General features: G+C 38.2%; 7 protein-coding genes and 4 non-coding genes across 12 annotated transcripts; 4 read left to right on the forward strand and 7 right to left on the reverse strand.

Annotated features, from left to right (window-relative positions):
* Positions 1-7,925: 7,925 nt before the first annotated feature.
* Positions 7,926-7,997, forward strand: trnaa-cgc (transfer RNA alanine (anticodon CGC)). Its single transcript has one exon. It is a non-coding gene; the product is annotated as a tRNA-Ala (tRNA).
* A 421-nt stretch (positions 7,998-8,418) lies between these two features.
* trnav-uac (transfer RNA valine (anticodon UAC)) lies at positions 8,419-8,491 on the reverse strand. The gene has a single exon. It is a non-coding gene; the product is annotated as a tRNA-Val (tRNA).
* A 92-nt stretch (positions 8,492-8,583) lies between these two features.
* Positions 8,584-23,729, forward strand: LOC127941647 (beta-galactoside alpha-2,6-sialyltransferase 1-like). The gene is made up of 8 exons (XM_052536954.1): positions 8,584-9,235; positions 12,294-12,500; positions 18,806-19,177; positions 19,478-19,742; positions 21,498-21,595; positions 21,691-21,792; positions 22,323-22,497; positions 22,572-23,729. Exons 1-8 carry the CDS (start codon positions 9,224-9,226, stop codon positions 22,850-22,852), a joined length of 1,512 nt encoding a protein of 503 aa, XP_052392914.1. The 5' UTR covers positions 8,584-9,223; the 3' UTR covers positions 22,853-23,729.
* A 6,410-nt stretch (positions 23,730-30,139) lies between these two features.
* Positions 30,140-30,211, reverse strand: trnad-guc (transfer RNA aspartic acid (anticodon GUC)). The gene has a single exon. It is a non-coding gene; the product is annotated as a tRNA-Asp (tRNA).
* A 4,530-nt stretch (positions 30,212-34,741) lies between these two features.
* LOC127941644 (hydroperoxide isomerase ALOXE3-like) lies at positions 34,742-43,225 on the reverse strand. The gene is made up of 14 exons (XM_052536949.1): positions 43,068-43,225; positions 41,450-41,663; positions 41,259-41,340; positions 41,076-41,165; positions 40,849-40,961; positions 40,518-40,690; positions 40,277-40,420; positions 39,961-40,164; positions 38,882-38,968; positions 38,594-38,763; positions 38,391-38,512; positions 36,986-37,086; positions 36,691-36,861; positions 34,742-36,584 (listed from the first exon to the last, which is right to left on the reverse strand). The coding sequence occupies exons 1-14, from the start codon at positions 43,203-43,205 to the stop codon at positions 36,405-36,407; spliced, it is 1,989 nt and encodes a 662-aa protein (XP_052392909.1). The 5' UTR covers positions 43,206-43,225; the 3' UTR covers positions 34,742-36,404.
* A 4,336-nt stretch (positions 43,226-47,561) lies between these two features.
* On the forward strand, positions 47,562-47,633 carry trnaw-cca (transfer RNA tryptophan (anticodon CCA)). The gene has a single exon. It is a non-coding gene; the product is annotated as a tRNA-Trp (tRNA).
* A 64-nt stretch (positions 47,634-47,697) lies between these two features.
* On the reverse strand, positions 47,698-53,161 carry LOC127941652 (protein-tyrosine sulfotransferase 1). Its single transcript, XM_052536962.1, has 3 exons — positions 52,879-53,161; positions 50,049-51,196; positions 47,698-48,724 (listed from the first exon to the last, which is right to left on the reverse strand). Exons 2-3 carry the CDS (start codon positions 50,882-50,884, stop codon positions 48,505-48,507), a joined length of 1,056 nt encoding a protein of 351 aa, XP_052392922.1. The 5' UTR covers positions 50,885-51,196; positions 52,879-53,161; the 3' UTR covers positions 47,698-48,504.
* A 597-nt stretch (positions 53,162-53,758) lies between these two features.
* On the reverse strand, positions 53,759-58,484 carry LOC127941657 (DNA-directed RNA polymerase III subunit RPC9-like). The gene is made up of 6 exons (XM_052536973.1): positions 58,380-58,484; positions 55,530-55,566; positions 55,243-55,341; positions 55,012-55,106; positions 54,621-54,678; positions 53,759-54,148 (listed from the first exon to the last, which is right to left on the reverse strand). The coding sequence occupies exons 1-6, from the start codon at positions 58,385-58,387 to the stop codon at positions 54,011-54,013; spliced, it is 435 nt and encodes a 144-aa protein (XP_052392933.1). The 5' UTR covers positions 58,388-58,484; the 3' UTR covers positions 53,759-54,010.
* A 729-nt stretch (positions 58,485-59,213) lies between these two features.
* Positions 59,214-67,471, forward strand: LOC127941649 (argininosuccinate lyase-like). The gene is made up of 16 exons (XM_052536957.1): positions 59,214-59,431; positions 59,572-59,766; positions 62,443-62,526; positions 62,664-62,720; positions 62,806-62,903; positions 62,992-63,069; positions 63,227-63,304; positions 63,840-63,892; positions 64,036-64,098; positions 64,411-64,525; positions 65,421-65,505; positions 66,390-66,449; positions 66,537-66,620; positions 66,852-66,932; positions 67,026-67,132; positions 67,233-67,471. Exons 1-16 carry the CDS (start codon positions 59,417-59,419, stop codon positions 67,381-67,383), a joined length of 1,404 nt encoding a protein of 467 aa, XP_052392917.1. The 5' UTR covers positions 59,214-59,416; the 3' UTR covers positions 67,384-67,471.
* A 1,897-nt stretch (positions 67,472-69,368) lies between these two features.
* Positions 69,369-75,636, reverse strand: LOC127941656 (carbonic anhydrase 4-like). 2 transcript variants are annotated; one of them, XM_052536971.1, is made up of 8 exons: positions 75,561-75,636; positions 72,861-72,908; positions 72,558-72,722; positions 72,005-72,150; positions 71,801-71,893; positions 71,041-71,107; positions 70,756-70,916; positions 69,369-70,008 (listed from the first exon to the last, which is right to left on the reverse strand). In XM_052536971.1, the coding sequence occupies exons 1-8, from the start codon at positions 75,613-75,615 to the stop codon at positions 69,814-69,816; spliced, it is 930 nt and encodes a 309-aa protein (XP_052392931.1). In that variant the 5' UTR covers positions 75,616-75,636; the 3' UTR covers positions 69,369-69,813. The 2 variants fall into 2 exon arrangements, with proteins under 2 accessions (XP_052392931.1, XP_052392932.1); XM_052536972.1 differs by lacking the exon at positions 75,561-75,636 and adding an exon at positions 73,263-73,347.
* A 62,207-nt stretch (positions 75,637-137,843) lies between these two features.
* On the reverse strand, positions 137,844-139,755 carry LOC127941651 (uncharacterized; the record flags this gene model as incomplete). Its single annotated transcript, XM_052536961.1, has 1 exon — positions 137,844-139,755. A coding segment is annotated over one exon (1,665 nt), but the record flags the coding sequence as incomplete, so codon positions are not given.
* Positions 139,756-144,179: the final 4,424 nt, after the last annotated feature.

Here is a 144,179-nt window from a genome sequence, read left to right on the forward strand (position 1 = left end):
TTTTTGTTTTGGTGAATTACAATATATATATAACACAAATTCACACTTTTTCATCATTATGATGAAATTATATCTATTCCAATTACTCACCATGGATTTCTAAAAAAAACCTCATGCTCAAACCTTTATATATTGTACCCTTCGTGTTTTGTATGTAATCACCCCCTTCATCTCGTCCAGAAGGATGAGGATGTCGTTGGATTGGACAGTCTCAAACCACTGGGCAAGTGGAAGTGGCTTGAAGGGTGCAGGTGCGGAAAAGGCAGGTGTCGTTGCAGATTGGACTAGGGCAACTTTTCTCAAATGATGCACACAGTCAGAGAGGTACTGGATGGCCCATCGTGCCCACTCCTAACTGAGAACTTGTTCTACTGCTGACTGGAGGTAGGAGGAACTGTTACAGCTGTTCCTTGGCCTGAGGAAGGTCACATATTCCTGTCCAGGGCTAGCTGAGTGGTCAGCACCTCTGGAAACAGGGTCCTGTGTGCCACATCCAGTTGTGAAAGGATAAATGCCTCCATGGGCATTCTGGCAACTTGTCTAAACTGCAGCGTCGATAGTCCCCACCCACCAGGTAGTAGCAGCTATCCATGTCGATCAACTCCCTGACCTTCGGTTAGTTCCCTGAATGCTGCATCTCCCGGCCACAATGGGGGCATTTAAGAGGAATGCCCCACATCCTCATTGGTGCCCACAAGAACATCCTTTGTTGGAAGTACCTTGGGCTGCATCGGTGGATAAAACCAATTTGCCTGGAACTTCTGCCTCAGTTGACCCGTGGGCTCATAGAGGCACTTGGCAATCCAATCTGGTGTCTGGATGACTCTCTTGAACTGACTGGGAAGAAAGCTCTCCCAATCAGTAATAGCCTGAGGCAGAGATGATGATGGCTGCAGTGTGGGTGCTGGATATGAGGATTGAGTGGGCTGTAGAGATGGAGAGTGGTGTGTATGTATGTCATTGATTAAGTTGCATGAGTGCCCACTTCTGGCAGAACTCTTGCAATGGGGACGAACTGGAATGTCCTAAGCCCTAGACCACTTAGTATCACCTATTAAGTTGGGTTATTTTTGTACATTTTTACCCTTACAATTTTTTTGGTGCCGCATTCTATATGTATATAGGTATGCTTTGGCTGTTATAAAAGTAAAAAATAAAATGTATATACTATAGATTTGTCTGGGGAGGGGAAAAATGAAATGTGATCTACGATGACATCATAATCGTGTTGCATTGGGGTATATGGAGTGGCCTGAAGTGTGCATATGATACATATGGTGCATAAATCTAGGGGTTGAGGGTCTGTCTGTTTTGAGGTGGTGTCTCAAGGTCTGTAATTCATGACTGTAATTCATGGCAGCTTTCATTGGCCAAGGCCCGACCATGAGGCCATTTAACCGACATGTCAAAGAACCAATCCCAGTTTGTTTCATTCATCATCACGTTTCGCGTGTGTATATGAAGAATCTGTTTCTGTTGCTCATGAAAACGTTTCTAAAACGTCTGTGTATTTGACAGATATTTTATTTAATTCACTTCATCTGTGACAAAGTATTTAAACACTTTGTGAGTGTCACACATGGAAGCAAAAGTATCCGGCTTGATATGTCTGTTATCAACTCTGCCCCAGACTGCAAGCGGCTGCTCTCATTGACTACTGTCTGTAGCCGTGCTTCAAGTCGAACACACCTTTTGTTTCCAGACAGAACATTAAAGAACATCTCTCTCCCGATGTCTCTCTCTCACTGTTTAGACATGTTTTGGACCATTGATCATCATCTTCATCCTTAATAAATAAAACTTTTTTTTATGCTTGGGTGTCTGTAAATTTAGTCGAGAGAAAACCCCCACAACTAACTGCAAACTGGCATTCATACCTGTCTCCATTTTGTTTGCAATGCCTCAGCTTCCAACGATCCAAGTCCTGCCCTCTCATTTCAGATGCCGTTCCACTTGGATATCATCACAGCAGAGCAGAAAAGATAATTACAACTTCCATTTTATGGTGACTTTAAGCCTGCGGACCTGTTGCTATGACAGCAACTCCGGGATGAACTTCGAAGCACCAAACAAACCCAGATCATGCCAGATCATCAACAATCAAATCCAGCTAACTGAGTTATCAAAGAATGGGCCCCCTGTTTTGGTGGGGAAATCCTGTGAGCGGACTTCCTGTTAGTGGACAGTGGCATAAAGAAGTGGCTCTGGGAGCTCCTGCATAAACTTTTTATAAAGACTATTAGGGTGTTTTCTACCGACGTGGTGTGTACGGATTTTGATATCAGAGAGCTTCTTCTGATTGTATTAGGTGCCGTTATGCCTCCAAAACCCAGACATAAGGACAACCGGACCACATCGAGAGTGCGGCCTAATGCAGGGGGGCTACATCCCCGGCCCAGCGTGATTTTGTCGGACCACCGCCACATGACAGAGATGGTGTTGACACTGTTAGCACTGTCACAGCATCGAGTATGGCTTCCTCCGCTCTGCTTAAGGAGGCGCTTAACTTGGATAAAGGACCTCTTATTGATCATGCTCATCGATCCTTAAACCCCACGCCCAGACCCGGAGAGCGGCCACGTCCCATAATAGCATGTTTACATTATTAAGCAGATTGTGTCGACATCCTTCAGTGTGCCAGTGGTCATTTCGACATTAAAGACATGGTTTCAATTTAGGAAGCATTTTGCATTTCTTACTCCCACCATATCAAGTCCACTGTTCAAGAATTGTGCATTCAAACCTGCATTTCCTGATTCTATTTTCACTTTATGGCATGATAAGGCTCTGAAATATTTTAAAGATTTTTATAAAGACAGGGTTTTTTGTTCTTTCACAGATCTAACTAGCGAGTTCGGCCTCCCACCTTCACATCTTTTTAGGTATTTTCAAATCAGGAACTATGTAAAATTTTAATTTCCTAATTTTCCACAAATTCCTCCTGAGCAGACATGGGACAGTCTTTTACGATTGAATTTTTCGCAAAGATCTTTAATCTCAGAAAATCTCAGAATAGTTACACTATTCAGTCCTATGATGACCATTTAAACACTAGGACGAAGGAGACATGGGAGAAAGAGTTAGGTCTAGCCTTTGATGTTGACTGGTGGGACTCTGTTTTAAACGGTATTCACAAAACCATTTAAAAACTTTAAACTGTATATTTAATTTTGAACTCAATTCTAGTTCAGCGGTATCTTTAGCCTCTCCTCCTGTTTGCTTTGGTGTGGCATGATGGTCCGTGATAGACAGATTGTTAACAGCTGGTCTATGTGGTAATACTGTGCATCAACCTCAAACATAGCTTTTCATCTGAAAGATGTATGTAGTAAAAACTTTACCTGGCAGTCCAATCTAAAGTTACCCTAGAGAAATGTCGCTTTTCACCAAAGATCCTCAACAACTTCTAAAGCTGTGTAGTTGAGAGTGTCTTGACCAGCTGCATCGCTACGTAGTATGGCTGCACTACTGTAAGGGACTGCAAACGTCTGCAGAGAGTTGTGAAGACTGCTGAGAAGATCATCAGGACTCTACTGCCCTTGTTGCAGGTCACCAGTCCACAGAAGAGACACATCAATCATTAAAGAACCCACCCACCCCCAACACAGACTGTTCCCTCAGGACGGAGGTATAGGGGTGTAAATTGCAGGATTTCTTGATTTAGGAACTCCTTCCTCTTAACTATTAGACTCTTAAACAGGTAGCCAGCTAGTGGACTTATCTATCTCAGAGAACAATCACTTCAAATTGTTTCATCTCATTGAACATTAAAAGAACCCACCCACCCCCAAAACAGACTGTTCACACTACTACCCTCAGAACGGAGATATAGGAGTGTAAATTGCAGGATTTCTTGATTTAGAAAACTCCTTCCTCTTAACTATTAGATTCTTAAACAGGTAGCTAGCTAGTGGACTTATCTATCTCAGAGAACAATCACTTCAAATTGTTTCATCTCATTGAACATTTGTAATGTTATTGCTGCTATTACTACCATTGTATATTTGTCAATATTACCAAAGTCCTTTAAGGCAAGTCGTGCACCATCTTGCCTCCGGGCAGCTATTTCGGTCTAACAAGACCAGGCTCCTATCTAAACCCCCATTCTCATCCCACTCAACCACCATCACAGTGAAGAAATTACACCGATGGATGCATCGTCACCACTCATACCTCAGGTCTTAAAAAATGCGTTTGCTTCACCTAGTCCTAAAACATAACTGATCATCTGGATCCACCCAGTGACTGCTGTGAAGAGAGCAGCTGGCAACTAGGGAAAGACCTAGCGACAGCCTGGAAAGACTGCTGACAGGCGGGAAAGACCCCACCGGGCCTGCCCCAGGTTAGCTCCCTGTGGTAGGAGGGACTTGGCACTATTAGTGTACAGGTCCCACCCATCTCTGGCTACAAAAAGTTCAATGAAGAAAACACCCCCAGAGTCAGCGAGAGCTGGGGAGGATAATGACTCACTGACAGATTACATGGTTATTGACCCAGGAACGAAACAGACAACGAGAATGATGATCATTAAGACACCTGAGATGACAACACCTATACCTAAAAAGTGCTTGCTCTCAGAGCAACAGGGAACTAGCATTGACCGGTACTTCTTACGGAGCAGGTCGAATAAGTCAAGTGAAAGAGTGGGAGACGATTGACACAGACATCAGTAATCTCCTGGGACAATTGAGGGGAACTGCAGTCCGGAAGTTGGAGCGTATGGGAGACCTGATTTACAACTATGGTGCAGAACGCTTTGGGATGGTAGAAAAGAGAAAGAAAACATCACCCACCCAAACAAAGTCCAGGAGACAGCAGGAGATAGAACGGTTAGTCAAGGAGAGAAGGCAGCTGAAAAAACAATGGAGAAAAGCTCCCGAAGAGGAGAAGGAAGGAATCAACCTGCTACAGGCAGAAATTAAGAACCGACTGGCAACCTTGAGGAGAGCTGAGAATCTGAGGAGGCGTAAAAAGAAGGAGCAAGAAAGGTCAAACTTCTTTAAAGATCCCTATAAGTTTGCAAAAAATCTATTCACAAAGGAAAAAAATGGCAAACTCAAAACATCAAAGAAAGATCTGGAAACTTACCTCAAGCAGAGTCTCACTGAAAGCCAGCGTTACGGAAAGACAACTCTTCCACCCGAAATGCCACCGATACATTCCCCAGAACATCAGATGGACATCAGCCCTCCCAGGTTGAGCGAAGTGAAGAGAATTGTACAGCGGGCTAGGGCTGCATCCTCCCCTGGGCCCAATGGAGTCCCATACCGAGTTTATAAGAACCAGATGTATTACGCTTTCTATGGAGGCTGATGAAAGTAGTGTGGAAGAAACAAGCAATTCCAACTGCATGGAGGAATCAGCCTCCTGAACGTCGAAGGCAAAATCTTCTTCAGTGTAGTGGCTCGCAGGCTGACAGCATACCTGGAAAAGAACCACTTCATTGATACTATGGTGCAGAAAGCAGGGATTCCAGGCTTCTCTGGATGCTTAGAGCATTTAAACATGATATGGAATCAAATCCAAACTGCCAAAAATGATGGAAGAGATCTTCATGTTGTGTTCTTGGACCTTGCAAACGCCTTCGGATCAGTTCCTCATAATCTCCTGTGGACTGCATTACACTATTTCAGCGTCCCGGAAGTAATCACCCGCCTTGTTAAATCTTATTTTCAAGACCTACAACTATGCCTGACAACTGATGAGTGTACCACAGCATGGCAACGAGTGGAAATAGGAATAATGGCGGGATGCACCATCTCACCTCTAGCATTCACGATGGCTATGGAGGTCATCATCCGCGCATCTCGGTGGGTAGGAGGAGGTCAGAAGCTCAAATCTGGTCTTCGTCTCCCTCCCATCAGAGCTTACATGGACGATATGACCATCCTCACCACAACCAAGGCTTACAATAGAGCTTACCGTTCCCTGGGAGGCTGCTGTGGAGGAGGCATTTGAGCGCAAGAGCCTTAAGTACACAGAGTTGGCAGCTGATGCTGAGCAACGCGGATGGAAATCCAAGGTCTGCCCAGTGGAAGTCGGGTGCAGAGGCTTCGTGGGCAAGTCAACTATCAAGCTGCTTAAGGAATTGGGAGTGCAAGGTCAAACCCTACGCCGAACCATCAAAGCCCTCTCAGGTGCAGCAGAAGAAGCAAGTCGATGGCTTTGGGTAAAAAGGGGAGACTCCAACTGGGCCCCTAATATTACCTGAGGCATTGAGGGGTTGAAAGCAGAGGGGGGCACACCTGGGACGCCAGGTGCTGCTGATGAGCCCTCTGGAGGTGTCGTGGGCCTATCATTGAAACACCAGAGAAGGAGGGTGCCCACCTGATGACCCCGATGAAGCTAAAACCCCCATTCTCATCCCACTCAACCACCATCACAGTGAAGAAATTACACCGATGGATGCATCATCACCACTCATACCTCAGGTCTTAAAAAATGGGATTGCTTCACCTAGTCCTAAAACATAACTAAATGAATTGGACATAAAAACTGCATATATAGAAACAGCAGTAAAATATGATAAAAATCGCAGAAAAAGTTTTATGACTTTGCTCAGTGGAACCAGACGATAGGCTTAAATGTTTCCTGGCTTGACTGTTAAAAGAAGATGATTGGCTTTCCAGCGGGAGGAGCGGGACATGTGCATACAACCACCATCTTTGCCGTTACGGGTTTTCCTTATAGCTGTATTGAGGATTGAGGAAGTGGCATGTCTCTTATAAATTGTCTCTGGTATTACTCATGTAGCCTCATCTCAATTTGCACATCTGTAACTGTTACTGCTGCTATTGTTATAATGTAATTGGACTCTGTTTGCACATTACTGCACTATTGTTTTTATGCACATACATTTTCACATTCTATATTCCTACTCTATCCTGGCATACATAGTCTATACTACTACTGCAGCATAGATTTTATTATTATGTTTTTTTACATTGTATGTATGTATGTGTGTGTTTAGTTTGTATAGTGTATAGTTTGTGTGTCTGTGAGTAGTTTTACACTGTCTAGGCATTCATTGTGAAATGGAAAGTAAGGCTTTCATTGCTCAGGGAAACTTGTTTTCCTCACTGGCTATATGACAATAAACGCTTTGAATCCTTTGAATCCCTACTTTGCATTCAGTGCATGCTTTTTATCAGTTCATGCATTCTCTTGACATGGATATGGCATTGCATGCATGATCTACTGTTTAACTGTTTAACCTCCTTGCATTTTACTTTTTTGAGTCTATAGATGTTTATAGTTTATATGGGAATGGTAAAGAGATATGAGCGTCAGATCAGGAGACTCTTTCTGGGTTTACACCGGACTGTAATGTGTATTTGAGGATTTACTCACGTTTCACCCTCTAGTTTGCGGCTCAAAGTAGGCCTATAATACATCGTGTGTACACTCACTAAACAAAGAGTGGCAGCTTTTTAGTGGATATGAGCTCTTTGCAAGCGTTCTAGTCTATAATCCATTTAAAAAATTTAACGCCTCTGGAGCAACTAGGGGTTAAGTGTCTTGCTCAGGGACACATTGGTGTCTCACAGTGGATTCGACCCCTGGTCTCCCACCAAAGGCATGTGTCGTAATCACTGCAACAACATGTTACAATGTAAGCACTTAACTAAAATAAGTAACGTTAGGCTATTAATAAAAAATAAAAAAATTACTTGAGAAGGCAGCTTTGTTCCATTTAGTGAGATAATACTAACAGTTAACGTACTCCTCACCTGAAAAAAAAAGCTCTTTGGTAAGTCATCTAACGGTAAAAGGTTTTTATGTAACGGTTTTCCCGGTGAAATGTTCTTTATGTTGCTCTCTGTAAGTGCTACAAACTTGCAGGTAAAGCTAAAAGAAGACACCATGAACAATGTAGCTGTGTTCTCATATTTTTAGGATAAAGATTACATTACTTTGGGTCACGTGGGGATGTAGCTCAGTGGTAGAGCGCATGCTTCGCATGTATGAGGTCCCGGGTTCAACCCCCGGCATCTCCACTTTTTCGGTTATGTATTTTTTTTCTGCTGGTGACTACAATAAAATAATAAACTTTAATATGTAATAACTTAATTTATGAATAATATATGCCGATCATAAGTCAAAATGGTTATTAGATATTGTGTATGTTTCATTTCTTCAAAGCCCATATGGAATAACTTTAGGGCCCCCACAGACCCCTGGTAGAAACCTTATTTTTATGTACGGAAATAAGCTATTTACAGTTAATGGACTGTTCGTACAGTTGAAAAAACTGGAATAAAGTGAGTAAAAACCCACGAATGGCCCTAACACTATCACTTAATGCAGGATACACAAAAAAATTACGATAAACGATTAAAGGAAATAAAATCGTCTGCCAACGGACTAAATGTAAGTAAAACTATTATGCGTTCTAAAATATCATCCTGTTAAAAAGCGTGATTCCACTGGGGCTCGAACCCAGGACCTTCTGCGTGTAAAGCAGACGTGATAACCGCTACACTATGGAACCCACACATAACGTTAAGAACAACGTCACAAATTTAACAATAAGTCGTTCAACTGAATGTAAGACTACATTGAGTGCATGCAGCTGAATGAACGTACGCAAATCACGATTTAACACGGACAACATGTAGGCTGGTATGGAGTCTAATATTTTAACAAAACAATTAATTATGCTGTATTGTGCATGAACGCACGGAATGAAGACGGAGAAAGGGTAACGTTAATTTAATGTTAAAGGCACTAAGAGCGTTACTTTTTTTCTGCATTTAACGGATTCATTTAACCACACAGAGCGGTATGCACTTGTGCCCGTTTGATGTCAGAATCTCAGACATTATCGGCGAAAGTGGCAAAGACTGAGCTGCAGAATCCGCTGCACACACATCTGATGTCGCATGCGATGAAAACGCACAGACAGCCTTCTGCTCGAGACATTCGATTGAGCAATCAACGTAGCAGCTATTTTGCAGTATATAAACATGGCGGTTTACCAACATGCATCAGCGCGTAATGATCATCTATATATAGATGTCAAGTCGTAGAGCATCTCTTCGGAAGGTAAACTGGAAAAAGCCTCATTTGCGATTTAGGTTATTATACTAAATGATTATAGTAAATAGCTTTTTAGTATACAATATAGCTTATCTGCAGGTCTATGCATTAAATATCTAAACTGCCAAGACCGGGAACTGGAGGGAACTGATTGAACTAACCAAGAATAAAGCATCAGAAAAATATGAGATACAAGGTAGGCATGAATTTTATATTTGTCTCATCCACGCAGCATCATTTCTCAATGCATTAATGAAAATGCATTTTTTTTTTAAAAAAAAACACCGAGATAACCTGCACACACATGGCTCACTTTATATATTTATCCTGTTTTTTTTTTTTTTTTACCCCTCTGCGTGTTATGTAAAACAGAATGCGGTTGGATTAATCAGGCTTGTGCATAGTTATTATTATTTTATTTTATATGAGCATTCTTATGTTGCAACCAAACTAATAAAAGCCACATAGTCTGATAGCCTTATTTATGTATTATTTGTAGACTGTTTGTTTGTAGCCATTGCTCTGCCTGTATGTTTAATACGTTGCCCAATTTGTATTTATTTATACTATCAAGGACACAATGGCTTACATAAAGCTTAGGTCATTTCTTGAATAAAAAAGGTAAGATATAATATTTATATATTCAGCTTAATACTTGAACTTAATTAATAATAATAATAATGCAATTACATTTCTTACAGTTGACTGTTGACAAATAGGATGCAGAACAAAATATCCATAAATGCAGTTATGCCCTAAGATTCAAGATATTGAGGCAAAAATGTCATTTTATGAGTTTGTGTTTCATATTAAATCACATGATACGCGATATCGCAGGAGCAGTGAGAGCAATTTCACACAAGTGCTGTTTCTGTCATGAATAGCAAAAGTTATTTTATACAACAGGTCAGTAAATAAGAAGTTAATATTGTGTTATATTTTAAAAACAATGTTGTGTTTTTTTCCCCCCTCAATTCTGCCAACGAAAATGTCACCTATGAAGCCACCGCAGAACTGTGCGTCTTTGAGCAATAGCGGTGTTTAGTTTCTGAATGAATCCTCTTTTTGAACAAATCATGTGAACCAATGATTTTTAGGCCCATTCATAGAGACAGCTGTTGGACCTGTCACAAATGTTTTTCCCACCCTCATGTTGTTTCAAACCTGAATGACTTACTTTCTTTTGCGCACCATAAAATAAGGTATTTTGAAGAATGCTTACAACCAAGCTGTTTTGGTTACCAGTGATTTTTATTGCATGAACAAAAAATACAGAGAAATTAGCCTAAACGTTTGTGTAATAAATTTTATGTTGAGTCATATAAAATATTTATTTCTAAATTTGGAACGTCTATTTATACACTGTAAAACCGAACAGTGAAATTAATTAAATGAATTTAGTTAATTTCACTCAAATAATAATGAAAGTTCATTGGACTTATTTGAAATAAGTTCTATAAACTCAAAATGTTTTTGTAGTACGGTGAACTTAAAATGATTGTGATTGATCCCCATTGTCTCAGACAGGAAATGCTTTACAATAAACTTCCTTTAGCTAACATTACCCAACTGGATTTTCATAATACTACGACATTTGAGTTTATGATTATGAAGGGTGGTTTAAAACGTCCCCTCATAGTTATACTGATTTACAGACCACCCAAGCAGCAAACTGAATTCTTCTCAGAACTCAGTCAATTACTAACATTAACCTGTGCGGTGACGTACCAGGTTATCCTACTTGGTGATTTTAACATCCATGTTGACACTGGCTGCTCTAATCCTGCTGAGTTATTGACTGAGTTTGAAAACCACCGGCGACATCAGCAACCAACGACGACCTGATCAGCTGAGAAAAACAACAGTAGTTGATGACAGACAGATCATAAAAGCTGTAAAAATGAACAACTGTATAACTAAAATACATGTCGGTAAATCACCAACAACCTCCAGAAAGCTGGGTTGATGCTTAGTCAATCTACAGTCCACAGAAGAATTTGACACAGAATTACAGAAGCTACACAGCAAGATGCAAACCTCTGATCAGCACCAAAAATAGAAAGGCAAGATTCTTAACAAATGTGAGCCAGTAGAGTTCTGGAATTGAGTTGATGGACCGATGAGACACAGATTAACCTTTATCTAAGAGATTGGAAAGCAAAAGTGTGGAGAGAACTGCAAATGATCATAAGCATTCAACACAAATACAAATTGCAAACCTGTTCTACATAATGTCTATCTATACTTATTTAATGTACCCAACAATTCATTGCTTGACCATTAAGATCAACTGGATTAAAGGACAGACAACTGTATTAAAACCTAACAGATTTCATTATATATTTAACCTTTCCTTGATTTTGTATCTGGTGTTTTTGTCACGTGACGTTATTGTTATGTCTTGTGATACTGTAACATGATATTAATTAGCTACATATTATAAAACTCTCAGTGATGCTCTTTTATATCCTGATGAAAACTGCTTAGATGTTATGTAGTGGTTTTCTTTTTGTAAGGTTAAAAGCCATGATTTCATAGACTTTTTATACAGTATATTATATCCTACTTTGAATGCCATGGACTACCATTTTTGCATTGAGCTGACTATCCCTTAAAGAGCACCAGTTGGTATTTACTGTTAAGGTTTCCTCACACATCTTGTTTGTATATTAGGTTTTGATTACTGCTGTAAAATAATGTTCTGTGTAACTACTTTTTTAACATCCCCTTTAACCAGGGAATAATTATTCAAATTATATTATATTTTTTGTAAAAGTACTTTACTTTAAATTGTCTTTTTTAGGCCAACCCCAATGGAACTACCTCAATTTATTAAACTAATTTGTCCGTTCCCTTTAAGTCCTTGGCTGCAAGAGAATCTAGAGATTACAAACATACTCCAGACAGCTGAACTACATTACTGAACTCTGCTAGCTTAAATGTAGGGCAATTGAAGGCACTTATTACAGCATTTTACATATTTAACACAAAAGTTTAACATATCAAAATAACATCAAAAGCATCCTACAATATAATTCAGAAATTCTCTAGTGTATTAAACATCTTTCCTTAACATTAATTTAATTTCTAACCTGACCTTAACAGGACTTGAAAGTAAATATTTGACCATTTCAAACTATTTTCTACTGTCTTCAATTCAACTTAATCCATACATATGCTTCTATGTATCCACAAACTCCTTTCGCAGAGGGAATCCTTTAATTTGCTAATATTGTCTGTGTTTCATTATCCAGATCCCAGGGGCTGCCATGGATCGTGTTAGCCTACTTTGGCGGTTGAGACGTCGGGCCCGTCGAGGGGCCCTGTGCATGGCACTGTTCTGTATGACTATGGCTCTCCTGTACACTTTTTGCGCTGAAAACAGCATACCTGTCACAGATGCTATTTTTGGGGTTAAGGCGAGAACTCGAGCTCAGCCAAGAACGCACACAATTGTTAAGGTATGTCGAGATTCCTTTCCTCACATGGCCTTCTGCTCCATTGAATCTGATCATTAGAGTGCTGTAGGAATGAGTCCTAAAGCCCGAAAATAAGGTTCCCTATCGAATAGTCTCCCATTGCATTAAAAGGCTATGGGGAAACACCAGTTTACACTGTTACTAAAGCCTGATTTGTTTACGCTTGTGTAGCTGCACAATCCAATAGCGCTCTAGCCTGCCAGAAGGGGAGGAGCCGACTGCTAAATAAGTTGGCTCAGAGGATGCTGAAAAGTGGCCATGTTCCAGTAAAAAGCCAGAATCCCCACTTCTGAAGCAAACAACATGATCAAGTGTGGACAGCAAGATGACCTGCATTCTAAGGCTATGGAGGATCTCGACCTGGCTTGGTCGGCTTTGGAAGAGCCTGCCCATGGCCTTCTAAACAAGTGGAACATGAAGGGGCACCATCAGCGATGCTCCCACTATTGGTCTGCTCCGTTGCTGCCAGCAGTTCATGAAAACCTCATTAGGACATGGAGCGTTAATACTCGGCCCGTTAATCCCTCTGCTTCCACCGCTCTCACCATTGTTGACGGTCCTGAAGTAAAAGGCTATAGCAAGCTCCCCCTTCTGAAAGAGGCAGTCGCTGTTCATTGGTCACCTCCATCAGCCCTGGGGATGAAAGTCCATGCAGCGCATCCATCCAAGCCCTGTAGGACTACATCAGCCTTGGCAAGAAGGGCTTATTTAGCGGCTGGCCAGGCTGGCTCAGCTTTGCATACCATGGTGGCACTCCAGGTGTTTCAGGACAAACGTCTCTGCTCCATGGATAAGTCTGGCCAAGATTCTGATGCCCAATCCGACCAGCAGCCTGCAAACCTAAACATCTCGCCTGATTGAATGGGACTGACCCAATGGGACTGACCAACGGAAGGAATGTGGTCACAAGAGACGCCTCCAACTTGTATTGGGGAGCTTTGTACAAGGGCAGACCATCATTAATAGTAATAGTGTAGTGTGGCACCGATACAGGATGGCTGCCTCCGTGACGTGCTCCGCATATGTTTTTGTTAGTTTGTCCTGTCTTTAGTTATATTCCTGCCATCAGTTTCACCAGGGATGAACTGCTGAACATTCGGCAGAACACACCACAAGATTTTTTACCGGATTTAAATTATTCAGACGTTTTACTGAACGTTGTTATCGGAGGAGCGGCGGCGCTGATCAAGCGCTTCAGGACGCGCAGACGGGGGAAGCAAGCGGGAGCGCTCGTCAGACTCAGGAAGCGCGGATTTCGAACGCCGTTGCCTCGCATCCATCTGGCAAATCTCCGCTCTCTACCCAACAAAACGGACGAACTCCTCCTGCTTTCTCGGACAAATAAGGATTTCACACACTCTGCTGCTCTGTGTTTCACGGAAACCTGGCTGAATGACACCATACCGGACAGCGCACTCCATCTGCCGGACTTTCAGCTGTTTAGAGCGGATTGCGACGCAGAATCAACGGGGAAATCGCGTGGCGGCGGGACATGCTTTTACATCAATGAACGGTGGTGTACAGATGTAACTGTGTTAAAGAAGACGTGCTGCTCAAACCTTGAAACACTCTTCATTAACTGCAAGCCATTCTATTCGCTGCGGGAGTTTCACTCGTTCATCCTGGTCAGTGTTTACATTCCTCCGCAAGCGCATGTGAGCTCAGCTTTACAGAAACTCGCTGATCAGATCACAGAGACAGAACAACAACACCCGGACTCTGTTTTAATAATTCTCGGGGACTTTAATAAAGCCAATCTCTCCCGTGAACTGCCAAAATACAGACAGCATGTTACATGTCCCACAAGAGACAGTAATATATTGGATCACTGTTACACCACAATAAAGGATGCATTTCACTCTGTTCCACGAGCAGCTTTGGGACGTTCTGATCACCTTCTGGTTCATCTTATACAGTCCTACAGGCAGAAGCTAAAATCAGCTAAACCTGTATCAAGGACTGTAAAAAGATGGTCTAATGAAGCAGAGCAGGATTTACAATCTTGTTTTTAACATCACTGATTGGAGTGTTTTTGAAGCTGCTGCCACCAATCTGGATGAACTCACAGAGACCGTAACATCATATATCAGTTTCTGTGAGGATATGTGTATTCCTACAAAGACTCAACTAATTTACAATAATGACAAACCGTGGTTCACTGCAAAACTCAGACAGCTCCGTCAGGCCAAAGAAGATCCTTACGTGAAGGGGGACAATGTCTTGTATAAACAGGCTAAATACACACTGGAAAAAGAGATCAAAGTGGCAAAGAGGAACTATTCTGAAAAAATAAGGACTCAATTCACTTCCAACGACTCAGCATCAGTGTGGAAAAGTCTAAAGAAGATCACCAATTACAAGACACCACCCCCCAGCACTGTGGAGAATCAACGACTGGCAGACGATCTGAATGAGTTTTACTGCAGGTTTGAAAGAACACCCATCACCTGCCCTGAACGCCTCCCCACACAACCATTCACACCATTCACAACTCCTGCACCCAGCCCTGAATGCCTCTCCAAACAAACGTTCACACCATCAACAGCTCCTGCAACCCATCCTGAACACCTCTCCAATCAAGCACTCTCACCATTCACACCTCCTGCATCCCCCCTCTCCCCCACACCTGCAATTCAGATCAGCGAGGATGCGGTGCGCCAGGTCTTCTGGAAGCAGAAAAGGAAAAAAGCACCGGGCCCAGATTGTGTTACACCAGCCTGTCTAAAATCCTGTGCTGACCACCTGGCCCCATCTTCACACGGATTTTCAACAGATCGCTGGAGCTGTGCGAAGTCCCTTCATGTTTCAAACGCTCCACCATCATCCCCATCCCTAAGAAAACCAAAATTACAGGACTAAATGACTACAGGCCTGTGGCTCTAACGTCTGTAGTCATGAAGTAATTTGAGAAACTGGTGCTGGCCCACCTGAAGGACATCACTGGGCCCTTACTGGATCCTCTTCAGTTTGCCTACAGAGCAAACAGGTCTGTGGACGATGCAGTAAACATCGGACTGCATTATGTTCTGCAACACCTAGACAGACCGGGGACTTATGTGAGGATCCTGTTTGTGGACTTCAGCTCGGCCTTCAACACGATCATCCCAAACCTCCTCCTGCCCAAACTAAATCAGCTCTCCATGCCCACCTCCATCTGCCAGTGGATCAACAGCTTCCTGACAGACAGGCAGCAGCTAGTGAGGTTGGGAAAATACACATCCAGCACCCGTACAACCAGCACCGGAGCTCCCCAGGGCTGTGTTCTCTCCCCACTGCTCTTCTCCCTGTACACTAATGATTGCACATCTAAGGACCCCTCTGTCAAGCTCCTGAAGTTTGCAGACGACACCACACTCATCGGCCTCATTCAGGACGGTGACGAGTCTGCTTACAGACAGGAGGTAAAAGAGCTGGCTGTCTGGTGCACTCTCAACAACCTGGAGCTTAACACGCTCAAAACAGTGGAGATGATCGTGGACTTCAGGAGAAACCCCCCTGCACTCCCCCCACTCACCATCATGAACAGCACTGTGACTGCAGTGGAGTCATTCAGGTTCCTGGGCACCACTATCTCTCAGGACCTGAAGTGGGACATTCACATTGACTCCATTGTGAAAAAGGCCCAGCAGAGGTTGTACTTCCTTCGCCAGCTGAGAAAGTTTAACCTGCCACAGGAGCTGCTGAAACAGTTCTACTCCACCATCATTGAATCCATCCTCTGCACTTCAGTAACTGTCTGGTTCAGCTCAGCTTCTAAATCTGACCTCAGAAGACTACAGAGGGTAGTCCGAACTGCTGAGCGAATCATCGGTACAACCCTCCCTTCTATTCAAGAACTGTACTTATCCAGAGTGAGAAAAAGGGCTGTTAAAATCACTCTGGACCCCTCACATCCAGCACACTCCCTCTTTGAACTGTTGCCATCTGGTCGACGCTACAGAGGACTGAGCACTAGAACGACCAGACACAGGACCAGTTTCTTCCCCCAGGCAATCCATCTTATGAACAGCTGATAATAACTGCGAACACACTACACTTTATATTTATATACACATACACTTATTTATCTAACACACATACTTAGTATACACTCAAATTTTGTACATAATACACATGTACATACATAACTGCATTTTGTAATATACCTGCCTACAATTGTCAATTTGTATATTGTGATTCACTATCTACTTATTTGTATTTTTTATTCTTTTATTATGTGTTTTATGTTCTGTCGCTGTCATTTTGTTGTACTGTGGAGCTTCTGTCACGAAAACAAATTCCTCGTATGTGTAAACATACCTGGCAATAAAGCTCATTCTCATTCTCTTCCTCATTCTCATTCTCATTCTCATTAAGCTCCTGGTCAAACCTGGAGCAGCGGTTGCACATCAACTGACTTGAAATAATGGCAGTTTTTCTGGCCCTCAAAACTTCCTGGCAGCCTTAAAGGGGCACCACATCTTGACATTAATCAACAAGGCGGTCTCAGATCATGCTTTGTTTACAGGTTGACTTGACGCTTCCTGTTATGGGAACAAGGCAAACTCGTCTCAATAAGAGAGCGCGGGCAGACTGAACCAGGTGGCAAATATGCTGTCCAGAGACAATGCATCTCCAGGAGAATGGAGACTACATCCTCAAATGATTCAAATGATTTGGTCTGTCTTCGGGAGGGCAGAGGTGGACCACTTAACCTCAGAAGACAACTCTCACTGCCCAATTTATTTCTTGAGACAGCAAGACAGCAAGCTATTGGCCAGCACTCGCCAGTGTGGAAAAGGTCAAGTTATGTAGTACTCAGCCTAATGGCTTGGGTCTCATTATGTACTCATGCTTTTACGAGTACTCCGTAAGAGTGCTGCGGGGCTTGGCTTGCAGAGTGGCTGTGTTCTGCATTTGCGTAGCAAGGCGCTATTGGATGCATTCCCCATAGCATGTTAACGCAACAGGAAAGACCGTTTCATAGTGAATGATCTGGTTACTTGCGTAACCTCAACCTTGATTCCCTAAGATAAGACAAGCTTTGGTTAAGACAAGCTCAAATTTTTATGTTTTAATTCTTCAATAAACATCAACAAAACATTTGTTTTGTTTTAAAAACATTATTTGTGATTGATTAAGCTTTAATGTGTATTAAAAAGGCAGATACTAACTAGTGGTCAAACAATATTGTTTTTTTTTTTTGACTGCCGATGCCGCTACTGATATCTTGGAAAGGGGGGGGGGGGTAGCCAATATAAAGCCAGGTTTGTGAAATGTTCATTTGTCATTCAAAGATTTGTTTAAATTATATAAATGCGTATTTGCTCAATGCTAACAACAAACGAGAAAGTATTACAATGTTTGTCTTTCTATTACTAATAATACATAAGCAATCGTTATAAAACTTTCTGTGTATATTAATTTGTTTGTTTAACCATTCTATCGGATTATTAGACAGACTTCTATCCATATTAGGCAGAATTGTTAAATCAATCAATCAATCAATCACCTTTATTTATATAGTGCTTTAAACAAAATACATTGCGCCAAAGCACTGAACAACATTCATTTGGAAAACAGTGTCTCAATAATGCAAAATGATAGTTAAAGGCAGTTCATCATTGAATTCAGTTATGTCATCTCTGTTCAGTTTAAATAGTGTCTGTTTTAATTTGCAATCAAGTCAATGATATCGCTGTAGATGAAGTGACAGGCGCTACCTTTCTCAGTGACTTCAAAATAAAAGTCCTGCCTCAAACACATTGGCCATGCAGAAAAACTTAACGGCCTTGGCATTATATCGGTTGACCACTAATGCTAACAAGTGGCTAAATGGGTTACAGAGGTTTTCGGGGATAATAAATTGAACAGGTAAACTAATTTACTTTTTTGTGCTTTTGTAAAATATTATGAATCAAACTTTCCAAATTGTAGATTTGTAATAAATATTGAAAGAGCTGTCGAAAGCTTAATGTTGGCTGAAGTCATTTGACTGTGGTGTATTTTGTTTATTGCTACTGTTAGGTTATAACTCCTGGATATTGATAAACACTGTTTATTTATGAAGATTATCCAGATGAACAAAATGTGTAAGAATCAAACTTGATGGTTCTTACACATTATGAGAGCTTATTTTCTGCTGTAATCCAAAAGACAGTGGAAAAACACCTATTTGCTTTTTATTGAGGGAACTAGAGTGATGGTAACTTCTGGGTTGGCCTACAAAATTACATCATTCCTGCAACACCCTGTGTAGTCAAAAGTATAAATGCATCCTTACTAAAAGTGACACTGATCTATTGAAGGTATTGCGGGGAACAGGAGGGTCGAAACCCATGTACACTGACCCTCAAAAGCTTCCAGGTATCATTCCTGGAGATCCTCAAAAGCCCATTCCCATCCTGTCATCTTCTAACTACTCGATGGAGAGCAGTACTAAGGACCACAATCTCAGCAGCAAACAAAGAAAACATGGGCTATTTTACTGGCTGCTGGCACAACCACTGAGACGTGCTTTAGAGACTTTTTTTGGAGGCCGACGGAGAGGAGATGTGGGCGCCACAAGTGGGGACGCTGTTGTTTTTGGGCCTAATGGAGCACTGGGAGAGGTCTGGAATGAAGAGATGTCAAGTAGCATGCTGGGAAAAAGGTTGAGGAAGGTGGTACAGAACTATCAGGTGAGGGAAACTCAAAATCATCTAAAAGCCTTAACATGAAAACACAGTAAAAAAAAAACATCAATGATTGCAACTGCTGATTACCAGGGCATGTCAAGTCTCTTCAGTTAGTATTAGGTAGCGTTTTGTATTTTTACACATGCAAGCAAGCTTCATCCTTAGAGGATCATGTAAAATTGTACACAATCCTCTGAGGATGAAGATAAACTACACATGTAAAAAAAACAAGACCATGTATTAATTGCAACAAATGAAATGTTATTATCTATCTATCATAGTCTCTTTTGGTTTTTATTTTAGGCAATGAATAAATATGGCGTTCGCTACCCTGGACCTGAGAGTGCCGCACGTCATTCTAAACTTAGTGGCCCTGAACTTCTTTGTCAAATCAAGGAGATGGTTCAGATTGCAACTTTAACACCAGATATGAAGCCATTTTCTGGGTTGCCCTTGGCCTCCCAGTTACCTCCACGCCAAATAACTGCTGATATTGGCCCATTCAAGACCTGCGCAGTGGTATCGTCTGCAGGTTCTCTCAAAAACTCTGGATTAGGAAAGGAAATAGGTAATAACTAAATTCATAACATAATCTGGACCTATTTCTTTGATCTGAAATGTAATGAGAATATATCTATATAAACATTATATATATATATATAAATATATAACATACACACACACTCACAGTATAAAAGATAAACATAAAATTCAAGAGAAAGATATAAAACCAAAGTATCAAAAGTTGGAAAAAGGATTACCCCCCTCCAAAAAAATTACTTTTAAACTCAGTCAGGTAGCTAATCACCTTCTCAGTGGCACACAAATCCCTTTGACTTTCAACTGTGATCAGTTGTGTTCATTTTGATTAGCCAAGCATGAAAAGAGCTCTCCTTGAACATTTCAGTCCTTTGTAGTTCAACTGAAGCAAACAATCAACTATGGGTGGCAAAGCAGTCAAAATTTCTCTGGGATAAAGTTGTGGACAAGTGACAACAATATCACAAATTCTCCACAAATGTGTCTTTTATGGGAGGGTTGCAAGAAAAAGCGCTCCTCAAGAAAGGCCACAACACCAAATTATATTTCTGGCGGAAAATTTAACCATCCAAATAACACCATTGCTACAGTAAAGCATGGAGGTGGTAATATCCTGTTATGGGTGTGTTTCTCTGCAGCAGAGACTGGAGCACTTGACAGGATATAAGGAAAAATGCATAGGGCAAAATAACATCAAATTCTTGAGGAAAATCTGCTGCCCTCTGCCACACAGCAAAATTGACCACACAGTGGTTGAAGGAAAAAAAGGCGAATATCCTTGCATGGCCTAGTCAGATCCCAGACTTAAACCCCATTGAAAATCTACAGAATGACTTGAGCTCTACAGTCCACAAATGGTCACCATCAAATTTAACTGACCTTGAGCAGTTCTGCAAGTAAGAGTGGGTGAATATTGCATGTCCAAAGTAAGTAGAGACATATCCCAACAGACTAAAGGCTGCAATTAAAGCAAAAGGTGGTTCTACAAAATACTGATGCAAGGGGGTGAACCTTTGTCCAACTCAGTGATTATGTTGGTGATATAATATCTTTCACTTGGATGTTATACGATGCACCAAGTAAATACAGCTGGATAAAACCAAATGTTTCTCTGTATTCATTTCAGGCTGCAAAGCAAAAAAGTGGGTTCTTTTTTTTATACCCACTATATGTTTGTATATATATATATATATATATATATATATATATATAGAATTCAAAACAAAAAAGCCAGCCAGGGGTGTTATGATAATGTATGCTGTGTGAAGGTCTGTCAACTAGGCTTTGATAGATAGTGCTGCCTGACGGTGATATCGTGTTAAGCTGCAAACACCGGTCATGCCACAGTCACGTACTGTATATGCACTGCAGACGGAGTACGTGTGAACTTTCGGCAATAGATATATTTCAACACCTGAGGCACCGCTACAGTGAGATTTATGACCAATGCATGAAAAAATAAAAAAATAAACCCTGGACAAGGGTTTTATTTTATTTATAAATTTTTTCCATATGTCTAGACATTTTGTTTGACATCTTTACTGTGTGATAATTTTAACTTATGTCTGTTCTAAAGACGTTAAAAACTTTTTGATAAAGCTCTCTAAATTGGTTTTCTTTTGGAAATATGTTTCAAATTTATACTTTATGCATTTATGACTGTAAAGCATGTCTGTGTGTGTCAAAATCGTGATTAAAATCGAAATAGCAAAATTGCTCCATTTCGCATAGCCCTACTACCAATAATATCTGATTATTACTAAAAAAAGTTCCTGAATTCCAGATGCACATGATGCAGTGATGCGGTTCAATGCTGCACCAACAACAGGCTTTGAGAAAGATGTGGGCTCTAAAACAACAGTGCGTCTGATCAATTCCCAGGTAGTTTGTTTGAGGCAATAACATAAATTTGTTGAAAAGTTAAAATAACATGACGTAACAAGGTCCTAAAAACATAATGTCTGTTTATTACATAGGTTATGGCATCAGAAGATCACCATTTCCTCTCCAGTTCTTTGTATAGTGCTGGGATTTTAGTGAGCTGGGATCCAGGCCCTTATTCCTCTGATCTACAAGAGGTAAATTTTCCACTTTCTAGCATTTGGCACATTCACAAACATTCTAAATTTCCATCCTTTTTAGCAAGTTTCAACAAAAAAGGCCTAGTCTTAGCTTTAGTAAGGTTCCTGTACTACCAGAACCAAGTTTTAGTTTTAGTTATTTTACACCATCAGGTTAAAATAAATGAAAATTAGAAATGTTGCCTCGTTAAGTAGCTGAAATAAAATACGTTTTTATATTTTATTTTAGTTCAGTTAACATTTACAGTATCTCAAGTAGTGAAAATGTTTTTAGTTTTAGTTAAAGGATAACCCTAATTGTAATATATAATAACTATAACTTAATTTCTTTAACTTTATTAAAAACGGTTTCATGTTGAGTAAAATAAATTTTGTAATTATTTTGAAATGTGAAACTTAAAAAAAAATGCAGTAGTAATAATTCATAGTTATAATATACACAATAACTGGGGTTTTGTAAACATTCCAGATTTCATAAATTCAATTTGATTCCGGTTATGCATTCCTCCTTTTATTTTTCCTTTCAGTGGTTCAACAAGACGGATTACCCTATATTTAAACAGTATCAGCGATATCGGCGCTTACACCCTCAACAGCCATTTTATATTCTGCACCCCCGCATGGAATGGCAGCTGTGGCAGCGAATACAAGACAATATGGTGGAGACCATACAAAAAAACCCACCCTCATCAGGCTTGTTGGGTAAGTTATACTGAGGAAAATCTAACCACAAATGGTAAAAAAAAGAGCTATATTTCATCCTTCTATCTCCACAGGCACAGTTTTAATGATGTCCCTGTGTGAAGTGGTACATGTGTACGAGTTCCTGCCTTCGCGACGGAAAACCGAGCTGTGCCACTACTACCAGCGCTTCAGTGATGCAGCCTGCACCCTAGGTGCCTACCACCCTTTACTTTATGAGAAGAACCTGGTAAAGAGGATGAACAAGGGGTCTAACCGTGACATCTACACACATGGCAGGGTCATGCTCCCTGGGTTCACGACCTTTAACTGCACCAATAGTTCCACATCCAGCACTCTGTCAAAGACAATCTGAAGGTAAACTGATTTTCTTGGTACACTTTCAGAATGTAACAGTAACGCACATGTTTTAGTCTACAACTGTAACAAGTTCAGTCTGGTCTCTGAGTGAGATCAGGATTTGTTTCACTGGTGGAAAACGAAACGAACACCCTAACCACTATCGGTTGCTTACTGAAGGGAATCTAAATTCACATGGACACAAAATATTGTGTACAACTACCTACCATTATTCCTTAACTGATCCCATAGTGGTAAATTCATACTGTTTGCTGTTAACAGAAAAAAGATCTCAATACCACTTATCTGCCTCTCAATCGCAACTGATGCTTCCATAATTGTGCAGGTTTTAAATTTATGCAACGCAATCCTAACACATCATTCATGCAATATTGTTAATGATTTGCCAGCAAACAAATGCCATAAGCAAAATAATGCTTTAAACGTTTGTATTTTATGAAAGCGGTATTTCAACACTTAGAGATCTGTATGCATTAAGTATTTACACTGTGACACCTTTCCTCTCTATAATCAGTTGTAGGGCAGTGGAGAATGTCCTCGCATGCTTTACTGAAATTGCACTGCATCATACCTTTGGTAAACCTGTATTTAGTTGTATTTATAAACTTGGTGAGAAGGTAACACAGAATATGCATGTTTGTCCTGTTTTATAGAAATATGAACTTAATTTAAGCCCTTAAAACATGAAAGCAGATATACTAAGCTTTTTAGGGGTATTATTTCTTCAGTGTATTGATCCAGGATGCATTAATGTATCACATCCATTTTATTTAGTGGAACGCGGGCACAAGGTAACTAGAGCTGTGGCAAAAATCGAATGCGATTTTCATGCACATCTCATCAGTAAAGACGCTCCTGTAATTAGAGGTATTAACTCCAGCACGTGTGTTCAGATCAGGGTTGCCAGGTTTTCACAACAAATCCTGCCCTGTTGCTTCTCAAAACTAGTCCAAAACTAATGGCTATTCCAGGAGGTTCCCAGATTAAAAAAAAATGCTTCCCGTGGTTAAAATATACAGGTTTTTTTTGGCATGGTTTTCTTGTAAAAAAAATAGCATTTTAGGGGTTAAATATCACCTTATTGGTATTGGGGTTGCTTCGAACCGCGGACATGAAAAACTACCGCAGACTTGGCAACACTGGTTCAGGTGGAGTGGCAGTTACTACACAGAGCCGTAGTCTACCGACAACTAACACAAAATCGCTTTCAAAATCGACAAAGAATCGCCACCAATTTTAAAATCAATTTTGTGTAGATCGTCAGTGAATTATGGCTCTGTGTAGTAAATGCCAACCAATGTTGCCAAGTCTGTGGTTGTTTTTCATGTCCGCGGGTCAAAGCGACAATACCAATAACGTGATATTTAGACCATAAAATGCGAATTTTACCAAGGCAACCATGCCATAAAACTTACATTTTAACCCTGGAAAGCAATTTTTTTATCGGGGAACCTCCTGGAAACACGATTTCGGACTTGTTTCGAGAAGCAGCTGGGCAGGATTTGTTGTGAAAACCTGGCAACCCTGATCTGAACACACATGCTGGAGTTAATACTTCTAATTACAGGAGCGTCTTTACTGATGAGATGTGCATGAAAATCACAGCCCTAAAAGTAACGCTGGGTTAGTTGTAATACACTTGGTTTAAATATTTCCACACATGCTAGCATAACAAAATTAACAGTATTTACCAGTTACCATATCAACATCATACAGAGAAAAAAGTGTGCTAACATTCAAAAGACTTTCGAAGATATAACAGCATTTATTTTTAACATATTAAAATTTAATTTCTGGCTTAATTAAATTTTTTTTATCTTAGTTTTTATTATTCATTTAAAATAAGACGACTCCTTTAATTTTAATCTTCAATCTGTTATTTATCAGTTTAGATCTTTTTTAATGCTTCAATAACTAGCAGAAGACAATAACCTGTTTTAAATTCCATTTGTGCAGATGGGGTACTTTGTAATGCTGTGTTCACACCAAACGCGAATAGAGCGTCTGGCGCGAATGATTTCAATGTTAAGTCAATGCAAAGGCCCGTTTACGCGCATCTGGAGGTCTCGCGGCGCAAATGGGGCGTTATGCTGTGTTCACACCAAATGCAAATAGAGCGTCTGGCGCGAATGATTTCAATGTTAAGTCAATGCAAAGGCACGTTTACGCGCGTCTGGAGGTCTCGCGGCGCGAATGAGGCGGTAAGCGCGGCGCGGAAGACGCGAATTCGCCTCATACGCGCGAATGGTGCTTTTCGTGCATTTAGCGTTTGACGCGAATTCGCGTCTGCCGCCCGAGTTGAAAAATTTGAACTTTGGCGTCAATTCGCGCCTGCTAGAAGTCACTCATTCAACAGTATGTTCCTGCAGCCTCGGGTTGTGCAGGAATACCCTTCTCCACTCATTCAACAAGGAGGAACGACTGATGTTTTCAGTGAGCAGTCAACCGGAGCTATATGACAAAAGTTCATATTTCTATAAAGACAGGAATAAAAAGGATCTATATATATAAAAAACATATTAATAGATAAATTGAATAAAGGCCAAAGAAAAGAAACGGTTCATTTTACCCCAAATGAATTATATTTTATTTTGAACCACTAAAGAGACATCAGAGTCAGCGGCAAATGTCAGAAGATCTAGCCGAGGTAAGGCTGCTCTCGGCGGATACATGATGACGGAGCTCCCACTGATCATGTGGAGCTCACGTCTCCGAGATCGGCGAAACACATTTTTTTTCACATTCATTATAAATAAACCGCATATTTGAGTTTAAAACAACTACATTCTCGCCTGAAATACTTTTAAAACTACATTTCATGACCCAATAACAGTAATATTTTGAAAATTATCCGAATAAAAATGGCGGTTGAAAATGCTGCGTGAACTCAGCTGGCAGAAGCCCCCCCATGACGCGAATTCGCGTCTGTTGTGAAGTTAATTTCAAGTTAATTACTCGCGCGAATGAAACGAATGATCTCAAAATGGTCAAGCGGCAAACTAGACGTGGTAGACGCGAATTTGACGATCTATTCGCATTTGGTGTGAACACAGCATAAGACTGCATTACAATGTGCCCCGCCATTATTTAACTATGCTATTCTATGACATTAGTGATGCAATTTACACTATTAACTTTAATGAGAAATGACGAGAAACAGGTGAAACCAGACTGACAGTCGATGTTTACAGAAATTATTATTTCAAGACATGTAAAGCATTTTGGCTTGTTTCTGTTGGCTGTCCCACACCTGGTTGCAATGTGTTCATTGTCAGAAACTACAAAATCTGATTTTTTTCATTCTTAATAAACCCCAAAATTTTATTTGAAAAAAAAAAAAAATAGAACTTTTTTATTTCATTAACAAAGTATTTTTAAATGTAAGGTGCATTTGTTTGGTTCTTTTCTGCATCTCAATCCCTTGTTATTTTTATTAGTAGAGTTAACTGTAAACTGTGCAAACATTACATTTTGCTGAAAATAAATGTCTTGCTTCGCTTTCTTTGGTCTACACTGGAAGTGTTCTGTTAGCTGCTAAACTATACCACATTTTTCGGACTATAAATCGCACCTAAGTATAAGTCGCACCAGTCCAAAAATACGTCATGACGAGGAAACAAACACATATAAGTCACACTGGACTATAAGTCGCATTTATTTATCTACTGCCTACAGCCGCGAGAGGATAATGTTTTCTCTTGGTTAATTTCTCTCGGTCCATGTCAAATTAATTTTGATAAATAAGTCACAGGACCAGCCAAACTATGAAAAAAAGTGTGACTTATAGTCCGGAAAATACGGTAATTACTAAAACTATAACTGAAACTAAATAAAATAAAAACTAAATAGAAATGTGTTTGCAAAATAAAAACTAAACTAAAACTAACAAAAACCATTCATGAAACTAACTAAAACTAAACTTAAATTTAAAGCAAAATTGAAAACGATATTAAAATAAAAACTAATTTAAAAAAGCAAAACTATAATAACCTTGCCTCAGATATATATCGGTGCACCTCTAAAATAAAGGAAAGTGTATACACTGTAATTATGGAACAAGGAGACATATTTGTACCAGACAAGTGTGAAATTACTTTGGACAAAAAATTTAATTCTGAATCTCTTGTGGATTTAAACAAACTGAGAAAGTCAAAGTGTTAATTTGTGCCCACGGTCTCCCATTACTCAAACACACAGGTTACAGTATGTAACATTTGGGCGCAAAATGAAAATGAAAATTAAATTACATAATTTTCACTTGCCATTTCACACACTAGTTTTAATATGTAAAATGAATACTAATTTTAACTCTTTATAAGTTGCAAAATTAAAATGAAAATGTATTACACAAATGATGTAATTTAATTTTCATTTTCCACCATACGTTGCACAAATGTATTTGAAAATGTAAATGTAAATACAGAAATGCATTGCCATTTTACGTATTGCATTGTCATTTTGCATATTGCATTCCAAATTGAATATTGCTACCCATATGCTTCCAATGTAAATACCAAAACACAAACACTAATACAGATTACATCTAGCGATTATGTTCTTACAAATCCTGAATGATTTGGGACAGGGCCTGTATATTCATGTTTTATTAAGTATAAAAGTTAACATGAAATTGAAATTGTTCTTTCAAAATCAAAATGTCATAACTTTGCACACTTCCGAAACAACTTTTCGCTCAATGCAAATGTTTCATGTTGACTTTACAGTAGAATTGTGAAGTTGAAATGTGAATTTAATTGGGGGAAAAGCATGATTTTAAATTTCAAAATTTTAAACCATGTTCTTTTTTATGTAAAGTTATTTTATATGTAATTTGTAGCATACATATTAATAAAATAAATATACTTAAAAATTGAGTTAGCATAGAATGTATTTTTTGCTCATTTATTTGCTTTTGTTTTTGTTCATTTATAAAATTATTGCTGTTGTCTGAAAACTACTTCAAGTACAAATCAGATGTGTTTCCCGTAAATGAACTTTGTCATGTCTTAAATGAGTAAACTAATTCAGATGCATCCAACTAATCTGGTCTATGCACATGTAAACAACTGTCAAATGTATAGATGTTTTATTTGTATCATAAATGTTTCTCCAATGCAATTGCAGTTGCCCCCCCCCCCCCAATAATTGTTCCTTTAAGCAATCTATGAGCATTTTTACTCAGATCAACTGTACTCAGATTTATTGAAATGTAGATAGTTTAAGTTTAAATGACAAAGTTATTGTGTGCAACGACAATTTATTCAAATAAACTGTTGGACTTGATGGACTGATAAGATTGTAAAATGATGCATAACTGAACAGAATCTGCTTTTTGGATAGTATGTTACTTGAAAGACATCTAATGCCCTTCTCTTACAGCAGAATGAGAACAATCACTTCTCTATTATACCTTACTGGAACACATAAAGATTTATCTTAATCCAGCTTAATACATGGTTCACAAGTTTAGGCTATCCCTAGGAAATCAAGTGGGACATTGTGTGCGCTAAAAAGGTGAGAATGAATATGTAGTTCCCTGTTAACTTGCTGGTGAAAACCCTGTAACCTGAGACCTGGGGCCTGTTCTTCGTACGTCGCTTATTACATCCGAGATCAAATGACACATCCAAGATGATTTCATCGTGCTAATCATGATCCGGCTAATTGGGTTCTTCGAACACACCTGTTGTGTATGATTAGTATCGCTGGATTGAGTTATCTGAGATAATTGCGCGTTAATGTGTTGGTTTAAAAGGGGATATGTATCGATACTCGAAACAATGATCAGCAGTGCAGCGATTGGCTGGTGGCAAGACGGCAATGTAATGACGCCATATAATTTAAAATGACACCCGACAAAAAACTTGACAAATTTCTGGACTTTTTTAAGGAAACAGCCAAGCAAACAAAACTACATAAATGTTATAATAGATACATCAAACAGATAATAGATACATGTTTTTATTTTATTATAATTTTTTTAATGATTCCCAATTATTTAGATTCGCAATTTATAATAGTTGTGCAGTCTTTACATTTTTATTTCAATGTAGAAATTATCTATTCATTTCATTTTATATTTGGAGAGATTTGTTACGTGACAGCATTAATGAAAGTTTCTTAAGGGTCAATATCATGTTATCTGCATCTCCTGTGATCCATCAAGCCACTCTTATAATAGCAGTCATCACTCAAAATAATGCACGACTCTATTATCTGTATAGCATGTGTGTAAGACTCTAATACAATTATGAAGTAATAATTTTATGACAAATAAATATTTCAGTGAGTAAAACTGGCTTTTTCTATAGTAAAAATGTACTATAGAAAATAGTTGCTAATGATACTTTAAAGTCTATAAACTAAATCTATAAATCTAGTATAACAGATTGTGTTATGGACTACACAGCATTTTTATATTATTTTTAAATAATTTTTTAATGATTATTATTTTAAATTATTGTCCCTGTATCCTGGATCAGTACGATACTCTTGTAATAAAGTAGCGGTGGTAGCAGACATATTTTGAGTATCAGTTCTGGTTGAAAAGAAGCGATCTAATCCTGTTTACATGAAATAAGCCTGCTCCCGAGCAGGTTTAAGCTTACGGACCTGTTGCTATGACAGCAGCTCCGGGATGAGCTTCGAAGAACCAAATGATCCAAGATCACGCCAGGCCCCTGGCTAACAAATCTCATCAGTGATAAATTTAGAAGCACTGTTACTGAAATGCTCTCAACATGACAAGCTTTCCGTTTGATTGGTTCACAAAAGTGTTTTTCCTGAGTACAAATAACTGTGTGCCGCTGTAACTTTGTCTATGTTATTGTTTCAATTTATATGCTCTATGCAGCACTGTAAAGCAATGTCTTTAAAAGTTTAGAATGTAATGTGATAAATTCTGGGGAAGGCAAACTTGTTTCTCAAAACAAGAAGTAATTTATGAAAAGGGATTGGAATCAAGAACACTCGATGCCATAGTCAATTATTGTACTGCTTTAACCTTTAAATTGCATTAAAATTGGTAAATGACTTTAAAGTATCATTAGGATTCAGCATGTACATATTCTTAAGTAACATTTTATGAAACTTACCATAATAACCCTGCCTGTCATAATAGCTCTTCACTGCACAGCATTGCAACAAACTAATAAAACAGCTACTGCTTACACTGTAATTGTGTCACTTTTTTCCTGGGGTTTCAACATGGTGTAATATGAAAAAAATTAACACGTGCATTCAAAATTGCTGGTTATTTTATAGACAGAAAAAAAAATCTGATCTCCCCGTCGGGGAATTGAACCCCGGTCTCCCGCGTGACAGGCGGGGATACTGACCACTATACTAACGAGGAGCTCCACAATGACTACTAGTAATAACACAGTAATAACATGGTAATAACACAGTACAAACAATAAATATAGATTTATTCTAACTTCTGTCATTTGTTATGGTTTAATATTTATCCAAGCTATCTTATTTAATCTTCCTGACCTAGAACGCCCTTGTTACACCATTGTGACACATATTGTTTTCTAGTGCTTCATAATCACTTTGTTTTGTTCTGAATATGCTTACATATAAAGTTTTTGTGTTGTATGACTTATTAGGCCCAAACCCAATTCTACTCCTTACCCCTTTGTTTTCCGCATTCACGTGAAGGGATAGGGGTGTCTCAATTCTCTTTTGGCTGGAGGGGTAGGGGGAAGGGCCAGATAGCCCTTCAAATGAAAATCTTTCAGGACCTCACGTTAAACAAAGCAGTAAGATAAAGTTCCCTGCATACAGCAATATGGTTGCCCGTGCAAGTAGAGAGATCCATAAATATAAGTATTTTTTGGCATATATATATAATAAAGTATTTTATTAACAAAACATTTTTTGTTTCATGTTGCATTCAATCTTGTGTTCATATGTACGGTTATGTTCTCTGAAAAAAACGTTTGCAAAAAATCACTATGACAAAAGTTTGCTAATGTTATTGACTTGAATAGGTTCCACAACATATTTTACTAATACCCACTGATTTGACATCGTAAATACTAGTCCGGTGGCAGGTAACTTATCTTATGGACATCTGATCAATGCATTGTTTTTACATCCATGAATACGTGGAAGTTTGTGTTAAACATCGGCACATTTTTTTTGAAAAATGAGCTAGTGAATACGTATGATAACCTGTAACAGTGTAGTAGTGGTGTCCTATTTTATAGGGGAATATTTTCAGCCCTACCCTATAACAAGGGGCTAGGGAAGGGGTAGGCGGAGGGGTATAAAACAGAATTGGAATTGGGCCTTAATATTGTATAATGTATACATGTTTACATAGATCTGAGTCAATTTTCTTACGAATGCACATGTATTTGGCCATATTATTATATTTTTTTTTTCTAAAATAAGTGTATTGAAAGCCTATGCTGTAACAATATCATTACTGTATTATTACTAGACATGTGCCAGTATTCGATAATGCCATATATCACGGTAATTAATATGCAATATTGTTATTGTAAGCACTTCTAAATACTGTGAATAATTATTATATTCATCAACATTACAAATTATTCAGAATTTGGGATGCATTTTAAGAATACTATTCCCATCAACTGGTCAAAATGCACAACACAGCTGTATACTGCTAAAAAGACGTGTGCCACTCTAATGTAATCAAGCACATATGAAAAGCACATGGGGGAACACTGTGCTGAATGTAAGCACATTCACCCTCTGAAAGCAGATGGCGCTAAACTGCAGGATAAAGCAGCCTTTACTCTGGAAACCCCATAAATAAAGCAGCTTCAGTACTTTCTAAAATGTATTCAAATCTTTATTATTCAGTCACACTTTACATTAGGGTTTTATTAGTTAACATTAGTTTTTCATTCTTTTGAACAAGTTGCGATTGCTTTTGTACATTCATGCTATTGATTATGCACATTTATCTGTGGTTTCCTACATTATAAGTCGCTAATGTCATGTTGCTAAAAATGTATTATACAGTTTTCTGTGCAATATTCTTACCACTCCAAACATCTAGTCTTTAGTTCATCATATAAGTCATTAAATGCAAAATGGTTAATCTAGTTATCATAAACTGCCAAGCACACTTTATTTTATTTTTTACACATTATTATTTGACTTTTTGTCAATTTGGCATGAATTGTGCAAGTGAATCTTTACTAAATGAAGAGAATGTAGATGATAAATCAATGATAAACCATTTCTCTGAAATAGCTCAAAGGTTAATCTCATGAATCTTCAGTTGGAAAGCTTATACTGTATAGACAGAGGACAACACAAGAGTTACAAATTATTTCTATATCACAATAGCATTGTAAAAGGTTTTATTATAATTTTATTTTTTTTTGGGGTGTGTGGGGGGTGTGGGAGGTCAGACCACTAGTAAATGTGACACTGTGAATTCTATTCAGTCTCTTTCAATCAATATCCCACATACAGTAATGTGTAAATGTGTACTTTTGAAATGGATATATGGCATACATAAGCATATGGCTTACTGTTCAATACAGTAGTTTACATCAGAACATCCCTCCAGAGTACACTGTTATATTGACAACATGACTAAGTGATTTGACTGTCTTAGCCGTAAACTATGACACAAGGACTTGTCATTCTGATGGCACTGACATGTTCATTGTCCCATATATTTATTTTCGAGAGATGAACTAAGGATTTTGAGCAGGAGACTGGCTTTTGCATGTATCCATGGTGTTTTGCTATTTGTACGAGTTGTTTTGAGAAATGCACTTACTGTTTTGCAAATCTCAAGGATGATTCGAGAAATGTACCAAAGCAACAGGAAAAACTGTAACACGTTGTTAAAATAGAAAATTGCAGCTGTGTTATTTAATGAGCTGACATGAACTAAGAGTTGTATTTTTCTTAACAAAGATTAATAACTTCTGTAGCAAATGTAGCTATTGCTCATTGTGAATGTTAATGCATTAACTAAGGTTAACTAATGAGGTCTTATTTAAAGTGATACGGATTGGTCTTTATGGTTCTTTTTCACTTTAATCAGTGTAAAACTTTTAACTTTATATATTTTTTTTCGGTATTGCTTTATTGTATTTAAATGTTGGCCTTCAGTTTTTTTTTTGTTATAAAAAAAGTTATTTAACCTGTAATACTGTATTATGACCATTGTCAATACCGTGATAATACCGTATACCGTGATAAAAGCATGAGCTATTAATCAGCCTGATTAGGGCTGTTGTTTTTCCTTGTTAATGATGACTGCATGGACGGCTCAAAGGAATAAGTGCAGACCTCACTGCTTGAGCACCACCAAGGGAAATAGTCGAGCAGCACACAAGGAAAAACATACAAAATTGTCTTTTAATTAAATTAATAAAAAAAAAAAAAAAAAAAAAAAATATATATATATATATATATATATATATATATATATATATACAGCAAGTTATTTGGCTTAAAAGCAAGAGTGTTTTATACTGGATGCTGAAGGTGTTTTAGTTACGCATTAGTCAGTGGTTTAGTAAATCTGGATCAGTCTGGTCAAGGTAACTCGTTTAGTGGTCTTTTGGTGTCCCCCTGTGTTCCTGTTTGGTATCGCAGATTGACTTGTGCATTTTTTGTGTTATTAAAAGTGCGGTAAACTACTAAATGTAGGAATGTTTTCACATTTTCAGTGAATTTTCTGTAAAGCTGCTTCGCAACTGTGTATCATGAAAAATGCTTTAAAAATAAATGTGAGTTGAATTGCAAACAATTACTAATTAATTTATTGTGGCACTACATAGATTCATTGTGAATTATGACAATTTAAAAAGTATTTTTTAGTACTTTAGCTTGTATTTATTAAGGAGTAGTAACATTTGAACAGTCTTACAGTTACAAGCGTTCCTTTGATGGCAGCCATTCATGTTGAAGTGCCCCTCAGTGAAAACGAGTTTGACACCTAGGATTTTAAAGTAAGGTCTGTTAAGTTAAAAGGATGTAATGCAGACTGTGTAGTATGAAAAGTCAGCAATCACAGAAAGAATACTTTTAAACTCGTCTTGAGAGGAAAAAGGACTACCTTACTTGTAACTCACGAATAACCTGTTCGCCATTTGTCAGAAAATGGCTAAGGTTAACCCTAACGTTAAAAAGACATGAAATATATATATATATGTATATATATATATATATATATATATATATATATATATATATATATATATATATATATATATCGTTGATTCAAACAAGATTATCTCTAAATCTGTCTTTAATACATGTAAAAATATTTTTAAGCGAACTTGCTTGATTGATGAGACCTTTATACAAATATTAATTATTCGTAGTATACATAACACTTCATGACACTTAAGCTAGGTTACATTAAACTATACAATTAAATACGTTTTTACATAAACTGACCTTCAAATGTTTTTAGATGTACGAACAGGTGTCAAAAGGTGGATGACAGTTGGAAATGGAACGCAGGAAAGAAAAGTGCAACACCAAACGGACTTGGACTGAACGTTTCCACACAGGTCTCCCGAACACTACCGCCCCCTGTGCCCTGGAAGACACGGCAACGGGACCTCAAGTACAACTTATTATATTATTATATGAGTGTTTCTTTAATTTATCCAGTTTTATCCATCATTTTTTATCAAAATAAACTGTAAAATAAAACTTCCTTTTTTGTACGGTCTTTAAGAAAATTTAAGAATAACTTCATTAATCTTTTATTTTGTTACTTTTCAAATGCAATTCATGCAAAGATTTTTTTTCTACACTTGTCCCATCCCCAGACCTTCAGTCACAAAAGTATTAAGTTAGTTTCAGTGAAGATCTCGCTTGAAATTACCTATGAAACGTGATGGTTGAAGACAACAAAGAAAAATCAAGGTAAATCGCACTTGTGAACAGACTATTTTTATTGTGCATTATTTCCAATAACATTGTAATTTTGTCAAATCATGGAAAAAAAGGTATTTATATAATATTTATTAATAAACTTTAAATTAGATATTTTTTTTCTAAAACATTTTTTTTAAATCCCTGGGCCCGTATTCATAAAGATTCTAAGAATCCTCTCAGAAAACTCTTAATTTAGCTTAAAAAAATTTACGTAGGAGTCTTAGCTTAAGAGCGAATCGGGACCGATCTGAGAGCAACTCTGAGTAAGGAAAAGACAAAAACTTTCATCTTAGTGAGGAGGCGGGGTTGACCCTGTTGCTATGTATGACACAATCTTTTGAAGACTGTGATTGGTTGGTTTTCCAAGAAGTTAAAAAAAAGAGTGATTTTAAGTATAGTGTGTATTCTAATTCTCACTTTGAATTTACATGTGTAATTTTTCCTATTTGACCGTTCTCTCTCTCTCTCTCTCTCACACACACACACACACACACACACACACACACACACACACACACACACACACAAGCACACATTATATGTGTGTATCTAAATCCTTTTTTTTATTTACCATGCTTTTAATTTCCTATAAGGTATTTGATTGGCTTAGAATGATAAGAATTGTTCCACTCTTTCCAATTACAGTGATTGCTGTTCTATTTAAGTGGTGGTTTGAATGTTGGTTTTAATGTATCAAACATGGAATCAAAACCAAGAAGGGCGAGCAAGCCAAACTGGACAGAGGAACAGTGTTTACTATTAGCCCAGTTAGTGGATGAACACAAGGCCATTCTTAAAGGAAATTTCGGGCCGGGTGTCACAGCAAGGGACAAGAAGCAGACATGGGAGCGTATAGCACAAACTATTAACGGTTCATTCCCCCTTCTTGTGTGCACCTATAAGCCTGCTATATTCATAAATGCAGTTTTTTGAGCCTGCAAGGTGGGAATGTCCAGTGGAAACGAAATGAACTGCGACACAATAAGATGTTCTGAAAGTGCTGTAATTGTTTGTGTGATCACTCTGCTTACAGAAAGTTGTGACAGACCCAAATCATCACTATTGCATTGTTACATTTTCCCAATTGCCAAATATCATAATGTAGGGATTACTTTAATTTCTGGCGCTATGAAATTTCTGCGCTCTGTCGGAGATGTTAGCACGTCTCTAATAAGATCATTCACAAACATGATCCCTGCACGATCTAATCTATAGTGTCTTATTAACTCACAGTCATCCATTGTCTGCAACACATTTCTTCTGCATCTTCGTCTTTCTGCCATTTTCTCCTCTGCTAAAGAAACTCTTAAGCCCCTTAAAAGTCCTCGTCTGTGCTCCTAACAAGTTTGACCTTAAGACCTCTTTTAAGGGTTAAGATGCTTTCTGAATTACTTTTTTCTTTACTAGGATTTTTTCTTTAATTTTAAGAGTAAACGCCCACATTTCTAAGAATTTTCTTAGAATTTTGTCACTAGGAGCTACTTTTTGCATTAAGATTCTTTATGAATATGGGCCCTGGACTTTATGCTATTGTCAGGTTTTTAAGGAGCTCTCTTTTAGGTTAATTAGTGAAAAAAAAAAACGAAATAAAAAACATTTAAAACCTTCTTTTGGCATAAAGTTACAACTCATGATCCAATTTGACAGTGAACTCAAATAGTCACACTATTCTCAATGTGATCTGGAGACAGGTAAGGATAGGGCAACTCCAGCTGGCTGTTCCTGTCTGTGATATCTTTTGCTATCATTTTCAGCTCTCTCTGGACCTCCTCCACAAGCTTGACGGTTGCACCACTGCTGAAGTACCACTCATTATAATGGCACAAGGGCACCTAAAGAGGAAGTAATGGCTAGATGAACATCACGTCTGAATCCTACAGTGAATATTCAGTGTAAATATTCACACAGAAATACCTTAGAAATTGTGTTAACACTCACATAGTCAATGGCAGGCTGTGACAATAGAGACAGGACACTAAGGACGTGGCAAGAGGAGTTCACTTCCGGAAGGAAGGAGAAAATGTCCTCCTCAGACACCGAGCCTTTAGTCTGAGAAGGTGGACGTGACATGGCTGCTGGACTGTTCGGTATCCAAATGTTATAATCCAGCTAAATGTGGAGATTGGTTTAAGAAGGGGTGAGATGAGATGAGTTCAGTGAATTTGAATTAGTTAGGTGGACATAATATGCTGTTCCTAAGCACCTCTGTCAGTTTATTAATAACTGAACATACCTGAGAGAAGTTCACAGCTGCATGAAGTGCTGAGCAGGAAAAGATCACCATGGTAACAAACTTGCACATTTCGGCTGCAGTCTGAAATGACTGTGGAACTCCTGGAGAACATGAAACGAAGGCAAAGCAAAGATCAATTTATGCATTTTACATCTCTGTGAAGAATAAACGAAGTAGATGAGACAGAAATTGTATCGGTCAATGACAGGAAGGTCCCCAGTAATCAGTCTTTGAAAAAGATTCTTAGAAAGCATTATCTTCAAATTCATATGTTCGTTTCACGTGGTTCTGAAATGTACCTTAAATTAAATGTAATGACTCCAAAAAATTTAATGTGGTGTAACCATTAAGTAAAACAAATACATGTGAGTGAAATATTTCCCATACACCTATTATCATTTTTTCTTAAAATATATTTTTAAATGTACATTTTTTTTTTCAAAATGATCAATTCACAAAAAGTATTATGTTTTTGGGTCACACTACCAGATATTGCCATAAAAAGGTTAAATTATCTAACTATTGATTTTTCAGGAATGTTTTCTAAGAAAAACGAAGATTATACCAAACTAATTCTAAACTACATTCATTTTTATGCATCTTTTCTAATATCAGGACAGAATTATGCTCACATTTTTTTTTTCTTTATTCCCTCCAAAAATGATCAATTCATGAAAATCATTATGTTTTTGGGGAAGTCATAACATGTTACAAACTAATCTAACCTTGCCTTTTCTGATATTTTAAAAGACGTTTCCTAAGAAATAATAATAAACGATTATGCCAAATTTCATTATTCCAAAAATGTATTTCTCAAGAATTTAAGTCTTTTAACAATGCCTTTTGTTTTCATTATATCAGGATAGAATCAGCCAAACAATACTGACTTTATGGCCCCCCCCCCATAAACAAAATGGTTACCGTATTTTTCGGACTATAAGTCGCACTTTTTTTCATAGTTTGGCTGGTCCTGCGACTTATAGTCAGGTGAGACTTATCAAAATTAATTTGACATGAACCAATAGAAAACATTACCGTCTCCAGCCGCGAGAGGGCGCTCTATGCTGCTCAGTGCTCCTGTAGTCTACCACTGAAATCATAGAGAGCCCTCTCGCGGCTGTAGACGGTAATGTTTTCTCTTGGTTCTTGGTTCTAAATAAATGCGACTTATAGTCCAGTGCGACTTATATATGTTTTTTTCCTCGTCATGGCGTATTTTTTGGACTGATGCGACTTATACTAAGGTGCGACTTATAGTCCGAAAAATGGTAATTCGAAATTTCATTGTCATTGTAGTGCATTTTTTATGTATTTTTTTTATAAATTAATAAATATGAAAAAATGGGCATTATGTTATTGACCCTTGTGCGTAAGAACAAAATCTGTGACAGTTCTCTTCTTGAACCTATGTGACTGAGGCCGAGGAATCCCTCGGTGAAGATCTCTCTAATCCAGTTTTGTAGTTCACAGTCTTGCTGGACGTCCTTATCGTCAAAGTAATACAAACGAATCCAGCCTGCAACGAACCTGCATGGCAAACGCAAATCATGTGCTTACTTCAATCCTAAAGACTCTGATTCATATAATGCTGAAGGCTGTAGATAGTACCTGTGTAGAGCATCCCAGACCCTCAGTGCGTCTTTTGCATAATAACATATAGGTAGTGCATCCAGTCCACGCACTCTTATGTCATCTGGCACACACATTGAGCTGTAGCGGAGACGTTGCGTTCCTCGAGCAAGCAGCAGTGGTATCGTCTCCAGACCACAGGCTACTGACTACAAAAAAAAAAAAAAAATAGAAAACCATAGTAAATTAAACTAAATCATGAGGAAAAACTAGATTCGCTCTTTCACTTCCACCACAGGGTAAACAGAATATATTAAACACACCAACCTTGTCAAAAACACCTTTTGTGGCCAGAAGAGTGACTCTAGCCTGAATGTTGATCTGAAGAGTGCTCCGGATATGAGGCATCAGGAGCTGAAAAACAATTTAAAGTTTAAGTTAAATAATTCGACCATCCACCCTCATGTCAAACGACTTTAAACCATAAAAATCTATCTATCTATCTATCTATCTATCTATCTATCTATCTATCTATCTATCTATCTATCTATCTATCTATCGACAATGCCTTTTTATCAAAAGTTTTTATGGCTTTCCTAAATAGAGATTCAATACTTTTAAAAGTACTTGTGCTAGTTAATGACCAATTTGTAAAACAATACTCAATATGAACAACTTGGCAGCTTTGGTGTCAAAAAACGGTCTAACTTGTTTAAAGTTGAATTTAACTTTATTTGCCAAACTTTTTTACATGACATTTAAATGTTAAGGAGGAGTCATATGTGACTCTTAGATACTTGAAATCATTAACAATATCAAGCTCCTGTACTATAAGGAACACAGAATGTGACACCTTCATATTTTGTTTGGTAAATTCCATACAGACTGTTTTTTTTTTGTTGTTTTTAGTTTTTTAGGTAAAGGCATGACATACAGAATCATCTGCATACATCTGAACATCAACATTTTTACATGCTTCTGGCAAATCACTTATAATGTAAAAAGGATTGGACCAATTATGGAGCCTTGGGGGACCCCTACTGGACATTCACAGAATGGGGACTTTGAATCATTATTATGAACACATTGGTTTCTAATGGACAGGTATGATTTTATCCAGTTGAGAGCTTGTTCAGAGAAATTGAAATATGTTAATTTAGATAAAAGAACTTTAGGTTCTAGAAAGACAGCACCAACATAAGAACTCTTATCTAGGTAGCCTTTAACCTTTTCCAAAAACAAACAGTTAGCTGTTTCTGTTGAGTGATGGGCCCTGAACCCAAATTGCATAGGGTGAAATAAATTATTGCTTTTACTGAGATGTTGAATCAGTAATTTAGCCACCCATTTTTCAACAATTTTTGAAACAACAGACAAAATACTGATTGGCTAATAATTGTTTCTACCTGGTGAAGAGGATGAATCTCGGGCAGCTGTCTGAGTGTGGCGGTACAGCACACCTCTCCTATAAGATGAGTGCGCAAAAAATGGGAAAGTAGCTGATGGACCTGGAAATCTGAATTACGGACCCACATCTTTGCTAACAACCAATCCGGTGCAGAATCAGAGGGCAAGAAAACAGGATTCTGTGGACCAGGAGCCTGTTGAAGCTGAAATATTATTTTAGCATTCATTTGGTCATTAAAATTAATCCAAAAGATCTTAATACATCTAATCAAAGATTGGTGACTATTACAATAAAAGGCGGTTAAATATTTTTACTTGTATGGCTATGGGCTTTAGTTCTCCTTGTCGGTTGTAATGCAGCAGGCATAAAGGAGCAGCCAAGTAGGTTTGTTTGTCATTGACAGTATTAGCAGGCAGCTGATCCAGCACTTCATAATCCAGAAGATACACATGTCCTCTCTGTGCAATATACAATACACAGTTAAACAGAATAACAATTATGCTCTGATAAAAATGTCAAAATGGCCTCAATCCACATTTGAACACTTGTATGCACCTCCATCTCCTTCTCCAAAGATGAGTCCCGTGGTAGAAAAGGTCTGACCATCTCTGAAGTGACAGACAGTTTAGAAGGCAGGTTATGGATCCGTCTGATATACAGGGGATTGCAACCATTGAGGCACTGATATCCGAAGAATGCATCCTCTTGCCAATGAGCCTGAACATATTCTATGAGAGAATCGCAAGCAAAAAAATCATATATATATATATATATATATATATATATATATATATATATATATATATATATATATATATATATATATTTATACACACACACACACACGAGTTTTGTATTGTAAATTGTTAATATTTGTTTAGCATACTGGCAATTGTGTTCTCCCTTCCACTGAAAAGGAAGAATGTCTCAAGTTCCTGTAGGCTCCAAGATGTTCTTCTTTCCATGAAACCCTTTATGTAGTGCACATTGTAAACTGGGCTAAAAGACAAGCAGAGGGACAACATTTCATTGTCGAATTCAGTTCACATGATATAAGAATAAATTAACATCAATCTAGTTTGTAATGAAGCTTTAAGAAAGCTAAACCACTACCGCTGACGCATGTAACTAAAGTTTGGTCCTAGAGATGTAACACTGGACGTGTCTACACAGTGAGGACCGCCTTCAACAAATTTGCCCCATCTGCAGATAAAAAACAACATCTTTATTAACTATTGATTTAAAAAAGAGTTGGGAGGAAAAAAAACAATAAACTAATGAGTCAAAATGTTTTACTTGATAAACTGTTGTTTTTGTTGGAGATCCCTCTCCCTGTGATTGGTTAGGATTGCTAATGTTTCCTTATTTTTCAGACACACTAGAGAGGGGAAACATTAATAGGTGTTGATATGAGATACAGGAAATAAAGAGGATGTTATCACCAAATTAATACGTTTGAAGGAATGGTGAAAACAGAATCATCTCACCTTTCGCATTCCGAAGCTCAACGTTACCATCCGCTGTCCGGATCCATTTATGACAAGGAAAAACCTCCACCTCAGGATCCTCAGAACTCCGTCTCACCTGCACATCCCCACAGTGCCAATCCAGGTCCGGAAAGCCAGGCTGAGCCTCAAGACGGAGTTTCAACAAAACCACTATGCCAACTTCCTCTTTAGACTTGATGACAACTGTGTAGGCCTGTCCCAAAAACAAAAACACCACATTTGCATGTGTACCTGCTAGACAGGGTCACAGTCTAAAAGAATGCTTTCATAGTGTATGACTTTGTTTTTATATCTCAGTTATTTAACAGTCATTTGATATATATCATATTCTAGGCAGGTTTAGAATGGGTTTAAGTGCCTCAGGTGATACTGTAGTGGCCTGTAGCTGTTAGAGGGTGTACGCTGTTCTGATTATTGACATTTATATTTATGCATTAGATGCTTTTATCCAAACCAATTTACAAAAGAGGAACAAAATCAATTCATCAAAGAGCCAAAAATATTTGTAATATACTGTACGATACCAGGTTTATTAGACGACTAGATTAGAAAGCAAGCTAAAGAAAAACAAATGCAAAGAAATAAAAAGCAGTTGGTTTCTCTACGCTCTCTATGTGTGTGTGTGTGTGTGTGTGTGTGTGTATGTGTGTGTGTGTGTGTGTGTGTGTGTGTGTGTATTTGTAAGTGCATTAGTTTAAGGGTGTGAGGCAGTCATGTGCTTGTTGAACATTGTGACACACTGTCTATGTAAAATATGCTACTGTTCAAAAGTTTAAGGTCAGTAATATATTTTGATAAAATACTTTTTAAAAGGATGTGTTAAATTTTATCAAAAGTGTTAAATTTATCAAAAGTGACAGTAAAGACATCTGCAATGTTACAAAAGATTTCTGCTTCAAATAAATTTTTAAATCTCTTTTGAACTTTCTATTCACCAAATAAAAATGTAAACACAAAATGTATCATGTTTCCACAAAAACAATATGCAGCTCAACTGTTTTGAATATTGGTCATAATTGATGAGCAGCAAATCAGCATATTAGAATGATTTCTGGATGGATCATGTGACACTAAAGACTGAAGTAATGATGCTGGAAATTCAGCTCTGCCATCCCAGAAATAAATTACATTATAAAACATATGTAAATAATAATAATAATAATAATACTAAATGTGATTTTAAATTGAATTCATATTTTACATTATTCATTTTTTATAAGAAGAATACAGAAATTAAATCGTAGTTTCTTACAAAACTACTGAACAGTGATGTACATAATCAAAATAATCAATCAAAATTATTTTATGTTTACTTTCGCATTTGATATTAATGATTAATTAGCTTTTGACACAAATAGGCACAATGTTTTTTTTTTCTTATGTGGTAAATAAGATTATACCAAAATACGAATATACCTTCATGAAGTAAAAGACAAATATAGTCCCTTATAAAAAGCTAATTTTTAAAACTGTATGGGCTTTTTTTTTTTTTTTTTTTTTTTGTAAACTATTAGAACTCTAAAAAAAAAATTTATTACTTAATTACATCTGTGTTCAGAATAATATTATGTCTTCTCAAATTAGGTGTTTGTCTTACTGAGCCTGGCAAGAGACAGTGTTCCACTCTGACTGGAGGGCTCTCACTCAGAGTACCAATCAAAGAGATCCAAACCCTGCCATACGTTCCTGAGAGCGGAGATGCTGAGGTTCGAATGGTCACATGAAAGCCGTCCATTTCTCAGCCTATAGAGGGGATTAAAAGGAGTGGCCTGTGAATGAAAATCATATTGTGAGCTGGAAACAGCCAGATCTTAATACACACTCACAAGACTGCTGAAATGAATGAATGGCTACCATAAAATCTCAAGGGCTTAAGATGACTTCTGCAGGCCATTTCAACAAAATATATATTTTTTTGGAAAGGGGCATAGCAAAATAATGTGCAAATGAAGAAGCAAACATAAACAAATTGGAAAGTAGAGGCGGGGGCGTGAATAAAAAAAAAACAATAGGAAAATTATTTTTGGTGGAAGTACAAGGAATATTCAAATATTATCAACTGATATTATTTTGAATCCAGTACCTACTAAAGAAAGGTTCATTTCCATCTAGCAGTTGGTTTGCTATAAAAGATTTGATAATTAATAGCCCACTTCATTAAATTTCCAAAGGAGTTCTGTAATCGTTCACGCAGGTTCAAATGTTAAAAACCCTCCCAATATGTATCATAATATGTAATATTTATACTGTAGTATATATGCCGCATTATACACACACACACACACACACACACACACACACACACATATATATATCGTTTCTTTATATAACAATTGGTTTGTTATTTTTGTCCTTTATTTCTTAATACCTAGCCTAATTAATTGTGACCTTTAGAACATGGTAACACTCTTATGGTCATTATTTGCAAATGTTTGCATACAGAAGTGACAAAAAACGACATTCAAAATTTGAATTGTAAATAATTTTCCAAAACACACAGCTGCTTTCCATATAAAAACTAAAGTAACATCAGAACGTTATAATTCACACATTTTTATATGTGTTTACATTTTAAATAGGCCTATTATTTGGAATCGCCGAATTAATGCTGTTACTAGTAGCTACACGTAAACACCAGAAAACAAGATCTCATTGGATCATTAAAGTTACGTTAAGTGCTTATTCTAATCGGTTTATTATTTTACAAACTATTTGGTAGCGATAACATGACACGATAAGTCCAAAAAAAAAAAAAAAAAGTACAAGTGCATTAACCTACCTTCTCAGTATTTTCGCTGAAGATGCGAGTAGCGAGTGCACAGTTTTGGTACTCAGTTTATCGCAGCCAATTTCGTGCATGAGTGAGCTAGTCACACTCTTTCCCGGATGTGTCTGGTGTCTATGGTTATTGGTGCTTTAGGTGTATTTTGAAGTGGCTTGTGATAGGCTATGTGCTGTAGTTATCTATGGCGTTTCATTTAAATTATGCAACCTACGTAATATATATTTTGAACAAATGTGGTCAAAAAAAAGAAGGATATTTTTAAATGATAGAAACCGGTGTGTGTGTGTGTGTGTGTGTGTGTATATGTGTATATATATATATATATATATATATATATATATATATATATAGGCTATATATATATATATATATATATATATATATATAGGCTATATATATATATATATATATATATATATATATATATATATATATATATATATATATATATATATATATATATATATGAGTGTTCCTGCATTTTAGATTTTGGATTTGTTACCTTACACACCTTGACAAAAAATATAATTAATGATTCATGTGATTTAATATTTATATTAAAAAACATGTACCAAAAGCCTAAATATTGAAATGAGACTACTTCTCAATCTGTAATGAAAAATAATTTGGCTTGGTACAAAAATGTAATGTTATGGTGAGATGCTGTTAGTTAAGGAAGTTCTAAAGCCTGGCTCACTCTACAGGATTGTTAAAATCCTAACCGATTATGAATTCTAGCTGCAGCACACACATTAAAGCTGCCATGCATTATAATCGAGGGGCAGCCTCGATTAATATCAAACATGTTTGATATTTAGGATTTAAATCGGGATTATGATTGCTATATGATTACGTCAGTACTTTCACAGCCAATGCGCAAAACACCTGATGTATGGCTCCATTGGACTGTTTCTTGACATTTTGTAGAAACAAGACAGTCTGTATGTGTAAGAAGCGCTGGAGTAAAAAAAAATTGAATGCACTGGGTGAGTGCAGAAAGTTTCTAGCAGCTAGATAACATATGTAAACAAATATCAGTGACGAACTGCTGCGTGAGATCACGTGACGCGCGCCTTCTGGTATGATTATCTTAATGATAACTTGTAGTGTGTGTTGTGCCGCGATTTTCAAATGTTGTAGTGTGTGCATGTTTAAGATTTGAAGGAAGATAAAATAGAGCAGATTTCATAATCGGATAGGATTTCGCTATAGCGAAAGTCATTTCCTCGTTAACGATTTAATTTTCTTTTTTTAAGTTTTTTTTGAATTTGTTATAATGTCATGACAGTTTTACTGTTGCTATAGTAACGAACTCAACTTTGACAGGCATCTGATGGACAACCATGCAAGCCTTATGTAGCCAATATTTCAGCAAATTTTGCTTCTCCTAGGTATTGACGTTTACAATATTGTACATAAATAAAGGCTGATCGATCACTGTTGATTTTCCCAGAGACAGTGCACCAAACGTTATGTTTTTGTAATTAACATGTTTAAATGGCAACACCACGAACACTTCAGAAGGATGCAGAACTATTCGAAGATCTTTTAGAGCTGCTTGGATTAAATTCACTTTTAATTTTCCCTTTATTTGATATAAAATTATATAAAGTGTATCATTTTTAGTTGTCATTATATGCTGTGGCAGATATCATGTGCGTTACAAGCTTCTGTTTGAAAAGAGTGTTCATGTGTACGTGTAGTGTATATGTGTGTGTAGAAAAAAAAACGATTACAACATTATAGAACAAAACTGAATTAAATTAGCCTATGCACTTTACATATACATCACATTTCTCATCAATATGATCAACAATAAAGATTAATAATAAGGAAAAGAGGCACATCACAAATAGCCTATTGGTAAGTCCCGTCCTACTGTAGATAAACAGAACATCTCCGATTATTAACTATCTAATCATGTGCCTAAAAGAAGCACAAATAAAGATATAGGTGCAAACAGAATACAGGGACGTCAACCTTGGTTTTAATAAGCAGTTATTTTATGACACAGAACGCGTTGGTGAAACTCGTGCATCTAGCATGAACTTAATAAACAAAATAATCATATTGATTCAAGGATTAAACATTTATGAATTAATTGACGTTAAATGTAAATAATGAACAAGACTGCACAAATTATTGCGATCACAAGGAAGGTCCGCGTACAGTAAAGTGAACAGTGTACACACCCCATCCGTTATTTTCAGGTCTATAGTGCCACCTGCTGGCACAGTTTTGTAACTTCTTAGAGAAAATTAAGTCGTTATAACAAGGAAACAAATTATAATGCATGGCCGCTTAGAACTTCCGTAGCTAGCCTTATGGGCTTGTGTGTTATATTACGATGTTCGTGCTAAATCAACTTTAAGAGATAATATTTCTTAAACATGAAAAGGAGTTTTAGTTCTTTATTTCAACATGCAATACCTGCTGTTTTCTGTTTCTTTTACTGCTGTTCTCTAGAGTTGTATGTTTTTGATGTCATGGCACAAGATGTCATTACCGCAGCTCTGCTTTTTTTAATTTATTTCATAATTTTATTAACAATTTAGTTGAGATGATTTACACATTGAAACATGTCATAAAAAGCTACATTATAAAGAGTAACGCAGTACTAAAATAATAAAACATTTAACCATTAAAACAAATTTTTTTAAAAAATTACTCGTATATATGTATGTGTGTGTGTGTGTGTGTGTGTGTGTAATCCTGTAAAATGGGGAGAACAAAAATAATAAAAAGTCCATTCCCTGACCGGGAATCGAACCCGGGCCGCGGCGGTGAGAGCGCCGAATCCTAACCACTAGACCACCAGGGAAGTGTTTAACGTTCTGAACGCTAGAGATACTAGACTCTATCAAATTAAACAGGTTGGATTAAGACGCATTTTTACCGTTTTTTTTAAATAAAGTTTTCACTAAATCATAGAACATACAAGTTGTTCCTTTAAATTAAATATTTAATGAACATTTCAAGGAATAGCATTAGTGTACACGGAAGCCTTAAAAAAAACGTTAAATATATATATTTTTCGACATTAATGAAAAAAAAATATTTGTGAACCCTAGATAACGTTACATTTAAAAAACAAAACAAATGGATGGACTATGTGGAGTGCAGTAATGCACGTTTTGTCCTCGTAACATTAATCCTTTTATGGTGAACTATCAGAAAGGACATTGACGAGCTCAGTATCACCTCTTTTTCGTGGTGACATTAGATAAATATGTATCAGTATCATCGTATACACCAAAATGTGCTGATAAATGACACTAATAAATCACTTCAGTTTCGTATGTATAAGACCTCGTGGCGCAACGGTAGCGCGTCTGACTCCAGATCAGAAGGTTGCGTGTTCAAATCACGTCGGGGTCAATTTGCTTTTTTTCTCTTTGCCACGCAATGACAACTCAACTAAATAAAATAAAAAATCAGTCTCTTTATTTTAATTAAAGTCCTATCAATTTGTTTTAATTACAACATCTGAGCATATCTCACACATTTATGCACACAAAGGGTTTCTTTAGAAATAACCAACATTTAATAAATATATGGTTCTTGTTCTTCTGTAACAAAAAAGTATATGTTACAATACGCTTTGAAATCTCATGCAAGTGAGACAGACCGGTCCAACGTTACTGGACTTTCACTGTGAAGGAATGTCGAGGACTGAGAGTTCATCCACAGCAAAGACTATGTCCAAAGTCCATCATATGGACCACATTTTCTCAAGTATGTAATTCATAAATTCACAATAAAAGGCCTACAATGAAATTAGATTGTCTTTAACTTTTATAAAACATGTCAAAACTTCATTCATACTCTAGCAGTCAGGATGAACAAACTAAAAAGTGGTAATTCTGTGCAACTGTTAACTTAATTTTTCAACAGTTTCCTGTGTAAAAACAACCACTCATTATGACACATCTACCACAGCAATCATGCATACAGTCAGTAGACTGAAATTATTAGCAATACAAAGCATACAAATAACAAAACATTTAAATCAATTTAACTGAAAAAAAAGACTTTACTATACAATATTAAAATTAGGTTTTAGAATGCCTAATATCACTGAAACTGTTGCCACAAGCAACAATGATCCTATATAAGCTTTTCTTTTCCTACAAAACTGCTGATTAAAGTGGCTAAGTTTTGTCAATACTATAAATTGTTAATTCAAGTAAAGGCTCATAAAATGCACACTGTTTATTGCTTCAAAATATTCACAAGTTGAGAGGACCTTTCAGTTTAGGACTGCCCTCACTATTTTTGTGTTCTTCAGAAATAAGAGATCATGCTTGTTGTAGTTTGGTGGGTTGGCTAGAGGGTCATAACCTAAGCGACTTAACATCGGGGCAAGGCTGGCCATATCATTCACCACATCAGCAGGGATCTTGCCCACCCATTTAGACAGAGCCTCTGTATTCACTGGCTTGATGACTTGATCCGTTGACAGTTCCACCCTAGAGGAAAGACAGGTATCAGAGAGACAATGTATAATCAATCTATTTAGAAACACTGTAATTAGGAATACGGCAGACAAGGCCTAAGTGCTTTTCTAAGATATGAAATTAAACCGATCTGCCTTCAAGAGATTAAGTCTGTAAAGTGACCAAATCGCAAATTGCAGTATGAACTGAAAATTCAAATCTACTTATTCCAGAGTTTTAATATCTACCAATGGTTCAATTATTACAGGACTTGCACCCAATTAGTGCTCGTGAGGTCTTTGTAAATGCCTGCTGACCAAACTAACACCCGATTTACTTCTAATTTATTTGTTTTACTGCTCGTTCTACAGAGACTATTTACATAGAGAGCACTAATTCAACTCTTGACAAGGAAATGTAAACCTGCATGTTTGATCCAGTTTCTGGAAAAGCCATAGATGTAAACGGAAAGAGTGAATGTGTCAGGATCATCAGCTGGAGTGCCCCTGAACTCCAATAGATGGCACTCCACTCAGGACTCTGGCATTCTTGTATTTCCCATAATTCCGTGCTTAGGGCTAATAACCACAAGGTGTTCCCCATTACCACTCCCCTATATAAACTGTGTTTGGACTCTCATTTAGTGCGAAGTCTTGGTTAGTTCTGTCTGGCATTGCCGAGCGGTTTCCTTGTGTTTGCTCCTTCCGTGTTTGACTTTGGATTGTGTATACCGACTGTGATTCTCTGCTGCCTGCCCCGACCTCTGCTTCTTACTGGTACTGATTCTGGATATCCCTGACATACTTGACGCTGTGCTTTGATTACTGCCTGTCTAACCATTCTCTTTATCAAACCACTGCATATGGAGCCGAACGTCTCTGACTCCATGTTACAGAAGACTTCGCACTATAGGAGAGTCCAAACACCGATTATATAGGGGAGTGGTAATGGGGAACACCTGGTGGTTATTAGCCCTTAGCACGGGATTAAGGGAAATGGAGTTGGGAATGGAAATACAAGTCCTTATCAGTATCAAATGCAACCCCACACTTGATATGCAGAGGGAAAAAATATCATATGAATTATCGTGGTCATAAATTAAGAATTAGTTTCCTGGTTTAAGGTAAATTGTGGCTATATTGTTCTAGTTTGTTCCCTTGTTTTAAGACTGGAATATAACATATTTTGCCCATACCCAACAATTATAATATTGTAATGCCTAAATAATAAAATGCTTTTTTTCAGGGTTTTATTTCCCATTTATTTAGACAAAAAGAGGTAAGAAATATCACATGAATGTGATAAGAATCTGTCAAAAGTGTGAGAGCAAATAGCTCAAAGCCTCAAACTCACTCACTTTGACAGTGAAACGCCACCAGCTTTCCCAATAAGCTGTTCGTGGTGCAGCACGGCAGTGTCCCATGGCAGATCCAGGAACTGAAGGAGCTTGTGCATCACCCGCTCAGGGTGCAGGACCAGCTGCTCGTAATGCACGGGTAGACAGCTGCCATCCGCTGCAGCCAGGCATTGGTCATACATAATCTCCACCGCCCGGTTCCACTTCACCAAACAGTCCCGGTAACTTGTCAAGTCGAATCCGGTAATAGTCACCTTGCGGGAAATCATAGAATGTATGGTGGCCCTGCCATCGCGGAGCATAAGAATAAATTTCGCTTTTGGGAAGAGCTTGGAGAGGTAGTTGAGGGACTTGAGAGCAAAAGGGTCCTTATTGCAGAGCCTCGGAGCGGGCTCGCCGTGCCCCACTATGATCTCCAACAGGAAGGCACGTACAGCTGAATCAAGGACCTCCTGAGTGACGCCTGCCTCGTCCAGACGGACACGTTCATGTTTGGAGTTACTCCATGAGGCCTGCATGGCTAACAGCCGGGGGATGACGCGGGTCTCTTCTCCACACCGAACAAGGGGGTGGGCGTCTAACATAGCCCGCATCAGTGTGGTGCCGCTACGAGGGATTCCGCCAATGAAAATGAGAGGGGTTTCTTCATTGTACTCCTCAGGGAGTTGTAACAGGTTGCTTAGGTTTTGGCCAGTTTGTAGATTTACCGCCCAACCATGCTGTGCCGCCCGAGAATGAGCAGTTGGACATTCTATTGGGCTGAGGCCAAGATAAAATACTGTGATGGAGCTAATGACCCCACAGACCAGAAGAACGTTGCACGTTTTTTTTCTCATGACTTATTGTTAGGGGAGAATATGGTTAAAAAAAAAAAAAAAAAAAAAAAGAGGCCACAAAATGGGCAAAATTTAGCAGAAAGAAGTGGGGGGTTCGAGAGGGTTCTTGGAAAGACGGGGAAAATGCTTTCCAGAAAGGTTCAGGGTGAAAGAATGCTGAAAGGCACCTTATGTAAAGGTTTTTTTGGGGGAGGGAAGGGACGGGCAATTTTTTTTTTCCCCAGCCAGGAGCTCTTCAGGCCTTTGCTTGGAGCTTCAATACATTCAGACTTCGTAAGTCAAGCCTTATGTTCTCTGTCAGCACCATTGTGCCTGTGAAAAAAGGTTAAGGAAAATACTTTAAAAACAGATTTTGCCAGGTCTGTTTCTACACTGGCTACTATGGTGCATCACTTATTACATTAAATGTCAAATTTAATACCATTAGAGTACAACACTAGGTTTAGGCAATTAAGAGTTTGCCAATCTGAGTGCTGTAACTCAAGACTACGCTCAAACTTCAAGCCAAAACACAAAGGAAAATTTCCTGTAAAACTTAACAAGAAAAACAATGTAATGCTGCGAAAGGATGTTGTGTGTAACTTCTAGGTGTCATATTTAGTTTATAATTGTGAATATTCTAAGTTATCCAGGTCAAAGTAGAATAATGTAGTATGGTGGATCTCAATCTTTTGGACTCAATATCCAAGACAATATTCAGCAGTACAATGTTATATGTTTTCGAATGTCATGGAGAGAGATTATTAAAATACTCTGTTTTTGATTAAATTAATAATTAAACTGACATATTATTTCTTATTTTAATGTTGCTTATCTTGTCGACTAACTTATCTAGCAGAAGATCTAGTTTTCCTTTTGCACACATAAGCAGGTACGCTTTGGTTACACTGCTACCTCTATGTGTGCAGGTTACACTTCCTCGGTTTTTGAGTGTCAACAGCATCTTTCACACACACGTAACCTTTAAACTCTGGCAAAGGTTTTAACACCTTTCAGCAGCAAAGCATCCTGTTGCGTCAAGCATCTGTGGTTGCATTTGAGATGCACATATAAGTGTTATTTGTGATGCATGCAATGCATGAAACATTAACACCTGATATTTTTGCACAAACATAAATGTGTTAAGATTAATTTTTAAAGAGATATTTATTATTGAATATAAAGCCTTTAAAATGGAGATGACTGTGTCATTTCTATGTAAATTACTGATCTAGTTAGTATGTGTCGCTCATTAAGAATACTCTTACTACAGAAAAAATAATGTATCTAGGCACGTGTTGTGAACTAGACGTAAATTTTAATTTAATTTAATCTCCAATAATGTGTGTTGAAATAATCCCCCCAGTTATGAATGAGACCTAATGACAAGTTCCCATTGGTCGAACAAAAAGATAGTGCCACCCCAGGACCACGCCATTGGTTGAGCCATAATACTAAACTTCTCTGCATACTAATCAGGTAAATAAGAAGTTTAACAAATAACGTTAAGTATATATGCTTGCTACTTTGGGGTCCATTTTTCTAGAGATGTGTCTGAAAACGCATTCTACCAAGACAGCATATAGTGTGTTTAATGTTGGACCGTATTTTTTAGTGTCACAGCAGTTTAAATTCCCAAAATGATAATAAAGGCGTACTGCCGCCCGAGCAGAAAAACAAAATATGATTAATGGCATCAGACCGCTTCCGTATATTTTGTGGGAAACGTGCACGTACTGAAAATAATGCAACAAGTAGACGGAGCTGTAACAGTAACCATTATACTAACGTTACGTGCATCACTATAAATGTATAAGATGCGTGACAAGAAGACAAGTTTTAAATGGTTGTAAGGGAAATCGAGGACCGAATCTAGTACCTGAGATCAAAAGTTACTCGCCAGCACTACTGGTGGCCTGCGACAATGAAACTATGAGTGAAACACGTAAAAAAATCCCAAACAACTCTATTAGTTTGAACAGTTCAGCAAGAAAACAAAGCTCATCGTGTCTTACCGTACAGAAAGTAATGTCACAACTCCTCGAATCCTTGCATTCTCCAGAATCACGTGTGTCTGGTGAAATGCAGACGTGGTGATCGTGTAAACGGAGCTATGAAGCTCTGACTTCGAGAGCTAAAGTCTTAGACCGCGAGCACATTTCGAGTTAATCTTCAGTGTACGCGTGAGAAATTTCCGTCAAACCATTTCGATTCCAGCGATTCCAAGCTGCAAAAATGAGAGAAAAAAAGTCTTACATTCATACCAATTACCACAGCGCTGAAGAGGAACTCTCAACTTTCATTGGCCACAGCAAACGTCTATTGCAAATCAGCTGGTTTTCATTGGTTTTCTCTTTATGACATGGCATTGCTGTCATAAATCAAACTCGTGTCGAATATATAATCAGTCTCTATTATCCTCAGAGGAACGGTCAGAGAGAATATTTTTAAATTAATATAATCATCGATATGTGTTGGGCTTTAATATATTTATAAAAGAAAAATAACCTTAAATTTCTATGTTGCACTGTTTTCTGAATGGCTGGAATGAGAAAAGCGTCTTTAAATGACAAATTCACATGTCTGCTTTATAGACAAAGGTCTCGGTAAACTTTTAGTTGTTATAAGAGCTCAATCTTTCAGTCACGCACTCACCTCTCATAGTCACACAAGAGAGTTTGTCAAATGATAAATGACCATAATTAAGACTAAATGACCAGGCTTGCTTTGCTCAATCTCTCTCAAACCAAACCTTTAAATGGTAACAAATCATGAAGTATATTTATGAACCAAATTAAATACAGGAAGGATACCAGAGAGGAAGTGAGACTTGTTTTGACTCCAGAAGATGATATCTCCCCACCCCCAAAAAAAGATCAATGCAACTCCTACAAATAGGTTTAAAAAGCTGACAAAATCATATGGATTTATTTTAATAATTTGCTTGTACAATATATACACATTAGGAACAATAAATACATGTTTTAACAATTTCCTTAGACATCACTTTATATTAGCCAACATTAGCACTAGCACTGTCAACAAAAAAGTTTCTTTTGTGTTTGAAAATGAAAGCACACATACTGTACACATCTCTCTCTCTCTCTCTCTCTCTAGATATATATAATTGAGTTTGCAGGGGTGATGTTACTGGTCTGTCTCCATCTCAGGGTCAGCAGATGGACTGGCTTCTTTCTGAGGGTCACCAGGCAGGACGTCTGTGACTTTCTGTATCAGTTCATCAATCTGTTCTTCTGTCAGTCTTTCCTCACTCTCCTCTACCATCTGTAAGTAAAGTTCATATACAGGTTATATAGACACCTGTCATCCAGCAGTGGTAATTGAGAAAACCATCCTTTCTCTCATCAGTCCCCCATTCTTGTATGTCTAATTTCTAAACAATAATCTGAATATGCTATTTGCTTATTATGGTGTATTTTTATTATCATTCAAATATTCAGAGTGACATGATCCTTCCAAAATCAGTGTCATATTGCTGATTTGTTACTCAGGAAACAATAATCAATGGTGAAAACATTTTGTGCTGTTTTTTTTTTTTTGTGAAACTTTTTTTCAGGATTCTTTCTTCAATCTTTCAGGATTCAATATATTACATAAACTTTAGTTACATTATAAATGTCTTTACTGACACACATACTGACCCCAAACTCTTGAACGTACATTCATAGTATTCTCTGAGAGATGTGCAAAGATGCAGAGAAGAAAAAAAAAAAAAAGGTATGAACAGTGTCTTTACCAGCTGGATCTCAACAGCAGTCTGAGGTCTGTGGTTAAGCACCTGCAACTTCTCAGCTCTTTAAACAGGAAAAAAAAAAGAACCAGAAGAATATAACCTTTTGTCACAGTTTACAAACAGGTGGAATAATATTAAAATCACTGTCGGCTGCAAAATGGCTACTCCGATGTGCACTGTAGTCTCAAACATCACATGACACATTTTCATAATGATACATCTCAAACTGTGAATTACAGAGTGGTTGGAATACACTGTATTTAGTGTGACACTGTCTGTGCTTGTCCCACTGTTTGTTACAAACAAGTTGTCCTATGCCTGTGTTTTCCACAATTAAACAAGGCATTTTGGGGCAAAATAAGGAATAAAAAAAAGCAAGTTTTCTGTAACTCACTTAGTAAGCTTGTGAGGCAGCATTGCAGTGAGGAACTCCTTCACAGTGTCCGGATTCTGATGAGCACATGGCGTCTTGGAGAGGTACTTCAGGGTCTACAGAGGCAGACGCAACAAATGTTTAAAGGCATGACAGATCACCATGTTTAAAGATCATGAAGAAAACAATCTCTCATAGACCAAATATTTTATATCATCTTGGTTTAAGAGATACATGGTTTAAGATCAGCACCTCATACATGATGGTGTTGAGATTCTGCTGTCTAGTGCTGTGCTTATTTTTAACCATCTCCTTTCTTTTTTCTTTCAAGTCTGTCAGCAACTGATAGACCTAGTGGAATATAGTAAAAGTGAAAGGGAAAGTGTGACTCATACTCGGAATTAGTGCTCTTCATTTAACCCATCCAAAAGTGCACACACACACTCTGAGCAGTGGGCAGCCATTTATGCAAGTGTATAACACACAAATTGATCCAAAATGAATAATAATAACAAAAAAAGCTTAAAATACATACTGACCTCATAATTGCTTAGCATAGCGGCATTGGCATCCCTTCTACAAAAAAAAGGTTTACATTAGGATTAACTTATGTTAAATCGCCTAAAATTGTGTTCTGACAGCAGCTATAATATGCCTTTTGGAGCATTGCAACTAGCACAATTGCATTTAGTGCATTTGCAATCTTTGCATACGTGTACGTGAGCAAAGGGAATCTCCAACTCAAGAAGGGTTGAAATGATTAGTCGACATTATCAACAACGTCAGCAATATAAAAATGTCGACAAATCTTTTTGTTGCCGAGTAGTCGTTTGATCTCATAAGACCTAATGTAAGAGCATGCAATTATATTGTTTGACCAGTGTGGCGCTGTAGTGGAAGACAGTAATACAGCCCTCCGGGATGCAATTCAAGAGAAGAAAACACAGCCCTTCAGAGGAAAAGCAGAATTGGGCTACTTTAACAGTGTTGCCTTGGGTTGCTCTTCATGTCCGAAGGTTGAAGCAACCCGAAATAACGTGATATTTAGCCCCTGAAATTCGAATTTTGCTGGAGGATCCCAATCAAAAAAAAAAAAAATTATTTTACCCCCCCGAACATAATTTTTGCTCTTGAAACACGATTGGGCTAGTTTTGAGTAGCAATTGGGCAGGTTTTGTTGCAAAAAATTGGCAACCCTGAACATGAAGCTGCTGAGCGGCATTTGGATGAATATGTAAATATATGCTGCATTCTTTCCTCTCAAAAAAAAAAAAAAAAAACTGACCGCAGTGTGAAAGAAGCAGCGATGTGGATGTTAAACAAATTCTGCATTTCAATTCTGCAAGTCCAGTCACGTCATATTCATTTATATAACTTCGTACTTTATGCAACAGTTAGCCTAAAATACAGTATTAAACATGAAAAACCAGGGTCAGTGTCACTCTCAGTTAGAATTACAAGTTGATGTCATTTAGTTACTTTTTCATATAGCTAATTAAATGATCAATAAGAGAGTTTCTCTGTCATCTCATTTTGAGTGCCAAATACATTTATTTGTAAAAAATTAATTGTATAATTGTAATTATGACTTTCAAAAGCTGAAGTGATTACCTTTTATTTATTTGTTAGAATCTATACAACTAAATATTTGAGCGTGTGTAGATCAGAAGCGCGCAGTTAATGAAGATTAAACAAACCCATGAATTTATGATTTCTGTTATCACTCTACGCTTAAACCTGGCCTAATATTATAATTTAAATTGCGTTTTGATTTATATATTTTCTGTATTTTAATAAATGCAGCATTAAATGAATTTCAGGGCTCTTTATCATTACACATTAACGTCTGCGACATTTTCATTGGAAATGAAGGTTACAAAAACCTGGGAATAACCATAAGGGAACTTTCTGTATAAGTTCTATATAGTTATTTCTTACAAAAAATATAACCTAACGTTAGTATTTCGTTAATATTTGCTAACGTCATATCATTACAGATTGCATGATAGTGCCACAGCATATGTCTGATCAGGGCGATAACTGCCGTAGACATTGATGGAGGCTAATCCCCCCAATAATAAGAAATCACTAAACCATTTTCTCAAATAGAGAGAGAGAGAAAGAGAAATGGAAGTTGCGTGTATTCGCATCTGTGCGTTTATCTTTTTAGAGTGAGTTTACTTAAAAACAGCGATTGTATCCTCTCGTCACTGGAAAATATAATGTAGCGATTCAGTATTTAAACTGTATTTAATAAAAGTCGTGGGGAAGCGTTGACAAGTTTATTTTCTCTTGGATGTGTGAGCTGCGCGATTTCCGATATGTGTGTGTGTGTGTGTGTGTGTCAGTAAGCAGCTCATTAATACAGAATGATAATTAAAGGCTCTAATGCACACCAGCACACCAGTGTATGTGTGTATTGTAATAGCTAGGCGACGAATGATGGTGTTACGTCACGGTAGTGGTGTCCCAATCCTTAGGGGAATATTTTCTCCCCTACAACTTGACACTCTCTTTCAAGGGACATGGGGAAGGGGTAGGTGGAGGGATAGGGGAAGGGCCTAAGTCATTTGTGGATTAATGCGTATTGGAGACGAGAACCGTTTAAAAGATACAATTCAATTTGGTGAACTGGTTCAAAAAGATCTGGTTACATCGAATGATTCGTTCACGAACCGGATATAACAAACTGCTTTGTTTTGAACTCTCTCACAACAAACAAGGAAAAGAAGACAATGCTTAATAAAGTCGTAGCTTTTGCTATTTTTGGACCAATATGTATTTTCAATGCTTCAAAATGTTCTAACTGACCCTCTGATGTCACATGGACTACTTTGATGATGTTTTTCTTACCTTTCTGGACATGGACAGAATACTGTACACACAATTTCAATGGAGGGACTGAAAGCTCTCGGACTAAATCTAAAATTTCTTAAACTGTGTTCCAAAGATAAATGTAGGTCTTACTTTTGGAACGACATGAGGGTGAGTTATTAATAACATAATTATGATTTTTGGGTGAACTATCCCTTTAATTTCTCAAATCCCTCTGGCTATTAAATAAACGACTAACATGCATTCAGAAGATTATACATAAATCTTTACACACAAATGATCATTCATCAACTATTACTGAAAATAAATTTTCCACAGATCAGCTCATAATCAGTTTTATCTGAGTTTGATGGCTCCAATGCATTCGTAGCGTCCATCGTCATCTAATCTAGAATGCAAGAGTAACCACGTGAGCTGCATTAAGTCCTCATTTTAGTGTTAACTTGGAAATCTGTTCTAATTACTGCGCCATACTGGGTATTTTCAATAAACATATTATTATTATATGATTTAAGTTTGACTTTAGGCGAATAAAATAAAATTAATTTTCTTACACATCCATCCCGATATGCCTGGGTTGGTTCGACGACTAAAACGATCCGGTGAGAAAACGAGGCTGTCTGTTAAACGTTCCCACCCAGTTGTCATCTTCAAATTTGTTTGTAGGGTTAAAAATTCCTGTAACTATTGTTGGTTAAAAATATTTTCTAAAGTGGCAATTTTAATAAAGATATGACTATAAAGTTTACCCTTGCAACAAAAGGAATCCTGCGACAATACCAAAATCTAAACTGAATCAATAAATGTTGTGGAAGTGACACTATAGATTAGAAAAATATGTGTGAAATGTTATTGAAAAATATTATATTTATATTAAATATAATATGATGTATTTATATAAGATTATAGTTATATAAAAGTAATATTATGAAAAATAAGAGTAGAATTGTGCTTGCAAGGAATCAAAAGAATATATAATAAAATGACACTTACAAAAGTTATAAACCCAAATATGGGTTAAGGGAGAAATGGATTCATAAACAGATGCATTAGCAAAAATACAAATCTGCAAACATAAATAAATTACACTGTTGATTTTATGTATTTGCAAAGTTATTTTACAAAAATAAATGAGACATAAAAATATTTAATCAAATAGTTAAGGACATGAAGTAGATTCATTCTTACTTGTCTCCCTGCTCGTTTTAAGGTGATAGCGCCATCCACCCTTCAAAACTGTAACTGCAAACTGTATTCTTTCTTTTGGGAGGCGGTTCGATCAAGCATTGGTTCTCTAAAATGAAGGACAGCGCCCGAAAATGTCGCTTTAGATTTTGGTTGGTTTGCGAGCATCTAATTAACATATTGTGGGCGGGGCTTTGAGTTCCCAAAATAAACGAGGAAGAAACTCGGGTCACAAGGTATTGAATGGACAGCTTCTTAGTTCTTACAGTGATTCATTTTCATGAATCGGTGGAAACAAACGACAGTGATTTGGTCCTTTAATTGTCCGACCTTTCCTTTTTCTGTTTTAATGAGCTTTAGTTTTCGGTTTGCTCATCGTAGATAAAGATTGCTTGAGACTGTTACAATGGCAAGTTCAGAGGTAAAGATCGCTCATTTTCATAAAGTCAGTCTGATTTAGTGTGTTTTTAGTGTGTTTTTTTTGTGTGATTTCCAAACCTGTCAGAAACCACGAGCCATGATTTACCCTAATGTTTATGTTTATTATTTTGCTTTAAACAGGGAAATAAACTATGGGGTGGCCGCTTTGTGGGAAACACCGACCCTATAATGGAAAAGTTCAACGCGTCCATCGCGTACGACCAGCGCATGTGGGAAGCTGATATTAAGGGGAGTAAAGCCTATGTCAAAGCTTTACAGAAAGCAGGTCTGGTCACGCAAAACGAGATGGAACAGATTCTTACAGGACTTGACAAGGTGATTATATTATTTACCCCATTACCCGAATCATAAACCTGTCTGATAGCATGTTTTCTTTTACAGTGTCATCTTTCTCATTCAATTTCGTTTGTTTTCCCTTGAACTATTATGATACTTTGTAAATATTTACCAGGATACTGTTTCATAGTCCATTTTTCCCTTTAAAACCAAAGCTTAATACATCACAGACAATGACACAGACACCTCCATGTGCACAAAACAATAGCCATGTGACAATGCTGATGGTGAAGCTACTGCAGTTCAAAATGGCATTATGTCAACAACTGGCCAACTAGAGCAGACTGGGGCTAGTTGTCACATTTTGAATATTTCATTTCAAAATTTAATGATTAATAAAAAAAGATTCACCAAACATAGACCATGCAAACAGCAAGAATGTAAAAGAACAGAAATGTAAAAGGTAATGTTCAAAAAAATAAACTCATTTACTCAACCAATAGTTTAATGTATTGTACAAAAAAAGTAAAAAAAAAAACAAAACAAAAAAAAAACAATCAGACAATTGAAATTTACACTTTCAACTATAATAATAATAATAAAAAAATCAAGAGATATAAAAAAATAACATGACGATTTTGGAACTTTAGTTTGGATTATAAAATTCACAACATTTATTCTATATTGTGTTATTCTTTGTAATTATTCTAATAATTAAACTTTGAGACATTTTAACATCTGCAGGAGAAAACAACATTTTGTGTAATTGGACTATTAATATAACACCTTTATACTTTAAACCTTTTTATAGTTACTGCACTGTTATTTTAGGATCACCGAGATAATATTATAGTTTTTATAAATATTTATATTATTATTTTATAAATATTCTGTTATAATTTTAATTGAAGTTAGTCATTAAGCCTGATTTAATCATGCTAGTGTAGCTGCACAAACCAATGGCGCTTTAAGCCACCAAAAGGGTTGGAGCCGACTGCTATATAAGTAAATTCTGAGCACCATTTCGTCAGACTTTTTCTCCTTCAGTAGCGAAGGTCATCTCCTTGCTGGACATGAAGCTGAAGCAAGAAGCTCAGCCTGCTGCTTGCCGCCATGAGAAGAAGCCCCAGCAGCAGAAGATCACTAGAAGCCTTACCCCTGCAGCTATACGGCATCTATTAGAGCAAATTTTCTGGCAATGTTGTTGTAAATGTAGCGTTGCTAGTGTGACTCATGCTAGGGACACCCTGCATGATGCATATGGGCACGGTGAATGTGGAATACTTTCTGAGAGCAAGAGCCTCACCCTTCTCTGCTCGCAGATCACCTTCTTCAATGAAGGCAGCCCTACTCTCCCTTTTCTCCCCTTTCAGCTAGCTCGGAGAAGAAACAGTGAAGTCATAGGCCGAGCGACCAGGTTTGATTGATCCCATGCCGGCACAGGTCCCATGTCAATCTCTCCACAGCACTTTGATCAGGGCACAGGGCAAACTCCTCTTGCTGAGTGTAGTTCATGTGGCAGCCAGACTAGACTAGGGAGGAGACATGCTGTCCAGGGTGCAGATGACAGATGACAACTTTCACTGCCCAATTTATTTTTCAAAGCAGCGAGATGCCCTGGCCAACGATTGGCCTAAGCAGCTTGGGTCTCATTAGCCCCTTTCACACTGCGATTCCGAAAAATACATGGGTAAAGTGTTCCGGCAATTGTTCCCGGGTTGCAAGATTTTGCACTTTCACACTGTCAGTGATGACCCAGGATATGTTTGTGCTTTCACACACAACCCGTAAAGGTCCAGTAATGACACGTTACATCAGGGCGTGATGTGTAATGTACTAGTGGAAAACGTTAGAAACGTTATACTTTTACTAAAACAAGCGAACGATCTCGACGTCAGCGCGGAAAGTGAGGAACTTTTGTTCACACAACGCTCGTTCCGGGACTGAACCCGGCAATGTTACTAGGTCCCCGACCCAGGTTCAATGCCGGAATCAATCCCGGGACGTGTTTGCTTTCACACAGAAGGTGACCCAGCAATGTTCCGGCAATTTGCCGGGTCCGAAGTGCAGTGTGAAAGGGGCTATTATTAGCTCATGTTTACAGGAGCCCTCAGTATGGGCGCCCCGGGGCTTGGCTTGCAGAGCAGCTTCGTTCTGCACTTGCTTATGGCATGGTGCGATTGGGTCCTCATAACGCAACAGGAGAGACTGTTTGAAAGGGAACCTTCGGTTTCTTACATAACCTCGGGTCCCTGAGAAAGGGAACAGCGTTGTGTAGGATGCTGTGCTTTAAAGCTGCACGTGATTTGATGACTGTTGCTTCAGTCAAAAGTTTCTGATGAAATGGCACTTAGAGCTGATTAATATAGCAGTCAGCTCCACCCCTTTTGGTGGGTTAAAGCGTCAGGGGTTCGTGCAGCTACACGAATGTGATCAAATTAGGCCTCAATGTCAGAATAAACAGGAGTTTCCCTTATCTAAGGGAACTGAGGCTATGTAAAGTAAAGTGTTTTTATTTAATTTAAGTTTATTTCATAAAAATGTTTATAGTTTTAGTTAAATATAATAACGGTGAGCTCCTGAGATATAGCTCTAGTGGCAACTAACCCCGGTCTCCCTATATGGCTGTACATATTGCAAAAAGATTTATCAGACATTTTTAATTTCTTGTCACAAATTCTGAATAACTGAGGTATTTAAACATATCTTTATCAGGTTTTTGATGAATGGTCCAAAGGCGAGTTCAAGATCAAACCAGGAGACGAGGATATTCACACAGCCAATGAACGCAGACTGAAGGTCAAAAGAAAACACTGAATTATTTATTGAATAAGAAGAGATTTTATCAGTTGACCATGTGGTGTAGCTTATAATTCTGAATAATAAAAAAGTAATGTTACAGGAAATTCAGTCATTGTTCATGTCTTCTTTTTAAGGAATTTATTGGTGATCCAGCTGGAAAACTTCACACAGGCAGGAGCAGAAATGATCAGGTTTAAATTGAATTCAGTTTAATTTGTCACATGATATTTACAGGCATACAGGCTTTTGACCGAACTCTTTCCATTTGCTGGATAGGTTGTAACAGATATGCGGCTCTGGCTACGGGACGCTATTAACTCTCTGAAAGAACTAGCTTTGCAGCTCATCAGCACTATGGTTGAAAGAGCTGCAGTGTAAGAATGCCCACTATGCTCACATTATCTTACTAATGTACAAATACCAAACACAAACATCCCAAACTATTTTCCTTTGTCCATTCAGAGAGATTGAAGTCCTGTGCCCTGGATACACTCACATGCAGAGGGCCCAGCCAATCAGATGGAGTCACTGGATTCTCAGGTGCATTTTATGTAGAAGAATTCTGTCTTATTTATATTTTAGTCGAGACGGGGCAACAGTAAAGCGGTAACAGTGTTAAGTGTTGTGATCTTGTATATATGGACTTGTGGATACATACATCTGGTCATAACTGATAAGTGTTCATCGTTTCTCTCAGTCATGCAGTGGCCATAAGCAGAGATGTTGAACGGCTGGAGGACATCAGGAAACATGTTAACGTGATGCCCCTTGGAAGGTTATTTTTGTGTATATACAATACTGAAAAGTTTTTAAAAGAATTCTCTTATGCTTATTAAGGTTGAATTTATTTAAAAATAAAAACTGTAATATTTGTACCTTTTAAATGTTGAACTTTTAAAATTTGAATACATTTTAAAATGTCATTTATTCCTGCGATGGCAAAGTTGAATTTTCAGCATCATTACTTCAGTCTTCAGTGTCATAAAATCCTTCAGAAATCATCCTAGTAAGCTGATTTGGTGATCAAGAAACATTTTTTTTATTATTTTCAATGTTGGAAACACTATTGCAATTGTAGCTGTGATACATTTTTTTCTTGATCATTAAAAAATATAAAGTTCAAGAACAGCATTTGGAAATGTATCATTATCTATGCCTTTACTGTCATTTTTTAAAATAAATCCTGACTAAAAAATAGTTTTCAATTTACAGAAAAACTCTTACTGACCCTAAATGTTTGAACAGTACCGCACACACTTTTATTTTTGAGATACATTGATATATGATATATATTTTTATTTGCCTTGCAGTGGAGCCATTGCTGGGAATCCCTTCAACATTGACAGAGAACTTCTTCGCCAAGGTTGACGTCATTTGTTTTCCTGAATAAGTAATGATTCATGAAGTGTGATCCTGTGATATATATTTGTGTATATGGGTCAAACTGGTCAGCTACGTAATTATTTGTTTTTTTCATCTGATTTAGTTTTTTTTTTCACTCCCCAGAACTAAATTTTGATAGTATCAGCATTAACAGCATGGATGCTACTGGACAGAGGGATTTCGTTGGTATGTATAATCATATACAGGTCATCAGTAATTAAAGGGATGATTCATATAAAAATGATAATTCTGTCATCATGACTTTCATTCTTCTGTGGAAAATGTGCTTTTCTTCTTTTTTTTTTTGGACCATTAAATGAAAGTCAGTGGTCACCAAAACTGTTTGGTTACCAACATTCATCATAACATCTTCATTTATGTTCCACAGAATAAAGAAAGTCATACAGATTTAGAACAACACGAGGGAGATGATCATTGAATTTCCAGCTTTGGGTGAATAATCTGTTTAACAGAATGTGTTTGTAATCTTTTGGACAGCTGAGTTTCTCTTCTGGGCATCAATGTGTCTCACACACCTCAGCAAGATGGCAGAGGACCTGATTTTATACAGTACAAAAGAGTTCTCCTTCATTACTCTGACTGATGCATACAGGTGAGGACAGCAGTGGTCAATCTTGAAAACAGTACTTTTTTAATTATTATTATTATTATTATTATTATTCAGCTTTGCCACCACAGGAATAAAATACATTTTTAAATATAGAAACACATATATTTCTAGTTTTTTTTATTTTAGTTCTAATAATATTTCACATTATTATTGTTTTCCTGTATTTTTAATCAAACAAAGGAAGTCTTGTTGAGCATAAGAGTGTTTCGAAATCAAGAACGTGTCTTGTGTGTAGGCCCCATAATACGTCATAATGCCAAAGCAGACAGAAATCATTAATTTGAAGCCCTTGGGTTAACAGTACAGTATTTTCCTTGCATTGCTATCATGTTCTGCATTATAATCACCTCATTTGTCACATATGCACATTTCCATCATGAAACAGAAGGAGTTGCTAACTTGAGCTTTAGGCTCATATAATTCAATGACTTCTATGGTACGCTTGCCAAGAAATCTCAATGAGTACACATGTCCCTTCTCACGTCATCACAAATTCTTCCTTGTTAGAGCAAATCAATTTTCTTCCTTATACTATAATTCTTTATGGACTGTGAAATGTTCGACCTGTTAACATGGACTGATTTATCTTTATTAACCATAAACTGGTTACTACACAGCCAGTACTGACCTTAGTTAAATAGTAATTGTTCACTCAGAAATAATTATTGCCTATTTATTAACAACATTATCATGTTCAGAAAAGCTGACCTATCTGCCGTGGAGAGCAGGATTCAACTCTACATAGTGGCCTCGGGATACTTACACTGTGAACATGAGCTGACTGATGTGTACTGAGGGATACAATGCTTTTCTGCTTTGTATGTGTGCCTTGTGTGTGTAGTTAATCAGAGCTGTTGTTTTTATTTTGCGAGAACAGCACTGGGAGCAGTTTAATGCCTCAGAAGAAGAACGCAGACAGCCTGGAGCTCATCCGCAGCAAAGCAGGACGAGTGTTTGGCAGAGTAAGATACAGCAATGACTAATGAAGACAACCAGAGACACCCATATAGTCTTTTGATTGAGATCAGTCTATGGGAAATTTAATAATTAGTACTAGGGCTGTCAGTTTAGTTGCTATTCATTTAGGTATGCACAATATAATGGTATCTTATCAGTTATCGAGTAATGGATATTTAATAGTGCATGTTTTATTCTCCTTTTTTAAAATTTAGATTAGATTCAGTCATCCAACTCTTACTTTAAGTTAATTTGTGAAAACATTAATAATTTAATAATGCTGTCAAATATCACTTTTAGCGAACCCAAAGTAATTATTCACTTTTCAGTCTGTGCTTAATGTTATTATGCCTAAATTGACTTTTAAATATATATTTATAAAATATTTTATCTTTAATTTATTTAGACAAAATTGTATAATATTTTAACATAGACTTTTTATTGGTTATCAGCAATAACATTTAAATAATTATCAGCTTTATTTAAAATATTTGCTATAATAACAATATTAAAAACAATTATTTAATCAAATTAATATAAATTAACATAGCAGACAAAATAGTCAAATATTTTAATGTCACCCATTTATTAGTTATCGGAGATAACGTAAAAATATCTTTGGCTTATTGGCCAGAATTTTCATATCATATCAGTATTATAAATATTATGTTATAAAAATAAAAGTAGCCTACTTAACAGACAAATTGTGTAATATTTAAATATCACCATAACGTGAAATTAATTGTTGGCTTATTGAGCAGAATTTTCATAACAGTGCATACCTCGTTAAATTATAATAAAATAATATTTAAAATAGTAGTAATATTATAATATTGAAATACAAATATTTTGTATACTTTTATCTAATTTAACTTTCATTGTAATACAGTGTACAGGGTTTCTGATGACTCTTAAGGGCTTACCCAGCACATACAACAAAGACCTACAGGTATGTCCATGACAGCCAAAATATGAAAAAATATGATATTTTATATTATTTTAAAACATTTTCTGAATATATATTTTGCCACTGCAGGAGGATAAGGAGGCCATGTTCGACACATATGATACAGTACAAGCTGTGTTGCAGGTGGCAACAGGTGTCATTTCAACTCTAAAGGTGAGAGACGGGTTGTAACACAAGTTAATGTTGTTTTGTCATTGACAATGAAAAAAAAAAACTTCAGTTAAACAGTAAGTAGGGGAAATGCTGAATGAGATGCAGACGTGTTGGAGCATGTCATAATCCATTGTCAGTTTAGAATGTGAGCAGTGTTTTTGTTGTTTCGTTTCCTTTTTTGTTCATTGTTGAGAAAGAGATCTTAGGCACTTGTACTTTTCCATTCCTCAGGTCAACCAACCAGCGATGGAAGGGGCCCTCAGCCCAGATATGCTGGCCACTGATCTTGCCTACCATCTGGTCAGAAAGGGAGTAAGTCCATCAATTCATCAACTTAACGTTTTATGATTCCATATATGTCAGTAGAGCTGAATGAAATCTGATATATATACATATATATCTAAGATGCCTTTCAGAGAAGCCCACAGTTGTGCAGGGAAAGCCGTTTATATTGCTGAATCTAAGAACATCCATCTGTCCCAAATCACTGTAGAGGACCTTCAAACTGTCAGGTCGGCAGTCACATTCAAACTAAAAGGACATCTTATAGTAATTGAAATGTTTTTAATTTAGATTTTTTTATTTTTTTATTTGTTTTTTCTTTATATCCAGCCCTTTGTTTGACAAGGACGTTTCTTCACTGTGGGACTACAACAGAAGCGTTGAACAGTACAGCGCCCCCGGTGGTACGGCTAGGAGCAGCGTCACAGCTCAGATCGAGCACTTCAGAACCTGGTTACAGGCACAAAAACAGAAACCATAGTTTCATTTTGGTCCCACTTTATATTAAAGGAACACTCTGCTTTTTAAAAAAAAAAAAAAAAAAATGGGCTCATTTCCCAACTCCCCTAGAGTTGAGTTTTACCGTTTTCTTATCCATTCAGATGATCTCCGTGTCTGGCGGTAACACTTTTAGCTTAGCTTTGCATAGATCATTGAATCTGTGTAGACCGTTAGCATCTCATTCAAAAATGATCCATGAGTTTTTATATTTTTTTCCTATTTAAAACTTGACTTTTCTGCAGGTACATTGTGTACAAAGATCGGTGGAAAATTAAAAGTTGCAATTTTCTAGGCCGATATGTTTAGGTACTGTACTCTCATTCTGGCGTATTAATCAAGGAACTTTGCTGCCTAATCATGGGTGTAGCAGGCACAGTGATATTAGGCAGTGCCTCTAAATAGTCCCGATATGGCCTATAAAATCCCAACATTTCATTTACTCTTGGTTTTAGTACACAATGGAACTACAGAAAAGTCAAGTTTCAACTCTTTGGTCATTTTTGAGTGAGATGCTAACGGTCTAATCAGATTCAATGATCTATGCTAAGCTACGCTAAAAGTGCTAAAGCCAGACCCGAAGATTGGCTGAATGGATTAGAAAACCGTAAAACTCAAATTTTTAACTCTAGGGGAGTTGGAAAATGAGCCTATTTTCAGAAGAAGGAAAAAAAAGAAAAGAAAAGTGGTTCCTTTAAGTGGCCTTAATAAATGTACTTACATTTCAATTAATCATTTGGTATATTGTACTTATATTTAAAAAAAATACCTGCATGCAATAACATCTGTAATAAATTTCTGTAACTGCATTTATAATTACACTGTTGACCCATCCCTTACACCTTAACCCACTCTTAATCCTACCCATACCACCAAACCTGTCCCTAACCTTACCCATATCCCACGTCAATAGCAGCAAAAGTGTTTTGCAGTACAATATGACCACAATAAGTACATTGTACTGATTTTTTGATACAAGTACATAATGGTTAAGGCTACTTAATATAAAGTGGGACCCTCATTTCTACAAGGGTCACTAGTACAGTAGGTACTCTTTTATATTTGAATTTGGCATGTTATGCCTGCATGTTACATATGAACTTCAATTGGTTCAAAAGAAAAAAAAAATCTATACATGACAAACAATATTTACAATAAAATATAATTGCAAATAAATGAAGAATTTGTGTACTCACTTCATTTGTACTTTTATTAACATCTTTTGAAAAATGATGTACAACTTACACCCCATATGCCCTGCATATGAAACACAATTTGTTTTACATGTTTGTATCAATTTTAATCATCAAACCATAGCCATATGAAACATTAAATTACAAGAGAATCATAAGAACATCAAACATTAAACGACAGTAAAATTGGGATTTAATCAGGCCTGGTAAATCATGAAAATGGTAAGTAATGGAAAAGTTGATTGTGACGATCTTAATGGAGGATAAGAAAGCTTCAAATGAGCCACATTCAAATCTCAAGCTATTTTGTATTTTTTGAAGACTTTTGTATAAAGGTATAATTATTGGTACATACAGTATAAATATAAATGGAAGTCCTTCCCAGCAATATATATATATATATATATATATATATATAATGTCATGATTCTGCCTTCATGTCCTGACTTTTCTCTAGTCTTGAGGCAGGATCATGACAGACCCATGTTTTGTGTACAAGCACATGGCCTTGTCTTTGGGCCATATGCTTTTGTTGTCTCGTCCCCTTGCCCCGCCCCCTTGTTTTGCTAGTTTTGTCGTGATTGCCTTATCTGTGCCACCTGTTGTGTCTTAATTAGTTTTCCTATTTATATCCCCTAGTGTGCTCTGTCTTTTGTCGGTTCATTGTTTCTACATATGTGTTCTTTAATGTTAGCTTGTGAGATATTGTATCATTGTCACCCCTTGAAGAAGTCGTTGTTTTACCCATGAGTTTTTGTTTGTAGTTAGTGTTTAGAGTCTTTGTTTATCATGTCTACCCAGTCTTGTTAAGTTATATAGTCTCTGCCCTAGTCGTTGTTTTCCCCCTCGTGGGTTTTGTTTTCCCCTTTTGTATTTAATAAACCGTTGTGTTGTACTTCCTGTCCGCAAGTGAGTTCCTCCTTACCCGCCACATAACATATGTAAATGTGTGTGTGTTTCTAAAATACTTTACAGTAATCACGAACAAATAAAAAAAGTAATGGAAAACAGATGGGAATCCTGAAATAAACAAAGCCAGATAAAGCTGCCACAACTGAAGGAAAATATCCCATGATATGAAAAGAGGCACCAGTGAGACAATTGACAAGAAATCTCCATCCCATCTTCATTTCAGTGCTCAGGAGATTGATTAGCTATACTTTGTTTCTGGAAGTTTGATACAGAACATCCTGTGTTAAAAGAGACGTGTTCTCTACCATTCAGTGAAAACACCTTTGTTGTCCAAAAACACAAAAGAGGCTCAGAAACAGGGTGATTAGATTGGGCAGGACACACAGACTGTGAGCTGGCACTGATGTGTACACAACTCGTCCATTCAGATTCTGCACAGGACGGAATATTCCAGTCATTGGTTTTTCTGTTCCAAATAACAGCTGTTTATCCACTGACATCAGCTAAAACAAGAAAAGAAAGATGGTCAAAATGATCAGTGTGTGTGAATTAAAACCTGCCTTTCATAATCATATGCTTAAGGCAAGGCACTACAGGTTCGCTAAACGGTTTAGCTAATAGAAATCACAATTATTTTCATAGTTGATTAATCACAGTACATTAAGATGATTGTTTTGTTTTACAAGTTTTTAGAAACGTTTTGTTTAAATATGCAAATTATACATTATATAATTAAATATGCACTCATTTGCATATTGGATAAAGCCAGGTTCTTAATTATTCTCTCATTTTTTTTTACCTAAAGGGGTTTTTGATATCTCTTTTTATCAGAGCATAAACCAGAAAATATTGTCAACAGCAATAAAATAAAATAAAAATACTCAGTGATTTTAGGAATAAATATTATATAAATCAAATGACAACAAACCTCTTGTGTAAAAATCTTAAGAATATAGATAGGAATAGGAAAGTTTGATATAAGACTCATTTAAAGAAAACAAGCTTTAAAGGTATGAATTGTAATTAAAATGTACAGATACAAATAGTTAAAATGTAATAAAATAACACGTAAATTAAATACTTAAAAAACTCCACTAGTAGTCTAAAAAAAAAAGACGTTATGGAAGAAAAATGGTTTTGCCCATAGTGTCTTGCTTTGATTACAATCACCAGCATCTCAGGAGAATTAGTGTTGACTAACATATTGATCTCAGTTTGGTCTATGCGTAAAATAAAAAGTCACACTGTACCTGATTTTCGCTTATGGGCAGAGTCTGTTGGAAGACCGTCCACACAACGGCCTGGTCACAGCCTGGTGTGGTCAATGAGCCCGAGTACCGATAGTAGTTCAGTTTACTGGCTCGAGGGATGATGTCAGTCAGTCTAAAATCCTCAATTTCACTGCTGTTCCCTTTTGATCACATTAGGTAATGTGGAACCACAATGCAAAATGCAAAACATGTTGAATAGATAAACTAATCAAAAATAAGCAACTCAGTCCCCCCAAAATAACGTTATCTTCGATAATGACTCACCTTCATATCGGACTCTTCCTAAAGCCTGTATGACTCTGTCCAGATGTTCGTTTTCCCCAGAAGTCACCTAAAAGTGGGATGGCAAAAGTCAGGTATTAATATAGACATCAAATTATTATCTACTTGGTTCATAAAAGGGGAATCAATATGAATAAGAACTGGGGCTGTCAAAACCAAAATGATGGAAAAGTAATATACTGTAAGATGTCATTAAAGTAGTCCATGACGCCTGCATTATATACTATGTATAACATTGTATGAGGTTGATCTTCAAATTATTCAGTATAAATCTTTAAACGTGAATGTAAAGATTTAATTAAATTTTATTATAAAAAAAAAAATCACAAAAAAACATTTAGAATTTTAATGTATGATTGTTTGAATTTGAAATGATAAAATAAACCTTAACTGATCTATATATATAAACCTTTAAACTTGTTTAATTTATCTAACTGTCTAGGCAACATTTCTCTTTTTCATTTAGTTTAACTTGAATAAAAAAAACTATACAAACATATTTTTAAAATAAAATAATAAAAAATGACAAAATACACAACAAAACTGCTACTAAAACATAACTAACATTAAAATGAGAACAAAACAAAATAATAATAATAATAAAAAATTAATTCAAAATATTAATAAAAACTATAAAAGTATCTCAGTTAGATAAAATACACCTATTTGGTGAGCTATAAAAATTTGTGTTCAGATAATGTTCTCACAAAAAATATTTGAAATATCACAAAGGCATCAGTACCTCAAAAAAGAAGGCAAGTGCTGCCACCCCTCTCGAGTCATTTAGAGCCTCTCCCAAGCTGCCATACTTTTCTTTAATGTGAACAATATGGAGCTGGGGGACACAATGCATCATTAAAACCTGTCATAATGTAACTGGGAGAAAATGATAGGCTTATTAGCTTTTTATTGTCCATATATGTTTGTTAGTGACATGGACTCTCACCTCCATGGGGTATCGCTCCCCGTCCACAGAATGCTCTGAGCCCTGGCTGCCGTTCTCTCCCCAGTGCAGGTGGAACTGGACGGCCTTGTATGTGGCTGGCAGACCTCCACCACGGAGACGCACAGATTGAGGAAGTGTGAAGTGAGCTGGAAAGAAGCATGGAGCTTGTAATTATAATGAACTGTTACAAGATTCAAAAGGTAACCGAGTTCGAAGTAAATCTTGTATTAAAGCAACTGAATTAAACTGAATGGAATTTTTTTAACTTAAGGTAAAGTGATCAAAAATTAAAAATCTGTCATTAATCAACCTCATGTCATTCCAAACCAGACTTTTGTTTATCTTTCAACACAAATGAAAGACATTTTGAATTAATCCTACTAGACTGAAAGTCCATTGAAGGTTCATTCCACCAAAATGTTAACAACGCATAAAGTTCATTAAGTCATTGCAAAAGTAATTGAGCCTTCTGAAAAGACAGTCTAATGAACTAACTGATGACAGAATGTACATTTTTAGATGAACTATGCATTTAAATTTCAGTTCAATCTACCTGAATGTCCATGATTTTCCACAGTCATACTGAAAACTTTCTCGTGGCCCTCGAAGATAAAACAGGTCAGTTTTGGGTCATGCTTCACTCTGCTTGTGACTATATTGATGGGTGATTGTCTCTGACCTCCACAATTAGGAAAAAGATTCTTCCACTCTGAAGGCCCTGGATGACACAATTAGAAAACACATTATTCTCACTGTATTCACCCATATGAGAAACTGTGAACAAGGACTTTGCTTTTGTGATGCAAAAACCTGTGAGTCCAGGTACAAACTATCTTGTATTTGTGTTTGTTCTCACCTCTACATGTGTCATGACAGGAAACCTGGCTCTGGTAGCACCACTCACCTGGAACAGAGAGAACAACCTGATGCAATTGGTTCCATGGGCCACTGCTGGAAAGTATTCAGATCCGTGACTTGAAGCCAAGGTTCAGAGCGGTCTTAAGAACCAGTTATGATGGTGGTTATTAACTAACAAATTTGTTATATAAAGCCCTGTTTTGATTCACAATGTTTTTCCTGATAATCGGTGAGCCATCTAACTGAGTCCCCCTCCTGATCACCAGGTTTGATTGAGTGCAGAACATGTGCTTGAATGCAAGGGCACCTTAAGTGTTTTCACATTACCCATCGTCTACCTGTGCACTTGCATCCCCTTCAGTTTAGCTTGCACAAAAAGGAAAATTCATCATTTACTCACTATCACGTTGTTCCAGAACTGTATGGCTTTCTTTGTTCATGAAACACAAAAGAAGATGAAGTTAATGGGGACCAATGTTGTTTCTTTGGACCCCATTGACTTTCACTGTATTTCTTCCTTCCACAAATGAAACGAAGTCCTTACTGTCTCCAAGTTTTAAATAAGAGTTATTCATTTTACAAGAAAATATTTCAGTCTTTCTACTTCAAAATCTATCTCTTTAAAATCATTTTAAGCTTGGCATTAGTTTTTTTTTTTTTTCCAAAAGAACTGTTATGCAAATAAAATTAAACTACTGCAATGTGATGCTGCATGTTAAGCACGAGAATGACTTCAGTTACAAAAGAGAAAAGTTGCACTTATGTTGATATTATGGACACGTGCATGTACCTGTATTACATCTGCATCTGTCTTGTAACTACGAAGCATGTGAAAGAAGACGGTGAACTTTGAAGAGGTCAACATGCACAAGGTGACCCTCTGTTAAAAAGTAACCTGTCTGGATTCAATAACCCAAGATGCACTGCGTTACAGGCTAGATTAACCCATGACAGAGCAATATCAATGACTGTCAGAGCAAATGTGCTGCAAAACATTGCAACTCAAACTTGCCATGTGCAATATCATATTTAAGTCTCTCTTGCACAATTTTTTGTATTTGATTTGCATGGTAAAGTTTACCTAAACACTATACCTAAAAATACAAAATGCAGATAATTTGTCACTACCCAAAACACACACATAGTACAGATTATCTCCCTCTGCTTTTTGGATCATAATTACATTTGGGACATAATTTCCCATGAATAACCCCAACTTTTCAAATCATTCTGACACCTCTGGTTTTGCAGTTTCAGGGTAAGGGCTTGTGGTAATACAAGAGCACAAACTATAATGTACTTGGTGTATTCAATTCATAACATACAGGGCATTTAGACAAGGCACAGAAAAATTTACTAGAACTGCATTCCACTCAAAGGACAAGGAGCAGGAGAATGAAAAGCTGTGACTCGACTAAAATTCTACCAGATAGCTCATAGAAGTGTTTATGCATAGGTACTGCTGATTGTTGTGTTGCACCAACAATATTTATTATTATTATTATTATTTCTTTTATGATTATGCTATCACAAATCAACAGCTTTCAGTCAGTGGACAGGACTTTCATGCCACCATAATAAGTTTTTTTATTAATAGTGTTATGATGTGTAACTTTATACAATGGAGCCCAAGGCACACATTCTTTTCTCGATTTACTAAATTAATAAATTAACCTAGACTCTGTTGTTTATGGGTCATTAATCGCTAAGCTACATGTCACTATTCAAAAGGAAGCAATTATTGCGCTATTAATGTAAGATACACTTTTCCCTGTGCTCCACTTCGCCATCCTCTTTGACTTTTGCTGCTAGGCTATAACTGCGTAATCGCTCATGGTAAAAAAAAAAAGTCTGTTCGACTGATAGAATCGAAGGGATGAAAGTTATTTTAGCGACATACAGGTACGAATCACAACATAAAATGCGCTCCGACTCTTTACTGACATACAGTTGCGCTTTACCTGGGGATTTGATATTTCTGCGATGGGCTATTTGAACTCGAGGCCTTGTTCGAAAATAATAGGCCGTCTACTGTACCATATGTCATATCTTTTAATAGCCTACAGATTTTTTATTTTATTAGTACTGATTTTCATTTCTAGCAAATATTTACAGAATCATTAAAACTGAATAAAGGGGTGAGAAAACGGAACTCTGGTTTTAGCTGTTTATTTAATTATTTATTTATAGGATTTTGCATTTATTTGTCATATATGCCTAGCAAGGCTAAATATGTGTGTATGGCTAGCTTAAAATGTGTAATAACTTGTTTCCATTAGAAAAACGCAAAACAAGCATTTAGTGATCTCAGACTTTTGGATGACTATACAGGCTATGTGAAATTAAATATGGGTTCACATAAAAATGTTTGTAGCAGTTTGTAGCCCTATAATGTATACCCTATTATATTTCAAATAATTATACTGTGGAATAATTATATGGAATATATATATATATATATATATATATATATATATATATATATATATATATATATATATAGTGCCAGACATACTTGAATTTAAGTTAGCATTTTGTAATTTAAAAATGTAGCCTCTTTTATTTTGCTTAGAGCAGTCATTTATTCAATTATACTGCCAAACAGCCAGAGAGATACACAACCAGCAGCTAAATAGCCCAAGACCACCCAACCACCAGAATAGATAGATAGATAGATAGATAGACAGATAGATCTTACCTGAGCAGAGTTCTAGAACCAACAGAACAGATGAGAGAGAGAGAATGGACTTCATGTCTACAATACCAATACAAATCTCACTGCCTTGTGTGGCAGGGACCAATTTTATAGAGTAGCTAGAGGAAAGGAAGGAGGGGAGAGGGGGAAAGAGAGTTTTACAGGTAAGAGTTAAAATGGCAGGTGTAGGGCATTTGAGGCCCTTGATGAGGACATTTAACTCTCACAATACAACCTACAGCCAATTGAACCTAGTGAAGTTTTCCCTGAGCTCTGGCTTAATGAGTTTGCTTTCCCAAAGAGCCTGTGGAGGGCACTATTCCACAGAACTACTACAGCGTAAAACAAAACCTTATTTATTTATTTTTTTAATTCTGTTTTAGGGCATGTTGCTTTAAGCACACTGTAAAGTTTGTCTTTGAAGACACACACATGCTTCAGACCCTCTGAGAAATGAATGAGAAATGAATGCTGGTTGTCAGTGAGCTACATATATCCATGGAGGAAATAATTTCAGTCCCTCCAGGTGACTCAAAGTCTAATTAAACATGTGGGGTGTCAGGACATGTTTGGACGTTTCGGGTGACTGTTTTGAGAATGATGAATGATGTAGAACAAGGCGGCCTGTCTTGTTAACCATGTCTTGTTGCTTTGGCACTGAAATCAGTTAGCACGACAAAAGCGTCTAATTAGAGATATGGGAAAACAACAATGCTGCAATGATAAATCACCCCAGCCTTTTTCCGACATAATGAACGCACCCCATCACTCTCCTTTTCTTTGCCTCTTACGATGTAGTCTTGGGCTTTTAAAGATGGGAAGCCTGTGCTTTAAATTAAATTAATGTTAACCTCCTCTCAATCATTCATCATTCCATCTAAAATGACTGGAGCTGTTGTACTGCATCGTTAAAACAGAGAGACCTATTAAAAAGTCATAAAAGCCAACTCAGCATGAAGGTCTGCCCTGTTGAGCTTTAGCATCCAAACTGGAATGACTCAATTTTATGGACATCATATAGCGTGGACGTGCGATTATGAACAAATGAAGTGGAAGGTAAACAGTAGGCAGCAAAAGGACAGTAGAGAATTAGAGAAAGGACATAAATGTACTGTAGTGCCCCAGTTTTGATGTGTGTGATGCCTCATTGACTCGTAACTCATTGTGGAGAATCATAGATTAGAGAGTCTATTGACATCTACAGTATGATGTACTAAAGAGATTCACTGTATTTGTGTTTTACCATACCTGAACACACACATGCTGGTGTCACTATATTAGTAAGGACATCATACAGATTTTATTTTTAGGTGGTTTCACACAAAACTATCCTGTTAAAGGGACAGCTTTATACCTTAAATATTCCTAAAAAGTTCATATTCATACTTTAAAGTAGAAAGGCAGTAAGATAGGTTACTAAAAAGTTGTGAGGTACTATATGAACCCCCTTACCATCACAGTGACAAGCTGTTGTAGCTGTAAAGGTCAGGTCACATTTACTGTTTACATTTAATCCATTCATCTGAATGGGAATCCACACAATTGGGAATTTTGTGTGAGAGCAAAATAATTATCCATGCAGATTTCACAAGGGTTTAAGTTGGTCATACTCATAATGAGTTTAGACGCTGACCAACAGAACGCTGCTTGCTATGCAAGTAACTTCCTTGTGAGCTGTGCGTTCAACCCAGTCTCACGGCAGTTCGTCATTGAGGACACGGAATTTAATCTATTGAATCATCTTTATGGACACGAATTTCCCTTTTTTTTCGTGTCATACAGAACGACCTTCAATCTAATGTATTTCAATGGGACGTTTTTTTTCGCGGCTGCACCTAGTTTTTCTTTCGAGAGCACAGTATTGTTTTTATCTCAATTGTTATTAATTTTGCAAACTTTAAGGGCTACACTACCCAACATTTAATCAGGAGATTTTAAGCCTTTTTGTATTGCTTTATATTCGATAGGCCACTCAAAATGAATATATTTATTCGTGTCCATGGGGACGTCTTTCAATCTAATCTATTTGATGCACCTCGTTTTTCTTTTGAGAGTACCATTGAAATACATTAGATTGAAGGTCGTTCTGTATGGCACGAAAAAAAGAAGGGAAATTCGTGTCCATAAAGACGATTCAATAGATTAAATTTCGTGTCCTCAATGACGAACTGCCGTGAGACTGGGTTGGTTCGTACACTATAGACAAACTATTTTTTGTTCACAAAATGTCACCAAACTCTTTGAATGTAACATTTTTGCACGTTTTTGTGTTTTTCTGATAAGAGTAAGCATGTTTGCTTTCCATCCATTTCACTGCAAATGGCATGTCAGATTATAATCAGAAAACTCTAGCCGAGGTTAATTTGTATGTGCTTTGGATTTTTTACAGAATATATGACAAATTTCTGATCATTACTAAAATGAAAAGTTTTAGTAATTGTTATACTGTTTTTCTATCTCACTGCCCAGTCATTTAATTATTAATCAGAATTAGCATATGAAGGCAAATTCTAAGAAAACATCAAAGGCACTTTAAAATTCCAAATCAAATTCAAGTGGGTTTAGACATTCGCATTTAACATTTAAATTAAAATTTTTAGCAGATATTTTAATCCAAAGCAACTTTCAAATGAGGTGAACAATAGAAGCAATTAAATGAACGAGAGAGCAATAGCATACAAGCGCTGTGACGAGTCTCAGTCATGTTTTTTAAATAGAATGGAATAGAATAGAACATAATAGAATAAAAGTGCTAGTATTAGTTCGTCACTGCTAGTATTAGATCGGTTAGACATAACCAAGCAAATATTTGATGATTACAACACTTATTTCTCAGTAGAAATTAAAATCTAATGGAAACACTGTAGCATAGTGAACAATTCTCCATATAAGTTGCTGATTAGAATGGCTATTATTAACATGTTGGCTGTTTATTAGTACTTATGAAGCACATTTTCTGCATGACCATATTCTACATCCCCTACCCAATACCTTAACAACTTAACAACTACCTTATTAACTATTAATAAGCAGCAAATTAGGAGTTTATTGAGGCAAAAGTCATAGTTAATGGTTTGTTAAGAGTGAGAAATTGACCTTAATATGAAGTGTGACCATTCTAATAAAAATGTATATTCATGAATTAATTTACTGCATAAACAACTTCACCAGGCACAGCTTTTTTCTTTTATTATTCTACTGCTTACACAGGATTGTGGCATATCTCAGGCGGCAAAGGATACTGCCTTCAAACTAACCACGAATGACCTGAGTAGGATGTTATGCAAACACTGGAGTCGGAGTTTCTTTCTGCGTATGCAGCATTTTTCAGATTTGGGATGTAGCCATTGGAATGTAGTTTCATTCCTGCCTGCAGGGTTTCTTTTTACATAACATAATATTCATGTTTAAAGTATCAAAATGTAACACTTATACCATAGTATTTGGGATACTGTTACCTAATTTTGAGGGAATGAGAAAAAAATTAAATATCGTTTTTTTTTTTACAATATAATTCAAAAATATAAATATGATCCAATCTGATTTAGTATAGGGATTTTATTTCCATCAAATATGAGCATTTAATGAGGGCCCTGAAAAGCGTTGAACAGTAGGGGGTGCTGTGGCTTTTCTGATTAACAGAAAGCGGACCATAAACCAGGAAAAGACTGGCTTTTGATGTCCAACTTCAAATATGAAGAAAAAAAAAAAGAAAATAAATAAATACAAGTTCTTGTTGCTTCAGTTTCATAGGAGTGACATCATTCAAATGACATGAATCAGTGCAGTTTCTAATTAGGTAAAAGCTTAAGACCAGTACCAGGTTCATTACGTAATTCCATTTTAAGTCCTTTAATAAACAATTAACTGTGCAACAGAGTGGTTAATTTGATAAACGGACGATAGACATTTTCATTTGTTTGGGATGCCATTCATCAGGATCCCACGGGGGGCTGCAGCAGAATGCACAGCCACAGCGAGTGATTTTCAAGGATCCCAAGAGGTCAAACATCAATCACAGCCAAAACTGAGCTACTCAATGTAAGCGGTCTAATTGGTATACAGTAAGAACACCTGGAAGTGCTGCTGGCAATTCATAGCCTTCGTTTTTCAAATAAAAGAGATTTGTATTAATTTCAAGCTCAGCTGCATTTTGCAAATGGAACAGTTATTGGTTACACTTCGCTGAGAGTCGTCGGACATATTGGCTTTCTGTTTGGTGTTAGAAGGTTTGATTACCTCCTTAGATGTTTTAATCCATTTTGAATGAGCTGTGAGGAAGAACAATAACAGCTGACAGAGTCCTGACAAATTATAGGTGTTTGTGTGCAGTAAGGATCCAAAACCATCTTAACTGAAACAAAAGCATCTTGACATCATTATCCACATCCATTTGTGAAACACGTCTGCAATTTAAATGAACAATCAACAGCTCCTTAATAGTTATTAGGATCATTAGCATCAATAAGCACCTGGCAAATATGATTACCAAGCATATATAAAATGCTGTGTAATGTCAGTACTTGAAAGGACATAATAGTAGCTGACTTTGTTTTCAAAGCAGAGTATTAAAAGAATGCTATTCAGTCCTGCTCTCTCACTCAGTCAAACACAGTCACCTCTCCTAATAGCTCCCTGGAACAAAATAAACAAACCATCACATGGCCTCTGCCAGGGTCATAACATCATTCCCAATGGGTAAATGTTTTTCACCCCCCTAGTACTTAAATAAAACATTTCTTACAAAATATTAATGTTTCATTGCTCTTTCCCTCCCTTTCTAGCATCATCTCTGACCTAAGGGTGAAGAGCTTTCTAGTTTATCGAGGGCAAGGATACCACATGGAGGAAGGGCTGTTGTTTGCATGCATGATTTTATAAATGTCCACTGGTGTTTCGGCAAGGTTGAATCAGACAGAGAAATGTTGTTCAAAGCCAAATCCTACAGAGATTCTTTCAGTTTTCAACTGTGGTTACCTGTGAGGAGAGAATCCTACTTGGAATTTTTTTTTTTTTGCCAGCTTCCAGTGAATTAAAATCTATTTTAAGCTTTACTTCAACTATTGTACAGACCCCACTTGGGTATTTTATAGAATGCAATAGTCAGGTTGCTGAAGTAAAACTCCTATTCATTTTCTTTATAAGAGAAATTATTTTTTATTTTGTAACCATTAAAAGCAGACTAATGTGAGCTAAAAGGTTGTTAATAGATGGTATATACATTTGTTAAAGCCATCAGCATTAATTTAGCTTATTTTTTTAAATAGTGATGTTTAACAGTGGAATTCTCTGTAAAAAACAACATTACCCATGATTCTTCAGAAAAACCCATCAATCAAGAAATTATGACAAGCTAATTTCACCCATGCACTCACATGAATCACTATTTTTTTTTTTAATCCTGATAGGTTTTTTTTTAAAATCTATTTTCTAGTGTTGCTGAAAAAGTAGGCATGCACTAATGCACTTTATCATACACAGCTGCGACTGTGACAAGTGCCACTATACCATAGACTGTATGAAACAATGGATGTAATATCCATGACTTCACCCGTAGGTTTCTGAAGAGCATTTTTGAAGCCCAAAGTGGGCGGAGCCGGCCGTCCCCATCTTGGCAGCACGTCACCGTGCGTCACTCCCAGATAATCAAAAATGGGCAAAGAGGCTGGACATGGGTGGAGCTGAGGTGCCTGGTTGATGAAACCACGCCCACCTAATTCGACGGTAGAGAAAGTGATGGCAATCCACCTGTCACTCAAGTGTCCACACCTTTAATTATGCGCAACTTAAGGCTTAAAATAATTTATACAAATGGATTATAAAAAAAAAAAATGCTTGCTTGCACTACACACTATATCTGTTACCCCGACTCATTCCTCATGTATATTTATTATCAAAAAGGTACATGGAGAGTCAGGGTATGAAGATTAGGATATTATTGGATGTTATATGAGAAATCCACAAGCAAATCCTCAAGTTACACAGGGAAAATTATATAAAGTATACCGTAAAATGCAGCATAGTAAGTACACTCTTCAACAGCAGAACATTTAAGAGTGTGAGACAGTACGCAAAACGTAAGAACCGTTATGATCAAAACAGTGCTATGTGATGCAATGTGAATGCTTCTCATTTGTGCATTTTGTGTGGACAGACAAGCAGGAATCATATAGAGGCTCACCTGGTTAGGACATTATGTTATTGCATAATTCATTGAAGAAGCAATAACAGTCTTTCTTTCGGGAACCCTTTTGTAAGTTCTTCAGAGAACTGCTCTTTTTGTAATGGTGATTAGAGGTTCTCCAGAAGGTTCTTTTAGTGTGGCTGTGATCTGAGGATCCCCAAATGGTGTCATGTATCTTTTAATTTTTACAGTGTACCCAGAGAGTGCTTCTAAAAGATTTATGTGATTTATGTATGTTACTTCATTTATTATCAAATTGTTCTCCAACAATAAATTGCATATATACCAATCTCTTGAAGTCAATTACATCAGAGCATGAAAAGCACACCACAATCCATCACCCTCCAGAGGAACACCTATCCCATCATACCTTTCACCCTCCTAATCAGATGAAGCAAGGCCAATATATTGCTCATACCTATTCACCCCTGCCATTATTAATAGAGTGTCATGTACAACAGTCAATATTCTTAATATCAATTTTACTGCTTGGCAGTCTGTGACAAAAGATGTGCTGAGGGTTTGAGATGCTAAATTAAAAGCTGCTGGTGGATTGATTGTGTGATCACGCATGGTTATTCCGTACTTGTAATAGCGGTGTGCGGAGATGTGTGGCGTTGGAGCCGTGTCTCTTACGATCATACATTTTGGAGTGCTGATTAAATGCGCCATCACTGAACGGTACATCTCAGCTTCATCACCCTGTGGGGGAGGACCGGAGGAGGGTGTGCTAAATGATGATTCAGGATGCGAATGAGGCCTGGAAGTGTAAAATTTGGAAGATGTTCACAAACTGTCATAGAGAATGTCTTTACTCATTTGGTAAAACTTTTTTAACAGTTCCAAACATAAGTCTGGTATGTTCAGAAGTTCTGTATAATATATATTTGAAGGGGATCTTTGACTTTTTGGTCTCACATTCAGTGAAGAAATTAAGAACGTTATATTCAAAAATAGACTGTAAACCTACACGTTTTGGGAAAGAATGCCTTCTTCAGGGTCTTCTTTATACAGTGTTTAGAAAGGACAAGACAAGAGACCAAATTAGAAAGCCTCTTTAAGTATTTGAACTTATAGCGCAATATCATATTTTTAAACATACTCTCCTTAAAACTAAACCAACACATTCAAAAATTGAAATCCACTGTGGCATGTTACTGTGTTACTCCAGGAACTCTTAACTTTTCCAGTCATTTAGCACACACTAATAACCTTTATAAGTACCACTCTAACATATAATTAACTTCAAGACCTAAATTGCTGTTTTAGTCGTTAAAAGAAAAGATAAGCGATATTGTGAAACATTGCCTTCTGGTAAATCGAATTAGTCTCTAAATTCACCACAGTTAATGTATAATTCTCGCCAGAAGCAAAGAAGAATTAAAGGGATAGTTCATCCAAAAATGGAAACTCTATCATCATCATGAAGTCTGAATGAGTTTCTTTCTTCTGCAAAACACAATATAAAGACTGTACATGTCTGTTAGTGACAATAAATAAGAACTAGCTTTCAAGCTTCAAAAATGATGTAAGGCGCCATTTAAAAAGTATCTTCAAATTGGTCAAGATGACTTTTGCGTTATATTCCAAGTCTTAGAAAAGTCATTCAACAGCTTCAGAGAATTGATTAGGGTCTCACCTAAGTCATGGTTTTAAGGGTGGAAGACAGCCCTGGTTATTCACTCCCCCCACCAACAATTCCTGCCTCATCTGAGACTCGAACCCACAACCTTCAGATTACAAGTCCAAGTCTCTGACCATTAGACCGCATTTATTTCATTTATAAACAGGAACACTGTTGTTTTTGTATTATTTATATAGTTTTATATAGTATTTAAATGTAACTTTTATTTGTTTTTATATATATATTTAACGTTTTAGTCATTTTAAGTGTTTTTAAGCATTACGTTGTTATTTTTTTTGTTATATTAATTTCAGTTTAAATTTTTTAACTAATTTATTAAAAACATTTTTCAAAAGTTTCAATCTCATATTTATATTTTTTGTTATTTCATCTGAATTTAAATTACTGACAATTATTATTATTATTATTATTATATATTTTTAACCAGTTTTAGTTTTACGTTTTACGCTACGTATATTATGAGTTCTTGTAAATGTGCCAATGAAAGACAGGACAGTGATTTTCAGTGGCGCCCCCAAAAAATGTTAACAGGGGTGGCCAAATGAGGCCACAGTAAACTTTGGGGTGGCACATTAAAATAAAGAAAAAAAAAAATTAAGGGTTTGCAATATAGACAAAAAGTTATATCTCTGTGAGTTCTAGGATTTTATCAATAACGATAATTAGACTATTTTGCTGAGTGTTATTTTGCTGATATCTTATTTTTAATTGTAATGACACCTGATTATTATTATTTTTTTTTACCTTTACACCATTGTTTCTAAAAGTATGCACCATCTTTTAGGTCAAATACTTGCATTTGGGCTGTTACCAAGCAAATGCAATCAGTTTCAACAAAATTTATCTTTGCAATGCAGATACAGAAGCTGCATCTGAAGTGCCATTTAGATGTTTTTTATGGAGCCAGAAGAGTCTCAATAAAGATAAATGCACACACTACATTCACATATGCACACATAGGATTCATACATGCACACACATGATTCATAAATACACACACAAGATGCACAAATGCGCACAAAATTCACAAATGCACACACAAAATTTAAAAAGCACAGAAGATTCACAAATGCACACAAAATTCAGAAATGCACACAAAAATCAGAAATACACACACAATTCAGAAATGCAAACAACATTTACAAATGCACTCAAGATTCACAAATGCACAGGACAAGATTCACAAATGTATTTCTGATGCACACACACATATATCTTGATTCACAAACTGCTTGCGGTCTGTGAACTTCACTGCATTTGTGTGTGAATTTTGAGACTCCCCTGACTTGGCTCAACACACAAATGCTTTTTTTTTAAACAGGGAATGATCAGCAACCAATCAGATATCTCCCTTCTTTTAGCCAATCACAAGAATGCACCCCACGTGGGGGGATTGTTTACTTATAAGCCAATCACATGAATGTGTTCACACAGCAATTGTATTAAATTGTATGAAAATACAGATGTTTAGATTACAATTCAGGTTTATTTTTTATTATTTTTTACAAAATATAAATTTAAAAATGTCTCAATACATATAGCCCAGTGACTGCAGAAAAAAAGTTAACCATGGATTCATAAATTTGCAATAGGCAATTATTTCATTTTATTGAAATATTTTAATGAAAGTAAAAAAAAAAATGTTTAAACCTTTTTGAATATTTAAATATATCTAAATATTCTTTTGGATGCAATATAGAAGTCACTTTAATTATAATATTCAGTCCCTACATGAAGAGAGAGTCAGTGGTCCGCTGCGAGAGGAAAGTGGCTCTCTGGCTGCGAAAAGTGGGTCTCCGGCTGTCGTTCGCTTAGGAAAGTGAGTTGATCGCTGCGTGAGGAAAGTGAATCGTTCGCTCAACTTCGCTGCTTGAGGAAAGTGAATCGTTCGCTGAGGAAAGTGAGTCGCTCGCTGGGTGAGGAAAGTGAGTCGTTCGCTGCGTGACTCGTGAGGAAAGTGAATCGTTCGCTGAGGAAAGTGAGTCGCTCGCTGGGTGAGGAAAGTGAGTCGTTCGCTGCGTGACTCCTGAGGAAAGTGAATCGTTCGCTGAGGAAAGTGAGTCGCTCGCTGGGTGAGGAAAGTGAGTCGCTCGCTGGGTGAGGAAAGTGAGTCGCTCGCTGCGCAAAGTGGGTCGCTGGCTGGGTGAGGAAAGTGAGTCGTTCGCTGCGTGACTCGTGAGGAAAGTGAATCGTTCGCTGAGGAAAGTGAGTCGCTCGCTGGGTGAGGAAAGTGGGTCGTTCGCTGCGCAAAGTGGGTCGCTGGCTGGGTGAGGAAAGTGAGTCGTTCGCTGCGTGACTCGTGAGGAAAGTGAATCGTTCGCTGAGGAAAGTGAGTCGCTCGCTGGGTGAGGAAAGTGAGTCGTTCGCTGCGTGACTCGTGAGGAAAGTGAATCGTTCGCTGAGGAAAGTGAGTCGCTCGCTGGGTGAGGAAAGTGAGTCGTTCGCTGCGTGACTCGTGAGGAAAGTGAATCGTTCGCTGAGGAAAGTGAGTCGCTCGCTGGGTGAGGAAAGTGAGTCGTTCGCTGCGTGACTCGTGAGGAAAGTGAGTCGCTCGCTGCGCAAAGTGGGTCGCTGGCTGTGTGAGGTAAGTGAGTCGTTCGCTGATTGGCTTATAAGTAAACAATCCCCCACGTGGGGTGCATTCTTGTGATTGGCTAAAACAAGGGAGATATCTGATTGGTTGCAGATCATTCCCTGTTTAAAAAAAGGCATTTGTGTGTCGAGCCAAGTCAAGGGAGTCTCAAAATTCACACACAAATGCAGTGAAGTTCACAGACCGCAAGCAGTTTGTAAATCAAGATATATGTGTGTGTGCATCAGAAATACATTTCTGAATCTTGTCCTTTGCATTTGTGAATCTTGAGTGCATTTGTAAATGTTGTTTGCATTTCTAAATTGTGTGTGTATTTCTGAATTTTGTGTGCATTTGTGAATCTTCTGTGCTTTTTAAATTTTGTGTGTGCATTTGTGAATTTTGTGTGCATTTGTGTATCCTGTGTGTGTATTTATGAATTATGTGTGTGCATGTATGAATCCTATGTGTGCATATGTGACTGTAGTGTGTGCATTTATCTTTATTGAGACTCTTCTGGCTCCATAGTTTTTACACACTGTTTAAGTTGCAGCTCCGTGGAACATGGAATACTTTAACCTGCAGTTACAAATGAATTAATAATGTTTTGATATTTTATAGATAAAACATTGAAAACTGATGTTTGAAATTATAAAAAAAAATGAAAAGGTACCTAAAATGTGAAATTAAAACCGCCAATAGGTGGCAGCGAGTCACTGTTAATTAGTGAGTCATTGCGATTGAACCGAATCATTTAAACGGTTGATTCATTCAGGAAACTTTAATGTTGCTTAGAGACGCAAAACTGTGGCTGCAGCAGGTGCTGCAATTTTTTTTTCACTTAAACTATTGTGAATTTACATTCTGCATTTAAATTAATAGTACCCACTGCAAATAATCCTAGGGGTGGCCACAGGGGTGGCCAGAGTTTATACAGGGGTGGACCGTGGCCGTGGCGAACTATCCCTTAAGCATTTGGCCTCCTGACACTTCAATCCTGCTTCAGCTATGACCGCATGTGTCAGCTACCCTTGTCTGTCATCTTAACAATACCTGCTCACCAAAAAATCTCCCAGGCATCCATCACTCTGGCCTATTTATATATCTGGCAGTGGAAAGATCCCATAGAAAGCTGATGCCACCAAGGTCTTTTACCCAAATTGAATTCTGTCCAGGATCAAAGGTCAGCTTTTCGTCTTCTCACCCTTCTTTCTGTGAGATTGCTCTTCACAGCGGTGAGGCAGCGAGTGGCTCTGAACTGAAGCTGATGAGGGCAGAAGAGAAATAGAAGGTCATGGACACAAACGTAGAGTAACAATCTTGTTTCTCCAGCTCAGTTTACTCGCTCTTCAGTTACTGTGAGACACACAGCCAATGCAGCTCTTGTTTGTTTGTCTAAGTGTGTGTGTGAGTGTGTGTGTACGTGCACAAATCTTTATGGGAGATAGAGAACATGTGAAAATAGCAGTTCCATCAAGGCAATGCAATGTGCAATTTCCCAGGACAGATTAAAGTCAAAGAAGTCATCCCCAGTCTGAATGCAGGGGGGTGACAGACAGCTCAGACCTGAGTGAAAAAGATTACAAAAGTCTTCTAAAATGAAGGTGACCTCCATTTCATAGATCTTTGGATGTTTACCATTCTGAGTGACCGGACATTTGATAACTTCATATGAGGGACAGCCGGAGTGGGTGTGTGTGCATGTGTGCGGATGTAATTAACATCCACAGTTATAAAGGGAGGTCAAACTCTAATAGACTCTGGCCATGAGTCTCAGTGAGGGATGCCTCTAGCTGAAATGTAACTAAACGCAAGATAGCTCTGAGACAGGCAACTGATTGGAAATAAATGAGAGAGTTGAATTAAGACAAGGCAAAGGTGGATTAGCCTGGGTTTCTTAATGAACACTGTAATAAAGTGAATAAAACAACTGTGGTTGATTAAAGGAGAGAGTCAAGATGTCTGAACTGGGCCTTACTAACTTCAGAATCAGTAATTGGAGGTGTCAAACTCATAAGATCATCTCAGCAAAAAGTTACAGCCTATATGTGGTCATTTATTACAGAAAGAATCAATATTCTTGATGAATCTTTTATTGAACACTGTGATGAAGTGAATAAAACAGTTGTGGTTTATTAAAGGGGAGAGACAGGACAACTCTGCCAACTTCAGAACCAGAACTGGAAGTTTCAAACTCTTTTTTTCTTCATTTTTTCTCTTTTTTTCATGAAATAATAATTTTGTTTAAGGTAATGAATCTTTCAAGTGAACAAATAATTATCTCTAGCTTTCAAAGACTGATGTAGAGCATGAACCAATAGGATTGTGAGTGTGAGCCATGACAGCACAGTTTTATTGCTTAAAAAAAAACACAGTCACTTCACATAATTACTTCACATAATTAGGAGATTCGGAGTGACAACAAGAGAAATTTAGTTCATATAATGGAGAAGGGGCATGTAAGTCTCATTCACAACAAGAAGCTACACAGCAAACACAGAACTTTCTGTCATCAGAACTATTAGTAACAGATTCACAAAAAATTCACTTCAACTTTAATCGGTTTGCAAAACGTTTTTCATGATAAAGATTCATTTGGACAGTTAAATCATGCACTGAACCATTTGCAGAAGTTAAATATACAATAGGATAAATAATATATGCCTCATTGTCATTTGTGAGGAAAATGCTTGTAATGTCTTAAACGTTCTGGTTTTGGTAGACTTGTAAATGCAAATTTTAATAAAGAATAAAACGATTAATTGTGTTTGACTCTTTCTAGTTTAATGATTTAACGACTAATCACTATGCACTAAAAGACATTCACTTATTGCTACATATTGGCACAAACTGCAAAAAGGGTTACTGAACAAATTAGCCCACTGACATAGACTGGAATGCTTCAGCAGATAACATACAAATAGTCCACCTGAAAAAGATTATGGTGTGTTATTATTTCTGAGGAGAAGCTTGAGGATTTAAAAGTCTGTGCTATGAATGCTGTAATGCTTGGTCCTCTGCAACATTGCTTGTGTATAATTGCCTTTAAGTGGCATAATTAAGAGATTGTGAAAGACACTGAAGCTGTTTGGAGAAAATATCCTCAGCAAAATAACATTATCATTACACAGTGCTGTCAATCCACAAGGATACCACACTTGACAAGAATATTTATTGGCAGCGTGTGCCTCAGACTCTTTCCCATGTTTTGTGTGTGTTACCTGAGCCCATTGTGTTGATTGATTTAATTCCAGGTGTTTTCTGTGTTGTTCCATTGATTCCAGGTGTGTCTAGTCTGTAGTCCCATTTGTCTGTGTATTTAAACAGTGTTCAGTTCCCAATTCCTTTGTCAGGTATTGTTTATGTCTAGTCCTCGTGCTACATGTGATTCCCCTTGATGTGAATAAATTCTTTATTGATATACTCCTGGTCTCCTCAATCCATGCTATGTGTTCCCTTACAGTAGCAGGAAATGTGACAATGTGTTGCAATGAACTTGCTTTGTGCAAAACCATTGCATTATGAACAGTGGGCTATTTTCTTGTAAGCGGTCTCTCTGATTTCCTGTGCTACTAGGGAATATATAAGGGAATATACTAGGGAATATATAATACTAGGGAAATATAAGTTGATTTTACATTTTATGGCATCAACACATCTCAAAAAAGTTGGGACAAGGCCATGTTTACCACTGTGTGGCACCACCTCTTCTTTTAATAACAGTCTGCAAACGTCTGGGGACAAGTTGCTCAAGTTTAGGAATAGGAATGTTGTCCCATTCTTGTCTAATTCTGGTTGTTCAACTGTCTTAGGTCTTTTTTGTTGCATCTTCTTCTTTATGATGTGCCAAATGTTTTCTATGGGTAAAATATCTGGACTGCAGGATGGCCATTTCAGTACCCGGTTTCTTCTTCTACGCAGCCATGATGTTGCAATTGATGCAGTATGTGGTCTGGTATTGTCATGTTGGAAAATGCAAGGTCTTCCCTGAAAGAGACAATGTCTGGATGGGAGCATATGTTGTTCATGAACTTGAATATACATTGAAGCATTGATGGTCCCTTTCCAGATGTGTAAACTGCCCATGCCACACGCACTCATGCAACCCCATACTATCAGAGATTCAGGCTTCTGAACTGAGCACTGATGACAACCTGGGTTGTCCTTGTCCTCTTTAGTCCGGACAACACGGTGTCCCAGTTTTCCAAAAAGAACTTCAAATTTTGATTTGTCTGACCACAGAACAGTTTTTCACTTTGCCACAGTCCATTTGAAATGAGCTTTGGCTCAGAGAAAATGCCTGTGCTTCTGGATCTTGTTTAGATATGGCTTCTTTTTTGACCTATAAAGTTTTAGCCGGCAACGGTGAATGGCACAGTGGATTGTGTTCAAAGACAATGTTTTTTGGAAGTATTCCTAAGCACATGTTGTGATTTCCATTATAGTAGCATTTCTGTATGTGAGGCAGTGCCGTCTTAGGGCCCAAAAATCACAGGCATCCAGTATGGTTTTCTTGCCTTGACCCTTACGCACAGAGATTGTTCCAGATTCTTCGAATCTTTGGATGATATTATGCACTGTAGATTATGATAACTTCAAACTCTTTGCAATTTTTCTCAGAGACACTCATTTCTGATATTGCTCCACTATTTTTTTGCTGCAGCATTGGGGGAATTGGTGATCCTCTGCCCATCTTGACTTCTGAGAGGCTCTGTTTATACCCAATCATGTTGGCAATTGACCTAATAAATTGCAAATTGGTCCTCCATCTGTTCCTTATATGTAAATTTAACTTTTCTGGCCTCTTATTGCTATCTGTCCCAACTTTTTTGTAATGTGTAGCTCTCATGGAATCCAAAATGAGCCAATATTTGGCATGACACTTCAAAATGTGTCACTTTCAGCATTTGATATGTTATCTATATTCTATTGTAAATACAATTTTATGAGTTTATGAGGTTTGTAAATTATTCCATTCCTCTTTTACTCACAATTTGTACAGTGTCCCAGCTGGAATCGGGTTTGTTATTTGGTCTGTTATCACAACAAAATCATAATCACATCACCAGCTGCAGAGACACTGTGACATGCATGTCACACATGCTGCTAAATCAGACCTCAATCCATATAATTAAATTAAATGGGTGTTTACCAAATAAGGCAGTTTTGAAAGCATATGTGATGCTTTCTCAATAAACTGGCAGTGAAGAATAAGTCCCTCAGCGGACAAACCCTCTTTAAGATGGACACAGTTCAATAAAAAAGAAGTAACTTGGGTTTTAGACACAATATTGCAGTATTGTAATTTTATCTTTTTTTTGCTCTCTCTGTGAAAATAGTTCCAAACAAAAGCAATGTCCATGCGTAACACAAAGTTGTTGCATTCCCAAACGAATCAGTGTTTTGAATGAATTACCTGAGTGAACAATTCAATGATTCATGAATAAAGACCAAGTCCTCGCCCTACAATTTTTATTTTTGTGATAATCAGTTAAACTTGAATGTACATCACAGTACAAAAGATCTGTCACTACTTAAGTTGCAGCTCAACTTTCATGTTGTCTGACATCATCATCAGACATCACTTGACCAAAAAGATTTATTCAGTTATTCAGATTCGTTCAGTGTAAGTCTTTACAATGTGAGCTTCTCAATATCTCTCCTCGTATCCTCGCTCCTCCGTCCTCAATCAGGCCAGATTCCAAACGAGCTAAGCCCTCTTGTAGGTTCATCTTGTATCTAAATTCTCTAATTGAATCGTGAAGCTATACAGGTGTATCCTTTGCGGAAGTGTTTTTCATCTAAAAACCTGACACACTTATAAATTCTCCTCCCTCTTCACATCGGTTGTAAAAAAAATAAATTAGATTTTACCTTTGTAGTTTAAATAAACCATACTTGTCATACATTTCAAACAGGTCATTTTGAATTATTAATATTTACTATGAATGTCCTAAATAACAAACTTTAACAACATAATGGCAGAACCTTTTAGAGCAGCTGATAATGCTTTGAAGTGATGCTAAAGAGGGCAAGGATATCGTTTAACTTGATTCAATTCCTCCATCCTTGCGTCTTTTCATCACATCCTTCCCTCATATCCTCAAGGGGTGGAGGTTTGATATGAAAGGAGGATGCACAAATATGAACTTAGAAGCACCCATTGCATACATGCACGGGCCATTTTATAAGGTACAGCTTGCTAGTATCAGCTTGGACCCACCTTTTCCTTAATAACTGCCTTAATATTTCGTGGCATAAATTCAACAAGGTGCAGGAAATATTACTGAGATATATTTCTCTGTAGTGACGTGATAGCATCAAGCAGTTGCTGCAGATTTCTCAGGTGCATCCATGATGCAAATCTTCCTTTCCACCACCTCCCAGATATGCTCTATTGGACTGAGATCTGCTGACTATGGAGGCTATGCGAGTATAGAGAAATCATTGTCAAGTCATGTTCAAGAAACCAGTTTGAGATGATTTGAACCTTGTGACATGTTGCGTTATTCTGCTGGAAGTAGCCATCACAAGATGGGTACACTGTGGTCATAATAGGATGGACTTGACAGTTCTTGACAACAACATTACTCAGGAAGCTGTGACGTTTAAACAATGCTTAGCTTGGTATTAAGTGTGCCAAAAAAAATATTAACCACACTATTACACCACCGGCACAAGCCTGAACTGTTGATACAAGATAGGTTTGATCTATGCTTTCTTGTAGTTTAAGCCAAATTCTGACTTTACCATCTGAATGCCGCAGTAAAAATTGAGACTCATCAGACCAGGCAACCTTTTTCCAATTTTGGTGAGCCCATGCAAATTGTAGCCTCAGTTTCCTGTTCTTAGCTGACAGGAGTGGTATTCAGTGTGCTCTTTTGTTGCTGTAGCCCATCTGCTTCAAGGTTCGATGTACTGTGCATTTAGAGATCATCTGCAATCCTTTGTTGTAACAATTGGTTATTTGAGAAACTGTTGCCTTTCTATCGGCTCAAACCAGTCTGGTAATTCTCCTCTGATGTCTGGTATCAGCAGGGCATTTTCACTCACAGAACTGCTGTCACTGATATTTTCTCTTTTTTGGACCATTTTCTGTAAACCCTTGAGATGGTTGTGTGTAAGAAATCCCAGTAGATCAGCAGTTTCTGAAATACTTCGACCAGCTTGTCTGGCACCAACAGCCAGGCTACATTCAAACTCATTTAAATAATCTCTCTCCTCATTCTGATGCTCGATTGCTGGTTCTCTTGACCATACATGCGCTAAACGCATTGAGTTGCTGCCATGTGAGTGGCTTATTAGATATTTATGTTAACAAGCAGCTGAACAGGTGTAGCTAATAAAGTGGCCGGTGAGTATATACTATATTTTATATGCTGTACATTTCAAAATGTACATGTATAGAACCTATATGTCAATGAGTATTTAAGCACAGCACAGGAGAAATAAAACATACCAGAGTACTTATTTAGGACTTTCTAGGCAAACTCGTTCTTACCAGACCACTTATTCCATTTACATGCAGGAACTGACCTAAATGAAGCATTCTGAGTGAGTTTCTGTGGTGGAAACCAAGTAATATTCTATATAAAAGGTGAAACTCCCTTAAGACACACTGTTAGATTGTGTAGAGAAAGAGATTTGCCTTTTAGCCTCAATCACACAAAAAATTGTCAAATGTCCTTGAGTAGCAACTTCACAGGCTGTCTGATGCGACAGAGAATTACAGCTCGACCAAAAGAATGGGAAACAGAGAGTAATAAAGAGAGACAAAGTTGATGGAGAAAGAACTCTTTGCTCTCGATTACTGAGGAAAGGCCAGGATCCCTAATGGATCCCTGTCAGCATCAGACACTTCAATATCTTCAGTCAAGCACAGTGAAAGACAACTCCCCTTACTCCATAAAGAGCTTTTCCGTGTCACTTGTCTACTTCTTCCCAAGCCAGATTGTGTTTTGTCAGTTTCAGACAGTTCATAAATTTACCAAACACTGCCAGCTGTGCAAAAATCGATCTATATTAGTCTGATTTAGTGTATGTTGGACCATTTGTCCATTCACAGAATTACATGGTCAAAACATCTGCAGAGACACCAAAATCCAAGCGCTGTACTTAGTCTGAATCTGAATATGAGATTTTGTTTGAATAAATCCTTTTATAGATCTGATGAGTTATGTAAACATGTGGAGCATTGCTCTAACAACGCCAATATCACAGGTTTGACCAGGGAACATTCTCAAAATAAACAAATTACTGGTGACAAACACGTCAGTCATTATAAAGATGTCAAATATTAAATGAACCCTGCATAAAAGACATAATTACATCTAAATTATATTACATCATGTACATTAAATGAAGTATTCCTGGGCCTGTAGGGGTTCCCTATCTGTCGGTCACTACGAGTTATGTCGACCGACAAATGGGGTCTCACTTGGGAGGCCAATCATCTCTGATTTTAAGAGAAAACGCCAATGAAATTGGCAAGTGGATTAACACACCTGAGCCACTCCCCGTGCCAGCGGGTATAAATAGGGCGACAGGTGCATCCACTCATTAGATTTTTGCTTCGGAGCCGAGTGGTTGTATGAAAGCTGTTATACTCCACAAAGCCATTCATCTGCTGTGTCGGGAAGCTGTTCTGGTTGGCGGTACGGCGCAAACAGCGGTGTCCCTTTCAGCGATTCCCCTGGGCGCTTCAACGAAGAGAGCAGATTTCCTAAAAGAGCAAATCGCGGACGATTCGCGTCTTTTTCAAGATGCCGTTTCGTCCGCGTCCTTCTGGATGCGGTCGTTTCCTGTTCTCTGACAACGGCCACGTTCGCTCTCTTCCGTGTCTGGGCATTCAGCACGCTGAAGGCGCGTTCGTGGATGGTTCATGCACGCACTGCGTGTGTGACCATGGCAACGCTGTGATCGCGTCTCCCCTTTCTTAAAGGGAAGGGAGCAGACCCCTCTGTCACTACCCGTTCTGGTTTCTCTGTCTCGGGCAGAGGACCGCCGGCTAGTGCTCTGGGAGATTTGAAGGTGACAGTGAGAGCTTCTCCGCCGGGCCACGCCCCACGGACCTCTTACCCCTTCCTCAGTGTTTGTCCTGTGCAGCTGCTGGGTGATTTTGCTGGGCTGTCTTATGGCAGTCCCAACGGGTCATTCAGTTTGCCGCCGGAGATCAGATGTCGATTGCAGCATCGGGGATGGGCTGTTGATCTCTGTGGATGAAGATTCGGCGGGGCTGCCCCCCTCGGTTGTCGACCCAGAGTTGACAGCCGTGCTTGCCCGGGCAGCTGTGAGCATCAGGATGGAGGTGAATGCACCGCCCAGCCCTGAGTGCTCATGGCTGTTTGATTGGTTCTCGGTGTGGAGCGCGACTCACAACCGCGTTTTACTCTGGTTCCTTTCTTCTCGGATGTTCATGGGGAAGTGATGTAGTCGTGGATGGCCCCTTTTACGGCCGGAAGCAGCTCATTTCGTTCCTCCGTCCTCACTACCCTCGATGGCGAGGCAGCTAGGGGTGTGTTGACATTCCCCAGCAGGAGAGTGCGATTGCGGTGCACTTGTGTCTGCAAAACGCCGCCACTGGGAGGGATAGTCCGCGCCCCTCACCCAAGGCCTGTAAGCTGTCGGCCGCGCTCGCTACCAAGGCTTACAGTGCTGCGGGCCAAGCTGTCTCTGCTTTGCATGCCATGGCTATCCTGCAAACCCAACAAGCCAAGGCTTTAACAATGCACGAGGGTAGGACCAACCCGAGGTTGATGCAGGAGCTGCGCATGGCGACTGACCTCCCCCTTCTGGGTGACGGAAGTCACAACGCAGTCCCTCGGGTAGGCGATGTCCACTCTGGTGGTCCAGTAGTGCTGTTTCAGGTTCAGCCTGGTCTGTATGAGAGACATTGACAAAGTGCATTTTCTCGATGCTCCCATGTCCCAGGCTGTCCTGTGTGGCGACGCTGTCAGGGGCTGTGCCCAGTAGTTCCTGACAGAACAACAGCAGACTGAGGCCATACAGCACATCTTGCCACGACGTGATCCTCCGGTTGCCACCATTCCGTCGCAGGCAGTGACTCAGCCTGCTCGTCGCCGAGGGCGCCCCCCTGCGTCCTCCACACCAGCTCCGCCCCGTGCTGAGAGTTCTTCGAGGCCGGCGCGTTGAGCCCCGCGCAGGAGAGCGGCGCCCCCCGTGTCACTCCCGGCTGCAAAGTCCTCGAGGAAGTCGACTAAGCGGCCCTGACACGGGCAACTCGGAGATGCGGAGAACTGCTCTCCAGGAGATGGCGGAGAGAGTGCCACTCCCTCCCCCGGAGGAGGGCCGGGTGGAGAATCTTCTGGTTCTGTTCCGCCGCTGGTCGAACGGCCAGTGGCACCCACATTTTCATTGGAAGAGCAATTTCTCCTTCCTCCGAGTTGCAAGGCTCGTGGGCTGACAATGAGCGACGCACAGCTTCCTCATTCTCACCCACGACGCCCCCTTTCGCCAGCGGCCAAGAGGTCGCGGTTCGGAGACGCAACGCCTCTCCACGCGTCTCTGGCCAGTTCCTCCGGGAACACGGGGAGCGTGGTTGCGATGACCCAGGACGCAGTGCCTTCTGGGCCTTCCGGCACGACTCCCCATCGCTGCACCACTGCGGGTATGTCGACTGTCCCTTTGGTGCCACTTGTACGGTATCTGGGAGCGTGGCTTGCGCTGCCCAACCCGTCACGCTGGCTCATCCGGACGGTTCGACTCGGCTATGCGATTCACTTCGCCCGGCGACCCCCCAAGTTCAATGGCGTGCTCGAGACTTCGGTGGCAGTCCAGGACGCCCCTGTCTTGCGCAAGGAGATTGCTGTCCTCCTGGCGAAGGATGCAATCGAGCTGGTCCCTCCAGCCGAGATGAGGACGGGGTTTTACAGCCCTTACTTCATCGTGCCCAAGAAAAGCGGTGGCCTTCGACCTATCCTTGATCTGCGAGTCTTGAATCGGGCCCTATACAAGCTCCCGTTCAGGATGTTGACGCAGAAACGCATTATCAAATGCGTCCAGTCCCAGGACTGGTTTGCAGCGATCGACCTGAAAGACGCGTACTTTCATGTCTCTATCCTCCCTCGTCACAGACCGTTCCTGCGCTTTGCTTTCGAGGGTCAGACATGGCAGTACAAGGTCCTCCCCTTCGGGCTCTCCCTGTCCCCCCGTGTCTTCACGAAGGTCGCGGAAGGCGCCCTTGCCCCACTTTGGGAAGTGGGCATCAGGATCCTCAACTATCTCGACGACTGGCTCATTATGGCCCGGTCCCGAGAAGAGTTGTGCGATCACAGGGACTTTGTGCTTCGGCACCTCAGTCAGTTGGGGCTTCAGGTCAACCGGAGAAGAGCAAGCTCTCCCCTGTGCAGAGAATCTCTTATCTCGGTATGGAGTTAGACTCGGTGAGTATGACGGCACGTCTCACCAGCGAGCGTGCCCACTCAGTGCTGAACTGCCTGATTCCTTCAGAGGCAGGACAGTGGTACCGCTGAAACACTTTCAGAGGCTCCTGGGGCATATGGCATCCGCAGCCGCAGTCACGCCGCTCGGGTTGCTTCATATGAGACCACTTCAGCACTAGTTACACTCCCGAGTCCCGAGATGGGCATGGCGCCGCGGTACACATCGTGTCACCATCACACTGATGTGTCGCCGCCTATTCAGTCCTTGGTCGGACCTTGCTTTTCTACGGCCGGCGTGCCCTTAGAACAAGTGTCCCGGCACGTTGTTGTCACAACAGATGCCTCCAACTCGGGCTGGGGCGCGACATGCAACGGGCAGGCAGCTTCAGGGTCCTGGACAGGACCTCGACTGCTGTGGCACATCAACTGCCTGGAGTTGCTGGCAGTGCATCTAGCTTTGCGACGGTTTCGTCCGCTAGTGCTGGACAAGCACGTGTTGGTCCGCACGGACAACACTGCGGCTGTTTCGTACATCAACCGACAAGGCGGTTTACGATCACGTCGCATGTCTCAACTCGCCCGTCATCTCCTCCTCTGGAGTCAGACGTGGCTCAAGTCGCTGCGCGCTGTCCACATCCCGGGGGAGCTCAATCGTGCAGCCGACGTGCTCTCACGACAGCTCACTTTCCCCGGGGAATGGCGACTCCATCCCCAGACGGTCCAGCTGATCTGGAGTCGATTCGGGGAAGCCCAGGTAGACCTGTTTGCTTCCCACGAGTCCTCCCACTGCCAGCTGTACTATTCCCTGTCCCAGGCCCCCCTGGGCACAGATGCACTGGCACACAGCTGGCCTCGGGCTTTACGCAAGTATGCGTTTCCCCCAGTGAGCCTGCTCGCACAGACACTGTGCAAGGTCAGGGAGGACGAGGAACAGGTCCTGTTGGTTGCGCCTTACTGGCCCACCCGGACCTGGTTTTCGGAACTCATGCTCCTCGTGACAGCCCCTCCCTGGCGCATCCCCCTGAGGAGAGACCTTCTCTCTCAGGGGCTTGGCACCATTTGGCACCCGCACCCAGATCTCTGGAACCTCCATGTGTGGCTTCTAGACGGGACGCGGCAGACCTAAGTGATCTGCCCCCAGCGGTGGTAGACACTATCACTCAGGCTAGAGCCCCTTCTACGAGGCAGGCCTATGCTCTGAAGTGGAGTCTGTTCACAAATTGGTGTTCTTCTCACCGGGAAGACCCCCGGAGATGCCCGGTCAGAGTCGTGCTTTCTTTCCTGCAAGGTAGGCTGGAGCGTGGGCTGTCACCCTCCACCCTGAAGGTGATTGCAGCCCATCACGATGCAGTGGATGGCCGGTCCCTGGGGAGGCATGACCTGATCGTTAGGTTCCTGAGGGGTGCCAGAAGGTTACATCCTCCTAGGACACCCCTGATTCCCTCCTGGGACCTCTCTATTGCCCTGGCGGGACTTCAGAGGGGTCCCTTTGAGCCGCTGGATTCGGTTGAGCTGAAGTTCCTGTCTCTCAAGACAGAGCTCCTGATCGCGCTCACTTCCATCAAGAGGGTCGGGGACCTCCAAGCATTTTCGGTAAGTGAAGAGTGCCTTGTGTTCGGACCGGCCTACTCTCACGTTGTCCTGAGACCCCAGCCTGGATACGTGCCCAAGGTTCCCACCACTCCCTTCCGAGACCAGGTGGTGAACCTGCAAGCGCTGCCCCTGGAGGAGGCAGATCCAGCCTTGTCGTTGCTGTGTCCCGTAAGAGCGCTTCGCATATACGTGGACCGCACCCAGAGCTTCAGAAGCTCTGAGCAGCTCCTGGTCTGCTTTGGAGGTCAGCAGAAGGGGAAGGCTGTCTCTAAGCAGAGGTTGGCCCACTGGATAGTGGACGCCATCGCCTTGGCTTACCATTCCCAAGGCTAGCCGTGCCCCCTGGGGGTGAGGGCCCACTCCACACGGAGTGTGGCCGCCTCCTATGCGTTGGCGCACGGCGCCTCTCTGGCAGACATTTGTCGAGCTGCGGGCTGGGCGACACCTAACACCTTTGCGAGGTTTTACAACCTCCGTGTAGAGCCAGTTTCCTCCCGTGTGTTGGGTAACAGGTAATTGGCGGAAAGGGCTGGCTGGGTGTCTCGCTTGCTGCGCCATTCCCCCTAACACGGGGATGTGAGCGCCTTCTTCTCCCAGTAGAGTTCCCCGGTTGGCGTACCCTGGTCGAGCATCCTCCAGCACCCTCGGCGTCAGACTTGGCGGAGCAGTCTGTCACCAGGCCCAGTACTGGCGTTAGCATGCCCGGAGCCGGTCAGCCCCTGTACTGGGCTAGGTGTCCATATGGCTGGGTTCCCTACGGGTAATCCCATATGTGTATTCTTCCACGGTAAGGTTTCCCTCTTGGCAAACCTGTGTCTTCCCTTGACAGATCGCTCTGTCAGTCTCTTCTGGCAGCCGTTCCATCCCTACTCCAAGGTAGGACCTGCCTCAGAGACCCTTTCCATATGTAGTACTGCCCCCTGGGTCAGTCCATATCGGTATATCCACATGTCACCTCCCTACGGGTAGGATGTGGTCTCCGTAGCGACCTTTCCTAAAGGCTCGCTTCCCCATTGTCTTGCCAGCTGAAAGAACAAATAGGGAAGATTTGAAGCAATCTTTCACTGAAGGTTGAAATCCCTTCCATTTACTTTATGTGGGCGGAACAGCAGCATGGCCTTCTCCAGCAGCGATGTACTCACCCTTTGGCCCCTTCGGTACCAAGGTCAGTAAATTTGCGCTGGGGCTTTGGGAAGGTTACGACCTTAAGCGTAGCTTTTGTGGCACGCCAAGGCTTGTCAACAATTGCAGCGCCTCAGGGTTGTGACGAGGTTCAGGTTATGGCGTTTTCCATAGGACCCCATTTGTCGGTCGACATAACTCGTAGTGACCGACAGATAGGGAACGTCTCGGTTACGTACATAACCCTCGTTCCCTGATGGAGGGAACGGAGACGTTATGTCCCCATGCCACAACCTTGAACCATTCGCTGTTGCCGGGACACGTTCTCGGCTCCTCAGCGTAAAACCTAATGAGTGGATGCACCTGTCGCCCTATTTATACCGGCTGGCACGGGGAGTGGCTCAGGTGTGTTAATCCACTTGCCAATTTCATTGGCGTTTTCTCTTAAAATCAGAGATGATTGGCCTCCCAAGTGAGACCCCATTTGTCGGTTGACTTAACGTCTCCGTTCCCTCCATCAGGGAACGAGGGTTACGTACGTAACCGAGACATTCTCCATTCTGGCCCTCGAGGTTCACTTTCCTACAGAGATGACCTCAAACCCAAATAAACAATTCAAACATTTAGAGTATCTTACTCATTTAAAAATAAATGTTCCAAAAAGGGAGTTTTCACAGCGATTTCTGGTTCCCCAAAGAACTGTCAGTGAACCGTTCTTAACATAATCATTAATTGTCTTAATCATTTTAATAACCTGAAGAACCTTTTACACTATAAAGAAATGTGCAATGGGAAGGTTCCATGAATGTTAAAGGTTCTTCATGGAACCATCAATGGACTAAAGTACTTTTATAATTAAGAGTGTAAAGAAAAAAAACTAAAAACAATAGGATCATTACCTCATCAAGTGCAAATAATTCCCCAAATTTTTCTGAATTAATACAAAATTTGCATTAATGAATGTCTTTTTTTTCATCCACTGACAATATGAACACAGTATGGAGATTGTGGTGAATTAATTGGGCTATTTTAACAGCAGTGGCACAAAGCCTAAACTATCAGCAGAGCAGACACTGAAAAGAGGCCAGTGAAGCCTTCTGAAGAGTGGATCAAAGCGGAGATTCTTTGATGATCCTGCATTGCTTGGCTAAAGAGGAGCTGCTGTTAAGAACTGGATCCCCCCTCAATCAAATAAGAAGCAAGTGATCATCCTAACCTTCACTCTCCACCCCTTTATCACATCAACAGGTGCTGCCACGCGGTCTTCAAAAGAGCAATGTGCAAAATGCCTCGCTGAAATGTAATAGTGGTGCATAATTTGAGAATGTAACTTCTCTATGTCTTGTGGAAGGTCACATTATGTATTTATTGGATTCTATGAAAGTATTTGAATTATAAATATCGAAATATGGAAACTTGTTAGAAAATGTGAGCAAATTTTAATAAATGCATAATTCTTGCTTAAAGTTTGTGTGAAGCATAAAGCATGCAAATGGCTTGCAAATTATTAAAGGGGTCATATGATGTGATTTCAAGATTTCCTTTCTCTTTGACTGGTCCACACGCCCTAAAATGCCTCATTTAAACATGCCCAAACATGTTTAATTATGTCCCCACTGAATGCTACAAATGCTGCGTTTGAAACGGGTTTTATTGATTTTGTTCTGACGATTTTTGCTACCCCGTATAAAGCAAAATACTTTATAAACACATACATACGTTATTAACATAACGTCACTTTCTTTTCTCACTTTTTTTCACTTACCACATTGTATTTATTGTACCGCAAGGGTAGGTTTAGGGTTAGGGTTAACCCTAAACCTACCCTTGCGGTACGATAAATTCAATGTGGTAGCATAATCTGATAGGTAACATTATTTGTTAGAACACTGGGATGTGGCATCACAGTATGTCAAGGAGAGTATAACAAGCATGAGGTATTCGGCCAATCACAACACACTGGATAGCTGGCCAATCAGAGCACACCTCACTTTTCAGAGCAATGAGCTTTGTAAAAAAAACCGACGTGTTTCAGAAAGGCGGGGCATAGAGGGGAAACAATAATGTAGATTATACTGTGTTTTTTGAGCCTTAAACAGCATAAACACATTTCATTACACCAAATACACAGAATAATGTTCTTTTTAGCAATATCATATGACCATTTTAAAGATGTGTTGAAAATACTGTTCTTTCCATTCATCAAATAATCTTTTAAAATTAAAATTTAAAACTTGTGAAAACTGGAGTATGCTGAAAATTCAGCTTTGCCATAACAAAACCTTTGTATGTAATGTTTTAGAAAACAGTTTTTATTGAATTGAATAATAATATTTCACAACATATCTGTTTTTACTACACTTTATTTTTAGAAGCTTCTTTCAAAAACATAAAAAATAAAAAATTCATACCAACCACAAACTTTTGAAAAGTATGTTGTATAAGATATATAAATCTGCAATTACATGAAATAAAGTCGTAATTAAAGTCACAATTAACTTTTTTACTCTGAGGCTGAAAAGGTCCATAGTGCTGTGATCAAATTTGCGTGTGGCAAACACATCTCCCAGAAATCACCTCACAAGAGTGGTCACAGCACATAAGCAGAATGTGTGGTGTGATCTTGTTGGCTGTGGTCAGCGCTGAGCAGGGTACTTGTGTTGAACATTCCCTTCGTGTTTTGCCCGTGACCCTACTGAGGGCACTCATCTCCACTCCTGCAGAGAGGAAGGTTAAAGCACAACTATTCCCTCACTGCTGCCGACCTAGTTCCCTTCGCCACTGTTTGCTCCTTCTATCTCTTTGTGCAGCACAGCATCAACCTTCCCAGTGGCAGGTCAATACTTCTTCCTCTGTTTTCTGTTTCCATTTCAATTCCTGCTGAAATGTCCTGTTTTTTTTTCAGCAAATTGGATATTGAGATGTTGAAAGAGGTTGAGAAGCTATATCAGGCTACGTGCTTGTAGATGAATTTTGTTGGGAATTGCATGTGCTTCAACACTTTTTATATTAACCGTTCCATATGGGCCGTCTACAGGTGCTAATATGACACGAGTATGTCTGGAGATTCCGTGGAGCCAGTGGAGCATCCCAGAGCGATTTCCAAAGTCATCCAGAGTGGGCCCTGCTTTACCTCTCTCAAATTTGGATGTATGACATGACGTGGATGTGTAATTATGAACATTAATGTAAAAGTGTCAGAGGGATACAATTGTCCTGATAAAATAATGAAGAAAGAAAGAAAATAAGCTTAAATAAATTGACATTAAATTCAAATCTTTACAATATATATTTGGTCGCCATGATTTTGCCAAGCAAGACATGTTCCTGGATCAACACACACACACACACATATATATATGCCTCATTATTGTTTGCCAAGGTCAATGAGTTAAATAAAATAATGAGTTAAATAAAATATCAACTAATTGTACAATTTTATGACATTAGGTTGTAATTCATAAAACATCAATAACAATAAAATGTATAATAATAATGTGAAATATTTATACATTATAATGTATAATGTCTTAAAAACTCATTTGAATTTTCTTTTATTCATTAAATTAAAAACAAATGTTTTCAAAACCATGTAAAATTAACATGAAAACAATAAATATATTTCTAAGAACTAGGTTCATGTGATTTAAACTAAATTTATATATATATATATATATATATATATATATATATATATATATATATATATATATATATATATATATATATATATATATATATATATATATATATGTTTTTATCCTTTTCATCACCAACACTGTTATTAGTTATGGGCTCTCTTAACAGTTGGTGGTGTGCAGTTAATTAATAATTCAGGTGACTCAATTGAAGAATTTTTACATATCTAATCCACAAATATTCAATTAAACTAGTCTGTCTCTCAATACACAACTGCAAATTTTTAGTTATTTTTTTTTTACCAGTCCTCCTGTGTGCTCTATTTTATGTTGCTAGTCTATAAATTCAACTTCAAAGACATAAAAGGGATTATAAAATGCTGCTTGTTTGTTATGATGTGTATTGCTCTCCTGCTAATTCTACACACCTGAGACTAATACAACCTTGTTAAAGCAATAAAAGCGTATGGTTGCCGGTTTTATCTCACTATTCCATATTGAGTTTTATTGAAAGCCATTTTGTTATGTGACATCCTCCAAATTGGATGTTTTCTCTAAAAACAGGCATATTGCAAAAATGCACTTAAATGTGTCTGTCGGTGTCTAGACAGCAGTAGCTATAGATCTCAGGCCATTCAGACAGGAAGAAGTGTCACCGTTTCTTACAAACACCTGTTAACTGGATGGCCTTTCAGTTCCTGTGTTTCCTAGGCTGGCACACTGCCATTGAGGAGTTTTTCTTTCAATGCTGAAGAAAATCCATAGCTAAAGGCATTCCACCTTCCGTGGAGAGGTTTTCAGTGATTAGTATGTTTTACTTCCTAATTCCATTTGACAGCGTACCATGTATTCTCTTTAATTGCTTCATTCCTCAGAGTCCTACAGGTCGACTTTTGAAGTCCAGATTTTGGCAATGTGCCTAGTGTGAACATATCTCAGGGGTCAAAAGGCACCATGTACATCAAGCAAAATCGAAACTCCTTTTCAGGTTTGTCGACCTTTGCTGAGTGGGTGCAGACTACAGGCTGCACTACCCTCTGTAGTGTTGCAGTCGGCCATCTCCCCTGTTTGCTTCAGCATAACTAAATGAGCACTCCTAAATGAGCATTCAAGGGTGAATTTCTTTTAAAAGACACATTCTTTTAGAGATGGCATTTCACCCGTGGGTTTCTGGATGTTTTCATTACCTGGTACCGGGTGATGGCTCTGTGATGTGAGATGCTGCCTCACATGCCTGGGTATTAATCATGCTGAGGTGTTGTTCATTGATGAGTCATGTTCTCATTGCGGGAAGATAACTTCAGCCAGTAGCTCTGGCGGTTTTAGGATCACACTCTTGGTAACCCCTCAGAGGAACCAAACTCCCAAGGACCACCACTTCAGGAACGTGCTGGGCCCTCTACAAGGAGCGTACTAGTCGGATCCTTTGGGGATCCTCCAGACGATCAGACTTAAACATCAGAGAGTCACAAGCATGATGAAAGAAATATGAGCAATTTACTGAATAAGCAAATGTTACTGTAGTTCTACCAGCCTCAAGCACTGAATGACCTGCACAAGGGTAGAACGATCAAGATGTTTTAAAAGAACTCTGAACCGCAACTGACCATGTGCCCTGAGTGACAAAGGTCATGGCCCTACTGGCCCAATTGGACCTGGTTCCCAGAACTGATGCTCCTTGTGACAGTCAATCCCTGACATATTCCTCTGAGGTAGCATCTACTGTATCAGAGAATGGGCAACCTGTGGCACCCGCATCCAGAATTCTGGAAACTTAATGTCTGGTCCCCGGACGGGTGTGAAAGATGCTTACGCCTTGAAGTTGAACTTGTTCATTAAGTGGTATTCCTCTCATCGAGTGGACCCCCGAAGATGTCCGATCAGAGTCATGCTCTCCTTCGTGTGTCTCCCGCCACCCTTAAAGTTTAAGTCACAGCTATTTCTGAAACCACAACCTCGTGAAGGGTAGAATAGTGGGTAAGCACAAGACCTCCCTCTAAATCTATGACCATACTAAACAATGAACTGAAAATACATTCTTGACATGTGAGAAGAACCAGTCATGTGCAATTATATTGTGCATTGCATACTTTATTTCCCTCAGCACGGTGTAAAATTATTTTTATGTGTAATATGGTATTTGTTTAATTATTACTTATTAATTAAGTAACCTGTGGCTGGATATGTTGGCATATCTATAATTTTGGTGGATGTAAGTACATTGACAATAAATAATAATCTAATCTAATTACCCTGGTTTATCTAGCACAAAGTATGCCCTGTCCATTCAAGTTGCAAGCTCACTTTACTAGAAGTGTTGCATCCTTCTGGTTGCTGTCTCATGGTGCCTCGCTGACAGACATTTGTAGGGCTGCGGGCTTGGCGACTTCCAACACATTCGCTAGGTTTTATAGCCTTCATGTTGAACTGGTATGCCCCTGTGTTCCCACCTCAAATGCGAAGAAAGCACAGAGAGGCCTCGGTTTAGTGTTTGCTTGCTAAAACCGCTCCAGAGAGTTCCTACTGTAGACCCTGTCGAGCTCTTCTATGCCCTTGCCAGCCAGAAGTGGTGGAATGTCTGGCACCAGGCCCTCACTTTATGAATCGGTGAGAAGAGGTAGAGGGCTGGGATCCATATGTAGAGACCTAAGTGGATCCCATATGTGTAAAGTCCATGGTAAAACCCTGTTTCCCTGGCAAACATCTGTTACAATCACCACTAATTCTTCCATATGCACCTAAACAGTCATTCATATGTGTAAGTGCTTCCGAAACCTCTTTCGGGAAGGTCGGGGCTTCCGCAACATTCCTTTTCCAAGTGAAATGAGTACGTTTCCCAGTGTTATCCAATCTCACTGAGTGGGTAGTGTTACGACAACAGTAAATGGCCTTCTTGTTGGGAGCCCCGGCCTACACCTAAAATGATGTAAGGACTGCGAATTGGCTTTTCTTGCCTGAAAAGTACAGTTTTTCGACGCTACTGGAGCATATGAAATAACATTAATGAGACAGTTGTTGTCAGATATCATTGGTGATTTCAAATATTAAACTTAATTGTAAGATTGGCGAACATTTTGGGAGAATTTGGGAGAAGTTTCCCCATTCAAAGAGACAAGAGCTTCACTTGCATGCCGGAGAGGCATTACAAAGATGGCCACAGAATGAAATGATTTGGGACTTTGGGCCATTTGGGCCATTCGAACAGAACCTGTGTTTCCATCTGAAAATGTTTAAAAAACACAGCACAGATTTCTGCTTCCTCCATGTTGATGTCAAATACAACAGTCACTAAGTCAACTTGCTGCTGTAAACAAAAGCTTGCAATGCTTGCTCCGCCTCTGAGGTCTTCTGATTAGTCGTTCTGAAACTGATACTGATGAGTGGTGCTGAGTGTAAAAGTTTACATTATTTACATTATTAACTTGACAGTGTCTAAATGTGGTTCTCATGTGCAAAATGTTGTAAAAGAGCACAATAGTCATACCGTCTAGCTTCAAATATACACACGGTAGTATGTTTTTAAGAGGAAAGTGCTAAAAGGATTATAAAAACAAAATGATTGACATGGTAAAATAATGTTCGTTAGAGGTTCTGAATTTCGGTTTTGATTACTTTTTGATTAAGAGTCCAGATGGGTGGACTCCTAAACTCTCAGCTTTGCTTGTCTCATCTGTAAACATAATACTATGAATAATGCATTTGATGTCTTCATAGCTTCTGGTGAATGGGATCTGAGCTAAAAGATTTAAAATACTGACAAGTAGTATAACCAATTAGTAATAAAAATTTTACTTTTGCAATTTGCATGCATCTTTTTCATTCCTGCACCTTATCCTAGTTATCTCATCCATGATGAATGTTCAGTTCTAACAGATTGCAGTATGTTTGCACACTTTTTCAGCAGTTTTTCTTCCAGAAACATTTTTCCATAAAGAATTTTTGAAACGTCTTCAGTCTTCAAGTGTTATAACCAAAACAACAACAAAAACCATATATGAGGTGAATCACGACAGCAAGACGTATTTGAAAACTGGCCAAAAAGACAAAATCTGTGCAAAAGACAAAATCTGTGTACTTAATGGCTTCAGTGAGGGAAATAACTACAATCACATGAAACATTGCAAATATGTTAATTATGTATACTGAAACAGTATATGTTACATTTATAGCAAAATATACATGCATGTACAAATGTTTAAGCTTATATTTGTAGTGCCTCATTGTAGTGGGTGCTGAAATGTTCTTTTGGTGCAATCTGCTTGTTTTTTTTTAAAGGTCCCATTTTTCGTGCTTTTTTGAAGCTGTGATTGTGTTTACAGTGTGCAATATAACATGTGTTCATGTTTCGCGTGTAAAAAAACAAAGTAGTTTTCACACAATTCACCTATCTGTATACCGCTGTTTTCACTCTCTTAAAAACGGGCTGATGACTTCCTTGTTTAATAAAGTCCCTCCTTCAGAAATACGTAACGAGTTCTGATTGTGCCAGCGGTTCCTGTGTTGTGATTCGACAGCAGCTGAGCGCAGACTGCCCTCCTGGAAATGCTATTGGACTAGTTTTGAGAAGCAAGTGGGCAGGAGCATGTGCTGGAGAAGTACTTATAATCACAGGAGCATTTTACTGACGAGATGCGCATGAAAATCTCATTCACTTTTTTTTTTTGCACAGCCCTAACATCTAGTTAACAAAGCTTAACAGCGTTGCCCCTTTGTGTAATAAGTTACAGAAACTGTTAAACGCACCAACTTAAATAATAAAATACACTTACCGGTAGTGGTTCATAAACAACACCTTCTCCAGACAAAGAGGGAACTGCTCCATCTTTCAAGAATAATCTTTGTGCGAATCCGGCATTAAACTGATTGAGATTGAGGAAGTTGTCCTCAGCAAGCTGTCCTCAGCAAAATTTGCTGCACATAGTTTTACATGTGGATTATAATTTTCGGGAACCGAGTTAAACATAAATTGTAACCATTAATCTCCAAGTACAGCATCCCTGGGAAGCCCAAACAAAGATGATTGGACTCAGAGATGAAAATAACAGCGTTTCGACCACACATGGCGATAAACACAAACGCAGCTCTTCCTCTTCTCCTTCGGAACGTAACAAGACCACGCCCCCTTTTTGTGTATTCATGTGGGCGGAGGTTAGTCAAAAAACTGTTTAGTGACATCATTACTGCAGGAACTAGAGGGATGTAGTCCAAACGGGTCGTTTTTTGTAGGCTAATACTGTTAAATAAAATATCTCGCTTGGCATTAAACTTTGAGCTTTAGAATTTTACAGATATTATTTATACTCTAAAAACAACATTACACACTAACTAAAGTTTAAACATGGGATCACGAAGAAGGGGACCTTTAATACGTAATTTAGATTTTCACCAACAATTCCACTGTTAGACACGATTAAAAAAAAGATTAAGTTTAAATAATAGAGCTGTCTTCTCCGAAAGCATATACAATTGAATAACAATCTAGCAGCTAAAAGCAATTCTGTCTTTTAAGGTTTATAAATTATTGTTAATTCCCCTGTGGGGAACATTTTTACTTTCACTTGACTGTTGTACTCTATTATAGTTTCTGCATATTTGAATTTCCCAATGGCAATGATTAATGCGATGACCAATGAAGTTTAATTGCAGCTACTACTGAGCATGAAAATAATAATAATAATTAAAAAAAAATTAAGCCTAACATACTATAAAACTTCCTAAATTTAAAAAATAGATTCAACAGTATATAAAGCTATATTTTTGTTTTTGGAAGAAAAATAGAGTAGTGATCATCACTTCAATGCTATGGGGTGGTTGCCAGGGCTTAATGGTATAATTAATTTATTCTGAATTTAGCATTATTAAGCAAAATGCATCCAAGAGTATCATTACTGGTCAAAATCCGAGAGGGACAATTTAGGCCTAAACACAACTTTTATGCATTTCATACTGTAAACAGATTTTGTAACACTCCAGCTGTGTCAATTTCATGACCCTGAATATGTTATTGATGGAATATTTAGGATGTTGTATTTTGAGGCTCATGGTCTGTGAGTCCTTAGAATCAGAATCAGAAGTTCCCATTATTGTGTTTTACATTTCCAGCTTGCTGCTTGGCAGAAATTAAAATTCAAGGAACCTTTTCAGAGGGTTTAGTTGATCCATGCAGAATCCATGAAAACTAGACAAGGATAAATCCTGTTTTTTGATCACCTAAGCACAGCTGCACGAACTCCTTATCCAACAGCGTTAAAGCAGCTGAATCTCTGGTTCGGCAGCAGCAGCCTGAGTAGACACAATAGTTTTATCTATGCTACTGTGATCATGTGGAGTCATGATTGACCCTACATTTGCATCACCAAATGATGCTCATAAAAATCAGCCATAGACAGTGAAGCACAAACAGAAGTGTCCACCCCAAGCTTTTGTCTTTTTATACATTTTTGAGCCACGGTTTTGGGGCAAACACACTGACATGGTTTATCAATACTGCAATATTTAGAGATGCATATGACATGAAAACCAGAAGAAGTTTGCAGAAGAGAAAGAATCATTAATGGGTTAGAGGGGGAATATATTTTCTCCAGAGTCAAACACCATGAGAAAGCCATTATTCCAGATCTGACAGATGAGGAGGATGGTTCATTTGTATGGTACATCATTTTAGCAATTTGCCCTCTGACAACAAACCGAATCGTGTTTCATATTTTTTGTCAGCCTCCAAGTTCCTCTGGCAATTTAATTATCGTTGTTGAATTTCTGTTGATGGTTCATTTATTTTAGAAAAATTAGAGGTGTGAGTAATGAAGCAGAAGTTGCATGCCAAAATTACCCATGCACATCAATACGCACACCTGTAGAAGCTGTCATAAAGACATCTTAGAGGAAAACTTTACGTTTGTCTGTATCAGTTGCAAATTGTGGTACATTTTGCCAACAGACACCATTATGCATGTGAATTACAATATAAAATGTCTGCCAGGGCAAATGCACCCTCAGGATGATCCAAGTGGCCATTATGCAAGGAGAAGAAATCAAGCTAATAACAATGCATCTGCGCACAGTTTTATTGGTCAGGTCTGGAAATGGGAGATTTTGAATTGCAAATTATATTAGATCAATAATGCTTAATTAGTAAATACACAGATGGTGATCCTGCATATATTAGTATAATTTAAACAGCACATCTGTATGTGTGTGTGTGTTTGTGTGAATGTGAGTGTGTTTGCATGAGAGAAGGGACAGAGAAAGAGGAAGAAATAGTAAGTATGTGTCTTGTCTGCTTGTGCGTGACTGTATGTGTGTCAGCGTGTGTAACTTAAGGCTGCCACAGAGCCCTGGGGCACTGTCTGGACTGCTGACGACCTGCCTGACACAGACAGGACTGGAGCACCTAGTCTGCTGCACGACAGGTAGCGCTAATAACTAAACCTGCCAAGTCTCTGAGGCTAAAAGAGAAGGGGGTACATATGGAGAGACAGTCTCTTCACAGATTCATTACCATGTAGTTAAGATTGCAAGTCAATAAGTAATTAATAGTTTCCTGGTTTAATTTCACAATTAATTATATTCATTATACAACAGTAATTTGATTGGCTGAGTATCATTTTAAGGTCACTGACAACAGTTCAACAGGACCGGGACTTTACACTTTTTACCGTTTACATTCATTCCAAACACTGTATCATTCAGGAATGAAAAAAGTCTTCATGAATAAACCATTGAATAATTTGTTGGACCAATGCATTAAAAAACACAGGAGAGGCAATGGTTTATTATGTAATGCCTTTGTTTGGAACAATTTGTGTACAAAATCTTTTGCCCTGGACAAACCAGAAATTGGCTAAATAATGGAAAATTGACTGTATCTTAAAGTAATAGTGCACCCAAAAATAAAATTTGCTGAAAATGTACTCACCCTCTAGCCTGGTAATACCAAACTCTGCTACTCCGCTTTGCTTCATAGACAGAGTCTGGAAGGGCATAATTGACAAGCATTTTTCTTTCTCGTGGGGGGCACTTGTCTGAAGTTTAAAATCATTGGTGTACCCGTAAGCCAATCACATAACGTTTGGTTATTACGTGTGTTATTCGCCGGCTCAGCCCCCTCAAACTTCCACTGTAAACACAGGTATGCAGCGAAAACAAAACCATCGAGCAAAATACTGGAGTGAACATGGCAGTTCACAATCTCAGTTATCGCCTTGCCGGACTTTAGCCTCCCCAGTTTCTTGCTTACGATCGGTAACAGTTGATAAATGTAACTTCCTAAAACCTGTCGGGACTCAGTAGTAGGGCCACAAATTCACCTCCATTTAAAATGTGAAACAAACACTCTTCTTGTTCGGGCTTTAGTTGGCAAATGCTGGGAATATTCTCCACAAAAGAGCGAATAGCATCCTGTGTCTCCTTGTGCGTTTTCGATTTCGATTTCTAACCTAACTACAATCCTAAATTCGCCGCTTAGCATCTACGCCCACTCTCTGTTTGTTGACTGGCCGGCTTTTTTGAAGCCAGAGGAAAACGGGGAGATAGTTTGCTAACTCAGACTGAGTACAGAAGCTAACTAAAATTGAGCAGAAGTACAAAGTATGACGTAGTCAGGGTACTCACCCTCAGGCCATCCAAGAGTTTGTTGCTTCATTGGAACAGATTTGAAGAAATGTATATAATTAGCTCAATGGATCCTTTGCAGTGAATGGCTGCCAAGCAGCTGCTAAAAAAATAATAATCCAACTCCATTCAATAAATTAACCTCATATCTTGTGAAGTGTTTGTAAGACATAAATTAATAATTAAAGAGCCACACAGATGGGAAATCAAAAATTACCTGTATTGCAGTGTATGATGTAGCTGTCCATCTGTGTAAACAATGTGCAAATAATTAAACCAAAAAGTACACGATTTATAAAGTTATTGGCTTCTAAAGTAAGGAGTCGACTCTGAATCGCTGAAACGAGTCGTTATAGATTTCAAATCTTTTGCCCATCTCTATGTACGTCACTAGGAGCACTTTGCATAATAATCTCCGCCTACCGTGTTGGGAGAAACGGAACTCGGACCTGCCCCACCCCCACACACAGACGATCTGTTTGGTGTGAGAGCATCATGTCGAGGGGACCATTTGTTTTATTTTCACTGCCAAAGAATGAAGATCAGAAGAACCAATGGCTAAAATTCATTTTCACCACAATACCAGAGCAGTACAACAAATCCCTTTTGTTGTGTTCACAACATTTCACTGATGACTGCTTTTCTAATCTCGGTGAGTACAGCGGGATTTTCAAAGCGTTTGGCCATAAAAGATGGTTCATTTCCAACTTTATTTAGAACAACGAGCATCTCCGAATCACAACGCGAAGTATGATTATGAAGTTATGTGTCTGTTTTCTCCCGAGCGTCTTATCAGTATGCGTGCTGTCTGCAGCCTGTCTGCGCTGATCATCATGTACAAACACGTCATTAAAATGAAGTGTAACTCCGTGAATACTCAACGAAGAGACATGAGAGAGATATCTATAGAAAGCTTGACATGTCTACTTTAAAACTAAACAAGTGCTGTCGAAAACAGATATTCTGTGATAAAGTAATCCATATGAAAACAACGCGATGTCTGTTTTTCATGTCTCCCTTCGTTATATCCAATGTGACCACGCCCCCGCGCTGAACACGCTATTCAGATTCAAACTGAAGCGCGCGGTTTGAATACACCCACACAGAAGAAAAAGCAGCGAGACTGTTCAAGTTTTTTATTTTACTGTTTGCTTCGCGATGAGTGGAATAAGACATAATTCACCCCAAACAGATGCTAACGCATAGTTTACCGTGGAGGTGTGTGCGGAACAACCAATCCAAACTGGTTATGTTAGTTGACCAATCAGAACACAGTATGCTACCGAAAGGTGGGGTTTAAGGAAACTGAATCTTTTGAACAGCTTCGCGCGAACCGTTCGGGGATCTCTGAGAATTGAGGTAATTTTAAAATGATATTTTGACAAAATGACAATGTTTTTTAACCTTGGATGGATTTAAACCTAATGTACAGGACTTATAAACAGTGATAGGAAGCTTAGAATTTTCATCTTACTGGCTCTTTAAAGTGTTTTAACTTGAAACAGCCACTTTTGGCCAAAATATTAAGTTCATTATATGTAATAATGCTTTCTCCAGGTAAAAATCTCCTTTTGTCTTCTCACATCAAAATCCAATAACACAATTGTTAAGAACTGTTTGGACTCTTTTCACTGTCCATATTTCTCCCCTGATTTAGACGAGATGACTTTTTCACTGGAGAAATCAATATTATGGATAGAAGACTCACATTTTAGCCAGAAGAAATAGTTAAACATGATAATGATAGATTTATTTTTTAACATACACACAGCTTTTCAATGTTAATTAATGACTAGAGTCATGGATTACATGTGGACTACTGTAATGGTTTTATCAGCTGTTTTAACTCTCATTCAGACGGCACCCATTGACTGGAGAGGATCCTTTGGTTAGTAAGTGCTAATGCTAAATATCTCCAATTATTTTCCAATGAGGAAAAACTGTTAAACTATTAATTTAACGAACATGTTGTGAGTTACTCAGTAGCCTATTCTTGTTTACTTCACTGTTAAAACAAATGTTTATTGTGCTGCATTTAGCAATTTTTATGTATAACTGCGGTTGATATGAAGCACCTGAGATTGCGTAGTAATTTAACCAGATAAAGACAGATGCTTTTAACGTCAGTCAGTCTGAAAGCTATTAATTTGCTCATTTGTTTATTTCAAAAAGACATCTGTGCTGAAAAATAAACTAACAGACATGTGTGACAGTTTTAAACCTTCTGATGATCTGCAGAACAGAAAATAACATCTTTCAGAATCATTTTAGTAACAGAACTGTCACAATCTTTTGATATCATGCTTTCAGTACTGTTTTGTTGCATGCTGGTTGCAGCAGCCTACAATCCTTAAAAAGGCCACACTCAAAATAATGACTTCTCTTTGGTCTTTTGTACTTTAATAGCAATTCTCTTCTACATTTAAATGGCACACGCATTGTATCCGAAAATGACGTTCATAATTATTCGCTTTTTCTTACAATCAACAATTAGTGAACCTCAACCCCAATTAAAACATTAGTCTTTAGGTGACAGTTTGTAAAATGGGTGTTTCAGTAGAATAATTAAAAGTCATATCATATGACTTCTTCATATTATTTTAGATAATCTTTGAATAGGCAATAGAAAGCTGTCCAAACATGCTTTTATCCAATCACAGCTCACAGTGATACCATCACTTAAATATTACAGTGCGGCTCTTTTTCAATTGTGCACTTAACTTCAGCCTCGAAGCTGCAATGCTGTCGAGTGAATTGTTCATGAATAGATAATGCAATGAGAATTAACACTGTTTTTCCTGCAACTCGTTGTGGACTGTAGCCGATTTTAATGAGGGTTGAGTGTATGCCGTAACATCAATTTACCACCATTCTGCTGAAGAGGGACCTTATAATTACACTGGTGTTTCAGGCCTCGGCTTTTAGTGAAATATTTTAATAAGCACAGTTTTGCATAACACCGTTTTGCATTTCATTAGCAGTGGCCCTGTTCCCCCATCTGCCATTCTCTGCTTCTCAATTTAGCTCCATGTTCGGGCATTAGCATAATGGGAGAACTGTTGCACTTTAAGAATGGCACAAATACCAGCGGGCATAACAAATAGATCGCACGAACGCAGCAATGATGGCTTAGCGGGAGATTTGATGAACGCACACTGATGTCTTGTTTTTGCAGCAAAGCCATTAACAAGAAAAATATTAGACAGTGGAATATATCACAGTGAAGTGTGATTTTGAGAAAGGTCCTGTGTTTGTGACAAATGATTTGGGAAGTGGGTACACTACACAAAAGCCCACCGCTAACTTTGAATTTGGCCTTTAAAATACAACGAATCCTGAGACTAATGATTGCCAAGGCCTAATAAGGTTTCAGAGGATACTGAAACTCTTCTTTGCTTAGAATACAAATAATAAAAGAGAATGTTGTGCTTCCTCAGATTTTTTGGGCTAAGAGATTTTATAATAATAATAATAATTAATAATAAATTAATATGCAAATGAATATATAACAGATTCAGGTATGTTTTTCGATTGTTTGGTTTTTAACTGACAAACAAGACATTTATATTTCAAATAAATTCTGTTCTTTTGAACTTTACTCATCATTTTTTTGAACATTGATCGTGATAAGAAATGTTTTGAGCACCAAATCGGCATATTAGAATGATTTCTGAAAGATCATGTGACTCTGAAGACCAAAACAAATCAGCTTTGCCATTATAAGAGTAATTAAATTTTAAAATATATTAAAATATATACATTTTTTAATAATTGTAATAATATTTCACAACATTAAAGTTTTTTTTTTTGGTATTTTTTGCTCAAATAAATGCAGCCTTGGTAAGCATAAAATACTTTTTGACGTAAACCACAAAAAATTAAAAATTAAATCTTACCGACCCTTTTGAATTTTAAATGATAATATTTTCAGTGGTACTAAAAAAAACAGTTTTATATAATATTCTTTTCATATTTTAAAAGCTATATCCTTGTGACTCAACACTAATGAGTGCATTCTTCAAATTTAAAAGAAAGCTAGTAAATGGGTATTTTTGTTTAATAAATGTATGAGTTGGATTAAGCTACTCTCGCTGCAATTACAGACATTTCTGTAAGGAGTCTCAAAGGGTGATTTCCCTGTTTTTACAGAGCCGCCCAGGATTTCAAATTGTTTTGCAGATTACAGGAGCATAGCCCTAGGAGCACATTTTCTTAATATTTATGTGCACATTAATCTGTGGGAGCAGCTGTTTGACCTCCTCTCAATGAGTCATACATAATAGATGTTGGACTGGGAGATGCCACTATATGAGGGAGTTCTGGGCACAGTTTGCAATGTGAAGATCAGTGCGCCCTGCGTGACTTTTGATAAAAAGCTACAGGATTAAGACTCCTGACTGACCTGACTAAACTGCTCACAACTGGTGATGTCTCCCTGGTCTACAAGAGACTTTGACAAGAGTGGCCTGTGCTAATCAAAGGAGGAGTATGCCAGTGAATCCGCTGGTTAACAAGAGGAATCATTTCCTAAAATTCAGCTAACCTATTTCTTCTGTTGAGTTGGGGAAGATGCCCACTGTCACAAATAAACATCAATAAACAGATTTGGCAGATTGTTTCACATAGCCTTAGAGGCACTTGCTACAGTTTAGCAGTTTCTTAATTACTATTTGTCCTCTGAGGGGAATTGTTTGAATAGCTTCACATAGTGCCACAAGATCAGTTGACTGTTGTTCGCGGTTGTATTCTTGTCCTCCTCTGTGAGTAAAAGTGGATATAACAAACCCCAAGGTCACTTCATCAATGCAATTTCATGTATCATGAGGTAATTGAACAGTTAAAAAAAAAACTAATACTCAACCATGGGAGACACAATAATCTAATCTAATCAGCATTGTTGCCAAATCTTGGCATTTAATATTGATTAATAATAGTGATAAAACAATTATATTCCTATTTATTAATTTTGCAGATGCTTTTTTAAAAGGCAGGTTTAAATGAATAAAAACGCAAGCGATTTTAAATGAAGTATTATTATGTTATGCTTTTATTGGAAAAGAAAATGTATTCAAATAAATTATATTTATTGAAAAAAGTATGAAAACTAATAAAAAAAGATTTTTTAAATGTATTTTTATTACTTTTTTATTACTTTATCATTTGTAATAAATGTTAACTTAAATAAAACACACACACACACACACACACACACAATTGTTTTTGTGAAAAGTGGGGACATCCCATAGGCTTAATGGTTTTTATACTGTACAAACTGTATATTCTATGGCCCTACACCAACCCTACACCAAACCCTAACCCTCACAGGAAACTTTGTGCATTTTTACTTTCTCAAAAAAACTAATTCTGTATGGTTTATAAGCATTTTGAAAAATGGGGACATGGGTTATGTCCTCATAAGTCACCCTCTCCTTGTAATACCTGTGTCATACCCATGTCATTATACAGAGTTGTGCCCTGATACGTCACAAAAACATGCCCACACACACACACACACACACACACCATATACGACTTGTATAATACAATCCAAGTCTCTTCTGAGGCCTTATGATAGCCTTGTGTGAAGAACATACCCCTAATTCACGTCAATACCCCACACTTTGAGAACCACTGATGTTTGATAATGATTTCCTTTGTTACTTCATGTAACAGTAGGTCTGGGTAGATTCAAAAGTAAATGCGAGATCACTTCACACTGTGGCTTTTTTCTTTGAAGCGAACAAGGTTAAATCTGGTTGCCTTGCATTGCTGTTCAGTCTGTTATAAAACTAGCATATTTTGCTTCCCTTAACACATGCAGCCGATACATCAAACATGATCTTCAGGAAAGGAAGATCTTCAAAGACACTCTCTCTCTCTTATAGACTCACATTCTCTCACCACTGAGAGCCGAGAACCTGTGCTCTTAATAGAACCTGATCTTAAACCAGCACTCTGGATTGAATAAAAAAAAAAAGTTAGTCAGCTAAAAATATTTAATCTTTTTGTAGATAATATGAGTATTTATTGTTTTCTTAGTGTTAAAGTACATCACTTTGGATTCAAACATTCCACACGAGTGGATTTTACCAAAATGACTGATTTCCGATTTTGAGAAATTGCATGCTTTGAATGCACCCCGCTCTTTCCCATTCTCTTTCGCAATTTAAAATGTTGAATACAAATTCTATTGTCAAAATCAACATCTGAAGCAAAAATTTAAGGTGTAAAATAACAATAACAGTTACATAATTATAAATTTTGTTAAATATACTAAATAATATTTTACGTATTTGTACACACTACTTTTCAAAACATTGGGGTCAGTACTTTTTTTTTTTAATAATATAAAATATTTATTTTTAGCTAGGATGCATTCAATTGTTTAAAACTGTCAGTAATGGCTCAAAATGTCACAAAAGATTTCAGTTTCAAATAAATGATGCTTCTGAAATTCCTTCTCACAGCATTCAATTCTTTAAGGTGTTCTGAAAAAACAACATTTTTACGAAAATATTAAGCAGCACAACTGTTTTCAGCATTAATACTAATAAGAAATGCTTATTGAATATTAAATCAGCATATTAAAATGATTTCTGAAGGATCATGTGACACTGAAGACTGGGAGTAATGATGCTGAATAGTCAACTTTGCCATTATATGAATACATTACATTTTAAAATATGCTGAAACAGAAAAATATATCGACACAGATTTACTGAGCCTAAACTTTGGAATGGTAGAGTAAATACATATAATATGACTTTATGAACTTAAATGTTGGTAACAGCACTGAACTGACTGAGATTAAACAAGACTTTAAATGAGGCTTTCAACAGTTAAATGGTGTAGGGGTGAAATACCATTAAGAGAACCCTGTGAGCTTTGAGTTCTTTTTCTTTGACTCCTGAGTAAGAGCTGATGCCATGTTAACTCTCAGAGCAGATGGGCCGCATGCAGATGAACTCTAACACATGGAGAACTCTCACAAGTGCTCCCATCCCACCTCAGTCCCACTGTTACACTCCCAGAATGTGCTGTGTGTGATGAGGACGATTAAGACCAACTGTTCTCATCACGGAGTCACAGAAAAAAGAAAAGTGATAATTACTTATAAAAATTTGCCATGCCGCCTCAGGGCCTGTATGGCTTACAGTCACTGAGGGACCGATGATATCCAAGTCGTATCCAGAAACTGTGCAGCAGAATGTCAGAGCTTCTGTCTGATCCAAAGCCCATAGGAGCTGGGTCAATTGACATGACAAAGATCCAAAATATCTGAGACAAAAAAAACCCCACAAAAACAAAAAAAGATTCCAAGGGAAAGATTCTTCGTAAAATATCTCAAACTTATTAAAATGCTGACCTTAAGACAAATCAAAAAAAAAAAAAAAAAAAAAAAAAACACACAACAACACATTTTAGCACACGTGACTGTCTTAGAAACTCCTGGTTAAGGACACTGGCTCAAATAAAGTTTATCTGGTTATTAAGTGGAACGGTTCATGTTGCTTTTTCCAATGACCTTCTCTTGAACCATTTTTTAAATCAAAGTAAATTGTATGAATATGTTTGGATACTTTTATGTTGCTTTAACTTTCAGATATTCTGCACAGATGTTATTAGGTGCAGTAGTTTTTATGCATATGAGAACTATTACAGTACTCTTATTACTGTAGAGGTAAAGGGAAGAATGTGCACCCTCTTGTGGCTGTGGCAGGTTTGAGTTTCAATATTAGAAAGTTAACAGTCATGTTGAGTGTATATTAGTTAGGGAAACACTGAAAATATTACGATGAAGTAAGCAAAAGATCTTTGGAAATCCTAAAACGGGAAATTTTAAAATATTGTTAAGCGGTTGGGTTTTCTTGATGAGCCTTTCCCTAAGCCAAAATGCTTGATGTCAGCATAAATAAGGTATTTTCTCATGCTCATGTAATCCTTTTAGCAGTAGTGATGCAACGAGGTAGATTATTTGGAATTTTGGAATTTTTTACAGAGTGAGAGTAAAATTGTTACTAAGTCTTTTAAGATATCACAGACTGCAAATTTTATATATATATATATATATATATATATATATATATATATATATATATATATATATATATATATATATATATATATATATATATATATATATATACAGTCTGCTTTATATCTGTTATTATATACAATTTATTAGCATATAAATATAGGCTATACAATAGGCTAATAAGCTTATCAAACTAAAATATGAATTTTAAAAAAATAACAGCACTTACAGAAGTTTAGTTGTTTCTGAAAACTTGCATGCAAAATGTTCAAACCTCTTGGTCATAATAAATGATTTAGTGGTTTGAATGTGTTATGGATAATTTTGCGCTGATGGATGTCTCAGTGGTAGCTTTTACTCTGTGTTGATTGAGAATCTGTAAAAATAATACACTACGTATGATCAAATAAAGTCAGAATGGACAATTCTTTTTTTTCTTTTTCTAAAGGACTGTATTATAATATTTATTATAATTGATTTAAAGCTGCGGTAGGGAACTTTTGAGGCTCTAGCGGTTAATAAACAGAACTGCTTGCGTCTTGCAGAAGAACATTGTAGCCGGATCTACTTCTCTCTGTTTATGTCTATGAAGAACCACACAGGTACTGGGTTACTCCGCCGCGGTACCCCCGAAGCAATCTAAAATAGTCCGAATATAGACACTTATTATAGATGTACCCTAGTGATTCAGGACAAGCTAAAAACATGGTTTGGAAAACGGATTCATGGTGTACTCGCTTTTTATATACATTTTTCTACGTTTTGAACACAAACAAAGTTACGGACTGGACCTCTGATTGGTTGTTTCTTAACGGGAGCGGATGACTTTCTGCAAATGGCAATAGGACCACTGGGAGGAGCCAGAGGAGCTTGATTTTTTCACAGATTATCTGACTCATATTCTACTGTCAGGACATAATGACAGGTTTAACAAATATGTAAAAAATATATTTTTACAAAAGTTACCTACTGCAGCTTTAAATGTATAAGTTCTTTTTAAACTTTAATTAATTACATGTTTAATTTAACATTAATCTTTCATTTAAATAAATTAATTTCATCTTTAACTCTCTCCTCCCCTTTTCAATGACATCTCTTCTCTTATGACATATTTACCAACATGAGGGCGGGGCAACCTGTCACTCACATGACATCGCAGCATTAGCAAACCACGTTTGACTTTACTTTTAATGCTTCAAACTTTGTGCATGCACTTCAGTCATATTACTCTCCAGTGTTTCAGTAGTTTGTCCTCTACCACTCTCTCTTCTCTTCTTTTTTTTGTCTTTGTATGTGTACTTTTGCAATATAAGCAATGTGATTTGTCATCTCAATTGCATATTCATAGATCTGTATATGAGAGTAGCCAGTTATCCTTAATGCATACATCACAGAGGAGAGTTTACTCAAGTAGTCAGATTTTATGCATTAAAATGATGGAAATCAGCACTTTCTCCAGCAATGATTAAGCTACTTAAGTCCCCTCACACAAGCAGCATCAGAAGAGATATTGTTAGATTACAGATGTGGACATGCAGCATTGTCATATGAATCATTGTATCAAAGTAGAGGTTGTTTTCTGAACCTTTCACACTAGTAAGCCAGTGGTGTGAGCCACTAAGAATGAAATTGAGAAAGATAATCTTATTCTGTTTCTTAATATGAAATGATTTGAACATGATGCTGTTTTCTTAATATACGGATACAGAATAATATTTAAAGGAATTCAAGAAAAATCATATGAATTATTGAGAAACACCTATATATCAATAATCACAACACATTTCATAAATTAACTGGTAACACTTTACAATAAGGTCCATTAGTTAATTTAGTTAATGGATTATATAACATTAACAAACAATGTGCAATACATTTTTTACAGTATTTATTAATGTTTTTAAGTTTAATTAATAAAAATACAACATTAATTAATAATAAAACTAGAAGACACAGGGTTAGTTGTAGTCTTATTGAAACATAAATTTTTTTTATTTTTAAATATATGTTTACTTTTGAATTTCAGTATGCCTAGGTCTTGGAAGAGAAAGTCAAACCAAGTGGTTTTTCAAGTTCAAGGTTTTTTTCAAGTTCAGTTTTAATATGGCCAATTACTATGACTGACATTAAAAACATACTGTACTTAAACACACACACACACACACACACACACACACACACACACCCACACACAAACGCACGTTATTCCGTTTTATTAGGATGATGCTAATGTAACACCCAAACACACACCCACGGTGATAAATTGTTAAAGCTGACACACATCTTGTAAGTTTTGTTACACACACAAAAACATAATATTTCCATTAAGAGTGTGTGTGAGTCCAGAGGGTTACATAAAACACACAGCCAGATGGCATGGCCGGAGGAAAGACTCTTAACTGAGCTGCTCAAAGGAAATAGATTTTGTGGAAGAAATAAATTACTAGGGATAAATTCAATCAATAAACACACTGGTCCATTCAGTCACAATCTATGGAGGTAAACAGTAATATCCATAAATACACAGTAGTTTTACGCGATTAAAGCAGATCAGGATGGATTAAAAGTTAGTGATGAATAAAAAAGCTTTCAAAAAACTTTTTTGTTGTTATTGTCATAATCCTTATTGGATAATGTTACAAATAACTCTGGTGGATATCATAATGTTACATCTCACCCCAGCGTATGTTACAACTAACCATGACTATGAGGTGAATTGTAACATTTCACTCCTAGTGTTTGAAACTAAACCAGGGTTTTTCTGTTTGTACTGCAAGGATAACAACTGCTATTTAATAGCAGACAATGAATCACATTTTGACCGCACTGGCTTCAAAGATCTCCAAGACACCAAGTTTCATAAATGTTACAACCATACCCAGTATCTCCTAAGTACATTATATTACCATAAGAAACTCTTGATTTAATAATGTATTAGTAAATGTTGATATTAAATTAGATTAATACATGCTTTAGAAGCATTTTGCATTGTTAGTTCATGTTAACTATAATGTCAACAAATGAACTTTAGTGTAAAGTGTTACAAGTTAACTTTCCTTTTATAAACAATGTTCACTCAATCTTCCAAAATACTCTTAATTTACTTAATTGAATACATAGTAAATATGTTTTATTTTTATAGCATTATTACAATTCAACATCCTGTTGTTGTGGCCAGTTAAATTCCAACTCCTGAACTGAAAATGAACCATTTTTTAAAGTCTAATTGTCCCAAACAAGTATGCACATAAGCAAATGTATCTACACAAAAACACACATTTGCAGAGACAACAACAAAGACACACACACATACCTAGAGTCTAGCATCATTTTCCATGGATGACTGGACACCTTTCAGACACAGTGAACCAGCTCCAGTGAACAAACAAACTTGTTGAAGATAAAATTAAATACAAAAAAAATCCTAGCTTAATCTAAGCCCTGTCTCTGAAACAATGCCTAAATGGTGGTTTTGGTGGAGCTGTCCATAGTCCTGAATTAGAACTGATTTCTTCTATTCTTTAACATTCCTCATTTGAAAAAGTACTAACTAAAAGCAGCCAGGCAATCATTTTCACAATGACTCATAGTAAATAAAAATGCCCATATAGTGCAATTAATTATAAAATCAAGTTCTGTCCCTTTTTCTAGAGTAAATAAGGTACTTGCATGTTTCATCCAACACTATACATGACTCAAATAAAGATAAAATCATGCCACATTGGTTGGATGAATGTTAGATAATCCCAACCTGGAATTCACATACAGTTTTACCAAGGACTGATTTGACTATCCTTCCTAGATTTTCATCTCTCACTTTTGTTTTTATTTCCTTTCCTTTTTTCAATTCAAAACTTTTAAGTTATCCCAAACTTCTATCCTTGAGGAGCTTACTGTTGGGCCAACACATGAACACACATACTATGGTCATATTACAGTAGGCAGGCACACACTTAAACAGAATTTCAATCAAACGTTCTTATTTCTTCGGGTTTGAAGCTCTTTGATTTTTTTCTCTCTTTCGGTGCAGTTAGACAATGAGGTTTGTTGTTGAAACATGTTTTGTCTGATTGATAGATTACAGCGAGCGCTCACCGAGCCATGCGTACTACATTACTTCCATATTCACTTTTAAGTTACAGAGAACTTCAAACCTTTGAAGCCTGAGTCTTGATGGTGTATTGAAATGGCCTCGCTCAAACTGAATACACACCTTCAAATAGGAATAAATGAAGAAATTCAATTCATTAAATCAACAGCAGGATATCCAAGAGAATAAATAAGGATGAAGAGTTAGTGTACAAGTGAAGTTTCTTCTCCCATAATCTACACATAATTCTTACAACTCATCTACATTGCAAGTGACAATATATAACTATGAGACATGATTCACAGCTTTAAGAAACATGTCGTTTCTTAACTAAAACACAACACAGAAGCAGAATGGAAATAAGATTTTAATGTGTATAAAAATTTGCATCTCATGTGCGAGACACTAAAAAAGCAACATGGCATGACGGTCCATCTGCATGTTAACATGAATAATAATAAAAAATAAAACAACTAATAAAATACAGCCAGAGGAACACATTTATGCATTCTTTGTGGACCACACCTAAACCAATGTTATTTAAAGCAAACGATAAAAACATTTACCATTCATTTTTTTTAAGTGAAAGTTAGGTCTCTTTTTCATGTATAGAAAGAGAGATAATAAAAGTACAAATATTTTGAAAATGTACATGAAAATGAATGAGTCAAGAAATTATTTCAGTTTGAATAAATGTTTTGCTGAAAGACAGAATCAGGAACAAATACAGAAAAATGAGAAAGAAAGGGAAAGATGTAAAATGTATTTATTTACTTTAAGACCTGTCGCCCCCAGCAGAGATAGCATTCAGTTTTGCTCACAGTGTGTGTGTTTCCGTGTAGGGACTTGAGACTCATGGGAAAGCATAATGTGGACGAGATGACAGACTGCAAGATGTGTCTGTATGATAAATGCGGCCCAGCACGATTCTTGAGTGTCACCATGGCTCATATGTTCAGATGCTAGTTTACCATTCGTGAACTAGGTCAGAATGGAAAAGGCAGAGCAGACGTGGATGTGGATGTGCATCTGAAAATCCCGTTCTCAGTCTCCTAACAGGCACATTGTGATGTTCGAGCTGTTTGAGGTCATGAAAATTCCCTCTGGCTGAGGCACTGATCCACTCTCCCTCCACCTCATCACCTCACGTGTTCTCCTCTGGATCTAAATCCATTCTGATCTGCTTTATTCACATAAATCTACTGTGTATTTATGGATATTACAGTTTACCTCCATAGATTATGACTGAATGGACCAGTGTGTTTATTGATTGAACTTATCCCTGTTTTTTATTACTTCCATAAATTCTATTTCCTTTGAGCAGCTCAGTTCAAAGTCTCTCCTCCGGCCATGCCATCTGGCTGTGTGGTTTATGTAACCCCCTGGACTCACACACACTCAGTATTAATGGAGGGCAGCTTTCCACATCTGCAGCAGAGGGATTTACACTGGAACTGGACTTTCATATATCTCCTCATTTCACCAAATCCAAGCAGCCAAGTGAAGGTGTCCACTATAATGCTCTCAAAACACAGCAGCATCAGTAACATGTTAATCCCTCCACACAGCGATTAAATGAGAATGTGAGATGATGCTTGTGTGCCACCTGATTGTTGGTTTACTTAACCATCAGTCATGTAATCTGTAATCGAACAGCTATTTAGATACAAACGTTGATGCTAATTCTCCCCCAATGAATGTGGAGAGCATGTTAATGAAAGAAAGACCAAATATAATATCTAGCTAAGCCACTCAGTATCATGGGAAATGTTCAGAATGAAATACTTGAGCAGTGCACAGTAAAGTGATAGTTGATGCAGCATTTTTTTTTTGTGTGTGTGTGACTTTTTTAAATTAATTTAAGATTTATGTGTTATATATACAGTCTTTAAATTAGTTTAATACAAATGAGGGGATATACTGTATACAAATGTCCATGGGGCATTATGTGTGCTAATATTAAATGAAGTTGATGAGACTTGTCTATATGGTAGGTCTCAATGGATTTCTTCATTTATGATTTCTATAAAATGTATAACGTACAATGTTAAAAGGTATGAAATGAATAAAAAATTGTATGCAATATAAGTCAAGATAAATGTTAAACAGTAGCACTGTCACATAATATTACACACGACTATTGCATGCAATTCATTTTCATGTAATTGTGTTGAAGTTTTGTGATTTTTGAAAGTCAAACTAAACAAAATGTTACTCTATAAAATGATAAAAAATAAATAAATCAAAGCTGATGAACATCCGGTTCATTCATCACACTGGAAACACTGTATTATGTGATGAAGTATTCCACGCAGTGTGCTCTGGTTATATAATTTCCTTCACATTTTGACAAATGTAGTAGGTTATACATGTGCTCTGTGCAGGCAGAAAATTTGCATACCATGCAGAGTAGGCTTTACATGCTATGTAATATTTTATTGGAAAAAAATACCAGCACTGTCTCCTCTCCTCTCTTCTGCTTTATAGGAGGAACAATAAATCAATAACTACCCTGTCACTTTCAGTGAATTAAACTCCTAAACTATGAGCTGTCTGTCATGTACAGACATCAGTAAGGGAACATAATATATGTGGGGGCTGCAGATTTACCTTCAACCCACAGGTGCCCCACAATCATGAGAAGTTTATAGGCGATCAGAGGAGTTCACTGATGGCTGACTCATAAGGCTTGAAGTTCAGCCAAAAAGAAATCTGTTGCCAGACATTACATTCAAATATACACCCTCAGAGAATGATTGCATTTTTTTCCTCTTTACATCTTCACGATGCCTTCTGTGCTAGTATGCACATGCATTGCTTACAGTGGAGGTACGGGATAAGTTATATGCCTCCGCAGTGAAAACCCTAAATGCTTTATTAGTTAACCTGAAAATGTGCCTAATGCATGCTTAAACATTTAAATTAACTTGTTTTATTCAAGTCTAATTATTTTACATAACTGAATTAACTTAAATACAATGGGCAACAAAAATCTTGTTTTTAGTCAAATCAAATAGAAATTTATACTAAAAAAAAGGCAGTTTTGTTTTATAATAATATTTATATTTGTAATGTTTAATTATAAAAATATGTAATTTATATTTATATATGAAATATCCTGTCCACTGTTGAATAATGAAATGATATTGATAGTTTTTTTGTCATGATATCTGTAATATAACATTTTCATCTTAAAGGGGCCATAGATGTTGCTAAAAAGAACATAATTTTATGTATTTGGTGTAATGAAATGTTATATATGGTTTAAGGTTCAAAACAGATTAATTTCCACATACTGTACAATATTGTTTCTCCTCTGTGCCCTGCCTTTCTAAAAGGCATTGTTTTTTACCAAGCTCATCGGTCTGAAAAGCGAGATGTGCTCTGATTGGCCAGCTATCTAGTGCATTGTGATTGGCTGAATGCCTCAAGTTTGTGATGGAAATGTCACACCCCTTAACATACTGTGATGGCATGTCCCGCCCCCGTCAGAACACCGGAAGGAGAAGACAAAAACAATAAAACCCATTACAATAAAACCCATATACTGTCTTTTAAGGCGTTGCATGGCATCGTGCCACACTGCGTAAACATAAAACCATGTCTGCATTTGTGTTTGGAGAAATTACAAACAACAAGCTCTACACTGATTTGAATCATCAGTGGCAAATCCTTTACACATGTAAATGTACTTACAGACTGTGAGTCAGAACAGCCGTAAGTACTGTCAGTGGCAAATCCTTTACACACGTAAACGTACTTACAGACTGTGAGTCAGAACAGCCGGCATTGTAGTCTACTCTCCCAGGATCAGGAAACAGTCCTTCATAAAATGTGCTGCACACACCTGAATACTTGGGTTGAACTGCTCTGGAACAGTGTTGTAAATACAACTTAACCACTGATTTCTAGATGTGTCGAGCTTGTAACACTCCAAAAATTAAATCACATCATATGACCCCTTTAAAAATCTTCTCCAAAATAAAGATGAATTGTATCTTTTTTTTGAATTTTTACTTGATTGTTACACTGGAAAAACAGTAAGCTACAGTAACATCTAAATTAATTAGTTTTAATCAACTAAAATATAATTTAACATTACATAATCAGCCTAAATACATTAATTTATAAAAACAAAAATATTTATAGTTTAGATCAGGTAGAAATAGCTCTTTAAAGTAATGATTGCAGATTTTTACAGTGTACACACACACACACACACAAACACACAAAGGAAACAAAACAACAACATAAATAACATTTCTGAGGGCTTGTTAACGTGTGTTTTAAATTAGATTTTTTATAGATCTCAGGCATGTTAATTTGCCATTAAATCAATTTAATTCTTGCTTCATGCTTCTTTATTGTTACTATATCCATATCCATAACCATATACTTGAATTAATGCTGCACTGTTTTGTTAAGCAACTGAGATGACAGAGAAGCCAAATCAATACATTAAAGTCAGCATTAACAGCACAGACCATTCTTTTACTACTTTCATGTGATACCCACCATCACATACCCACCTCACCATCACCCAACATCACAAGTGTATCACATTCTAAACTGAAAAAGATATCCATAAAATCCTGTGCAACATTAATGAGCTTTTCTTCTTACCACTGTCTCCAAGGAAACATTATGACATTTGCACAAAGGTCACTATAAATAACAGTGTTGATGTTGAGGGATCCATTCGTGTCACTACAACGCGCTGAACAAACCCACCCAGAGCACATCTTTTGAGCTAACCTTTATGGCAGGCAATAGTCACAAAATAATCTCATCTTTGTGTAAAACAGTTAGGTGAGTGTAATTAATAAATTAGTCTGGCACATTGAAGAGCCATATCTTGTCAAAGTGGCCAGTGTGGTGGATGGAAGGATGTGTGGAGACACACACACACACACACACAAGTGGTCTGACCTCTGATATAGAGGCCTCCTCATGGGGCTCCACAGCAAACAGAGCGTGAGATGAGTAAAAACAGGTCTGAGATGCAGCCAGGAAGGAGAGAAAGACAGTGTAGACCTGACTGCGATGGGATGAGCGAGTAAGACAGGGAGAAAAAAAATATCCTGTCAAGGAATGAATACTGAATCCAGTAGCAAATGGAGCAAAACAGTTTATTCAAAAAGACAGAGAACAATAATACAGGATGGCTAGAATAGTGGATCGCTGATAGTAAAACAGGCCTTGGCAGCAAGGAGACTGCAATGGGCTGTGCAACAACTGCTGACAGAAAAGTTCTGGAAAATCCAGAGAGAAAGAAGCAAAGATACTCTGAACAGGAACAAAACTATGATAGAGGAAACCGTAGAGTAAACTGAATGGAACAAAACAACAGCAGATAAGCACACCAATGATTTAAAAAAGACAAGAGCAAACACTTCATATATATATATATATATATATATATATATATATATATATATATATATATATATATATATATATATATATATATATATATATAGCAATCATAACGAGCTTCAGATGTACAGAACTGATTAGCTCGTCAGCTGAACAGTGTTGCCCCAGCAACAAGTGCCACCAATGCATGACAAAGTGACACAAAACAAACAGGAAACAAACCTGTGAACACCTCCCGGCGCTATCATAGGAGCCTACCTGTCGATTATAATCATCGATAATAGGGGTGCCCCGATCACGATCGGCCGATCGTTAATGCGCATCTCGTCAGTAAAGCCGGTTTTCTAATCAGCGGTTAATTCCATCAGGTGCGTGATTTCACATAGAGCAGCTGTTACTACACAGAGCCGTCAGTTAACAACGGTCACGCTGGAGGCGTTCCCAAAGCATTCTCTTTTCATTTCTTCTACTCTGGTGATCTCTTGAGGTTTGTGGTTTAGTAGAACTCCCCAAATTAGGTTAGCTCAAGTTGTAGGTCACCTTAGCCTCCTTGATCCTCTTGAGTCTCTAGGTTGAGCTAATGCTCCTTACCTATGAGTAGGTGTACAGTAGTTGAGCATTTTACTCCCCTGAGGGCTGCTTGTGGGTATGTCTCTGGTACAGTATCCTGGTTCCCTTGATAGCAGGTTGCAGAGTTTGTCTTAATAGGCCTCCCGGTTCATACCATCACTGGAGAGCCTCTACTCTCTTTAGGATGTCCCAGAATAGCACTGCAACCTCAGGTGGTTAGGCCCTCTGGGTCTCCTTGAGGTGGTAGCATCCAGGTTTAGCATAGCAGTACTCCTCTCACTCCAGAGTAATATTGTCACGTAACGAGACGCTTGAAAGACGGCGAGAGAACCAAGTGCTGGTAAGTGTGATTTATTCAAGGGATAATCCAGAGGGGTAAACAGTCCAGGCAGGGGTCAAAACCAAAACATCAATCCACATACAACAAGACACGAAGACAAGGCAAGACAAGGCAAGAATGACGGACATGAATAATATACTGACATTAAACAAGGACTCCGTAACATAGACTAAGACAGACTGGGTATTTATACACAGAAGGATAATGGGGAAACAGGAGACAGGTGGGGGGAACAATCAATTACGCAACAAGGAGGAAGGTGACCATATAAGGGAACAGGAAGTGATCTGGGACAGACACCGTGAGAAGGAGGACATCTAGTGGAACCCCGGGGAACAACAACCCAGACACTGTGACAAATATTGCATACCTTGCTCCCTGATGAACTCACTGGGTGTTTTGGCTTTGAGAAGCCACCCTGGCCAAGTTGCTCATGAGGTGAGCTAATTCATATCTTGCCCTATCTTGAGATCTAAGCTCCCGTGTGACAATTCTGCAAATGTACTGAGCTTGACTTCTCCGTCTCATTGAGTTGAGTAACTCCACTCTTGGAAACCCACTCTGCAGATATGACAGGTTGTTAGGCCCTCTATGGACCTCCCTATTATAATGACCACATGGTGGAACAATTGAATCTCTCCTTTCTTTGTGAGTGTATTGAGTACACTGTTTACCCTTAGGTATGAGTATGATGGTACTTCCTTCATTCTGAAAGCCTATTACTGAGTACTCGCTCTGAAAAGCTCTAATCATGTGCATGAATGGTTTTGGGTCCCATCCTGTTTTCGTGGTTGAGCTGGCAATGCTCCCCTTGGTTATAAAGGCTGATTTTTACTTCTGCATTGGACCTGTAGGCTATGCGTCAGTTTTAATTTACACTTCTGCATCGTTGTCCGCGTTGACGTGCAGTACACATGCAAATCGCTAGTCTGCAGTGTCTACGCGCATGTTGCTGGTATAACCCGTGTACCACGACAAAAGCCAAAGAAGAAACGGCTCGTTGGAGAGGCATTATAGCCATGATGGTGGCAAATAAATATCAAATCATTAAGTCATTATTTAAAACTACTAAAAGGAGACAACAATGGACCAGGAGAAGATAACATTCTTTCAATCTCCAAAATGACTTGTAGCATGGCATCTCAGCATTGTTTGCCGTGGACAACTACTGATGTATAATGTTATGTAGTATAATAAATGAAAATACACTTATTCTTTGCTTTATTTTGTTTTATATAAGAAGGTGTAACATTAAAATATATTAAAGTGCACATAAAAACAAAAATCAAGTAAATATGGAGGGAGGAGTTCTAGCAGACCAATTACAGCACTTGCGATCTGGTTAGAATTGACGCACTGTTCGATTTTTGCTGAGGTGCATGTCAGGCAATGGTATAGGATGTGTGTCTATGCATTACCACAAGCCTCTTCAGCAGGCTCCTTTCAAGCCTTGCCGAATCTTCCTTTATACTGAGGTGTTGAGAGTGTAACGGAACCCTGTATGCAGCTCTATTACATTGAGAGGCCTCCTTTCTGCTACCCTGTTAGACTGCCCTTTCTGGTTGAATTTGGCATCGCTCTCCTCAATACGGGAGGATTGCCTATGAGCCTGCTGCTCCAAGGCTGAAAATGTGAGTTATCTTATCAATTTTAAAATCTTATACTCCACTTTCAGGGATCTGTATGCAGCTTCTGCTCATGGTTAAGCTTGGCAGTGTTCTCCTCACCGCATGAGGCTTATCTTATGAGCCTGCTGCTCCCAGAGCAATCATGTGAGTTGTCTTCTCTTAAGAGCCAAGGACTCCGTTCCTGGAGCTCTGTAGGGAGAATACCAGGTTGTTAGTTCATCTTTTGTCTCCCTGTTATGCTCTCATGGTTGAGCTTGGCAGTGCTCATTGCACAGTAGGGCAGTGTTTCCCAACCTTTTTTTCTGCCATGGCACAGTTTTGGTTAATAAAAGATACTGTAACAGAAATGAGTTGAACCAGACAAATTAAAGAGTCTATCAAAGCTGTTTGGAACACGAGCCGAATTCCTCAGGAAGTCATAAATCAGTTCTAGTGCCACAAGAACCAAGAAAGATGACCAACCAGCTTGTGCACACAACAGCTTTCAGCATTAAAACCACTAGAACAATTATTGACAATTTTAATTTGCAGAAGCGATTGTCGATTTAATTTGCAGAAGTTGTTGTTCATAATTGAAATGCAACGCTGGACATCACATGGAAACCCAGGAGTTAAACACTTCCATTGCCTTCCCCCACCTAGCAGAACCAGACTGAAATTCCTAAGGGGGGGAAGGGCTTTAAACCTCTGTCTTCACAGAAAAGTCTTTGTCTTGAGAATGGCAAATAAACTGCTTTTGTACATATATATGGACCAGAATGAACTCAAAAATACTTATAAATGAATCAGTCCATCGCTTCACTCCATATTCATTTATGTGTAACCCACACATTTGACTATCATGTTATAATTACTTATTGTGTATGTTTTTAATAACTATGGGATAGCTTAAGGATACATAGTCATGTCTGGTATGTGTGTGATTGAATCTACTTGTTTGAAATAGCCCTGACAATCATTTATTTGTCACATGTATCATATTCGTGTTAAAGGAATCATGTCCAAAATTATACCCTGCAAGAGCAGGAAAATTCGGACCACATGCTTGGTAAGATAAACATATGATTTATGATACCCCCGAGCCAAGACAATATCTGATTGGTCAAGACAACATTTGAGGTGTGGCCAACAGGCCAGTTTAAAAACTGAGGACACCATAAAATCTTTGCTTTTAGTTTTAGCCTTGCTTGTACTATCAGTCATGCATGCTCTTAGCTTTTAGTCTTTGCTTTTAGTCTCTAGCTTTTAGTCTGTAGCTCTGCTGCTGCTATCAGTCATGCCAGTTTCTAGTCTCTAGCTATGCTTCTGCTAGCTTGTAGCTTCTAGCCATGCTGTTTAGTCGTCACTGTTCTTTGAGCGTGGTTCCAGCGTGCTTCGGCCTGCAAGCTACTTAGCCACGATGAGAAGGAACACAACCTTGTAAACTCAACTCAAGTCCGTCTCTTGATTGTTTACAGCAATAAGTGAACTTAAAAGTAAACATCTGAGATCGTACAATAAATTTCGTGTGTATTTGTATTTGCAACAATGCAATGATTCATGTGTAACGTTAATCCACTAGAGTGTGTTTTGGTTGCCATAGTGATGACCGTGACCCGGAAGCCTTAACGTACTTCCGGAGCAACTCTGAACTGTGCACGCACAGCGCACTAGTGTAAACAAACTCCACGGTGTTGCTAAGCTAACGAAACCATTGCATTTACATTGAAGTCTATGCTCAAGCCACTAGCCTCAAACGTTAGCCGTTAGCATTACAATCCAGTGGATGAATAGTGTGTGTTTGTGCGACGCTGACGTGATTTAACCCTTTAAACATCTTAACTAACACTTGTTAGTCTCTTTCTCTTTTATTGCTCTCTTTTCTCACTAAACCACTTATTTTCATTTTACTAGAAAGGGAAATACTAACCCACAATTATTAACAATTGAAACAATTGAAACATTAAATTTATTTTGAATCATTTAAAATTTCCCTCTCAGATCATTTCATATGATCTTTTATTTCTAGTATTCTCTTTTGGGCCTAATTATTTTAGGAATGGATAAGCCTTTAACTTTGGAAGTTTAAGTAAATGTATTCTTCCCAATTTATTTATTACCCATCTGAATATATGCTATTCAGACCTTTACTTATCTGAATGAGTTTTACCCCTCTTTCTGTTTTGGTTATACACTTAACCACTATTGTTTTACTTATTGATTTCTTCTATTTAATTTCATTTTTGCATGTTTTGCCCATTTATTAATTTTTTTTATTTTACTTTTTCTAACCATTTCTTTAACCTAGCTTGGGATCGACACACCTGAGCCCTAAAAGGAGACATTGTTATCCCTCACTACGAGTTCAAATAAATTAGAAAGACAACTCTCTTTCACTTAAAGTTATTTTGTTTGATTAGTTGTGCAGCAACTAAAACAACGCTCTCCTTGTAGTTGAGATAATCGCTACTGAGACTTACCATATCCGTCCTCTCTATCCTTTACTTTCCTCTTCTCTTTTTACATTTGTAGGACATGTAAGAACCATCAATCAATTCTAAGTTAATTAAATACACAATCGTGCCAAAGACGACGAATCATTCTTACGAATTTTGATTGTAATCAACCTCTCCTTTGTTCTTCCTAACCTCCCTGCATTTGGAAACGCAATCCAAGTTTTAGCATCTCATCCAACGTTGTGTAAGGGAAACAGGTCAATTTAGCTCAAAGGGAATCATTTAAGATTTTAAAGGGAATTTGAACAGAATCACTGTTTCACGGCTGCTCACGGAGACGCGCCTGCGGTTCAGTGAACGAGCCGTTTAACATCAAATCTGCGCTGGATACTAATATCCAAACTATAGTGAAAACACTATCAATTAGCACAGTAACAAGATCGGCAGCTTAAGACATTAACTTGTAAGCACAAAACACAAGATACTTCTCTTTTGAATATGAATAAGGCTTTATTAGATAAATCTAAGACATATAAACTAATCTAACACATAAACGCACGCACACACACATTCACACAAGTTGCAGGAAGATCGAAAGTTAGGGAAAGATGAGTTTAAGAGAATGGAAATATGGAATCCCAAGTTTACAGCAATACGTTAAATTGCATAGACATGAACAACCATCAATCACGTAATTAGCCCTTGCATTGAGTTCCTCAATGGGTTAAAATTATATTAGATACACCAGCACAACAAATATCTGGGAATACGTTGCCTTCGTTTGCTGTGAAAGGGACTCCCGTTGAAAGGGGTATCCCGGTGTCGCTGATTGGCTGGAAGTTCAGTTGGCTGAAGTGACGTCTTGGGGAGCCCGTGCTTGGGCGTTGGCTGAAGCTGGAGAGTCGTGTGCGCTGGTCGAAGTTGAACGGGCATCCTAAGGCCAGGCGTCGGAGACTCGACGTTACAAAACTTAACTCAGAACACGAAACTCTCAAACGGAAAAGAAAAGAAATAAAGTTTGACGAGACTAGGTTGTGTTCCTTCTCATTGTGGCATAAGTAGCAGCAGGCAGGCACGCTGGAACCGCGCTCAAAGGACCATGATGACTAACCGCATGGCTAGATGCTACAAGCTAAAGCTAGGTAGCAAAGCTACAAGCTAAGAGCAGGCATGACTGATAGCACGAGCAAGGCTGGAACTAAAAGCAAAATTTCATGGGGTCCAAAGTATTTAAAACTTCCTTGTGGGCCACCCCTCAAATGTTGCCTTGACCAATCAGATATGGTCTTGAGTCTGGGGTATCATAAATTATTTGTTTATCTTACCAAGCATGTGGTTCTTGCCTCACAGGGTCTAATTTTGGACATGATTCCTATAACATGATTATGATATATTTTACAAATAAATGATTGTCAGGACAATATCAAGCAAGAAAATTCGATTATGTCAATACTAGACATGACTATGTATCATATAGTTATCAAAAGACATACACAATAAGTGATTATACATGATAGTCAAATGTGTGGGTTACACATAAATGAATATGGAGTTAAGCAATGGAACGATTCATTTACAAGTCTTTTTGAGTTCATTCTGGTCCATATATAATGTATAAAAAGCAGTTTCTTTGCCATTCTCTGGCAAAGGGACTTTTCTGTGAAGACAAAGGTTTAAAGCCCTTCCCCCTTAGGAATTTCAGTCTGGTTTCACTGGCTGGGGGGGAAGTCAATGCAAGTATTTAACTTGATCTCCTGGGTTTACATGTGATGTCCAGCGTTGCATTCCAATCACGAACAATAAATTTGACAATCTCTTCTTCGAATTAAAATTGTCAATAATTGTTATATTGGTGTTAATGTTGAAAGCTGTTGTGTGAACAAGTTGGTTGGTTGGTTATCTTGCTTGGTTCTTGTGGCACTAGAACTGATTTATGACTTCCTGAGGAGTTCGGCTCTTGTTTCAATGCACACAGCTCTGATAGACTCTTTGATTTGTCTGATTCGACTCATTTCTGCTACATATATCCCCCTTTCGATCGGCGAGGTGTTTAGGTGAAGACATCGTCGATCGCTGGAGAAACAAAGGCAGAAGAAGCAGACAAACACAGCAAACAGCAAGACAACACCTCCATGACAATTACTGTACTGGTGCAGGCATCAGGTTATTTAGGTACACGTGGTTAAGTTCAATTAGTCAATGTAGTTTAGCACATTGAGGATAGTTTAGATCGTCTTGGAAATTGTTTTTATTTTGATTCATCAATCAAATTTGTGGTTAACTTTGTTTGGTTCTTCTAGGTTGTCTTACTTTACATGTTTACCATTAGTTTTTTAGTAATTTCATTTTCAATTCAATGAATTGACCTATCATGCATGGAGCTCTCTGGCTTCCATTCAGTTTAGAGTGGCTGGCGGATATTAGGTGTTGCGAGTCAATCCTAATATCAGACCTTCGACCCTCGCAGGGTGTCTAGGCATTTCACCTACTCAGGAAAGAGGGGAAGGAGAAGGATAGGTAGAAGAAGAACAAAACAAAACAAGGCTGCTGTGGGTTTTCCTAGCATGGGTTACAACTACTATTGAGCTAGGATGTCAGGTGCAGCTAGTGTGTCATGAACCTTAACTTAGTGTCAGGTGTTCTACCTATTGTGAGGATGGCTGCACGTTTCTTCATGGTGGGTATGTGTAACTTTGTTACACTAAAAGTTGGATATTCTACCTGTGGGAAGAATATGTTTGTTGACTGTGTTATCAGTAGATGTGTTTACCTCTGGGTGTAGGTAATGTTGTGTGTTACTGGTGTAGTGCATGTGTGGTCAGATCTGTTCAAGTCTGTGTTGTCTCCCCCTTTTTCTAGCATGTCACTGAAGACTGGCTCTCTGCATCCTTGGCTTGGATGAGGGCGTGTCCATGGTCTAATGAGGGGTCAGTCCAGCAAGGCAGGAAGTTCTTTGGCAGACAGTCGGAGGCAGTTTGGCATGGCTGTGTGAAGCTGAGTTGCAAAACTTGTCTCCTATGTTGCATTCTTCTTGTGATGCCTTCTGGCTGTAGCAGATTTTCTGACCTTCTGTGCTCTGGTGGTTGCTGTTGCACAGACAGGGAATTTGGAACTTGGAGTTGGAGTTCATTTGACAGTTTGTTAGTGACTGAGGTGATGTCCTTTAGTACCTCAGATTTTTCATCAACAGTTGGCCGTTAAAGACTTGTTCATTCTGGGTTGTTGTTGAACAGGTGCTTGTCATCTCTGATGCGGTGCACCAGGTGATCACCGGCCTTCCGTTCTGTCGTTGGTCACAGCGAGCATGACTCAACTTTGTGGTCACCTGCATGTAAATTGTCTTGAAGGAACTCTCTTAGTTGTTCCATGACTTGTTCCGTGTCTTCTAATGGTAAGCGGTTATGTTCTTGTGAGTACTCAGCACTGTGCATGTCTGAGTGGTGCTGAGGTGGGTTTTGTTGTCGCTTACCCACACGAGTTGCTCTTGGATGAGTCAGGTGATTACCTTTGGATATCTGGTTAGGTTTCCAGATGTTATCCTTTTGGTTTCTTGAGAAGCGTGGCTGGTCCCATGGATTTTTCCGGCAGTTGGGCTGAAAGCGGTCGTGGATATGGGCGTCACGTTCTCTGTGCTCTTGATGGAAGACTCTGGTGTTGTGATGCCACTGGGTGTCGTCCAGTGCAAGACTTGAGTCTTTGTTGACAGAGTTCAAGAGTGTTGAGGTTTTGTTACCTTTCTTTGAGGCCAACTTCTGCTTGTTATAGGCCTTCTGTGTTAGGTCACGCAACTGTTGGATGGTCATGGAGTTCGGACAGGCCATGACACCTAGATGGTGACTGACTCCAGGGTGCAGATTCTTTAGGAAGAGGGTTTTGAAGTTCACATCCTCTTCAAGGTCAGGGCTGTTGTGTGCACCAAAGTAGGCTTGTCGGAGTCGGTTGTAATAAGCTTGTGGAGTCTCTTGACGACCTTGTTTGGTTTCCAAGGCAGTTAACAGTCCATGTTCAGACTCTGGGTCTGTAAACTCTTTAATCAGGACCTCACGAAGTCGCTGGTAGTTTGACTTGGTTTGACTGGGCTGTCGATCTAGAAAGTTTCGTACCTCGGGACTGGACGTGGCTCTAAGGAGGTATAACCAGTCTCTGTCAGTCACATGAGGTCTCACTTCCAGGTGAAATTCGATATCTCGCAGGTAAGCTTGGATGTCGGGGCTCTCTGTGGAGTTCGGGTTGAACCTGCTGATGTTTTTAGACAGCTTGTTGAGGTCTTTGATTGTCATCCCGTGTGCAGCTTCAAGGCCTTGGATGGGAGGTTTTCTTTCGTTGGCAGGAAAGGGTTGTGTGGCGAAGGCAGGTGAGGTTTTGGGTTGTGGCCCTTCGCTCCTTTCGTCATATGCCAGTTCTTGGACGTGGGACTCTGCTCTGCTCAGCAGTGATGAGGCTAAGAGAGGTTTCTCTTTCCTTGGCTCTTGTTTGTGCTTGTAAGCACTTTGGAGTTCTTTTCTGACCATGTAGAGCTCATCGTTGGTATCGTCTAGTTGTTGGGTCAGATTGTCCGTTTCAGTTCTGTACCTTTCAAGGTGGTCTTTCAAAGCACTATTTTCAGAATTCTTGTTTCTGATGTCTATCTTGGCTTTCTCTAGTAGCTGTTCGGCATACTGGAGTCTGTTTACCAGGTCTTTCTGAGCAGCCGTTGCATGTTGCTGGTCGAGCTGAGCTGCTGCCAGGGCTGCTTGGAGCTTCATAACTTGTTCTGTTGTATCCTGCTCCCTCTCGCTGGGTGCTTTGAGTTGATCTTGAACTTTCACTTCCAGCTTGTCTATGCGACGTTCAGCACGTGTCAGCTCCTCTTGAAGGTGGGTGATGTGCTTGTCGCTCAGTTTCAGCTGGGTGGTGAAGGCATAGCTTAGTGAGCTTGTGATCTTGACTAGCTCCTCGTGGTTGTTGTTCTGGCTTGGATCTTGTGTCAGGAATCTTCTCAGGATTAGGATTATTATTAAAAATAATAACAGTTCAAATGTCTTTGGAGTGAGGCTATCTGTTATGCCTCTCAGCCAAATGTTCACATCTTCCCCATGGGAAATGGGGTCTGCAGTCTGCGGCATGTTGGCACGCTGGGGAGAAGAGAGACTGACACAGATCTGTGTGGAGTAAAAGCCTATGTGTGGTGGGACAACTAAGTGTTGTATCAGTGATTGTGAACCACTAGTGAAATGTGGTGATGACTGTGTTGGTCTCAGGGTGTCTAAGTAGACGAGAGATGCGAAGACTTTGTCACTCTAATGAGGAAGAGGAAAAGAGAGACAGAGGTGAAAAACAAATTCAAATGAGAAGCAAAATTTATGTTTTTCAAATGAGGAAAATTATTTTTTTTCCAATTAAATGTTATCAAAAACGTAAACAATATTATTATATTTCTTTCTTTGGACAAAAGAATACAATAATAATTCTGATATCTCTTTTCTTAGTCTGACAGGATTGACACCGTACACCTTTCAGTTGGACCGCTCACCAGGGAGTCAGCGAGGCGACAGTTGCTCAACACGTATCTCTATTAAATTGATCTCAATGTTGGATGAGATGCTAAAACTTGGATTGCGTTTCCAAATGTAGGGAGGTTAGGAAGAACAAATGAGAGGATGATTACAATCAAATTCATAAGGATGATTCGTCGTCTTTGGCACGATTGTGTATTTACTTCACTTAGAATTGATTGATGGTTCTTACATGTCCTACAAATGTAAAAAGAGAAGAGGAAAGTAAAGGAGAGAGAGGACGGAGATGGTAAGTCTCAGTAGCGGTTATCTCAACTACAAGGAGAGCGTTGTGTTAGTTGCTGCACAACTAATCAAACAAAATAAACTTTAAGTGAAAGAGAGTTGTCTTTCTAATTTATTTGAACTCGTAGTGAGGGATAACAATGTCTCCTTTTAGGGCTCAGGTTTGTCGTTCCCAGGCTAGGATACACAAAAGGAATGGTAAGAAATAGGAAAATTAAAAATTAATAAATGGGCAAAATATGCAAACATGAAATTAAAAAGAGGAAATCAATACGTAAAACAATAGTGGTTAAGTGTATAACCAAAACAGGAAGAGGGGTAAAACGCATTCAAATAAGTAAAGGTCTGAATAGCATATATTCAGATGGGTAATAAATAAATTAGGAAGAATAAGTTTACTTAACTTCCAAAGTTCAAGGCTTATTCATTCCTAAAATAATTAGACCCAAAAGAGAATACTAGAAATAAAAGATCATATGAAATGATCTGAGAGGGAAATTTTAAATGATTAAAAATAAATTTAATGTTTCAATTAAATTTCAATTTGACAATTAATAATTGTGAGTCAGTATTTCCCTTTCTAGTAAAATGAAAATAAGTGGTCTAGTGAGAAAAGAGAGTAATAAAAGAGAAAGAGACTAACAAGTGTTAGTTAAGATGTTTAAAGGGTTAAATCACGTCAGCGTCGCCCAAACACACACTATTCATCCACTGGATTGTAATGCTAACGGCTAACCTTTGAGGCTAGTGGCTTTAGCATAGACTTCAATGTAAATGCAATGGTTTCGTTAGCTTAGCAACTCCGTGGAGTTTGTTTACACTAGAGTCGACGCGCTGCGCAGTTCAGAGTTGCTCCGGGAGTACGTTAAGGCTTCCGGGCCAGATGTTTACTTTTAAGTTCACTTACTGTTGTTAACATTGAAGAGACGGACTTGAGTTCTAGCTGCTCTAGCTGTTTCATTCGAGGGGGCGCGCGCTGCTTACGTCACGGGTGTCACAAACACACACACATACTCACGTCTCGCAAGCTTCTCAGCTTTCATTCCTTTAGCAAAATCAAAGATTAAATAACTTGGTTTATGCTCACAATTTAGATTAAACTGCCCGCATTTTCTCCACCATAATAAATGTAACGGAAACAGGTCAATTTAGCTCAAAGGGAATCATTTAAGATTTTAAAGGGAATTTGAACAGAATCACTGTTTCACGGCTGCTCACGGAGACGCGCCTGCGGTTCAGTGAACGAGCCGTTTAACATCAAATCTGCGCTGGATACTAATATCCAAACTATAGTGAAAACACTATCAATTAGCACAGTAACAAGATCGGCAGCTTAAGACATTAACTTGTAAGCACAAAACACAAGATACTTCTCTTTTGAATATGAATAAGGCTTTATTAGATAAATCTAAGACATATAAACTAATCTAACACATAAACGCATGCACACACACATTCACACAAGTTGCAGGAAGATCGAAAGTTAGGGAAAGATGAGTTTAAGAGAATGGAAATATGGAATCCCAAGTTTACAGCAATACGTTAAATTGCATAGACATGAACAACCATCAATCACGTAATTAGCCCTTGCATTGAGTTCCTCAATGGGTTAAAATTATATTAGATACACCAGCACAACAAATATCTGGGAATACGTTGCCTTCGTTTGCTGTGAAAGGGACTCCCGTTGAAAGGGGTATCCCGGTGTCGCTGATTGGCTGGAAGTTCAGTTGGCTGAAGTGACGTCTTGGGGAGCCCGTGCTTGGGCGTTGGCTGAAGCTGGAGAGTCGTGTGCGCTGGTCGAAGTTGAACGGGCATCCGAGGTCAGGCGTCGGAGACTCGACGTTACAAAACTTAACTCAGAACACGAAACTCTCAAACGGAAAAGAAAAGAAATAAAGTTTGACGAGACTAGGTTGTGTTCCTTCTCATTGTGGCATAAGTAGCAGCAGGCAGGCACGCTGGAACCGCGCTCAAAGAACCATGATGACTAACCGCATGGCTAGATGCTATAAGCTAAAGCTAGGTAGCAAAGCTACAAGCTAAGAGCAGGCATGACTGATAGCACGAGCAAGGCTGGAACTAAAAGCAGACTAAAAGCCGACATGGCTAATAGCAGCAGCTAGGGACTAAAAGCAAGGCATGACTGATAGCACAAGCAATGCTAGAACTAAAAGCAAAATTTCATGGGGTCCAAAGTATTTAAAACTTCCTTGTGGGCCACCCCTCAAATGTTGCCTTGACCAATCAGATATGGTCTTGAGTCTGGGGTATCATAAATTATTTGTTTATCTTACCAAGCATGTGGTACTTGCCTCACAGGGTCTAATTTTGGACATGATTCCTATAACATGATTATGATATATTTTACAAATAAATGATTGTCAGGACAATATCAAGCAAGAAAATTCGATTATGTCAATACTAGACATGACTATGTATCCTATAGTTATCAAAAGACATACACAATAAGTGATTTTACATGCTAGTCAAATGTGTGGGTTACACATAAATAAATATGGAGTTAAGCAATGGAACGATTCATTTACAAGTCTTTTTGAGTTCATTCTGGTCCATATATAATGTATAAAAAGCAGTTTCTTTGCCATTCTCTGGCAAAGGGACTTTTCTGTGAAGACAAAGGTTTAAAGCCCTTCCCCCTTAGGAATTTCAGTCTGGTTTCACTGGCTGGGGGGGAAGTCAATGCAAGTATTTAACTTGATCTCCTGGGTTTACATGTGATGTCCAGCGTTGCATTCCAATCACGAACAATACATTTGACAATCTCTTCTTCGAATTAAAATTGTCAATAATTGTTATATTGGTGTTAATGTTGAAAGCTGTTGTGTGAACAAGTTGGTTGGTTGGTTATCTTGCTTGGTTCTTGTGGCACTAGAACTGATTTATGACTTCCTGAGGAGTTCGGCTCTTGTTTCAATGCACACAGCTCTGATAGACTCTTTGATTTGTCTGATTCGACTCATTTCTGCTACAGTTGAGATCAATTTAATAGAGATATGTGTTGAATAACTGTCGCTCCCTGGTGAGCGGTCCAACTGTAAGGTGTATGGTGTCAATCCTGTCAGACTAAGAAAAGAGATATCAGAATTATTATTGTATTCTTTTGTCCAAAACAAGAAATACAATAATATTGTTTACCTTTTTTATAACATTTAATTGGAAAAAAATAATTTTCCTCATTTGAAAAACATAAATTTTGCTTGTCATTGAATTTGTTTTTCACCACTGTCTCTCTTTTCCTCTTCCTCATTAGAGTGACAAAGTCTTCGCATCTCTATTCTACTTAGACCCCCTGAGACCAACACAGTCATCACCACATTTCACTAGTAGTTCACAATCACTGATATAACACTTAGTTGTCCCACCACACATAGGTTTTTACTCCACACAGATCTGTGTCAGTCTCTCTTCTCCCCAGCGTGCCAACATGCCACAGACTGCAGACCACATTGCCCATGGGGAAGATGTGAACATTTGGCTGAGAGGCATGACAGACAGCCTCACTCCAAAGACATTTGAACTGTTATTATTTTTAATAATAATCCTAATCCTGAGAAGATTCCTGACACAAGATTCAAGCC

This window comes from Carassius gibelio, chromosome A21 (assembly GCF_023724105.1).
Source record: "Carassius gibelio isolate Cgi1373 ecotype wild population from Czech Republic chromosome A21, carGib1.2-hapl.c, whole genome shotgun sequence".
NCBI classification, from domain to species: domain Eukaryota; kingdom Metazoa; phylum Chordata; class Actinopteri; order Cypriniformes; family Cyprinidae; genus Carassius; species Carassius gibelio.

Bases quoted from the DNA above. Each gene is read 5' to 3' on its own strand.
- LOC127941647 (XM_052536954.1), top strand. The intron at 19,178-19,477 runs GTGAGGGAAACT...TTTTTATTTTAG, and splicing joins AGGTGGTACAGAACTATCAG to GCAATGAATAAATATGGCGT. The intron at 21,596-21,690 runs GTAGTTTGTTTG...TTTATTACATAG, and splicing joins TGCGTCTGATCAATTCCCAG to GTTATGGCATCAGAAGATCA.
- LOC127941644 (XM_052536949.1), bottom strand. From the start codon at position 43,205: ATGGACGGCTTTCATGTGACCATTCGAACCTCAGCATCTCCGCTCTCA. The intron at 40,691-40,848 runs GTATGCTAAACA...ATTCTCTCATAG, and splicing joins AAGGGAGAACACAATTGCCA to AATATGTTCAGGCTCATTGG. The intron at 38,969-39,960 runs GTAGAAACAATT...ATTGTTTTTCAG, and splicing joins AGATTCATCCTCTTCACCAG to CTCCTGATGCCTCATATCCG.
- LOC127941652 (XM_052536962.1), bottom strand. From the start codon at position 50,884: ATGAGAAAAAAAACGTGCAACGTTCTTCTGGTCTGTGGGGTCATTAGC. The intron at 48,725-50,048 runs GTGAGTGAGTTT...TCTTTCCTCTAG, and splicing joins GGTGGCGTTTCACTGTCAAA to GGTGGAACTGTCAACGGATC.
- LOC127941657 (XM_052536973.1), bottom strand. The intron at 55,342-55,529 runs GTCAGTATGTAT...ATATTCCACTAG, and splicing joins CTATGCTAAGCAATTATGAG to GTCTATCAGTTGCTGACAGA. The intron at 54,149-54,620 runs GTAAAGACACTG...CTTTACTTACAG, and splicing joins CTGCTGTTGAGATCCAGCTG to ATGGTAGAGGAGAGTGAGGA.
- LOC127941649 (XM_052536957.1), top strand. The intron at 64,099-64,410 runs GTATGTATAATC...TCTTTTGGACAG, and splicing joins TGGACAGAGGGATTTCGTTG to CTGAGTTTCTCTTCTGGGCA. The intron at 67,133-67,232 runs GTCGGCAGTCAC...CTTTATATCCAG, and splicing joins GAGGACCTTCAAACTGTCAG to CCCTTTGTTTGACAAGGACG.
- LOC127941656 (XM_052536971.1), bottom strand. From the start codon at position 75,615: ATGAAGTCCATTCTCTCTCTCTCATCTGTTCTGTTGGTTCTAGAACTC. The intron at 72,151-72,557 runs GTAGATTGAACT...GCTTCTTTCCAG, and splicing joins GGAAAATCATGGACATTCAG to CTCACTTCACACTTCCTCAA. The intron at 70,009-70,755 runs GTACAGTGTGAC...TTCTTGTTTTAG, and splicing joins TGCCCATAAGCGAAAATCAG to CTGATGTCAGTGGATAAACA.